This window comes from Vicugna pacos, unplaced genomic scaffold, assembly GCF_048564905.1.
Source record: "Vicugna pacos unplaced genomic scaffold, VicPac4 scaffold_19, whole genome shotgun sequence".
In the NCBI taxonomy this organism is placed as follows: Eukaryota; Metazoa; Chordata; class Mammalia; order Artiodactyla; family Camelidae; genus Vicugna; species Vicugna pacos.
In genome coordinates this window covers 11,268,081-11,410,161 of record NW_027328740.1, presented here as the reverse complement: position 1 = coordinate 11,410,161, position 142,081 = coordinate 11,268,081, and the positions used below count along the sequence as shown (strand labels likewise).

Sequence of the window (142,081 nt, the reverse complement as noted above, 5' to 3'; positions counted from 1 at the left end):
ATTGATTGATTTGTATATGTTAAACCATCCTTGTTTTCCTGGGGTGAACGTAACTTGACCATGGTGAGTGATCTTTTTTTACATGCTGTTGGATTCTGTTTGTTAATAGTTTCTTAAGGACATTTACATCTAGGTTTATCAATGATATTGGCCTAAAATTTTCTCTTGGGGAAGTGTCTTTGTCTGGTTTTGATACCATGTTGATGGCCTTATGGTGTGAGTTTGGGAGTACTCTCTACATATCAATCTTTTGGAAGAGATTGAGGAAGACTGGTATGGATTTTTCTTTGTATGTTTGGTCAAATTCCAAAGTGAAGTTATTTGGGTCTGAATTTTGTTTTCAGAGATTTTTTTTTATTTATAATGCCATTCCATTTCTGGTGATCTGTCTGTTCAAATGGTCAATTTCTTCTCGATGCAATAATGGTTGGCTAATGATCCCAGAAACTTCTCCATGTCTTCTTGGTTATTCAGTTTGTTTCCATGCAGTTTTTCATGGTATTCCCTTATGATATTATGCAAATTTATTGTACTCTTTGTAGTTTCTCCATTTTCATTTCTTATGTTATTTGTGTTCTTTGTCTTTTCTTGTTGGTGAGCCTGTCCAGAGTTTTGTCAATGTTGTTTACTATTTCAAAAAAGAGTTTGAATGATTTTTTTCTGTTTTTTAATTTGTATTTCAATTCTTTCTTCCTTGATCTTTCTTATTTCCCTCTTTCTGCTGACTTTTGGTTTTGTTTACTCTTCTTTTCATGATTAGTTTACATAGAACTTTAGATTATTTATTTGAAATTGCTCTTCTACTTTGAGGAGGGATTTGTCACTCTGAACTTCCCTCTTAAGCCTGCTTTAACTGTATTCCATAGACTTTGAGTAGTGTTTTGTCATATTTCTCAAGATTATTTTAATTTCTTCTTTTACTTCTTCACCTCCCCCCCTTATTTTAATACCATGTTGTTTAATCTACACACTGTCATTTTTTCTCCCTGTTTTTCTGTGATTGATTACTAGTTTCATGGTATTATACTCAGAAAAGATGCTTGAAATTATTTTATCTTCTTAAAATTGTTGAGGCTTCTTCTGTGACTGAGTACATAATCTTTCCTAGAAAACGTTAAATGTGCACTGGAAAAGAATTTATATTCTGTTTTGGGGAGAAGTACTGTTTTGAAAATATCAACCAACATCAATTATTTTTTCGTAACATTTAGTATCTTTGTTCCCTTGTTAACTTTCTTTATGAAAGCCCAGTCTAATAATGGTAATGGGGAGTCATATTCTACTTCTGTGTTTGTGTTCCCATCGATTTCTCCATTTTTATCTATTAGTATTTGCTTTATGTATTAAGGTGCTCCTATATTGAGTGCATATATCTTAATGAGTGTAAAACCTTCATTTTGTATTCCTTCTTTAATCATTATATCATGTCCCTGTTTATCTTTCTCTATGGCCTTTGGTGTAAAGTCTATTTTGTGTGAAGTCAGTACAGCTAGTCCTGCTTTCTTGTCATGTCCATTTGCATGGAATATATTTTTCCATCTTCTGAATTTCAATTGATATGTGTTCCTCTTTCTAAAGTGGGTCTCTTGTATGCTTCATAATGTAGGGTCTTGTTATATTATCCCACCTTACAATATATATCTTTTGATTGAACCACTTAGTGTATTAACATTTGTAACAATTATTCGGAGACTGGTGTTTATTTCCATTTTGAAGTTCATTTTCCAGTTGATTTGGTATTTCCTTTTTGTTCATTTCTTTTTCTTTTTGTGGCTTGATAAGTTTTCTTTTATTATCTTGGTTTCTTTTTGGCTTTGTGACTTCATTGTAAGCTGTTGATTTATGGTTACCATGTTTTGCATGTATATTGACCTGTTACTATATATTTGTTTATTTTAACTGATAGGAATACAAACTCTATCCCATTCTACAGAGAACAGAAACAAGAAGAAAATACTCTGTATTGTCCTGTTTCACTTTCTGACCCTTAAAAATTTTCATGTCCTGTTTTACAACATCATGTTTAATCTGTTGTAAGTCATTGCAGGTATTGCCTTTCTAATTATGCCTTTCTCCCTTCTGTAGTATCCTGCTTCTTTTTTTTTTTTAGGGTAAACCTTTCATTATTTCTTTTTCTGTTGCAAAATTCTTTAAGTATTTGATTTTGTGGAAGTTATTTATCTCTACTTCTATTCTAAAGGATAGCCTTGCTTGATAAATTGTCTTAGATTACAGCTTTCTTTCATTCAGGAATTTCAATATATCTTGTCACTGCCTTCTGTCACTTGTATTTGCGTAGGAAACGTGTTTACAAATAAATATATATAATTATATATATATATATGTAAAGAATACCTAGAAATGAAGTTAACAAATAAGGAGAAAACTTTTACTTTAAAAAAATAGAAAACATTGATGAAGGAAATTAAAACTGATCCAAAGAAATGAAAAGATCTCTTATGTTAATGATGTGAAACAATGTGGTTGAAACAACCATACTACACAAAGCAATCTACATTTCGTGTGATTCATGTCAAAACACCCATGAGATTTTCCATTTAATAGAACAGATAATTTCAAAATTTGTATGTATTCACAAAGAACATGAGTTGCAAAAATAATCTTGAAAAAAGTGTATTAAATCTAATGGTGAAAATTTCTATGATGTCAAACAGCCCTACAAACTTTAGTAATTTAAACAACATGATACTGGCTCAAAAACAGACGCCAATCAATAGAAGAGAGTAGAGCAACCAGATATAATCCCTCACACGTCTGATCAATTAACCCATGAAAAACGAAGCAAGTGTATAAAGAAAGTGTATAAAAGAAAAGACATTCTCCTCAATAAGTAGTGCTGGGGTGATTGAACATGTAAAAGATAGATTAGAATAGCTCCTCACATTTTATACAATCCATAAGCACAGAATATCTTTCTAATTATTTTGTTTACTTATATTTCTTGCCCCTGCAATTTATTGATCTATGTTTATTTCTTTTATTTCACTTATCAAATGTATTCCTATTTTATTCTTTTTTGTATAAATATATACACAATTGTTTTCCTAATTTCCCTTTCTGATAATGTGTTGTTACTATATAAAAATGCAACGGATATTTGTATATTGATTTTGTATTTTGCAAGTTTACTAAGTATGTTCATTATTTCTAACAGTCACTGGAGGAGTATATGGACTTTTCCATCAATGTATAATTATGTCAACTCTAAAAATTTTACTGCTTTTTTGTAAGTTGGATACCTTTTATATTTTGTATTGGCTGGTTGTTCTGGCTAGGACTTCTTGTAGTGTAATTTAGGACAAGTGAGAATGAGCTACTTTTTCTTATTACTGGACCAGAGGAAAACCTACCTGTACGTTTACATTGAACTTAAAGATAGTCATGGGTTTTTCATAAATGGCTTTTATTATGTTTAGTTACATTCTATCTAAAGTGAATTTGTTTAGAATATTTTTATAAAAAATTAAGATCAGATCTGTCAATAATTTTCCTACATAATTTGAGATTTTTATTTTTGAATTCTCTGTATTTTAAGGGATGGTATGACATATATTGATTTGCATACATTAAATAATATTGATGAATCAGGACTAAATGCAACTTAACTATAGTTTCTAATACTTATATTATGCATGATTTCATGTTGCTAATGTTGATTTAGAATGGAATATAAACATACTGAAGGAAAAATTTACATTGTGGCTTGAGTTTACATTTATTTATTTAAAATTTTATCTCTCATTTTGAATTTGGCTTATCCTTAATGGAATTTATTTCTAAATACAGAATATAACTTTTGGTAGAACTTGATTTACTACAGTTAACTGATACAAAATATAGCTATTGTTTACATTTAGTGAACCAATCACTTGCCTCAAAATGCTGTATTTTGATAACAATGCCAACTGTTTCAGGACTGAGAAACATAATGCTTCCTAGAATGCATAACGTGGTCTTTTTCACCCCAACCAACATATACTGTTATATCTTTGTTTTTTGATTGTTTGTTTGCCCCTTAATGGAGTCAATGCTTATAGAACCCAGGATCTTGTGCATAAGTGTATTTATCAACATCATTTTGGAACACATAACAGAAGCCACAAGAGTATTGATTATAAAGATGGCAAGAAAATTTATTTCTTCTAAGGACTGAAAAACCTCTGAGTCAAAGAATGTCAAAAATAAAAATTTTTAAATACACAATAAGATTGGCTCTTTTGTAATTTTAAAGTAGGATATTAAATTACAATTGTTTTAATTATAGCACTGAATTAGATTTTAAAACAAAAATTCCCCACTTTGGGATTTCTTAAATTTGATTGATTATATTAATCTAATTTTATTTCAGAAATAATTACTATTTATTTATAAACATAGCAGATAAACTGATATTTATTCTGCCCATGTTTTGAACATAGAGCTACTTATTGTAAAGTACACAGACAAATACCTACTTCCATTTCCAAATCAAATTATGTTTCACTTTAATTACAAATTATAATAAAATAGTTATACATTCTCTGAACAGGTTTTACACAAATTTCACTTTAAATTCCAAAACTTAAAATTTATTTTATATATTTTTGGCATTATTTATACTCTGTTCACAAATCAGGTATAAATTTCTGTATAACAGAATGGAGATTGGTTTTATTTCACAGACACCAAAATTAAATTATTTAAAAAGATTTTGTGGGGATAATATTTGCAGATAACACTATAAAAATAAGCATCCTATATATTTCAATTTAACTGGATGTATGAAAAGTAAACACTGGCTGAATGTTACACTTGAGTTTCTAGGAGACCAGTCATTTTGTGATGTCACAGCTTCTCAGGGTGAGAAACATTGTGACGGCCTAGCTGTTTATCTGTGCAGGCCTGCCAAAGCAGCATTTGAAGCTGCAGTGCTCAAAATTATGCAGATTAGAAAAGTGGCTGTAGAAAAAGTTATTTGAAATGGCACATATTTCTTCACAAATTCAAGATGTGTCTCGTAAAGATGGACCAACTGGTTCAGGAAACACTGGTAGATCTCTATTGTGTGATCAAACATTCTCTGGGGACTTGGACTTGAGGTCTATGATTGCAGAAATTGCTTTTCAGACTTTGTCTGAAGAATCCTTGATAAAAAGACCATGTTACACACTTTGTGTCTCTGAACCAGATGAAGATAATGATTTTTGCTCTCTGACATTTCTAATAAAACCCTCAAAAATGGCTGGGAGTGACCAATTTAAATCCATCTGGTGGGATGATAATGGAACTTCCATAGTGATTGACGAAGATGTCTTTAAGAAGGAAGTTTTGGAAAAAAATGCCTTTTTTATAATATTTGAAACTGGAAGTATGAAAAGTTTACTTAGACTGCTTAATCTTTATGGGTTTAGTAAAGTGCGGCAGAATTTTCAAAGATCTGCCTGTCTAGCTGACTTTCTGGCAAAAGAAAAGTAGTCTCTGTTTTAAGCAACATATTCAGTAATTTTAGTTACCACGTGTTAACTTATATATAGAAGTTTATTTTATATAACAATTTATGGTAATATAAATGTAAAGCTAGATTTTGATAATTGTATAAAACTCCAAATTTAAATCCTTTATTTTTTCTAAAAAAAGAGGACAGTGCCATAAGTATTCAAGATTATAAGAAACTTTGCTTGCAACTACGAATCTTACCAGAAATCTAAATAAATGTATTAAAGCTGCTTTTGAAAATTGGCATTCACAATTACTGCAAATGCTAACTTCTTAAATTTGATGTCTATACTTTTAAAATGTGAATTTCCTAATAAGGAATATCAAAATATCGTCAGCTGTGCATAGTAAACATGAAATCAGAGGTTTTATACATTACGCTTACTGTAGTCTTGTATTTTGGTTTAAAATATTACTAAAACCTTTCTCCTTTGGTTTTAGCTGCAGTTCTATCAAAATCCAAATTTTAAATGAGGCTTTCTCCCAATTTTTGTGAGAATAAAAAGAAGAGTTGCGATTACAAATGCCTCTCTGGTATCTTCATTGGTTGAAGATTTCAAAAAGAAGCAATTTAAAGGAGGGGGTAATGTGGATAATTATAATTCTGTTTTTGTGGCTGACACTAGTGGCGAAAGGGCATTTTTACATTCTGCAAATTTAAACATGCCTCTAATAAGAACGCCCTGAACTAGCCACATAATTGGTGATACCACTACCCTGATCAGAGATGATATTTCTCCTCCATCATCAATTTCATTTAGACCACCAGAACAAATTGCAGTGTATCAACGTGCTCTTTAAATTGGTTGACCACTGTCCACGGGCACTCTCAAAGCAGCTACACTGAAGCAAATGGTCTTGTTGTGAACATCATTACAACTACAACTTCTATTTCCAGGACAGCATATTGTCTCCCATACAGAGCAATTATTTTGGATTGATGGTGGAACCTTCTAATTTTCCAAATAGATATCACAACATATCTGCCAATGAAGGTCGTTTTTCAAAACTTCAACTAGGGAGCAACGCACGGTTTCCCATGCCAGTGAGAGCTGATACATCAGCCACCTCTATTTCAAGGCCAACTCATCAGCCATCTTCAGTTTATAAACGTCATCCTAATTACAACTTATCTGCCAGAGGACTACCATATTATGTAGAATAAAAAAGATTAAAATTGATGTTGGCAAATGTCGACAAATATCTGCAATTTTCTTATTTGAAAAATTAACATAGTTGTGTACCTTTATTTTATTTATTTTCTTTTTAAATAGAGTTAAGAGTTAAACGGGAGACAAAGATACCACTTAAAAAAAGATATTTGATTGATATGATCATTTGATGGAAAATAATGGGAGTAAATTTTAGTGCTTTCTTGTAAGAAAGAAGAGAAAATGGAAGAATTTGGAAAAACACAAAAACATGGAGAGAGGGAAAAGTACTAAATTGTGTCTGGTTCATCGTGGAAAGTATTAAAAGTGTTAAGTTAGGATAGGTTGCAACAGGAGATAAATGCAGGAACCGGCCCAGGGATCATTGTCTTTATTATGTCATCCCTGGAGTCATAAAGGTCACATGATGTAGTCTCAGATGGCACATTCAGCATGTGGTAGAATTTAAGAATAATTTTATCTATGGTCTTCTTTGTGCTGTTATCAAAGCATTTTAATTGGTGCTTTCATTTCCTGCCCTCAAGAGTCTACACTATATTTTCTAGTCAATAATTTATGTTGCATTTATCTTCCAGCGAAAGACAAGCTTACGTCCTCAAGGTGGCATTTAATATCTTTCTAAATCTAAGCACACAAGCTCAACTTAGTTTAGTCATTTCTTTATAAATCTGGCATCTGATTACCTTGGCATATCTTTAAGTTTCACTGTATCTGGAGATATATCCAGGCAAATGATTGTCAACTATATTAGCTGCAAACTCACCACTTTTGCTCCAGCTCATCCTTGGATTTTGGGTGTCCTCGTATTACCTACTTAGACTTTCCGAGTCTCAGCACAGAAACCACCTCTTCCAGATGTTTCCTGTCTATCCCCCTTTCCTTGTCTAACTTGGATACCAGCACAGTAAGCACAGCACATGCCACAGGATGCATTTTAATATTTAGTCAATGAGAAATACATGTTGACTTTAAGCAAAATCTACTTTCCTGAAACAACAAAACTTTCATGGTTTTCAAACTATTTCATTACGGTCTTTACTCTTCACCACAAACTAGCTCTTTTCATAGACTAAGGACTAGTCACTCAAGACAGTAAGTGGAGGTAGGTACAAGATACAGGTATTATTTTCTTCTTAATTCATGCCTCCAGAGGCCTAAAGCATTCCATTCTCATTTGCTGGATTTTTTCCTGTCTCTTCATCACCCACCCACCCCAAAATAGCTGATTCTCTTCCCCATACCAATAACTATACTGCCTTTAATTTACTTCTTAGAATTAGAGCTTTTTCCAGAAGAGAAAGTGTCATTGCTAACATTTAATATATGTTTATACACACCACATAATTTGTGCCCCTTCTAACCTTCACAATGGAAGTATCTAAGAGGTACTAGCCCCTTGGTTATGGTGGTGGTATTCAGTAACCAAATTGCAATCTATAATGTGTGGACTAGAAGGAGGTGTGGGTGGTAGAATAAAAAATGTGTCCGAATGCAAGAACACCAAATTTCTGCAGATATTATGAAATATAAAATATTCATGGAAGGCTTTGACAATTTCCCATTAATCTAAAATAATAGGTAAAGCATTTTCAGAGTGTGAAATGCCCTGAAATGCTGGAAAATTTGTGGGCAACATCAGGGAACCTAAGACTTCTGCTCACAATCATGCAGCCAGTGTCAGCTGATAAGACTGGAATGGCAAATTTGAGTCCTTAATATGTGTCACCAATTGTGAAGAAAGCCTTTTGTAATCTGGAGAATAGGCAAATTGGCCAGGGTAAATTCTAGCAACATCCCACCAATATGACCTTTACCAAGAGAAGAAAGGAGCCCACTTGCAGCAGGAGAACTCTGTCTGGAGAGCAGTGGTTGTTCCTACAACAGAAACATCAAGATTTTAAGTTTGTCAGCTCATCTCTGATGGTGGCTATGTTGTTGCTTACATTAGCAGTCTCGGGTTCAGATGGGCTGGTTCAGCAGCTAGTTTCCATCTCTCATATCAGAGAATGGGTCTTACCGTGAACATCTTAACAAGGTTCTATACTGATAAGTCACAAGCTACAGTTTACTTTCAAAATTAAAAATCCTAAAGAAGAATATTGTTTGTTTGTCCATCTGTAGTTTTCTAACTGGGAGAAGCTAGACTATTGACTAAAGTACAAAAGTTGGCTGTTGCATAGAAAACTATTCTCTGAGCTCTGCCCACTGAATTCCTCCGATTAAATACTACAAATCTGTCTACCACTGTGTGTTTGTGTGAAGATGGATTGTTAGGCAGTAACTAAGTTTTTCTTATTTGAGTCATCAGTGAATTATTCCCCTGCATCTGGCAGATTCTCTGTGAATTAAGAGATTTATTGAGCCACCAGATTTTCTTCAGATCAGGGAGAGGTAGATTATATTTCTCCCACAATACTAATTGTTACCTGTTCATTGAATCCCGAGCTGATGCTAGGGACAAGCCACTGAACCCTGGAATTGGACTGAGGCATATACATTCCCCATTCCCCATTCCCCAGACCCCAGTGCAGGACTGTCACCTTTTTAGTTTAAGCTTATGTCTAAGTATTTTTGCTTTTAATTCTCATTGTTGACACACTTATTTTGGCTTTGAACACCCGTTGACTAATTTATAGAGACTGAACCACTGACTTATTCCCGTTCATCTAGAAATTGCAATAACCTTCCTTTCCTTGGACTACCTGTAATAGAGTGAGCATAGTCATCATTTTGAAAGCAGTCCTTAGTCCTAATAATGCAGAACCTTTACACTTCTTTGCCCAGGACTTGAGCAAGAATGTTTGTTTTGGATCTCAGGGATTATCCTCACATCCCCTAATGCAACATGAGAAAACACCACATCTTTATCCAAAATCAAGCTTTTGTCAGTTTTGCATTCCCATTGCAAAACAGTTAACAATTGTAGGAGTTCTGAGATTTTACCATGCTGAGATTTTTAGCAACCTAGCATGTTCATTTCCTACAGATGCTGTCGGGGAGATGAGACCACCGTTCAGAGACAGTGAACTTTATCACTCACAGCAAGAGCAGACAGTTTTAAATTTGTATCCATTCCCTAATCTCAGATGAATACACACAGTGAAATTTTGATGCCTACAGAAGCAGTGGGCTGTTTACATGAAGAAAGTTTAACACATGGTAAAACACTAATTTTATTTTTATCTTTATATATAATTTATTAGAATCACTTATTTATTTGTATCTTTACCTAGGATAAGTATACCAGGACTCAAGTTTACTTGCTGCAAAAACAATCATGAGAAATGACATGGGAAAAAATGACCATTGAATTTCCATTTTTCCTTTTGCTTTTATTGAGGTTTAATTGGCATAAAACATTGTGTAAATTTTGGTGCACAGGATAGTGATTTGATTTACACGTATCATGAATAACTATCTTGGCAACTTTAGGGAGAATTCATTATCTCTTTTAGATACAATTTTAAAGAAATACAATTTGTCTTTTTGTTGTGATGTGAAAACTTATGGTCTACTCTCTTATCAACATTCATATAGAACATAAAGCAGTATTAATTATAATTTTCATGTTACTATGGGGCATCCCTAAAACACGTTTATTTTACAGCTGGAGATTTGTAGCTTTCGAGTGTATTAATCAAATTCTCACTTACCAACCCCTGCCTCTGTTAACGTCAAATCTATTTTTTCTATAAGTATGTTTCTTTGTTTTTGAAGTGTACTTTAATCTATAACACTGTCTTAGTTTCTCTTACACAATATACTGTTTGCTATTTTTAATACATTTCCAACTGATCACCAGAATATATCTAGTTAGTATATGTTGCTATTTAAACATATTACATTCTTATTGACTACTCCCCATACAGTAAATTTCTTGTCCCTGACACATTTTATTTGCAACTGGAAAATTTTCTCTCTTCATTATCCTCAACTTTTTCTTTTCCTCACCCCATTTCCCTCTTTCTTGTGAAAAACCTGTTTCTTTCTATATCTATATTTGTTTTTCAGTGTTGTTATGTTCATTTGTTTTAAATTCTAATTATAAGTAAAATCATTCAAGAATTGTCATTCAATTTCTGAGATATTTCACTTAGCCTATTACCTTCTTGGTCTACCCATTTGCTGCAAATGACAAGAAATTATTCTTTTTAGAGCTGAGTAATAACCCATTGTATTTTTATGTGGGTGTGTGCATATATATATATATATATATATATATATATATATATATATAATGCCTATATATAGTGTGTGTATATATATATACATAAATATAGATAAATCTGTAGTTAAGCTGTGTAGATATATATAGTATAAACACACATCTTCTTTATTCATCATCTATTGATGTGCAATTAATTTGCTTCTATATCCTGTCTATTGTGAATAATGCTGCAATGAATATATGGTTGAATATATCTTTTCTAATTAGTGCTTTTATTTTCTTGAAATATGTATCCAGTTATGGAAATGTTGGATAATATTTCATTTTTAATTTTTAGATAAAGCTCCATGTTGTCTTCCACAGTGGCAGCACATATTTACATTCACTCCAGCAGTGCATCAGGATCGTTTTTCTTACATCCTCACCAATAGTTAAGTTTGTTATCTTTTTGATAATAGTCGTTCTGACAGGAGTGACATAAAATCTCACTGTGTTTTGGACTTGCATTTTTCTGATGTTTAGTGATGTTGATGGTGTTCATATGCTTGTTGGTTACATTTACCCCACTGTAAATTCATGTTTTGTAATGGGCTAAATGACCATAACAGTCTGATTTCATTTTCATGCATTCTTTGTTTTCCATTATTCTGTTTGTTCTGTGCACTACCATATTCTTTTCATTACTGTTTCTTGTATTATAGTTTAAAATCAGGGACAGTGATACATCCTCTTTTTTCTTTGTCAAAGTTGTTAGTGTTTTTAGTTTGTTTTCCTTTCTTTCTTTTTTTTTTTAGTGATTTCAACTATTTTGTGTTTATATGTAAATCTTAGAATTATTTTTTGTAAGTGTCTGAAAATGCCCTTGCTGGTTTGATAGGCACTGAGTTTAATTGATGTATTTTCTTGGCTTGTTCTGTCATTTAAACAATATTTTTTCCTAATCTATGAACACAGTATATCCTTTCATGTGTTTGCATTATCTTCAATTTCTTTTATAAATATATTATAGTTTTCTGAGTACAGGTATTTTACCTCCTTGGTTGTATACATTTCTCAATTTTTTTTGTAATGCAACTTTTAATGAGACAGTTCCCCCAATTTCTCTATCTGTTAGCTTCTTGTTAGTGTGTAGAAATGCAAGATTTCTGTATGTTAATTTTACATTCTGAAATTTTACCAAATGCATTGATAAACCCCAGTAGTTTTGTGGTGTCTCCTTTAGGATTTCTGTTTAAAGTATTTCATCTACAAACAGATTCTTTTACTCCTTTTATGAAATAGCTATATTGTATTTACTTTTATTTTGTAGAGCTTTGGGTAGAATTTCCAATACTATACTGAATAACAGTGGTAAGAGTGAGCATTCTTGTCTTCTTCCTGCTCTTACAGGAGATGCTTTCAGTTTTTAATCAGTGAGTGTCATATTAACTGAGTTCTTGTCATATATGACCTTAACTGTGTTGAGGTATGTTTCCTCATGCCCACTTTGAGGAGAAATATAAGCATAAATAGATGCTGAATTTATCAATACATTTTATGACTCTTTTGAGGTGACCATATAATATTTATTTTTCAATTTGTTAGTTGGGTGTATCATATTGATTAATTTGTGGGTTATGTGTCACTTTTGCATCCCTGGAATAAAAGAGACTTAAACATACTGTATAATCCTCTTAATGTATTGTTTGCTTTGCTAAAATTTTAGTGATGATTTTTGCATCTATGCTTATCAGTAGTATTTAACCTGTAATTTTATGAGGTATTTGTTCCAGTTTTAGTAGTAGTGTGATACAGAAATTTGGGGTAAGAAGCCTTCCTTCCTCTGCAAATTTTTGGAATTCTCTGAGAAGTATAGGTGATAGCTCTTCTCTAAATGTTTGGCAGAAGCTGTCTAGTCTTGGAATTTTGTTTTTTAGGAGATTTTGTATAATTACCTATTCAATTTCATTAGTGAGAATCTGTTAATATTTCTATTTCTCATTCCATCCTGGAATTTTGGTCTTTCTAAGAAATTGTCAATTTCTTCAAGGGATTGCATTTTTATGTCATATAATTTGTTGTATCATCTTATGATGCTTTGTGTTACTTTGATATAAGCTGTAACTTCTCATTTATTTTGGAGCTTTTTAATCTGTACTCTCTTTTTTGCTCATGAGTCTCATTAAATTTTATCAGTTATATTTATCTTTCAAAAGCCATTATGTAGTTTGTTTAGATGTTTCTATTTTTAATCTTTATTTTATTTATTTATGTTCCTACCTTTCTGCTGTCTTTTCTTCTACTAACAAGTTCATTTAATATTTTGCTACATCATTGTTTGTAAGATTATATTATAAGAGAGAGATGTTTCTTATTTGCATAAGTGGGATTATTTTGTTATAAGCATCCCTATTAATACTGCTTTTGCTATATCACATGGACTTTGTTTTTGTTGTCATATTTCTTTATGTATTTTATCTTTGATTTATGCAGCAATCCATTTGTTGTTTAATATTGTATGATTTATCCTCCACATTTTACAATTTTTCTCAGGTTTTTCCTTTTAGTAAACTTCAGTTTTCATAGAAGCTGTATGTTTCTTCACAAAGCAAGGAGAAAAATAATAAAATTTATACAAAATTCTGAATGACCCAAATTTTCTAAAGTTATCTTTGAAAAATGAACAAAGCTGTGTGTATTATCCTCCCTGGCTTTAGAACATACTACAAAGCTACAGTAATCAAAACATCAAAATATATCACTAAAAGAGTCACATAGATCAATGGAACAAAATAAATAGTCCTAAAATAAACCTACACACATATGGTCAATTAGTCTACAATGAAGGATGCAAGAGTATACAATGGAAAAAGGCAGTCTCTTCAACAATTAGTTGTGGGAAAAACGGACAGTACATGTAAAATGAAGATGTAAGAACACCTCCTTCCATAGTATACAAAATAAGATAGATATTGATTAATTTCCTAAAGGTAAAACCTGAAACTGTAAAATTTCTGACCAAGAACAGGAGCAGAACTGCCTTTGAGAGAAATCATAGCAATATTTATTTTTGATCTATTTCCTAAGTAAAAAAAAAAAAAAGGAAAACTAACCATAACAGTTTTAAATTTTACTGAGGAAAAATTAGGTGTATTGTGTGATACTGGGATTCCACTTCTTGTATAAATGTGAAGTACAAAACCTTTTGCAGAGCAAAGGAAACCTTCAGGAAGACTTATGACAAAACACAGAATTGAAGGAAGAGTTTCAGACAATGAAACCAACAAGGTGTTAATATCCATCTTATATATATAGCATATTAGAGTAAATATTTAAAAACAAAGACCCCCACTTAAAAACAGTTGAAGGATCTTCATGGAAACTTTTCAAAAACAGACATGTGTATGATTTTCATGCACATAAAAAGAAACATAACGTTGCTATTCATTAGGAAAACATAAATAAAAACCAGAATGAAATTTAATCTCACAGCAACCAAAATTGCTATTAAAAAAAGTCTTCAAATGACAAACATTAATAAGAATGTTGATAAAAGGGAACCCAGGTACACTATTGGTGGAAATATAAATTGATGCATCCACTATTATAAAAGAGTGGACAGTGTGAAGAAAACTAGAAATAGAAACATTATATTTTGCAGCAATTCCATTTTTTGATATAAATCTGAAAAAAATGAAAACATAAACTTTAAAGGATATATTACCCCGAATGTTCTTAACATCATCATTTATAATAGCCAAGGAGAGAAGCACAATTCAACTGCCCATCAACAGATGATTGTCTGAAGTAGATGTGAGATATAGGTAACATAATAAATACTTAGTAATTGTCATATCAAAAAATAAAATTCTGCTATTTGGAACAATGTGACTGGACCCAGAATGTGTTGCACATAGGAAAATAAGTCATACAGAGAAAAACTCTCTACATTACCACTTACATGAGGAAACTAAAGATACAAGAGAAATAATCTTAAAAAAACAGAAACAGAATCACATATATATGTGTAGTGTACCAAGCAGTGGTTTCCATTGGGGACAAGGAAGAAGGATGAGGAAGACAGAAATATGCAAGCTACTAGTTATATATTAGTGAAGCAACAGGGCTATATTTACCACACAGAGAAATATTTTAATAATTTAAATGATCTTAAGAGACTATAGGCATATATTATACTAAAATGTGCATGCATGTGGGAAAAACATTGAAGTAAAGAACCCAGGATAAACAAAATATTTTGTAGTACTCTGATAAAAAGGGAAGTGATTTATTCACTTTCTTTACTGTTTTATAATGTCCTTATTAGAATTTAAGCTTTTAAATGAAAAATTATAGACTTTGAATAAAGTGACATAAGTTTAAACTATTTCTGTCTCTCCCCTTAAATCTACAGTCAGTGAAATGATCACATCTCAACAAAAATTACTACAACACAAAACAATACTCCAGAACATATGTGTCCATCTGAAGTTTGGTGGGCTAAAACACAAAAATTCGGCTGAAATGAGGGAAGAGCAGAGTTGGTGCCTGCCACCAAGGTCCACTTACTAGGGTATCTGAGCCCACAGTTTCAGTGTAACATGTAGAAACAGGGTCTCAGTGGTTCACACAGCTTCAGCCTCCAACTGTATCAGTATTCATGGTCACAGTTAACTTGGAGGGAGCCGAAATGCAGACAGAATTTCCATCCTTTAGACACTCAGAGATTCATGACACTCTCCTTACTCCCCATTCACAGTGGTAGAGACAATGTACCTTGCAACATTGGACATGGCAAAGGCAATTGCCTGATTCCAACTACCCACCTGTTTTACACCATTCCTCAATGTGTGCACTGATTCTTAAGGGATATAAGATAAAAGGAAGGGTTCACAGGCCCAGTGACAACAGTGGCATTAACTAACAGAGTTGTCTTAGAAGTGACAATGTAAGCAATCTTTTATCCAGACAATTGCGACTTGAATGTGCCATTTTGAAATATTATCAGAGGTAGCTCAGGTAAGTAAAACCAAAAATTGTGTAATATTACAAACTACCAAAAACAAAAGCAAGGACTCCAAATTCCAATCTGATTTTGCTGTCAGCAGAGCAATAATTCACCAGGATCATGACCAATCACAGTAACATTAAAGGGCATGCACACACACAGATACAAACACACAGACACCGACAAAGACACAGACACAGACACACTCGCAGAGGCACATGCACACACACACGCTCACGCACACACCGAATGTCAACCCTGCAGGAAACAAACTTAAAGTCATAGAATATTGCCATATAACTAATACAGAATCCAAAGAGCTGTCATAAAGAAACTCAATACAAAAAACAAAACTCAGAAAGCAGTTTAGTGAGCTCAGGAATAAAATAAATCTTGATAAGGTTTACATTACCTAAAAGTCTGAATCTATAAAACAAATAAACATTATTGGAAGACCAGATGAACTTAATAAATGAGATGAACAATGCAAGAGAAAGCACTGTAAGAAGACTGTCTTTGTGGAAGAGAGATTAGCAAACTCACCAATACAATACTAGGAATGATAGGAGAGGGCAAAGATACAAGATAGTAAAAAGTGAGGAAATTCAACAATAGCCATCAGACTTCTTCAGGAAGTGCACATTAGAGTGAAATTCTGGAGGGAGAAGAAAGTTAGACAGCGACTGATGGTTTATTTAAAGAAGTAATAGTTGATTACTTCCCGAACCTGGGTAAGAAACTGATATACAAGTCCGTGAGCCAACAAAACACCAATAACTTTAAGACAAAGACACCTCCTTCAAGATACGTCATATGACAATTGGCAAGTCAACGACAGAGTAAAATTTTAAAGGCAGCCAAAGAAAGTTATGATAATCTACAAAGAAACCCCCATTAGGCTATCAGCATATTGCTGAGAAGAAAACAGATGCCAAGGGTAATTAAAATGACATTTTCAAACTACTGAAATAAGAAATCTCTCACCCAAGAATACTCTACATTGCACAGTTATCACTTAGATATAAAGTGAAAATAAAGACTTTACCAGAAAAACTAACCTGAGTGAGATGTAAAAAACAAAACCGAGGCAACTTAAAAGAGGTGCAGAAAAGAGGTATTCTATGAAAAATAAAACGGCAAATATACGCAAAACATTGAGCAAAATACTAAGCAGAGACAAAGAGGAATTTGAAACTGTTTATTTGGGTATGTTTTTAAATGCTATTATTCTATATGAATTAAAGAGAGAAATATAGGAAATCAGTTGCAATAAATATACATACATCTATCTGGTAACATGTTCACAAAAGAAATAGAAATAATTTGAGGCAGTAATAATAAAAGGAAAAGAGTAAAAAAACAATATTAAAGGAAGATGCTATCAGCAGAAAATGGTCTAAATTATACATGCGATGTTTTATTTTTAATTAAAGTAGATTTGATGAACTATAATATGTTGATTCAGATGTACAACATAGTGATTCCAACCCCTTTGTTGATTATATTTCATTATAATTTATTACAATAATTGTAACATACAATGATTATAAGTTATTGTGTGTAATTCCCTGATCTATACAGATCATCTTTGTTGCTTATCTCTTTCATGTATACTAATTTTTGTCTGTCAGTGTCCTACCATTTAATTGTCTATCCCTTCCACTTTGGTAAACACAAATTTTTTCCCGTATTTTTCAGTCTGCTTCAGTCTTGCCTATCTAAACTCTATATCTCTCTACCATGTCTCTATCAATCAATCTATCTATCTATCTATCTATCTATCTACCTATCTATCTTCTATCTATGTATCTATCTATCTATCTACCTATATATCTGTCTGTCTGTCTGTCTACCTATCCATCTATCTATTTATCTATCTATCATGTATCTATGTATCTATCCTTCTATGTATCTATTTATCACTCATCTATCAATAGATAGCTATAGATAGATGTACACAGATATATGTTATTCTTTAGATTCCACTTATAGATTATATTATATTCTTTTGTCTTTGTCTAAGTTACTTCACTAAAAACAATATTTACTAGGTCCATTCATGATGCTGAAATAGCAATGTGTTATACTTTTTCATGGCTGAGAAATATTCCATTGCATATTTATAGAAACATCATATCTTCGTAAGTCCATAGTCTACTATGGACTCTTGGAATGCTTCCCTGTCTTGCATATTATAAACAGTGCTGTTGTGAACATTGGTTCTTCTCAATTTAGGGTTTTTTCCCCAGATTTTTCATAGGAGAGTTATTACTGCTTCATTTGGTAATTCTGTTTTAGGATTTAAACAAATCTGAATACTCTTTTCCATAGAAGTTGTACCAATTTACATTCCTACCAAGAGTATACAAGAGATTTGTTTCCTCAACATCATCTCCAACACTTTCTATTTGTAGAACTTTTGATAATAGCCATGTGGCCAGTGTGAAGTGATACCTCATTGTGGTTTTGAACTGAAATTAACTAAAAATTAGTAATGAGCATTTTTATCACTTGTATGTTACTCATCTGCAAGTTTCCATTGGAAAAATATTAACTCAGGTACTCTGCTCATTTTTTTATTGGGTTTTTGTTTTTCACGTTGAGTTGTGTAACCTAAATCCATGTTACATGTATTAACCTACATCTATTAACCCCTGGTCACTTGCATTGTTTGCAAATATGTTCTCCAATTGCACAGGCAGTGTTTTCATTTCATTCAAAGTGTCGTTAGCTGTGCAGAAGTTTTCAAGTTTATTTAGGTCCCACTTGATTATTTTTGCTTTTATTTCTTTTGCCTCAGGAGACTGATATAATAAAATATTCCTATGATATATATCCAATAGGGTATCACCTATATCCCCTTCTAGCAGTGTTATAGTATCAGGTCTTACATTTAGGTCCTTAATACACTTGGATTTTATTTTTGTATATGAGGTCAGGGAATGCTCTCATTTCACTGTTTTACATGTAGATATCCAGCTTTCCCAACACCATCCATTGAAGAGACTGTCTTTTCTCCATTGTGTACTCTTGCCTCTTTTATCATTGATTCATTGCTCATAGGTGTGTGGAATTATTTCTAGGCTGCCTATCTGATTTTATTGATTATATCTCTGTGCAAATGCCATGCTGTATTTATCACTGTAGCTTTGTTGTATAGTAAGGAATCTGAGAGGGTTATACCTCCAGATTTGTTGTTTTCTCTCACGATCATTTGGGCAATTTTTAATGGTTTCATGTAAAACTTAGAGTTATTTATTTTCTGGTTCTATGGGAAATACTACATCTTCGTAGCAGGAATTTCACTCAATATGTAGTTTTCAATGTGTAGTACGGCAATGTTAACAATGTTAACTCCTTCAATCCAAGAGCACAAGACATTTTTCCAATTTTTTGAATCATTTTTAATTTCTTTGTCAATTTTTTTTAATTTTCAGTGTGTAGATCTTTCATATATATGGTTACATTTATTCCAAGGTATTTAGGGGGAAGGGATTTTAAATAATATTGTTTTCAACGTCCATTTTAGGGTATCTCATGATTAATGTGTAGAAATGCAAGAGACTACTTTACATTAATCTTGCACCCTGCTCCCTTGTTGAAATTATTTATTGTTCATATTAATCTGTGTGGAGCCCTTAGGACTCTATGTAGATTGTTATGTCATCAGTACTGGTGACAATTTTGCCTCTTTCTCTCCATTTTGCATTTCTTTTACTTCTTTTTCTTTCCTTTTCCTTTCTTCTTTTACTATGGAACAGAAGTTCTGAGAGTAGGAATCCTTGTCATGTTCCCGAATTTACCCAGAAGTCTTTCTGCTTTCCCCCAAAGTATTATGAATTTTTATAAATGGCCTTTAGTATGTTGAGAGATGTTCCCATTGTATTCTCTTTCATGAGAGTTCTGATCATTAATGTATGTTGAATTTTGTGTAATTCTTGTTCTGTGTGTATTGACATGGTCCTGTTAATTTAGTCCTTCCATTATTAAAAATGTGTCTTGCTGATTGACTTGTGTATGTTGAGCCATCCCTGTGACTCTGGAAGGAATCAAATTGATCATCGTGTATAATCCTTTCTATGAATTTCTGGATTAATTTGTTGATTTTTTTGAGGATTTTTAATGTATATTCATCAAGGATATTGGCTTTACATTTTCTTTTTTTATTTGTTAGTGTCTTTGACAGGTTATGTTATCATGGTATTGGTGGCCTCATAGAATAACTTTGGGAATGTTCCTTCTTCCTACATTTTTTGAAATAGATGAGAGGAAAGAGTTTTTAGTGAAGGCTTCCAGGCATTTTGTTCAAGTGGTGTTTTTAACATTATAGATTATATTTAACTTATACCAATTGCTCTTTTCAAGTTTTCAGTTTGCTCTTTATTCAGTGTTGACAGGCTGTACATTTCAAGAAATTTCTCCATTTATTTAAGGTCGTCCAGTTTTTGTCACGTAACTGCTCAGAGTTCTTTCAAAATCTTTGTTTGCATTTCTGTGCTATCAGATATTATTTCTTCTGCTTCATTTCTTATTTTGAGTGGTTCCACTCTGTATTTCTTGATAAGCCTGGCTAAATGATTATCAATTTGTTAATATTTTTAAGAAAAAAAGCTGTTGATTTTATGAATATTAATTTATATGTTAATTTTTATTTTATTTATTTTCAACCTAATCATTAAAGATTTCTCATTCTACTCACTTTGGGTTTTGTATGTCCATATGTCTAGTTATTTTCAGTGGCATGTTTGTCCTTTGTGTGAGGGTTTCCTTTTTCCTTGTAGAAGGCCACAATTGTTCTAAACTTCCCTCTTATATTTGCATTTGCTGCATCCCATACATTTTATGAAGCTGTGTTTTCATTGTAATTTGTCTCCAAGTATGATTTTATTACTTCTTTGATTTAATCATTGTCCTTATTTTATGTTATATTTTAAAGGATGTGGTTTAATCTCATGTTTGTGCTTTTCCTGTTCTTCTTTCTACAGTTGATGCATAGTTTCATAATATTGTGTATGGAAAAATACATGCTGTTATATATATTTGCTTAAAATTCCTGAGGCTCATTTCATGACATAATATGTGGTTAATTCCTAAGATAACATCCTGTGCACATTTGAGAAATTTATGTGTTCCCCTTTTCTGATGCAGTGTACAATATCTCAGGGTCAAATGTTATAATTTGCCATTAAGACCTCTGTTTCCTTACAGATATTATTCTCTGGATGATATGGCCATCAGAATAGTGAGGTGTTAAACTCATCTACTATTATCATTTTATAATGAATTAATTCCTTCATGTCTACTAATATTTCTTTTTATACTTACGATCTACATTGTTGGGTCCATATATAATTCAATGAGTGTAAAGCTCTATTTTTATATTGATCTCTTCTTCTTTATATAATCTCATATTTATCTTTCATTGTGGCCCTTATTATAAAACATATTTTGTATGAGTTGAGCATTGCAATCTGCACTTTCTTGTCATTTCCATGGAATATCTTTTCCATCTTTTTACTGGTTGTTTTTATCTTCCACCATAAAGTGAGACTTTTTGTGGGGGAATGCAAGATGGTGGAGCCAAAGGATCCTCGTAGCTCACCCTTTCCCACAAATGCACCAAGACTCATATCCAGAGACCCACTCAGCTAACCAGAGAACCTGCAAGACTCTGATACAACATTGTCCTCTTCAAAACATAAAGATGCAAAAAATCTGGTAGGAGAAAATGAAGAAAGAAAGAAGAAAAGGCAAAACAGATTGGGACAAGTCCCACAGTGAGGGAGCAGCAAAGGTCTGGCGCTCATTCACTGGGTCTCCCCTCTCCAACTGATAGGTCGGCAGGATGGATGGGAAGCCTCAATGGATTAGACTTCTACAGACTATAAGTTGACTGACAGTACTAAGTTAAACAGGCACAGAGAATTCTTGTGACACCCACCCCAATATGAATCCAGGAAGCTGGTGGCAGGGCCATGCTGCCCGAGCTGGGTTGAAAATGGGGATAGCTGTTCTGGGGCACCCTGGGGGAATGGATGGGACTGTGTGCCATTCCTGTGGGTGCACAGGGCAGAACATCTTGGGCCCTCCATTTAGCAACAGGGCAGAAGTGCCCTGGGAGGGGAAAGGTGCATTCCCCATCTCTGAAAATCCACAAAAGTTTCTAGGACAAGAGAGCTTGGGCTCAGACACAGCCACCATGCCCTCTGGTGTTTTGTACCCAGGCAGCAGCGAGAGCAAAACCTGCATTCACTCCTAAGGACTTAGACTCAAGTGCCAGATGGGGACTTGTATGCAGCCTGAGGCAGATAAGATCATTCCGTCCTATTCCCTCAGAGAACTTGCTCCACCAAAACAAACAAGGAGATGGGTTTTGGCCCAGACCAGTGACAGGGCACAGTGCAGTAGAGAGACCGGCACCCTCAGGGGGCTGGTGGCCCCCCACCTTTTGGGATGGAACACAGCCCCTTACCATGTGGCTGGGAGATGGTGTGATGCCCAATCCTGCCTTGTCATTCTGAAACATCTGACTGAGGCATTAATCAGGTCAGTGACAAGCCAGTACTTAGTAAAGAGAGCTTCACTGGAAAAAGTGTTGGGAGAAGGAGTGATCTGCTTGCCGACAGGCCCTGGGAGCAGCACAGATAAGGGCTCCAATGGAGAGCCTCTGGAAAAAGCAAGCTGAGCTTCCAAAACAGGATGAATACAGAAAGACTTCACTTTAAAGTTACACAGTCTCCAGGAGGACACTGACCACCTCCTAGTTTAATCTGATTTTACCTTTTCCATTTTCTATTACTCTCTTAATTTTTACTTCTTAGGCAATTATTTATACCCCCATTTAAATCCCATTTAAATTTTTAAAAATGTTTTTATTATTATTATTTTTCTAAACTCTGCTTCAACTTGCTCTACTATTATGCATTATATAATGTCTTCAAACATTTATTTCCCCTTCTTTAAAATTCTTTGTCTCCCTCACTCTTTTTTCTCTTTTTTAGTTGTATTAATAATTAGGCATTAAGTAGATAAACTCATTTAGTACCAGAGTAGGTAACTGATACTCCATAAATCACAGTCCCAGAGAGGTAGGAACAAGATGAAGAAGCAGAGAAACCATTCCCAATAAAAAGAACAGGAGAAATCCCCTGAAAGAACGATCAGAGAAATAGATATTGATAGCCTACTAGATCAAGATTTCAAAAGAGGATTGATCAAATTACTGAAGGAAATAAAAGATAGTGTTTAGAGATATAAAATATGATAAAAATGAAATGGAAGCTATAAAGAAGATCCGAGTAGAATAGGTAAAACAGTTGACTGAGATGAGAAATGATCTAAAGGTGTCACAAAGCTGGCTACATAACGCAGATGAACGAATTAGTGACCTAGAAGACAGGACAATAGAAAGCACCCAATCAGAAGAGTTACAAGAGAAACAACGAGAGACAAAAGAAAAAAGCATAAGAGACATATGAGATAACAGAAAGCATGCCAAACTTTGCAGGATAGAATTCCCAGAAGGGGAGGAATGATCAAAGGCGATTGTAAAGGTTTTTGTAGAAATCATGACTGAGAACTTCCCAAACTTAAAGAAAGAATTAGATATCCAAGTACAGGAAGCTGAGAGTGTCCCAAACAGGAAGAACTCAAATAAACCCACACCTAGACATATAATTAAGACGGCCAGAGTCAAGGATAAAGAAATGATCCTAAAGGCAGCAAGAGATTAGCAAAGAGTGAGTTACAAGGGAATTACAATAAGGCTCACAGCTGATTTCACAACACAAATACTAAAGGCCAGAAGGGAGTGGAAAGATATATTCAAAGTCCTGAATGAAAAAATGATATAAACTAGGATACTTTAACCAGCTAGGCTATCCTTTATGGTAGAAGGAGACATAAAGAATTTCACAGACAAAAAAATCTACAAGAGTCTAGCAACACTAGACCCATGATAAAAGGAATATTGAAAGATCTACTCTAAAAAGAAAAGCAGCAGGATGCTACAAATATGTGAAACTCATAGCTGGAAAGGTGATAACTCATGAACTACATGTAAAATAAACACAAAATTTTAAACAACACATACAAATCATTGAGAGTGAGAAAGGGAGGCAGGAAAATAGAGAAAAAATGTTTTTGGTATTTCCTTTTAAAATATTTTGTTCTCAGTAGGATGGTTTTGAGATCATATTATCATCAGTTTAATAAAATCAGTTATAGTAATGGTCTAATAGACTTATATAAAAGGGTAAAAACAAGGCAAAAATTTATTCCTGGAGTCACTAAAACTAAATAAATTTCATGATAATACAAAGGAAAATGACCAAACCAAAATAGGAAGATGAAGTGAACAAAGCGGAAATACAAAATCAGCAGCAAAGATAAGGTCAAAATGGCAATAAACACAAACATATCATCGATTATTTTAAATGTTAATGGACTAAATGCTCCTGTCAAAGTCATTGAGTGATAGGCTGGATAATAATACAAGAATCTTCAATATGCTTAATACAAGAGACCCACTTCAGGGAGAAGGAAACATATAGACTGAGATTGACAGGATGGAAATGGGTATTCCATACAAATGGAAAAGCCAAAAAAGCAGGTGTTGCAGTACTGACTTCAGAGAAAACAGTCTTTAAAGCAAAGGCCATAAAGAATGATAAAGAAGGACATTTTATAATGATTGAAGGAGTGATACAAGATGAGGATAGCACACTCATTAATACATATGCACCAAATAGAGGACTACCAAAGTACATAAAATAATTACTAACAGATATAAAGGGGGATAGTGATGGGGAACTAATAATTGTTGGAGATTTCAACACTGCATTTACATCACTGGACTTATCATTGATACAGAAAATAAATTAGGCAATAGAGAATTTAAATAATACAATAGAAATATTACACTTGGTGGATATATTCACAGCATTGCACCCCCCACAAAAAAGTATATACATTCCTTTCAAGTGCACATGGGACATTTTCCAGGATTCATGATATACTTGGGCACAAAAGAAACCTCAGCAATTTTAAGAAGACAGAAATTACCTCAAGCATATTTACTGACCACAATGCCATGAAACTAGAAATCAACAACAGAGAAACAAAGGAGAACAAAATGAGAACATGGGGATTAAACAAAATGTTATAAAAAAACAAATGGGTCAAAGAAGAAATCAAAGCTGAAATGAAAAAGTACTTTGAGACAAAAGAATATTAAAGGAAAACCACACTAAACTTATGGGACACAGCAAAAACAGTATTGAGAGGGGAGTTTATAGTGATACAGGCCTTCCTCAAATAAGAAGAAAAATCACAAATAAACAATTTAACCCATCAGGAGAATGAACTAGAAAAAGAAGAACAAAAAACCCCAAAAGGCGTCAGAAGGAAGGAAATCATAAATATTGGGGAGGAAATGGATAAAATAGAGTTTAAAAAGACCATAGGAAAAATTCAACCAAACCAAAGGCTGGTTTTTCAAAAAAGTATGTAAAATCGACAAACCTCTGGCCAAACTCAAAAAGAAGAATATAGAGACAGCACAAATTAGTAAAATAACATAGGAGAATTGAGAAATTACAACTAATAAAATAGAAATACAGAATATCATACGAGAATATTATGAAATGTATGTGGAAACAAACTGGATAACCGAGAGTAGATGGACAAGTTTCTGGAAACATACTGTCCACACCAAGACTGAATTAAGAAGAAACTGACCCCTTGAACAAACAGAGCATGAGAAATGAAATCAAAACAGCAATATAAAACCTCCCTACAAATAACAGTCTAGGACCGGACGGCTTCACTGTGGATTTCTACCAAACATGCAGAGAAGAACTCATACCAGTCCTTCTCAAACTCTTCCAAAAGATTGAAAAGGGAGGAATACTCCCAAAGTCATTCTATGGATCCACAATCACCCTGATACCACAACCAGGAAAAGACACTACCAAACAAGAGAATTATAAGCCAATATCACTGATGAACACAGATGCCAAAATTCTCACCTAAATATTAGCAAATAGAATCCAACAACACAGAAAAAAGATTATACATCATGACCAAGTGGGGATCATTCCAGGGACAAAGGGGTAGTTCAACATATGCAAATCAATCAATGTAATACAGCACGTCAACAAGAGAAAGGACCAAAACCGCATGATCATCTCAATAGATGCAGGAAAAGCATTTGATAAAATTCCACACACACTCACAATAAATAGTCTCACCAAAGTGGGAATAGAGGCAACATATCTCAGCATCATGAATGCTATAGATTACAAACCTACAGCCATCATAGTACTCAATGGTGAGAAAGTTAAAATCTTCCCACTAAAATCTGGGACAAGGCAAGGATGCACACTATCACCACTCCTACTCAACATAGACTTGGAAGTCCTAGCCACAGCAATCAAACAAGAGAAAGAAGTAAAAGGAATGCAAATTGGAAAGGAAGAGGTTAAAGTATCACAATATGCAGATAATGTTACTATATATAGAAAACCCTACAAGATCCAGACAAACACACCCACAGCTGATCAAACAATTCAGCAATGCACCATGTTACAAGATTAAGTTTCAAAAATCAGTGGCATTTTTTACACTAAAGATTCAGATAATACTATAGAGCTAAAGTCAACATGACAGCACTGTATTGGTAGGTAAAGATACATATATTCCAATGGAACAGAATAGAGAGCCCAGAAATGAACCCACAAACTTTTGGTCAATAAATCTTCAACAAAGGAGGCAAGGAAATACAATGGAATAGAGACAGGCCCTTCAGGAACTGGTGTTGGGAAAACTGGACAGCAGCATGTAAATCAAAGAAGCTAGAACACTCCCAATGAAGCTAGAACACCATACACAAAAATAAGCTCAGAATGGATCAAAGACTTATACATAAGAGAAGATACAATAAACCTCCTAGAGGAAAACATAGGCAAAACAGCATCTGACATATGTCTCGTAAATTTTCTTGTAGAAAAAATAAAAGCAAGAATAAACAAATGAGTCCTAATGAAACTTACAGCTTCTGCACATTAAAGAAACCAGAAGTAAAACAAAAAGACAACCTACAGAATGGGAAAAAATTTGAATATGAAACCGATGAAGGCTTGATCTCCAGAGTATATAAGCAGCTCATCTAACTGAATAAGAAAAAATAAGCTACACAATGCAAAAATGGGCCGAAGACCTAAACAAGCAATTCTCCAAGGAAGACATACAAATGATCAAAAGGCACATCAGAAAGTGCTCAATATCACTGATTATCAGAGAAATGCAAATGAAAACTGCAATGAGGTATCAACTCACACCAGACAGTAAGGCCATCATTCAAAAATCCACAAATGACAAATGCTGGAGAGGCTGTGGAGAAAAGGTAACCGTCCTTCACTGCTGGGGGCAATGCAGTTTGGTGCAGCCACTGTGGAAAACAGGATGGAGATTCCTCAAAAGCCTTGGAATAGACTTACCATATGACCGAGGAATCCCACTCCTGGCCATAAATCATGAAGGAACCCTACTTTAGGATGACACCTGCACCCCAATATTCATAGCCAGCACTATTTACAATAGCCAAGACATGGAAACAGCCTAAATGGCCATCGAAAGTTAACTGGATAAAGAAGAGGTCATATATTTATACAATGGAGTACTGGTCAGCCATATAAACCAACAACATAATGGCATTTTCAGCATCATGGATGCTCCTGGAGAAAATCAGTCTTAGTGAAGTAAGCCAGAAAGAGAAAGAAAAATGCCATATGAGATTGCTCATACATTGTATCCAAAACAAAACAAAACAAAACAAGAAAACTCAAATACAAAACAGAAATAGACTCACAGATATAGAATACAAAGTTTTGGTGGCCAAGGTGGCGGGGGTTGGGAATAGATAGACTGGGAGTTCTATGTTGTAGAATAGATAAACAGGATTGAATTATATAGCACAGGGAAATATATAAAAGATCTTACGGCCGCCCACAGAGGAAAAAAATGGGACAACAAATGTATATATGTTCATTGCAACTGCAAAATTGTGCTGTACACTGGAATTGGAGACAACTTTGTAAAATGACTGTAAATCAATAAAAAAACTTAAAAACAGAAAAAAACATGATCTTAAATATTACAGGTGTAAATATAAAATAGAGAGAAAAATAAAACTATGCAAACGAGCAGTAAAATCAAAGATTTTTTATTTTTTTTTTTTAGATAAGCAAAATCAAAAAACCTCTAGCCAGGTGCATCATGAAGAAAAGAGAGATGCTCCAAAGAAATAAAGGAAGAAATAAAAGAAAAGAAATAACAACTATTCCCACAGATCTACAAAAAAGGGATCATTTGTCAACACTTACATGCCAATAAACTGGACAACTTAGAAGAAATAGACAAGTGTCTAGAAAGAGACAGAGATAAGGAGAAACAAGTAATTTGAACAAACTGTTTACTAGAAGAAAGATAGAATCTGCATTTTAAAAAATCATTAAATAGAAGTGCAGATTTAAACAACTCCCATGGAGAACTGTACAAAAATACAAAGCAGAACTTATACTCTTCAAACTATTCAAAATTATTGAAGATGTGGGAAACTACAAAATTCTATTAAACTTTCATCACCCTGATAGCAAAGTCAGCAAACAAAGTAGAGGCAAAGAGAACTTCAAGCCAGTAAATTTGATAGATTTAGAAGCAAAAATTCTACAAAATATTATTAGCAAACTATATTCAGCAATACCTAAAATGAATCATACACCATGGTCAACTTGGATTCATTGCAGGGTCACAAGAGATTTTCAACATACACAAGTCAATCTGTTTGATACAGCACATTAACAAAAGGAAAAGAGAAAATGACGTGGTCATCCCAATAAATCCATAGAAAGTATTTCACAAAATTCAACATTTGTTCATTAAAACAGTAACAACAGCTGCAACAACAAAAACAGCAACAACAGAAATAACAACAGAAACCTCTTACATGAGTAGGATTCAGGAAATATATCTCAACATAATTAAAGTCTTTAATTACAATCCCACAGACAACATAATATGCCAGAATGAAAAACTGAAAGCCAAATTGAGGAATAAGACAAGGATGCCCAATCTCACCAATTCTATTAAACACAGTATGGGAAGTCCTAGCAACAGCAGTCATACAAGAAAAAAATTTATTCAAGTTGGAATGAATGAAGTAAAACTGTTATTATTTTAGATGACATGATAATATATATACAGATCCCTAAAGATTCTCCAAACCAAAACAACTAAATCTAATAAAGAGATTTAGCAAAGTAGCATGATTCATGATTAATATACAAAAACTGTCACATTTTTTACACTAACAATGAAATATTCCAATTTTAAAAAATCCATATGAAATCAGATCATAAAATGTAAACTCTATGGAAAATCCAAGATAATAAAATCTATAGGGCTCTGATAAAAAATTTGAAGATGATGCAAAGAAATGGAAAGAAATCTCAAAGTCTTAGATTAGAGGAATTAATAATGTTAATATATACACACTACAATATGTCTACAGATATAATGTGATTCAGATCGAACTTCATGATATTTTCCACAGAAGTTAAAACAGTCCTATGATTTGTATGGAACTGCAAAAAAAAAAGAATGAGGAAAAAGAACAAATTTGGAGGCATAACCCATAAACCTCCCAGATCTCAGACTATATTACAAAAATACAGTAATCAAAACAGCACAATACTGGATAACAAACAAACATCTATATCAATGGAACAGAACACAGAGGCAGAAATATAACATCACACCTATGGTCAACTAAACTATGACAAAGGAAACAAAAATAAACAATGCCTTAAAGACAGTCTTCAGCAAGTGATGTTGAGAAAGCTAGACAGCTACATGTAAATCAATGAAATTAGAACACTCCCTCACACTGTATAAAGATAAATTCAAAATGTTTTAAATATCTGAATCTAATACATGACAGAATAAAACTCCTGGAAACTAACATAGGAAAACAAGACAAAAATTGTAGCAAAATTTTCTCATGTCACAACCCCAAGCTGAAAACAATAAAGGCAAACTAAACAAATAGGTCCTAATTAAACTTAAAAGCTTCTACACAGCAAAATAAATAGAATGAAAGTTGAAGTTCCAAATGGGAGAAAACATTAGGAAACAATGCAATCAAATATTGGCTAATTTCTAAAATACTCAAATCGTTCATTCAACTCCATTTCAAAAATCTACAAACATCTCAGCCAGAAAATGAGCAGAAGACAATTCTCTAAAAAAGACACACAGATGACAAACAGGAACATAAAAATGTGCACACATTGCTAATCATTATACAAAGGCAAGACAAAAATAAAATAATGTTATACCTCACTGTAGTGAGAAGGGCTGTCATTCAAATATCTACAAATAATAAAGACTGGGGAGGTTGTGGAGAAAAAGGTACTCTCCAACGCTGCTGGTGGGAATGAAAATTTGTGCAACCACTTTGGAAACTGTATGGAAGTTCCTTTAAATAATAAAAATAGACCTATATTATAACCCAGCAATCCCACTCCTGGACATATAAAATATAAACCTGAAAACAAAGAATCCTAGGGTAAAACGTTAGAAGTACACTCTGACATTGGACTTCATTTGATTCTACATATGTCTCCTCTGGCATGGGAAGTAGAAGCAAAACTAACAAAATATGATTGTATCACTCTTAACAGATTTACACTGCAGAAGAAATGATCAATGAAATGAAAAGTCAACCAACACAACGGGAGTATGTATTTTCAAGTGATATTTTCCAATCAAGTGTTAATATCCAAAATATATGGCAAACTCTTACCCCAAACAAAAACAAACAGACCAAAGAATCCATATAAAAAAAAGTCCATAAGGAACTGAATAGATAGATCTGAATCAATTATCTGTAGAAAACATACAGTTGGCTAAATGACACATGAAAATATGTTCAGAGTTATAAATTATTAGTAAAGTCATAAACCAAAAATGAGACAAGACCTCACAATTTTCAGAAAGCTCTCAACAAAAAGAAAATATATATATGTCAGTGAGATTGTGGAGAAAAAGGAACACTGTGCACACTGTTGATAGGAATGCAAAATATTGATTCCATTGCATATATACTTCAAATTTTCATCATCCATTTTTCTGTCAAGGGATGTCGAGTTTGTAGGCCCCTGTCTGAAGACTCTAGAGAATAAGCCCATGGGCTGAACTGATAAACAAGCTGTGAGGAATTCACATATCCAGGCTGGATAAGAAATGGCCTACTCAATGTATTCAGTATGGATGACTGGATAGCCAATGCTGGGTAAGATCCTCAGAGGAGGACAACCTAAGACAGGCAAAGCCGGCTGGATAAGAGGTGGCCTACTTAATGAAGTTCCATGATCAACTTTAAAACAATCCTTGATCATTTACCATCCCGCGCTTACTGCAGGAGCATGGGGACATAAATAGCTTAAGATTATTATCATTGTTATAACTTAGATGATATGTGAGTCATTGTGCAAGCCCTATATAAACCCTTCTTCTAAGAATCAATAAACAGAGAACTGCTTCGCTTCTCTCCACACAGTGTTTGTGTGTAAATGATATCGTGCCAGTGACAGGGTTAATTTAATTTGTTGGGAGTATCATAAAAGGATGTTGCATTGTATACAATACTCTTTCTGCATCTTTTGAGACGATTGTGAGTTTTATTTCTCATTCTATTAGTGTGGCATGTAACCTTTATTGATTTGAATATTTTGAAGTATTGTTAAACCAAGGGATAAATCCCTTTACTTATGTATGTGTATGATACATTAAATGTGTTGTTGAATTCATTTTGCTTGTTTTTTGTTGAGAATTTTGGCACATATGTTCATCAGGGATAATATTGTATATATTACATCTAATGTCCTATGTAGCATTTTAGTGCAAATAAAGCTCGCATCATAAAACATATTTGGAATCTTTCACACCCTTCAAATTCTGGGATGATTTGGGGATGAATTGGTGAAAATTTGATTTCAAATATATGACAGAATTCACCAGTAAATTAGTCTTGTAAATTTTTTCTGTTTTGGGAAGTTTGGATTATTGATTTACTCAAACACACTTTTGCTCTATTTTACTTTCTAATTTCTTCTTGATTTAGGATTGGAAGACATATGTTTCTGGGAATTTGTCTTTTGCTCTGTCATTCAAATCGTTGACTAGTGGTAATTTCTTATGATGCTTTGCATCTCTGCAACATCAGTGGTAATATCTTCTCTTTAATTTCTAATTTTATTTGAGTCTTTATTTTCTTAGCCAACCTAAAATTTGTCCAGTTTATGTTAAAAAGAAACAGACTTAGGTATTTTCTTTTTTATCTTTTCAATTGTTTCTGTTGTTATTTGCCTTACTCCCATTCATTCAATTTTCTTCTTTATTCTTTCTGTTTTTCCTAGATTCTTGAGTTGTAAAGTTAAGTATTATGTATCTTTGTATTTCATTTATTATTATATATTTTTTATTTAGTTATTATTTATTTATTTATTTATTTACATATTTTTTCATTTATTTATCATTGAATTACTGCCATTTACAATGTGTCAATCTGTGGTGTATAACACAGTGTCCCGTACACGCATTTAATTGAGTGCCTATTAAACATTACCTCACGATATTTAACTTATTGCTCTGTGTCTTACAAGAGAAATTTTGAAAAAATCTATTTTTATATATAGTGGATAACATTTTTAAATCTACTGCTCCCAAATATATCCTCTCAGAGCCCCTTCCCACAGTAATCATAAATTTGTTTAGTTGATCTGCGAGTGTCTTTCAGTTTTGTAGATGAAATCATAGTGTTCTCATCCAAATATTTTCTAAGGTTCCACATATGTCATGTCTTGTATTATTTTTCTTTCTCTTTCTGTCTAACTTCAATTAGAATGACACTTTTTGGGAACATCCATTTTGCTGGAAATGTCATTGTTTTGTCATTTTTCATTGCAGAATATTATTCCATTGTATAAATATGACATAATTTCTGAATACTGTCATCTGTTTTTGGGAATTATGTTGCTTCCATGTCGTGGCTATTGTTTATAGCACTGCGAAGAACATTGCGGTGCAGGTATCTTTTTGAATTTGGGTTCCCTTTGATATATACCCAGAAGTGGAATTGCTGGATCGTATATTAAGTCTATTTTCATTCTTTGGAGGAATCCCCATCCTGGTTTCCACAATGACTGCACCAAACTGCATTCCTTCCAAAAGTGTAGGAGGGTTCACTTTCTCCACAGCTACCCCAGCATTTAATGTTTGTGGACTTTTGAATGATGGCCATTGTGACTAATGTGAGGTGATACTTCATTATAGTTTTGAATAACACTTCTTTGATAATGATAGTGAGCAATTTTCTTTTTCATATTTGTATGTGGCATTTGTGTGTCTCTATTGGAGAATGGCTTGTTTAGGGCTTCTGCCCATTTTCAGATTGGGTTTCTTGTTTTTTTTTTTTATTAATATCAGGATGTATGAAGTCTTTATATTTTAGAAATTAAGACTTTGTCAGTTTCATCATTTCTAAATATTTTCTTTAATCCTATTGTTTGTCATGTTGCATTTTTTATGGTTCCCTTTGCTGTGCAAAAGCTTATAAGTTTAATTAGGTCTCATTTATTAATTTTGCTCTTACATCAATTACATAGGTAGGTTCTTCTAGGAGATCATTGCTGAGATTTATTTCAGAGTGTTTTGCTTATGTTTTCTTCTAGGAGATTAACTGTGTCTTGCCTTTCATTTAAGTCTTCAAGCCATTTTGAGTTTATTCTTGTGTATGGAGTGGTGGAGTGTTCTAACTCCATTGCTCAGCATGCTGATATCCAGTTTTCCCAAAGCCAGTTGGTGAAGGTATCATCATTCTTTGTCATTTTCCTTTCTACTCTGTCAAAGATTAATTGAACATAGGTCTGTAGATTTATTCCTAGGCCCTCTATTCTGTTCCATTGGTCCATATGCCTATTTCTGTACCAATGTCATGTCATTTTGATTATTGTAACTCTGCAATACTATATGGAGACCTGGTGGTTAATTCTTCCAGCCTCTTTCTTTTTCTTTAATATTGTTTTGGAAATTATGGATCTTTTATGACTCTATGTAAATCTTAGCATCATTTATTTCAGTTCTTAAAAGAAATGTTTTGCATAATTTGATAGGAAATCACATTAAGTCTGTGGATTGCCTTGGGTATTGTGACCACTTTAACCATAATGTTTATTCCATTACAAGACCATTGGGTATCTTTTCAATACTTCAAATGTTTTTTGATTTCCTCAATCAATCTTTTCTAGTTCTCCATGTATAATTCATTCACCTCTCTGGTCATATTTATTCTTAAGTATTTTATTAATTTCAGTGCAGTTATTAAAGTGGTTGTTTCTACAGTTTGTTTTCCTGTTGATTCAATGGTAGTGTAAAGAAATGCAATTGGTATTTGTAGCTTACTCTGGGTACATTGCCCAGTTCCTTTTTTAGCCTAAGTAATTTTTTGTGAAGCTTTTATATTTTTCTATATATAGTGTCATGTGTACATATTGTGAAAATTTGCCTCTTCTTTTCCAGTCTGAACATTTAATTTCTTTTTCTTGCCTGATCATTGTGGCTAGGAAATCCAAACTATATTGAATTGAAATTGTGAGAATGGGCAACCTTGTCTTGTCTCAGGATTTTGTTGGAAGGTTTCAGTTTTTCAAAATTGAGTATTTTGCTGGCTATATATTTGTCATAATTAGCTTTTATTACGTTGAGATATGGTCCCTCTATTCCCATTGTGATAAGAACTTTTATTGCAAATAGGTGTTAAATTTTATCAAATGATTTCTCTGCATCTACTGAGATGATCATGTGGTTTTTTGTCCTCTCTGTTGTTGATATGGTTTATCACAATTGATTGATTGATTTACGTATGATAAACCATTCTTTTGTTCCTGGGATGAACCAAACTTGACTATGGTGCATGATCTTTTTTCAAATGCTGTTGGATTCTGTATGTAATAATTTCTTAAGGACAGTTACATTTATGTTTATCAATGATAATTGCCTATAGATTTCTCTTGGGGCAGTGTCTTTGTTTCGTTTTGGTATCAGATTGAAGTTTGATTTACAGTGTGAGTTTGGGAATACTCTCTCTATATCAATCTTTTGGAAGAGTTTGAGGAGCACTGATATGTATTATTCTTTGTATGTTTGGTCAAATTCCGAAGTGAAGCTATTTGGGTCTGAATTTGTTTGCAGAGATTTTTTATTTTATTGATAATTCTATTCGATTTCTGGAGATCAGACTGTTCTAATGGTTAATTTCTTCTTGATGAAATATAGGTGGGCTGAATATTTCCAAAAATTTCTCCAATATTTCCTGGTTATCCAGTTATTTTCTTACATTTGCTCATGGTATTCACTTATGATATTATGCAAATTTGTTGTACACATTTCAGTTTCTCCATTTTCATTTCTTATGTTAATTGTGTTCTCTCTCTTTTCTTGTTGGTGAGTCTGTCCAGAGCTTTCTCAATTTTGTTTGCTATTTCAAAAAAGAGTTTGATTAATTTTTTCTATTTTTAAATTTGTATTTCAATTATTTCTTCGTTGATCTTTCTTATTTCCCACTTTGTGCTGAGCTTTGGTTTTGTTTACTCTTCTTTTCAGGATTAGTTTACATAGAACGTAAGATTATATATTTGTAATTGCTGTTCTACACAGAAGGGGGCCGTGTCATTTTGAACTTCCGTCCCAAGTCAGCTTTAACTGTATTCCATAGACTTTGTGTAGTGTTTTGCCATATTAGTCAAGATATATTGTAATTTATTCTTTTATTTCATCACCTCCCCCACTTGGTATAGAATCACATTTTTTAATGTATATGTTTTCATATTTCCTCACTACTTTTCGGTGATTGAATTCAAGTTTCATGGTATTATACTCAGAAAATTTACGTGAAATAATTTTTAACATCTTAAATTTGTTGAGGCTTCTTCTTTGCCTGAGTTAATCCTAGAAAATTTTCCATGGGCACTGGAAAAGAATCTATATTCTGTTTTGGGAAGAAGAACTGCTACATTAATAACCAGGCTGGGATTATGGTTTGGTTTGAGGCAGAGGATGCGCAACACCACTGTGGTTCCCTTCATGCACCCGTGCAACAAGGATGAGAGGACAAGGAAGAGTGGTCAAAGTCCACAGCGTGAGAAGATGAAGCATTTCCTTCAGCATTATCTCCTAAAAGCAGATGCTACATTTTGGATGACACTAACACGGTACGGCACCAAGGAAACCAAGGTAAGTCTGCGAGATCATTCCAGCAGGCCCTGATGTATGACACCCATAGATATGTTTCCACCGGTGTTTCTGCAGACAGAGAAGTTCTGGGAAGACTTGGTTTCATTGGGACATACCCATGGCACTAGAAAGCACAAGCGCACTCTCAGTTTGCTGTTTTGGAAACACTCCAAAATGACATAGATCAGAATGCAGAGCTGAGAACCTTTAGAAGCTTCATTTCCACAAGAGGAAGTGTCCTGTGCACTTTCACAATTGCGAGATAACCATAATGAAAGTGAGGTTATGCTAATCGAAATAGTATGGGGTTTTCATCACAAACAAAGGCATCACCAGCAACTGGAGGTTTGCCAGACAACACACACAGGAAAACGATATGGCATCCATGTGTAGGAGAAATTGTCCTCACAAAAATCCAATGGAATTGCGTAGAGACAAGAGTCTAAAAATTTCACTTAACAAAGCTCTAAAAGTCTGCATTACATACCTGACATTAACTTAACAGAAGAGATGAAGAAGTACAGTAAAAAAACAAGAGGTACCATTTTCAGTTCCAAAGAGATTGAAGGCCCAAAAGATAAGCTTTCAAACAACTAGACTGCAAAACGCTATCCAGATCAAGTATTGAAAATGGAGGTGAGGGAAACACTGAAGAATAACAGTGTCTCAGAATCACAAAAGGCAGAATACAAGAAAAGGGGAAGAGAAAGTATCAAGACGAGCCAAACAATATCAGAAAACTCAAAGAATGAGATAATATCAGGGCTAAAATTCAGTCCTAAGCAGAAAAGTTAATGTAGAGGGACGCGTGAATGTCTGTGAAGACAGGGGAACAGAAATCCCTCGATCAGAAGCAGACATAGGAAGGCAAGTGCAAACTAATGAAAAAAATGCTTTGGAATCCTGGGTTAAGACAAGACATGAAAGACTAGGATTCATAAGAGTCCCAGACGGAAAAGAAAGAGATAAAGAATCAAAAAATGTCTGAAAATATATCTATAGAAAAATCAGACTGAAACATGCTGAAAGCCAAGAAAGAATCATCTATATGAATTCAGGAAGTACACAGCGTCCATAGATGGTGGAATACCAATACACCTACAAGCAGCTGTATGATTCAAATCAACAAAGTTCACGAGCATCTCAGTGATTTAAAATGCACCTGGAGGAAAGCAACATAGTCAACAGAGTACCTCCAAAGCGGTTTCAGCTGATATCTAGGCAGCAATATTGCAGGACAGGGAGGAGTGCCAGGACATAGACCATATCCTTAATGGGAAAATGATGCCATCTAGGTTAGCCTATGCCACATGACCGCCATTTCTAATAACGGCAGAGCTAGAGAATTCCACAGACCGGCAAATCTTAAAAGAATTCAGCAGTTCGAAAATTATCCTATAAGAAAGGTTGAGAATTCTACCCTGAATACAAAAGCAGCAAGGTGAAATGGAAAGAAGAAAACCATTACTGGAAATGCAAGAAGAGCATGAGTGGCAAAGAAGAAACAAGAAGAAGGCAAGGAGGACATGAAAACCCAAAAGATGGGAGAGATAAGCAGGAATATCATAGGTGAATGGAAACACTATCTTAAGTGAATCAGCTTATATGACTCTCTGTTTGAAGCGAACGGAGAGATGCATGGCCTGATGTGTTTGCTGAACAAACGAGAAGCAGACAAACAAAGAATCAAACAAACAGACAAGCACGAAAAGGGTACGGTTGGCTGACATATACCAAGGGAACCATGATTATTCCAAAGAAAATACTCAAGGTGATGTCAAGGAACATTCAGCACCCATTGACCCAGTAATGCGGCTTCTATGTACTCAAAACACTTGTATTCGGAAATCAGAGCCATGCATATATATTAGTAAATATTGATTCGTAAGAGCATATCATGACCTACACCAAATGTCGATTTGGAATAAAATGGATACCTAGTCCGTGATGTCGACTTGCAAATCTTCCGACAGGATGAATGAATGCCATATACTTAACTATGTAGAGAAGAAATGGCATAAGCCAATAACAAAGAAAAGTATGTCTGCAGAATTGTACTAAGAGCCAAAGAGACAGACAATGAAGTGCACACTGGGATTGGTTTAATTTATAGGAATTTCAGCCCTCATGAAAACAATGGATCCATGTCCTTAGAGTGCGGGTGTTTCAGCAGAAATCAACCGACGGATATGGATTCTGAGTATACGGATATTACAGGAACATAAGTTTCCTTTAGTGGGTCTCTGGGTACACTGAAATGTTAGAAAGTTTAAAGACGTGTGAAACCATCCACTAAACATGGACACACTTCCCTCCGTTTGTACTGTGCATTCAGACCTGAACAAAAGGAAACAGAGAAGCCCATAGGAATCTAGTGGGTAAAATCATATTAACCTTAGTAACCTCTTGTCCGATACAGCCCCTCCCTCAACACAGACATGATGCAGCCACCATTGTGGATGGCAGTTACCGGTTGGATCCCTGGTGGAATGTTGGATTGTAACGCGAGGCTTGTTGTGGCTGGTGGATCCTAGGTAACCGGGCAGAGTTCTGTGGGTGGATCAATATGATGGGGAGGGCTGCCGCCCTCTGTGGAGCTTGGCTTAGGTCTTTGGTTCGGGAAGCTGTGTAATTTCGAGATACTGCTACTGCCCAAAGACCTGAGTTCACGGGTCAGTTTCCAGAACCTGAGAGGGCAGACAGTGGAAGATCTGCCTGTCATCAGCTTACTGGTGAGGCTCCGAGGTACTCTCAGACTTGCCCAGTCCTGTTGAAGTCGACGTTATGGGAGACACGAAGAGAAGCTGGCCGAAAAGCTGGCTGCACGGATTGAGGAGAGATGCGAACACATTGATGAGGGTTGTTCTGCTGCAATGGAGAATACTGGCATGGAGACAGCTGTACCGGATACCAGGCTCGAAAGTCATTCATGAGACATAGTGAACCTCGCGGATACTGGCAGAAACATACGGAGTGCCAACGTGGACTTGGGGAAGTTACTCAATTCTCTGTTCCGAGAACGGGTCCAAGATCCCTGACGTCTAAAAGAGAAGAGATGGCAGAGATGATAATAACGCTCATGTTCTTGCAAGAGGTCGTGAGAATCCACACGTCCCAAGGGGCATTTCCAAGCCATTCCGACCAAAATGCACCAAGCCCAGGTAAGCTTTTTCCCCAGGTTTGGGCCTAGCTATCAAGCACTTGCTCTTCCCTCCCCTGCACTCAAGCATCCATTTGGAAGGATCAGTACCTGAGCTGCAATGAAGCCAGTACGAGAAGAGCAAGCCCCTCCTAGAATCAGAGTTCCTCCAGCTTCACACTCTGGGAACAACAGTGAACTCCTTAAAGGTCAAAGAGTCTCGACCAAAATAGATAGGAATTGAATACATAGCTCACACAAAGAAACGATGACCTTCCGCTAGATTCAGCCAATGCTGGGTTTATGTCTTCTCTGGGGTGAAGGGAGTGTGGCAAGTGAGGGGAATCTTTGACTGAACTTGAATATGCCTTGGGCCTCAGTTCTTCAAGACAGTATAGGTAAATATTATAAGTCAGATAGTGAACTGAACTGTAAAAGTCGCCAATGACATTAAAGACACAGAATATGTGGACAGTCTTTCGCTTGAATCAAGCCCCGGGGGCACTATATCATGGGGGTGCAGACTTGGTCGCGTTAAATTGCTTTACCCAACATGATCGGATGACTAAGTGTTCCCATCACTGATAGAAGAACACCTGGTTCTCAATAGACTACCATAGCTGAGGCAGGGTTCTCATAGCTCTAATGCCTCAAGGTGCTTTTGGATTCAAACCTAAATGTATATATTTGGTTTGTTTTCTCTTGTAATTCCCTAGAGGGGGATGTTACCCCTTGAAATGCCAACATTGGCCAGTAGGTGTCATTGGGTGTAAGGGGCACGAAATGCACAAGTGAATCCAAGGTTGGGGGTTATTTCATGTTTCCAATAGGTATTTCATGGTTCCTGTTGGTTTCGGAGGCTTCAACAGTAAAGAGTTGACATGACCCCTTTAACAGTTTGGACTGCTATTTTACATTCTATCTGACAATGTTTTCCTCAGAGCTGACCAAACGTTACCAAAATTGACAAGTCTGGCTTCTAGGTCGATTTAGTATGTTTCAAAAACTAACTTCATTTTCGTATAACTCCCAAAACATGTAAATCAATTCTATTAAACGTTTTAAAGCCTGCAAATGAGATATCAAAACAATGTCAAAACTGGAGTCTTCGGATAATCCCTCCCACCACGGCTGTATAGAAAAAAGAGCTAAACAAATATCACATTTCTGTGAAATATATCTGGAAAGTGTTGATTAGTCGATGCCCAGTTGGCAGAGGAGCAGTGCAACCTGCGCTCACTCGCTCCCATGTACACAGCAATGGAAACATCCACTCACCCAGCCCTTGGCACAGGACACTTGCCGAAGAGAGGTCTGTTACTTCCAAAGACAGGATGAGGCCTCAGAACACCTGGAAGCAGGAGAAGGCAAAGCAGGGAATGGAAACCAGTGCAGGGTCTGACCCCTGGTGATGGAGCAGCAAAGGTGAAACTCTGTTTTACTTGGACGCACACTCTCAACCGGACAGGAGACTTGGGATTGAAGGTGATGCACTGAGTGTTACAAGAGTGCACAGCAGAGCTTGACTGACAGAACTCCAAGAAACCAGCACAAAATGTCCCCACAATGGATTTTGACACCAAGATCCGAGCTGCCAAATTTGAGGTAGCAGAGGCAGCGGTCAATGAGGGATAGGGCTACTTCTGCTGGCACACGCTGATTCTCAGGCATCTGGAGTGCGTTGTGGGATGTGGTGGGTCCTATCAAGAGAGCAAACCGAACTGTGACCACAATGAGAAAGCAACCACACTGGCGCGCGCGGTTGAGAATATCGATATGTCCCATGGCCACACCCAGTGCATCTGCAGGACCAGGGACCAATTTGGCATTTTGACAATAGAGCACGTGTGGGGCTGAATCAGAGGAATCGTGCATGTGGTCTGAGGGATCCAGGGGGCCTTGGGTTTGAAATCAGAATGAAAACTTTTAGGATTTGCTACATTCATAACCTGGGCTGGGATTATGGTTTGGTTTGAGGCAGAGGATGTGCAAAAGCTCTGTGATTGCCTTCGTGCACCCGTGCTACTAGGATGAGAGGACAAGGAAAAGTGGTCAAAGTCCACGGTGTGAGAAGATGAAGCATTTCCTTCAGCATTATCTCCCAAAAGCAGATGCAGCATTCTGGGTGGCACTAACACGGTACGGCACCGAGGACACCAAGGTAGGTCTGCGGGATCATTCCAACAGGCCCTGATGTATGACAACCATAGATATGTTTCCACTGGTGTTTCTGTAGACAGAGAAGCTCTGGGAAGAACTGGTTTCATTGGGACATCCCCATGGCACTAGAAAGCACAAGCGTACTCTGAGTTTGCTGATTTGGAAACACTCCAAAGTGACATAGATCAGAATGCAGAGCTGAGAACCTTTAGAAGCTTCATTTCCACTAAAGGAAGTGTCCTGTGCACTTTCAGATTTGCGAGATCAGCGTAATAAAAGTGAGTTTATGCTAATCGAAATACTATGGGATGGTTTATCACAACCAAAGGCAACCCCTGAAGTTGGAGATATGCCAGATAACACACACAGGAGCAGGACAAGGCATCAATGTCTAGGAGAAATTGTCCTCAGAGAAATCCCATGGAAATGCGTAGAGAAAAGAGACTAAAATTTTCACTTAACAAAGCCCTAGAAGTCTGCATTAGATACCTGATATTACCTGACCAGTAGAGATGAAGAAGTACAGTAAAAGAAACAGGAAGTACCATTTTCAGTTTGAAAGAGACTGGAGGCCCAAAAGATATGCTTTCCCACAACTAGACTGCAAAACGCAACCAGAGCAAGTTTTGAAAACGGATGTGAGGGAAACACTGAAGAACAACAGTGTCTCAGAATCACAAAAGGCAGAATACCAGAAAAGGGGAAGAGAAAGTCCCAAGACAGGCCAAATAATATCAGAAAACTCAATGGATGTGATAATATCAGGGCTAAAATTCAGTCCAAAGCAGACTAGATAATGCAGAGGGACGCGTGAATGACTGTGAATACAGGGTAACAGAAATCCCTCGGTCAGAAGCAGACGTAGGCAAGCAAGGGCAAACCAATGAAAACAATGGTTTTGAATCCTGGGGTAAGACAAGGCATGAAAGATTAGGATTCATAAGAGTCCCAGATCGAAAAGCAAGAGATAAAGGGGCAAAAAATTGTCTGAAAAGTTATCTGTAGAGAAATCAGACTGAAACTTGCTGAAAGCCAAGAAAGAATCATCTATACGAATTCAGGAAGTACACAGCGTCCAAAAGAGGTGGAATCCCTCTAGACCTACCAGCAGCTGTATGATTCAAATCAACAAAGTTCACGAGAATCCCAGTGATGTAAAATGCACCTGGAGGAATCAACATAGTCACCAGAGTACCTCCAGAGGGGTTTCACCTGATATCTCGGCAGCAATATTGCAGGACAGGGATGAGTGCCAGGACGTAGACCATATCCTGAATGGGAAAATACTGCCATCTACGGTAGCCTATGCCACATGACCGCCATTTCTAATAAAGGCAGAGCTAGAGAATTCCACAGACCGGCAAATCTTAAAAGAATTCAGCAGTTCGAAACGTATCCTATAAGAAAGGTTGAGAATTCTACCCTGAATACAAAAGCAGCAAGGTGAAATGGAAAGAAGAAAACCATTACTGGAAATGCAAGAAGAGCATGAGTGGCAAAGAAGAAACAAGAAGAAGGCAAGGAGGACATCAAAACCCTTAAGATGGGAGAGGGAAGCAGGAAATCATAGGTGATTGGAAGCACTATCTAAAATGAATCATCTAATATGACTCTCTGTTTGAAGCGAACGGAGAGATGCATGGCCTGATGTGTTTGCTGAACAAACGAGAAGCAGACAAACAAAGAATCAAACAAACAGACAAGCACGAAAAGGGTACGGTTGGCTGACATATACCAAGGGAACCATGATTATTCCAAAGAAAATACTCAAGGTGATGTCAAGGATCATTCAGCACGCATCGACCCAGTATCGCGGCTTGCATGTACTCAGCACACTTGTATTCGGAAATCAGAGGCGTGCATTTATATTCTTAAATATAGATCCATAAGAGCAAATCGTGGCCTAACCAAAATGCCGATTTGCAATCAAATGGATTCCAGTCCGTGATAAAGACTTGCAAGTCTTCCAAGGGGATGAATGAATGCCATATCCTACCATACGTAGAGAAGAAATTACATAAGCCTATAACAAAGACAAGTAGCTCTGCATAAGTGTACAAAGAGCCAAAGAGACAGACAGTGAAGTGCACATTGGGGTTGGTTTCATTTCTAGGAATTTCAGCCCCCATGAATCCAATGGATCCATGTCCCGAGAGTGCGGGTGTTTCAGCAGAAATCTACCGACGGATATGGATTCTGGGTGTACGGATATTACAGGAACATAAGTCTCCTTTAGTGGGTCTCTGTGTACTGTGAACTGTTAGAAAGTTTAAAGACGTGTGAAACCATCCACTAAACATGGACACACTTCCCTCCGTTTGTACTGTGCATTCAGACCTGAACAAAAGGATAGAGGGAAGAAAAAGGCCCATTGGACGCTAGTGGATAGAATCACATTTTCTTTAGGAACCTCTTGTAGGATGCAGGCCCTCCCCCAACACTGACAAGATGCAGCCACCATTGGGGATGGCAGTTACCGCTTGCATTCCAGGTGGAATGTTGGTGTGTACCGCGAGGCTTGTTGTGGCTGGTGGATCCTAGGTAACCGGGCAGAGTTCTGTGGGTGGATCAGTGTGATGGAGGGGCTGCCGCCCTCTGTGGAGCTTGGCTTAGGTCTTTGGTTCGGGAAGCTGTGTAAGTTCGAGATACTGCTGCTGCCCAAAGACCTGAGTTCACGGGTCAGTTTCCAGAACCTGAGAGGGCAGACAGTGGAAGATCTGCCTGTCATCAGCTTACTGGTGAGGCTCCGAGGTACTCTCAGACTTGCCCAGTCCTGTTGAAGTCGACGTTATGGGAGACACGAAGAGAAGCTGGCCGAAAAGCTGGCTGCACGGATTGAGGAGAGATGCGAACACATTGATGAGGGTTGTTCTGCTGCAATGGAGAATACTGGCATGGAGACAGCTGTACCGGATACCAGGCTCGAAAGTCATTCATGAGACATAGTGAGCCTCGCGGATACTGGCAGAAACATACGGAGTGCCAACGTGGACTTGGGGAAGTTACTCAATTCTCTGTTCCGAGAACGGGTCCAAGATCCCTGACGTCTAAAAGAGAAGAGATGGCAGAGATGATAATAACGCTCATGTTCTTGCAAGAGGTCGTGAGAATCCACACGTCCCAAGGGGCATTTCCAAGCCATTCCGACCAAAATGCACCAAGCCCAGGTAAGCTTTTTCCCCAGGTTTGGGCCTAGCTATCAAGCACTTGCTCTTCCCTCCCCTGCACTCAAGCATCCATTTGGAAGGATCAGTACCTGAGCTGCAATGAAGCCAGTACGAGAAGAGCAAGCCCCTCCTAGAATCAGAGTTCCTCCAGCTTCACACTCTGGGAACAACAGTGAACTCCTTAAAGGTCAAAGAGTCTCGACCAAAATAGATAGGAATTGAATACATAGCTCACACAAAGAAACGATGACCTTCCGCTAGATTCAGCCAATGCTGGGTTTATGTCTTCTCTGGGGTGAAGGGAGTGTGGCAAGTGAGGGGAATCTTTGACTGAACTTGAATATGCCTTGGGCCTCAGTTCTTCAAGACAGTATAGGTAAATATTATAAGTCAGATAGTGAACTGAACTGTAAAAGTCGCCAATGACATTAAAGACACAGAATATGTGGACAGTCTTTCGCTTGAATCAAGCCCCGGGGGCACTATATCATGGGGGTGCAGACTTGGTCGCGTTAAATTGCTTTACCCAACATGATCGGATGACTAAGTGTTCCCATCACTGATAGAAGAACACCTGGTTCTCAATAGACTACCATAGCTGAGGCAGGGTTCTCATAGCTCTAATGCCTCAAGGTGCTTTTGGATTCAAACCTAAATGTATATATTTGGTTTGTTTTCTCTTGTAATTCCCTAGAGGGGGATGTTACCCCTTGAAATGCCAACATTGGCCAGTAGGTGTCATTGGGTGTAAGGGGCACGAAATGCACAAGTGAATCCAAGGTTGGGGGTTATTTCATGTTTCCAATAGGTATTTCATGGTTCCTGTTGGTTTTGGAGGCTTCAACAGTAAAGAGTTGACATGACCCCTTTAACAGTTTGGACTGCTATTTTACATTCTATCTGACAATGTTTTCCTCAGAGCTGACCAAACGTTACCAAAATTGACAAGTCTGGCTTCTAGGTCGATTTAGTATGTTTCAAAAACTAACTTCATTTTCGTATAACTCCCAAAACATGTAAATCAATTCTATTAAACGTTTTAAAGCCTGCAAATGAGATATCAAAACAATGTCAAAACTGGAGTCTTCGGATAATCCCTCCCACCACGGCTGTATAGAAAAAAGAGCTAAACAAATATCACATTTCTGTGAAATATATCTGGAAAGTGTTGATTAGTCGATGCCCAGTTGGCAGAGGAGCAGTGCAACCTGCGCTCACTCGCTCCCATGTACACAGCAATGGAAACATCCACTCACCCAGCCCTTGGCACAGGACACTTGCCGAAGAGAGGTCTGTTACTTCCAAAGACAGGATGAGGCCTCAGAACACCTGGAAGCAGGAGAAGGCAAAGCAGGGAATGGAAACCAGTGCAGGGTCTGACCCCTGGTGATGGAGCAGCAAAGGTGAAACTCTGTTTTACTTGGACGCACACTCTCAACCGGACAGGAGACTTGGGATTGAAGGTGATGCACTGAGTGTTACAAGAGTGCACAGCAGAGCTTGACTGACAGAACTCCAAGAAACCAGCACAAAATGTCCCCACAATGGATTTTGACACCAAGATCCGAGCTGCCAAATTTGAGGTAGCAGAGGCAGCGGTCAATGAGGGATAGGGCTACTTCTGCTGGCACACGCTGATTCTCAGGCATCTGGAGTGCGTTGTGGGATGTGGTGGGTCCTATCAAGAGAGCAAACCGAACTGTGACCACAATGAGAAAGCAACCACACTGGCGCGCGCGGTTGAGAATATCGATATGTCCCATGGCCACACCCAGTGCATCTGCAGGACCAGGGACCAATTTGGCATTTTGACAATAGAGCACGTGTGGGGCTGAATCAGAGGAATCGTGCATGTGGTCTGAGGGATCCAGGGGGCCTTGGGTTTGAAATCAGAATGAAAACTTTTAGGATTTGCTACATTCATAACCTGGGCTGGGATTATGGTTTGGTTTGAGGCAGAGGATGTGCAAAAGCTCTGTGATTGCCTTCGTGCACCCGTGCTACTAGGATGAGAGGACAAGGAAAAGTGGTCAAAGTCCACGGTGTGAGAAGATGAAGCATTTCCTTCAGCATTATCTCCCAAAAGCAGATGCAGCATTCTGGGTGGCACTAACACGGTACAGCACCGAGGACACCAAGGTAGGTCTGCGGGATCATTCCAACAGGCCCTGATGTATGACAACCATAGATATGTTTCCACTGGTGTTTCTGTAGACAGAGAAGCTCTGGGAAGAACTGGTTTCATTGGGACATCCCCATGGCACTAGAAAGCACAAGCGTACTCTGAGTTTGCTGATTTGGAAACACTCCAAAGTGACATAGATCAGAATGCAGAGCTGAGAACCTTTAGAAGCTTCATTTCCACTAAAGGAAGTGTCCTGTGCACTTTCAGATTTGCGAGATCAGCGTAATAAAAGTGAGTTTATGCTAATCGAAATACTATGGGATGGTTTATCACAACCAAAGGCAACCCCTGAAGTTGGAGATATGCCAGACAACACACACAGGAGCAGGACAAGGCATCAATGTCTAGGGGAAATTGTCCTCAGAGAAATCCCATGGAAATGCGTAGAGAAAAGAGACTAAAATTTTCACTTAACAAAGCCCTAGAAGTCTGCATTAGATACCTGATATTACCTGACCTGTAGAGATGAAGAAGAACAGTAAAAGAAACAGGAAGTACCATTTTCAGTTTGAAAGAGACTGGAGGCCCAAAAGATATGCTTTCCCACAACTAGACTGCAAAACGCAACCAGAGCAAGTTTTGAAAACGGATGTGAGGGAAACACTGAAGAACAACAGTGTCTCAGAATCACAAAAGGCAGAATACCAGAAAAGGGGAAGAGAAAGTCCCAAGACAGGCCAAATAATATCAGAAAACTCAATGGATGTGATAATATCAGGGCTAAAATTCAGTCCAAAGCAGACTAGATAATGCAGAGGGACGCGTGAATGACTGTGAATACAGGGTAACAGAAATCCCTCGGTCAGAAGCAGACGTAGGCAAGCAAGGGCAAACCAATGAAAACAATGGTTTTGAATCCTGGGGTAAGACAAGGCATGAAAGATTAGGATTCATAAGAGTCCCAGATCGAAAAGCAAGAGATAAAGGGGCAAAAAATTGTCTGAAAAGTTATCTGTAGAGAAATCAGACTGAAACTTGCTGAAAGCCAAGAAAGAATCATCTATACGAATTCAGGAAGTACACAGCGTCCAAAAGAGGTGGAATCCCTCTAGACCTACCAGCAGCTGTATGATTCAAATCAACAAAGTTCACGAGAATCCCAGTGATGTAAAATGCACCTGGAGGAATCAACATAGTCACCAGAGTACCTCCAGAGGGGTTTCACCTGATATCTCGGCAGCAATATTGCAGGACAGGGATGAGTGCCAGGACGTAGACCATATCCTGAATGGGAAAATACTGCCATCTACGGTAGCCTATGCCACATGACCGCCATTTCTAATAAAGGCAGAGCTAGAGAATTCCACAGACCGGCAAATCTTAAAAGAATTCAGCAGTTCGAAACGTATCCTATAAGAAAGGTTGAGAATTCTACCCTGAATACAAAAGCAGCAAGGTGAAATGGAAAGAAGAAAACCATTACTGGAAATGCAAGAAGAGCATGAGTGGCAAAGAAGAAACAAGAAGAAGGCAAGGAGGACATCAAAACCCTTAAGATGGGAGAGGGAAGCAGGAAATCATAGGTGATTGGAAGCACTATCTAAAATGAATCATCTAATATGACTCTCTGTTTGAAGCGAACGGAGAGATGCATGGCCTGATGTGTTTGCTGAACAAACGAGAAGCAGACAAACAAAGAATCAAACAAACAGACAAGCACGAAAAGGGTACGGTTGGCTGACATATACCAAGGGAACCATGATTATTCCAAAGAAAATACTCAAGGTGATGTCAAGGATCATTCAGCACGCATCGACCCAGTATCGCGGCTTGCATGTACTCAGCACACTTGTATTCGGAAATCAGAGGCGTGCATTTATATTCTTAAATATAGATCCATAAGAGCAAATCGTGGCCTAACCAAAATGCCGATTTGCAATCAAATGGATTCCAGTCCGTGATAAAGACTTGCAAGTCTTCCAAGGGGATGAATGAATGCCATATCCTACCATACGTAGAGAAGAAATTACATAAGCCTATAACAAAGACAAGTAGCTCTGCATAAGTGTACAAAGAGCCAAAGAGACAGACAGTGAAGTGCACATTGGGGTTGGTTTCATTTCTAGGAATTTCAGCCCCCATGAATCCAATGGATCCATGTCCCGAGAGTGCGGGTGTTTCAGCAGAAATCTACCGACGGATATGGATTCTGGGTGTACGGATATTACAGGAACATAAGTCTCCTTTAGTGGGTCTCTGTGTACTGTGAACTGTTAGAAAGTTTAAAGACGTGTGAAACCATCCACTAAACATGGACACACTTCCCTCCGTTTGTACTGTGCATTCAGACCTGAACAAAAGGATAGAGGGAAGAAAAAGGCCCATTGGACGCTAGTGGATAGAATCACATTTTCTTTAGGAACCTCTTGTAGGATGCAGGCCCTCCCCCAACACTGACAAGATGCAGCCACCATTGGGGATGGCAGTTACCGCTTGCATTCCAGGTGGAATGTTGGTGTGTACCGCGAGGCTTGTTGTGGCTGGTGGATCCTAGGTAACCGGGCAGAGTTCTGTGGGTGGATCAGTGTGATGGAGGGGCTGCCGCCCTCTGTGGAGCTTGGCTTAGGTCTTTGGTTCGGGAAGCTGTGTAAGTTCGAGATACTGCTGCTGCCCAAAGACCTGAGTTCACGGGTCAGTTTCCAGAACCTGAGAGGGCAGACAGTGGAAGATCTGCCTGTCATCAGCTTACTGGTGAGGCTCCGAGGTACTCTCAGACTTGCCCAGTCCTGTTGAAGTCGACGTTATGGGAGACACGAAGAGAAGCTGGCCGAAAAGCTGGCTGCACGGATTGAGGAGAGATGCGAACACATTGATGAGGGTTGTTCTGCTGCAATGGAGAATACTGGCATGGAGACAGCTGTAGCGGATACCAGGCTCGAAAGTCATTCATGAGACATAGTGAACCTCGCGGATACTGGCAGAAACATACGGAGTGCCAACGTGGACTTGGGGAAGTTACTCAATTCTCTGTTCCGAGAACGGGTCCAAGATCCCTGACGTCTAAAAGAGAAGAGATGGCAGAGATGATAATAACGCTCATGTTCTTGCAAGAGGTCGTGAGAATCCACACGTCCCAAGGGGCATTTCCAAGCCATTCCGACCAAAATGCACCAAGCCCAGGTAAGCTTTTTCCCCAGGTTTGGGCCTAGCTATCAAGCACTTGCTCTTCCCTCCCCTGCACTCAAGCATCCATTTGGAAGGATCAGTACCTGAGCTGCAATGAAGCCAGTACGAGAAGAGCAAGCCCCTCCTAGAATCAGAGTTCCTCCAGCTTCACACTCTGGGAACAACAGTGAACTCCTTAAAGGTCAAAGAGTCTCGACCAAAATAGATAGGAATTGAATACATAGCTCACACAAAGAAACGATGACCTTCCGCTAGATTCAGCCAATGCTGGGTTTATGTCTTCTCTGGGGTGAAGGGAGTGTGGCAAGTGAGGGGAATCTTTGACTGAACTTGAATATGCCTTGGGCCTCAGTTCTTCAAGACAGTATAGGTAAATATTATAAGTCAGATAGTGAACTGAACTGTAAAAGTCGCCAATGACATTAAAGACACAGAATATGTGGACAGTCTTTCGCTTGAATCAAGCCCCGGGGGCACTATATCATGGGGGTGCAGACTTGGTCGCGTTAAATTGCTTTACCCAACATGATCGGATGACTAAGTGTTCCCATCACTGATAGAAGAACACCTGGTTCTCAATAGACTACCATAGCTGAGGCAGGGTTCTCATAGCTCTAATGCCTCAAGGTGCTTTTGGATTCAAACCTAAATGTATATATTTGGTTTGTTTTCTCTTGTACTTCCCTAGAGGGGGATGTTACCCCTTGAAATGCCAACATTGGCCAGTAGGTGTCATTGGGTGTAAGGGGCACGAAATGCACAAGTGAATCCAAGGTTGGGGGTTATTTCATGTTTCCAATAGGTATTTCATGGTTCCTGTTGGTTTTGGAGGCTTCAACAGTAAAGAGTTGACATGACCCCTTTAACAGTTTGGACTGCTATTTTACATTCTATCTGACAATGTTTTCCTCAGAGCTGACCAAACGTTACCAAAATTGACAAGTCTGGCTTCTAGGTCGATTTAGTATGTTTCAAAAACTAACTTCATTTTCGTATAACTCCCAAAACATGTAAATCAATTCTATTAAACGTTTTAAAGCCTGCAAATGAGATATCAAAACAATGTCAAAACTGGAGTCTTCGGATAATCCCTCCCACCACGGCTGTATAGAAAAAAGAGCTAAACAAATATCACATTTCTGTGAAATATATCTGGAAAGTGTTGATTAGTCGATGCCCAGTTGGCAGAGGAGCAGTGCAACCTGCGCTCACTCGCTCCCATGTACACAGCAATGGAAACATCCACTCACCCAGCCCTTGGCACAGGACACTTGCCGAAGAGAGGTCTGTTACTTCCAAAGACAGGATGAGGCCTCAGAACACCTGGAAGCAGGAGAAGGCAAAGCAGGGAATGGAAACCAGTGCAGGGTCTGACCCCTGGTGATGGAGCAGCAAAGGTGAAACTCTGTTTTACTTGGACGCACACTCTCAACCGGACAGGAGACTTGGGATTGAAGGTGATGCACTGAGTGTTACAAGAGTGCACAGCAGAGCTTGACTGACAGAACTCCAAGAAACCAGCACAAAATGTCCCCACAATGGATTTTGACACCAAGATCCGAGCTGCCAAATTTGAGGTAGCAGAGGCAGCGGTCAATGAGGGATAGGGCTACTTCTGCTGGCACACGCTGATTCTCAGGCATCTGGAGTGCGTTGTGGGATGTGGTGGGTCCTATCAAGAGAGCAAACCGAACTGTGACCACAATGAGAAAGCAACCACACTGGCGCGCGCGGTTGAGAATATCGATATGTCCCATGGCCACACCCAGTGCATCTGCAGGACCAGGGACCAATTTGGCATTTTGACAATAGAGCACGTGTGGGGCTGAATCAGAGGAATCGTGCATGTGGTCTGAGGGATCCAGGGGGCCTTGGGTTTGAAATCAGAATGAAAACTTTTAGGATTTGCTACATTCATAACCTGGGCTGGGATTATGGTTTGGTTTGAGGCACAGGATGTGCAAAAGCTCTGTGATTGCCTTCGTGCACCCGTGCTACTAGGATGAGAGGACAAGGAAAAGTGGTCAAAGTCCACGGTGTGAGAAGATGAAGCATTTCCTTCAGCATTATCTCCCAAAAGCAGATGCAGCATTCTGGGTGGCACTAACACGGTACGGCACCGAGGACACCAAGGTAGGTCTGCGGGATCATTCCAACAGGCCCTGATGTATGACAACCATAGATATGTTTCCACTGGTGTTTCTGTAGACAGAGAAGCTCTGGGAAGAACTGGTTTCATTGGGACATCCCCATGGCACTAGAAAGCACAAGCGTACTCTGAGTTTGCTGATTTGGAAACACTCCAAAGTGACATAGATCAGAATGCAGAGCTGAGAACCTTTAGAAGCTTCATTTCCACTAAAGGAAGTGTCCTGTGCACTTTCAGATTTGCGAGATCAGCGTAATAAAAGTGAGTTTATGCTAATCGAAATACTATGGGATGGTTTATCACAACCAAAGGCAACCCCTGAAGTTGGAGATATGCCAGACAACACACACAGGAGCAGGACAAGGCATCAATGTCTAGGGGAATTTGTCCTCAGAGAAATCCCATGGAAATGCGTAGAGAAAAGAGACTAAAATTTTCACTTAACAAAGCCCTAGAAGTCTGCATTAGATACCTGATATTACCTGACCAGTAGAGATGAAGAAGTACAGTAAAAGAAACAGGAAGTACCATTTTCAGTTTGAAAGAGACTGGAGGCCCAAAAGATATGCTTTCCCACAACTAGACTGCAAAACGCAACCAGAGCAAGTTTTGAAAACGGATGTGAGGGAAACACTGAAGAACAACAGTGTCTCAGAATCACAAAAGGCAGAATACCAGAAAAGGGGAAGAGAAAGTCCAAAGACAGGCCAAATAATATCAGAAAACTCAATGGATGTGATAATATCAGGGCTAAAATTCAGTCCAAAGCAGACTAGATAATGCAGAGGGACGCGTGAATGACTGTGAATACAGGGTAACAGAAATCCCTCGGTCAGAAGCAGACGTAGGCAAGCAAGGGCAAACCAATGAAAACAATGGTTTTGAATCCTGGGGTAAGACAAGGCATGAAAGATTAGGATTCATAAGAGTCCCAGATCGAAAAGCAAGAGATAAAGGGGCAAAAAATTGTCTGAAAAGTTATCTGTAGAGAAATCAGACTGAAACTTGCTGAAAGCCAAGAAAGAATCATCTATACGAATTCAGGAAGTACACAGCGTCCAAAAGAGGTGGAATCCCTCTAGACCTACCAGCAGCTGTATGATTCAAATCAACAAAGTTCACGAGAATCCCAGTGATGTAAAATGCACCTGGAGGAATCAACATAGTCACCAGAGTACCTCCAGAGGGGTTTCACCTGATATCTCGGCAGCAATATTGCAGGACAGGGATGAGTGCCAGGACGTAGACCATATCCTGAATGGGAAAATACTGCCATCTACGGTAGCCTATGCCACATGACCGCCATTTCTAATAAAGGCAGAGCTAGAGAATTCCACAGACCGGCAAATCTTAAAAGAATTCAGCAGTTCGAAACGTATCCTATAAGAAAGGTTGAGAATTCTACCCTGAATACAAAAGCAGCAAGGTGAAATGGAAAGAAGAAAACCATTACTGGAAATGCAAGAAGAGCATGAGTGGCAAAGAAGAAACAAGAAGAAGGCAAGGAGGACATCAAAACCCTTAAGATGGGAGAGGGAAGCAGGAAATCATAGGTGATTGGAAGCACTATCTAAAATGAATCATCTAATATGACTCTCTGTTTGAAGCGAACGGAGAGATGCATGGCCTGATGGGTTTGCTGAACAAACGAGAAGCAGACAAACAAAGAATCAAACAAACAGACAAGCACGAAAAGGGTACGGTTGGCTGACATATACCAAGGGAACCATGATTATTCCAAAGAAAATACTCAAGGTGATGTCAAGGATCATTCAGCACGCATCGACCCAGTATCGCGGCTTGCATGTACTCAGCACACTTGTATTCGGAAATCAGAGGCGTGCATTTATATTCTTAAATATAGATCCATAAGAGCAAATCGTGGCCTAACCAAAATGCCGATTTGCAATCAAATGGATTCCAGTCCGTGATAAAGACTTGCAAGTCTTCCAAGGGGATGAATGAATGCCATATCCTACCATATGTAGAGAAGAAATTACATAAGCCTATAACAAAGACAAGTAGCTCTGCATAAGTGTACAAAGAGCCAAAGAGACAGACAGTGAAGTGCACATTGGGGTTGGTTTCATTTCTAGGAATTTCAGCCCCCATGAATCCAATGGATCCATGTCCCGAGAGTGCGGGTGTTTCAGCAGAAATCTACCGACGGATATGGATTCTGGGTGTACGGATATTACAGGAACATAAGTCTCCTTTAGTGGGTCTCTGTGTACTGTGAACTGTTAGAAAGTTTAAAGACGTGTGAAACCATCCACTAAACATGGACACACTTCCCTCCGTTTGTACTGTGCATTCAGACCTGAACAAAAGGATAGAGGGAAGAAAAAGGCCCATTGGACGCTAGTGGATAGAATCACATTTTCTTTAGGAACCTCTTGTAGGATGCAGGCCCTCCCCCAACACTGACAAGATGCAGCCACCATTGGGGATGGCAGTTACCGCTTGCATTCCAGGTGGAATGTTGGTGTGTACCGCGAGGCTTGTTGTGGCTGGTGGATCCTAGGTAACCGGGCAGAGTTCTGTGGGTGGATCAGTGTGATGGAGGGGCTGCCGCCCTCTGTGGAGCTTGGCTTAGGTCTTTGGTTCGGGAAGCTGTGTAAGTTCGAGATACTGCTGCTGCCCAAAGACCTGAGTTCACGGGTCAGTTTCCAGAACCTGAGAGGGCAGACAGTGGAAGATCTGCCTGTCATCAGCTTACTGGTGAGGCTCCGAGGTACTCTCAGACTTGCCCAGTCCTGTTGAAGTCGACGTTATGGGAGACACGAAGAGAAGCTGGCCGAAAAGCTGGCTGCACGGATTGAGGAGAGATGCGAACACATTGATGAGGGTTGTTCTGCTGCAATGGAGAATACTGGCATGGAGACAGCTGTACCGGATACCAGGCTCGAAAGTCATTCATGAGACATAGTGAACCTCGCGGATACTGGCAGAAACATACGGAGTGCCAACGTGGACTTGGGGAAGTTACTCAATTCTCTGTTCCGAGAACGGGTCCAAGATCCCTGACGTCTAAAAGAGAAGAGATGGCAGAGATGATAATAACGCTCATGTTCTTGCAAGAGGTCGTGAGAATCCACACGTCCCAAGGGGCATTTCCAAGCCATTCCGACCAAAATGCACCAAGCCCAGGTAAGCTTTTTCCCCAGGTTTGGGCCTAGCTATCAAGCACTTGCTCTTCCCTCCCCTGCACTCAAGCATCCATTTGGAAGGATCAGTACCTGAGCTGCAATGAAGCCAGTACGAGAAGAGCAAGCCCCTCCTAGAATCAGAGTTCCTCCAGCTTCACACTCTGGGAACAACAGTGAACTCCTTAAAGGTCAAAGAGTCTCGACCAAAATAGATAGGAATTGAATACATAGCTCACACAAAGAAACGATGACCTTCCGCTAGATTCAGCCAATGCTGGGTTTATGTCTTCTCTGGGGTGAAGGGAGTGTGGCAAGTGAGGGGAATCTTTGACTGAACTTGAATATGCCTTGGGCCTCAGTTCTTCAAGACAGTATAGGTAAATATTATAAGTCAGATAGTGAACTGAACTGTAAAAGTCGCCAATGACATTAAAGACACAGAATATGTGGACAGTCTTTCGCTTGAATCAAGCCCCGGGGGCACTATATCATGGGGGTGCAGACTTGGTCGCGTTAAATTGCTTTACCCAACATGATCGGATGATTAAGTGTTCCCATCACTGATAGAAGAACACCTGGTTCTCAATAGACTACCATAGCTGAGGCAGGGTTCTCATAGCTCTAATGCCTCAAGGTGCTTTTGGATTCAAACCTAAATGTATATATTTGGTTTGTTTTCTCTTGTAATTCCCTAGAGGGGGATGTTACCCCTTGAAATGCCAACATTGGCCAGTAGGTGTCATTGGGTGTAAGGGGCACGAAATGCACAAGTGAATCCAAGGTTGGGGGTTATTTCATGTTTCCAATAGGTATTTCATGGTTCCTGTTGGTTTTGGAGGCTTCAACAGTAAAGAGTTGACATGACCCCTTTAACAGTTTGGACTGCTATTTTACATTCTATCTGACAATGTTTTCCTCAGAGCTGACCAAACGTTACCAAAATTGACAAGTCTGGCTTCTAGGTCGATTTAGTATGTTTCAAAAACTAACTTCATTTTCGTATAACTCCCAAAACATGTAAATCAATTCTATTAAACTTTTTAAAGCCTGCAAATGAGATATCAAAACAATGTCAAAACTGGAGTCTTCGGATAATCCCTCCCACCACGGCTGTATAGAAAAAAGAGCTAAACAAATATCACATTTCTGTGAAATATATCTGGAAAGTGTTGATTAGTCGATGCCCAGTTGGCAGAGGAGCAGTGCAACCTGCGCTCACTCGCTCCCATGTACACAGCAATGGAAACATCCACTCACCCAGCCCTTGGCACAGGACACTTGCCGAAGAGAGGTCTGTTACTTCCAAAGACAGGATGAGGCCTCAGAACACCTGGAAGCAGGAGAAGGCAAAGCAGGGAATGGAAACCAGTGCAGGGTCTGACCCCTGGTGATGGAGCAGCAAAGGTGAAACTCTGTTTTACTTGGACGCACACTCTCAACCGGACAGGAGACTTGGGATTGAAGGTGATGCGCTGAGTGTTACAAGAGTGCACAGCAGAGCTTGACTGACAGAACTCCAAGAAACCAGCACAAAATGTCCCCACAATGGATTTTGACACCAAGATCCGAGCTGCCAAATTTGAGGTAGCAGAGGCAGCGGTCAATGTGGGATAGGGCTACTTCTGCTGGCACACACTGATTCTCAGGCATCTGGAGTGCGTTGTGGGATGTGGTGGGTCCTATCAAGAGAGCAAACCGAACTGTGACCACAATGAGAAAGCAACCACACTGGCGCGCGCGGTTGAGAATATCGATATGTCCCATGGCCACACCCAGTGCATCTGCAGGACCAGGGACCAATTTGGCATTTTGACAATAGAGCACGTGTGGGGCTGAATCAGAGGAATCGTGCATGTGGTCTGAGGGATCCAGGGGGCCTTGGGTTTGAAATCAGAATGAAAACATTTAGGATCTGCTACATTCATAACCTGGGCTGAGATTATGGTTTGGTTTGAGGCAGAGGATGTGCAAAAGCTCTGTGATTGCCTTCGTGCACCCGTGCTACTAGGATGAGAGGACAAGGAAAAGTGGTCAAAGTCCACGGTGTGAGAAGATGAAGCATATCGTTCAGCATTATCTCCCAAAAGCAGATGCAGCATTCTGGGTGGCACTAACACGGTACGGCACCGAGGACACCAAGGTAGGTCTGCGGGATCATTCCAACAGGCCCTGATATATGACAACCATAGATATGTTTCCACTGGTGTTTCTGTAGACAGAGAAGCTCTGGGAAGAACTGGTTTCATTGGGACATCCCCATGGCACTAGAAAGCACAAGCGTACTCTGAGTTTGCTGATTTGGAAACACTCCAAAGTGACATAGATCAGAATGCAGAGCTGAGAACCTTTAGAAGCTTCATTTCCACTAAAGGAAGTGTCCTGTGCACTTTCAGATTTGCGAGATCAGCGTAATAAAAGTGAGTTTATGCTAATCGAAATACTATGGGATGGTTTATCACAACCAAAGGCAACCCCTGAAGTTGGAGATATGCCAGACAACACACACAGGAGCAGGACAAGGCATCAATGTCTAGGAGAAATTGTCCTCAGAGAAATCCCATGGAAATGCGTAGAGAAAAGAGACTAAAATTTTCACTTAACAAAGCCCTAGAAGTCTGCATTAGATACCTGATATTACCTGACCAGTAGAGATGAAGAAGTACAGTAAAAGAAACAGGAAGTACCATTTTCAGTTTGAAAGAGACTGGAGGCCCAAAAGATATGCTTTCCCACAACTAGACTGCAAAACGCAACCAGAGCAAGTTTTGAAAACGGATGTGAGGGAAACACTGAAGAACAACAGTGTCTCAGAATCACAAAAGGCAGAATACCAGAAAAGGGGAAGAGAAAGTCCCAAGACAGGCCAAATAATATCAGAAAACTCAATGGATGTGATAATATCAGGGCTAAAATTCAGTCCAAAGCAGACTAGATAATGCAGAGGGACGCGTGAATGACTGTGAATACAGGGTAACAGAAATCCCTCGGTCAGAAGCAGACGTAGGCAAGCAAGGGCAAACCAATGAAAACAATGGTTTTGAATCCTGGGGTAAGACAAGGCATGAAAGATTAGGATTCATAAGAGTCCCAGATCGAAAAGCAAGAGATAAAGGGGCAAAAAATTGTCTGAAAAGTTATCTGTAGAGAAATCAGACTGAAACTTGCTGAAAGCCAAGAAAGAATCATCTATACGAATTCAGGAAGTACACAGCGTCCAAAAGAGGTGGAATCCCTCTAGACCTACCAGCAGCTGTATGATTCAAATCAACAAAGTTCACGAGAATCCCAGTGATGTAAAATGCACCTGGAGGAATCAACATAGTCACCAGAGTACCTCCAGAGGGGTTTCACCTGATATCTCGGCAGCAATATTGCAGGACAGGGATGAGTGCCAGGACGTAGACCATATCCTGAATGGGAAAATACTGCCATCTACGGTAGCCTATGCCACATGACCGCCATTTCTAATAAAGGCAGAGCTAGAGAATTCCACAGACCGGCAAATCTTAAAAGAATTCAGCAGTTCGAAACGTATCCTATAAGAAAGGTTGAGAATTCTACCCTGAATACAAAAGCAGCAAGGTGAAATGGAAAGAAGAAAACCATTACTGGAAATGCAAGAAGAGCATGAGTGGCAAAGAAGAAACAAGAAGAAGGCAAGGAGGACATCAAAACCCTTAAGATGGGAGAGGGAAGCAGGAAATCATAGGTGATTGGAAGCACTATCTAAAATGAATCATCTAATATGACTCTCTGTTTGAAGCGAACGGAGAGATGCATGGCCTGATGTGTTTGCTGAACAAACGAGAAGCAGACAAACAAAGAATCAAACAAACAGACAAGCACGAAAAGGGTACGGTTGGCTGACATATACCAAGGGAACCATGATTATTCCAAAGAAAATACTCAAGGTGATGTCAAGGATCATTCAGCACGCATCGACCCAGTATCGCGGCTTGCATGTACTCAGCACACTTGTATTCGGAAATCAGAGGCGTGCATTTATATTCTTAAATATAGATCCATAAGAGCAAATCGTGGCCTAACCAAAATGCCGATTTGCAATCAAATGGATTCCAGTCCGTGATAAAGACTTGCAAGTCTTCCAAGGGGATGAATGAATGCCATATCCTACCATACGTAGAGAAGAAATTACATAAGCCTATAACAAAGACAAGTAGCTCTGCATAAGTGTACAAAGAGCCAAAGAGACAGACAGTGAAGTGCACATTGGGGTTGGTTTCATTTCTAGGAATTTCAGCCCCCATGAATCCAATGGATCCATGTCCCGAGAGTGCGGGTGTTTCAGCAGAAATCTACCGACGGATATGGATTCTGGGTGTACGGATATTACAGGAACATAAGTCTCCTTTAGTGGGTCTCTGTGTACTGTGAACTGTTAGAAAGTTTAAAGACGTGTGAAACCATCCACTAAACATGGACACACTTCCCTCCGTTTGTACTGTGCATTCAGACCTGAACAAAAGGATAGAGGGAAGAAAAAGGCCCATTGGACGCTAGTGGATAGAATCACATTTTCTTTAGGAACCTCTTGTAGGATGCAGGCCCTCCCCCAACACTGACAAGATGCAGCCACCATTGGGGATGGCAGTTACCGCTTGCATTCCAGGTGGAATGTTGGTGTGTACCGCGAGGCTTGTTGTGGCTGGTGGATCCTAGGTAACCGGGCAGAGTTCTGTGGGTGGATCAGTGTGATGGAGGGGCTGCCGCCCTCTGTGGAGCTTGGCTTAGGTCTTTGGTTCGGGAAGCTGTGTAAGTTCGAGATACTGCTGCTGCCCAAAGACCTGAGTTCACGGGTCAGTTTCCAGAACCTGAGAGGGCAGACAGTGGAAGATCTGCCTGTCATCAGCTTACTGGTGAGGCTCCGAGGTACTCTCAGACTTGCCCAGTCCTGTTGAAGTCGACGTTATGGGAGACACGAAGAGAAGCTGGCCGAAAAGCTGGCTGCACGGATTGAGGAGAGATGCGAACACATTGATGAGGGTTGTTCTGCTGCAATGGAGAATACTGGCATGGAGACAGCTGTAGCGGATACCAGGCTCGAAAGTCATTCATGAGACATAGTGAACCTCGCGGATACTGGCAGAAACATACGGAGTGCCAACGTGGACTTGGGGAAGTTACTCAATTCTCTGTTCCGAGAACGGGTCCAAGATCCCTGACGTCTAAAAGAGAAGAGATGGCAGAGATGATAATAACGCTCATGTTCTTGCAAGAGGTCGTGAGAATCCACACGTCCCAAGGGGCATTTCCAAGCCATTCCGACCAAAATGCACCAAGCCCAGGTAAGCTTTTTCCCCAGGTTTGGGCCTAGCTATCAAGCACTTGCTCTTCCCTCCCCTGCACTCAAGCATCCATTTGGAAGGATCAGTACCTGAGCTGCAATGAAGCCAGTACGAGAAGAGCAAGCCCCTCCTAGAATCAGAGTTCCTCCAGCTTCACACTCTGGGAACAACAGTGAACTCCTTAAAGGTCAAAGAGTCTCGACCAAAATAGATAGGAATTGAATACATAGCTCACACAAAGAAACGATGACCTTCCGCTAGATTCAGCCAATGCTGGGTTTATGTCTTCTCTGGGGTGAAGGGAGTGTGGCAAGTGAGGGGAATCTTTGACTGAACTTGAATATGCCTTGGGCCTCAGTTCTTCAAGACAGTATAGGTAAATATTATAAGTCAGATAGTGAACTGAACTGTAAAAGTCGCCAATGACATTAAAGACACAGAATATGTGGACAGTCTTTCGCTTGAATCAAGCCCCGGGGGCACTATATCATGGGGGTGCAGACTTGGTCGCGTTAAATTGCTTTACCCAACATGATCGGATGACTAAGTGTTCCCATCACTGATAGAAGAACACCTGGTTCTCAATAGACTACCATAGCTGAGGCAGGGTTCTCATAGCTCTAATGCCTCAAGGTGCTTTTGGATTCAAACCTAAATGTATATATTTGGTTTGTTTTCTCTTGTAATTCCCTAGAGGGGGATGTTACCCCTTGAAATGCCAACATTGGCCAGTAGGTGTCATTGGGTGTAAGGGGCACGAAATGCACAAGTGAATCCAAGGTTGGGGGTTATTTCATGTTTCCAATAGGTATTTCATGGTTCCTGTTGGTTTTGGAGGCTTCAACAGTAAAGAGTTGACATGACCCCTTTAACAGTTTGGACTGCTATTTTACATTCTATCTGACAATGTTTTCCTCAGAGCTGACCAAACGTTACCAAAATTGACAAGTCTGGCTTCTAGGTCGATTTAGTATGTTTCAAAAACTAACTTCATTTTCGTATAACTCCCAAAACATGTAAATCAATTCTATTAAACGTTTTAAAGCCTGCAAATGAGATATCAAAACAATGTCAAAACTGGAGTCTTCGGATAATCCCTCCCACCACGGCTGTATAGAAAAAAGAGCTAAACAAATATCACATTTCTGTGAAATATATCTGGAAAGTGTTGATTAGTCGATGCCCAGTTGGCAGAGGAGCAGTGCAACCTGCGCTCACTCGCTCCCATGTACACAGCAATGGAAACATCCACTCACCCAGCCCTTGGCACAGGACACTTGCCGAAGAGAGGTCTGTTATTTCCAAAGACAGGATGAGGCCTCAGAACACCTGGAAGCAGGAGAAGGCAAAGCAGGGAATGGAAACCAGTGCAGGGTCTGACCCCTGGTGATGGAGCAGCAAAGGTGAAACTCTGTTTTACGTGGAGGCACACTCTAAACCGGACAGGAGACTTGGGATTGAAGGTGATGCACTGAGTGTTACAAGAGTGCACAGCAGAGCTTGACTGACAGAACTCCAAGAAACCAGCACAAAATGTCCCCACAATGGATTTTGACACCAAGATCCGAGCTGCCAAATTTGAGGTAGCAGAGGCAGCGGTCAATGAGGGATAGGGCTACTTCTGCTGGCACACGCTGATTCTCAGGCATCTGGAGTGCGTTGTGGGATGTGGTGGGTCCTATCAAGAGAGCAAACCGAACTGTGACCACAATGAGAAAGCAACCACACTGGCGCGTGCGGTTGAGAATATCGATATGTCCCATGGCCACACCCAATGCATCTGCAGGACCAGGGACCAATTTGGCATTTTGACAATAGAGCACGTGTGGGGCTGAATCAGAGGAATCGTGCATGTGGTCTGAGGGATCCAGGGGGCCTTGGGTTTGAAATCAGAATGAAAAGTTTTAGGATCTGCTACATTCATAACCTGGGCTTTGATTACGGTTTGGTTTGAGGCACAGGATGTGCAAAAGCTCTGTGATTGCCTTCGTGTACCCGTGCTACTAGGATGAGAGGACAAGGAAAAGTGGTCAAAGTCCACGGTGTGAGAAGATGAAGCATTTCCTTCAGCATTATCTCCCAAAAGCAGATGCAGCATTTTGGGTGGCACTAACACGGTACGGCATCGAGGACACCAAGGTAGGTCTGCGGGATCATTCCAACAGGCCCTGATGTATGACAACCATAGATATGTTTCCACTGGTGTTTCTGTAGACAGAGAAGCTCTGGGAAGAACTGGTTTCATTGGGACATCCCCATGGCACTAGAAAGCACAAGCGTACTCTGAGTTTGCTGATTTGGAAACACTCCAAAGTGACATAGATCAGAATGCAGAGCTGAGAACCTTTAGAAGCTTCATTTCCACTAAAGGAAGTGTCCTGTGCACTTTCAGATTTGCGAGATCAGCGTAATAAAAGTGAGTTTATGCTAATCGAAATACTATGGGATGGTTTATCACAACCAAAGGCAACCCCTGAAGTTGGAGATATGCCAGACAACACACACAGGAGCAGGACAAGGCATCAATGTCTAGGGGAATTTGTCCTCAGAGAAATCCCATGGAAATGCGTAGAGAAAAGAGACTAAAATTTTCACTTAACAAAGCCCTAGAAGTCTGCATTAGATACCTGATATTACCTGACCAGTAGAGATGAAGAAGTACAGTAAAAGAAACAGGAAGTACCATTTTCAGTTTGAAAGAGACTGGAGGCCCAAAAGATATGCTTTCCCACAACTAGACTGCAAAACGCAACCAGAGCAAGTTTTGAAAACGGATGTGAGGGAAACACTGAAGAACAACAGTGTCTCAGAATCACAAAAGGCAGAATACCAGAAAAGGGGAAGAGAAAGTCCCAAGACAGGCCAAATAATATCAGAAAACTCAATGTATGTGATAATATCAGGGCTAAAATTCAGTCCAAAGCAGACTAGATAATGCAGAGGGATGCGTGAATGACTGTGAATACAGGGTAACAGAAATCCCTCGGTCAGAAGCAGACGTAGGCAAGCAAGGGCAAACCAATGAAAACAATGGTTTTGAATCCTGGGGTAAGACAAGGCATGAAAGATTAGGATTCATAAGAGTCCCAGATCGAAAAGCAAGAGATAAAGGGGCAAAAAATTGTCTGAAAAGTTATCTGTAGAGAAATCAGACTGAAACTTGCTGAAAGCCAAGAAAGAATCATCTATACGAATTCAGGAAGTACACAGCGTCCAAAAGAGGTGGAATCCCTCTAGACCTACCAGCAGCTGTATGATTCAAATCAACAAAGTTCACGAGAATCCCAGTGATGTAAAATGCACCTGGAGGAATCAACATAGTCACCAGAGTACCTCCAGAGGGGTTTCACCTGATATCTCGGCAGCAATATTGCAGGACAGGGATGAGTGCCAGGACGTAGACCATATCCTGAATGGGAAAATACTGCCATCTACGGTAGCCTATGCCACATGACCGCCATTTCTAATAAAGGCAGAGCTAGAGAATTCCACAGACCGGCAAATCTTAAAAGAATTCAGCAGTTCGAAACGTATCCTATAAGAAAGGTTGAGAATTCTACCCTGAATACAAAAGCAGCAAGGTGAAATGGAAAGAAGAAAACCATTACTGGAAATGCAAGAAGAGCATGAGTGGCAAAGAAGAAACAAGAAGAAGGCAAGGAGGACATCAAAACCCTTAAGATGGGAGAGGGAAGCAGGAAATCATAGGTGATTGGAAGCACTATCTAAAATGAATCATCTAATATGACTCTATGTTTGAAGCGAACGGAGAGATGCATGGCCTGATGTGTTTGCTGAACAAACGAGAAGCAGACAAACAAAGAATCAAACAAACAGACAAGCACGAAAAGGGTACGGTTGGCTGACATATACCAAGGGAACCATGATTATTCCAAAGAAAATACTCAAGGTGATGTCAAGGATCATTCAGCACGCATCGACCCAGTATCGCGGCTTGCATGTACTCAGCACACTTGTATTCGGAAATCAGAGGCGTGCATTTATATTCTTAAATATAGATCCATAAGAGCAAATCGTGGCCTAACCAAAATGCCGATTTGCCATCAAATGGATTCCAGTCCGTGATAAAGACTTGCAAGTCTTCCAACAGGATGAATGAATGCCATATCCTACCATACGTAGAGAAGAAATTACATAAGCCTATAACAAAGACAAGTAGCTCTGCATAAGTGTACAAAGAGCCAAAGAGACAGACAGTGAAGTGCACATTGGGGTTGGTTTCATTTCTAGGAATTTCAGCCCCCATGAATCCAATGGATCCATGTCCCGAGAGTGCGGGTGTTTCAGCAGAAATCTACCGACGGATATGGATTCTGGGTGTACGGATATTACAGGAACATAAGTCTCCTTTAGTGGGTCTCTGTGTACTGTGAACTGTTAGAAAGTTTAAAGACGTGTGAAACCATCCACTAAACATGGACACACTTCCCTCCGTTTGTACTGTGCATTCAGACCTGAACAAAAGGATAGAGGGAAGAAAAAGGCCCATTGGACGCTAGTGGATAGAATCACATTTTCTTTAGGAACCTCTTGTAGGATGCAGGCCCTCCCCCAACACTGACAAGATGCAGCCACCATTGGGGATGGCAGTTACCGCTTGCATTCCAGGTGGAATGTTGGTGTGTACCGCGAGGCTTGTTGTGGCTGGTGGATCCTAGGTAACCGGGCAGAGTTCTGTGGGTGGATCAGTGTGATGGAGGGGCTGCCGCCCTCTGTGGAGCTTGGCTTAGGTCTTTGGTTCGGGAAGCTGTGTAAGTTCGAGATACTGCTGCTGCCCAAAGACCTGAGTTCATGGGTCAGTTTCCAGAACCTGAGAGGGCAGACAGTGGAAGATCTGCCTGTCATCAGCTTACTGGTGAGGCTCCGAGGTACTCTCAGACTTGCCCAGTCCTGTTGAAGTCGACGTTATGGGAGACACGAAGAGAAGCTGGCCGAAAAGCTGGCTGCACGGATTGAGGAGAGATGCGAACACATTGATGAGGGTTGTTCTGCTGCAATGGAGAATACTGGCATGGAGACAGCTGTACCGGATACCAGGCTCGAAAGTCATTCATGAGACATAGTGAACCTCGCGGATACTGGCAGAAACATACGGAGTGCCAACGTGGACTTGGGGAAGTTACTCAATTCTCTGTTCCGAGAACGGGTCCAAGATCCCTGACGTCTAAAAGAGAAGAGATGGCAGAGATGATAATAACGCTCATGTTCTTGCAAGAGGTCGTGAGAATCCACACGTCCCAAGGGGCATTTCCAAGCCATTCCGACCAAAATGCACCAAGCCCAGGTAAGCTTTTTCCCCAGGTTTGGGCCTAGCTATCAAGCACTTGCTCTTCCCTCCCCTGCACTCAAGCATCCATTTGGAAGGATCAGTACCTGAGCTGCAATGAAGCCAGTACGAGAAGAGCAAGCCCCTCCTAGAATCAGAGTTCCTCCAGCTTCACACTCTGGGAACAACAGTGAACTCCTTAAAGGTCAAAGAGTCTCGACCAAAATAGATAGGAATTGAATACATAGCTCACACAAAGAAACGATGACCTTCCGCTAGATTCAGCCAATGCTGGGTTTATGTCTTCTCTGGGGTGAAGGGAGTGTGGCAAGTGAGGGGAATCTTTGACTGAACTTGAATATGCCTTGGGCCTCAGTTCTTCAAGACAGTATAGGTAAATATTATAAGTCAGATAGTGAACTGAACTGTAAAAGTCGCCAATGACATTAAAGACACAGAATATGTGGACAGTCTTTCGCTTGAATCAAGCCCCGGGGGCACTATATCATGGGGGTGCAGACTTGGTCGCGTTAAATTGCTTTACCCAACATGATCGGATGATTAAGTGTTCCCATCACTGATAGAAGAACACCTGGTTCTCAATAGACTACCATAGCTGAGGCAGGGTTCTCATAGCTCTAATGCCTCAAGGTGCTTTTGGATTCAAACCTAAATGTATATATTTGGTTTGTTTTCTCTTGTACTTCCCTAGAGGGGGATGTTACCCCTTGAAATGCCAACATTGGCCAGTAGGTGTCATTGGGTGTAAGGGGCACGAAATGCACAAGTGAATCCAAGGTTGGGGGTTATTTCATGTTTCCAATAGGTATTTCATGGTTCCTGTTGGTTTTGGAGGCTTCAACAGTAAAGAGTTGACATGACCCCTTTAACAGTTTGGACTGCTATTTTACATTCTATCTGACAATGTTTTCCTCAGAGCTGACCAAACGTTACCAAAATTGACAAGTCTGGCTTCTAGGTCGATTTAGTATGTTTCAAAAACTAACTTCATTTTCGTATAACTCCCAAAACATGTAAATCAATTCTATTAAACGTTTTAAAGCCTGCAAATGAGATATCAAAACAATGTCAAAACTGGAGTCTTCGGATAATCCCTCCCACCACGGCTGTATAGAAAAAAGAGCTAAACAAATATCACATTTCTGTGAAATATATCTGGAAAGTGTTGATTAGTCGATGCCCAGTTGGCAGAGGAGCAGTGCAACCTGCGCTCACTCGCTCCCATGTACACAGCAATGGAAACATCCACTCACCCAGCCCTTGGCACAGGACACTTGCCGAAGAGAGGTCTGTTACTTCCAAAGACAGGATGAGGCCTCAGAACACCTGGAAGCAGGAGAAGGCAAAGCAGGGAATGGAAACCAGTGCAGGGTCTGACCCCTGGTGATGGAGCAGCAAAGGTGAAACTCTGTTTTACTTGGACGCACACTCTCAACCGGACAGGAGACTTGGGATTGAAGGTGATGCACTGAGTGTTACAAGAGTGCACAGCAGAGCTTGACTGACAGAACTCCAAGAAACCAGCACAAAATGTCCCCACAATGGATTTTGACACCAAGATCCGAGCTGCCAAATTTGAGGTAGCAGAGGCAGCGGTCAATGAGGGATAGGGCTACTTCTGCTGGCACACGCTGATTCTCAGGCATCTGGAGTGCGTTGTGGGATGTGGTGGGTCCTATCAAGAGAGCAAACCGAACTGTGACCACAATGAGAAAGCAACCACACTGGCGCGCGCGGTTGAGAATATCGATATGTCCCATGGCCACACCCAGTGCATCTGCAGGACCAGGGACCAATTTGGCATTTTGACAATAGAGCACGTGTGGGGCTGAATCAGAGGAATCGTGCATGTGGTCTGAGGGATCCAGGGGGCCTTGGGTTTGAAATCAGAATGAAAACATTTAGGATCTGCTACATTCATAATCTGGGCTGAGATTATGGTTTGGTTTGAGGCAGAGGATGTGCAAAAGCTCTGTGATTGCCTTCGTGCACCCGTGCTACTAGGATGAGAGGACAAGGAAAAGTGGTCAAAGTCCACGGTGTGAGAAGATGAAGCATATCGTTCAGCATTATCTCCCAAAAGCAGATGCAGCATTCTGGGTGGCACTAACACGGTACGGCACCGAGGACACCAAGGTAGGTCTGCGGGATCATTCCAACAGGCCCTGATGTATGACAACCATAGATATGTTTCCACTGGTGTTTCTGTAGACAGAGAAGCTCTGGGAAGAACTGGTTTCATTGGGACATCCCCATGGCACTAGAAAGCACAAGCGTACTCTGAGTTTGCTGATTTGGAAACACTCCAAAGTGACATAGATCAGAATGCAGAGCTGAGAACCTTTAGAAGCTTCATTTCCACTAAAGGAAGTGTCCTGTGCACTTTCAGATTTGCGAGATCAGCGTAATAAAAGTGAGTTTATGCTAATCGAAATACTATGGGATGGTTTATCACAACCAAAGGCAACCCCTGAAGTTGGAGATATGCCAGACAACACACACAGGAGCAGGACAAGGCATCAATGTCTAGGAGAAATTGTCCTCAGAGAAATCCCATGGAAATGCGTAGAGAAAAGAGACTAAAATTTTCACTTAACAAAGCCCTAGAAGTCTGCATTAGATACCTGATATTACCTGACCAGTAGAGATGAAGAAGTACAGTAAAAGAAACAGGAAGTACCATTTTCAGTTTGAAAGAGACTGGAGGCCCAAATGATTTGCTTTCCCACAACTAGACTGCAAAACGCAACCAGAGCAAGTTTTGAAAACGGATGTGAGGGAAACACTGAAGAACAACAGTGTCTCAGAATCACAAAAGGCAGAATACCAGAAAAGGGGAAGAGAAAGTCCCAAGACAGGCCAAATAATATCAGAAAACTCAATGTATGTGATAATATCAGGGCTAAAATTCAGTCCAAAGCAGACTAGATAATGCAGAGGGATGCGTGAATGACTGTGAATACAGGGTAACAGAAATCCCTCGGTCAGAAGCAGACGTAGGCAAGCAAGGGCAAACCAATGAAAACAATGGTTTTGAATCCTGGGGTAAGACAAGGCATGAAAGATTAGGATTCATAAGAGTCCCAGATCGAAAAGCAAGAGATAAAGGGGCAAAAAATTGTCTGAAAAGTTATCTGTAGAGAAATCAGACTGAAACTTGCTGAAAGCCAAGAAAGAATCATCTATACGAATTCAGGAAGTACACAGCGTCCAAAAGAGGTGGAATCCCTCTAGACCTACCAGCAGCTGTATGATTCAAATCAACAAAGTTCACGAGAATCCCAGTGATGTAAAATGCACCTGGAGGAATCAACATAGTCACCAGAGTACCTCCAGAAGGGTTTCACCTGATATCTCGGCAGCAATATTGCAGGACAGGGATGAGTGCCAGGACGTAGACCATATCCTGAATGGGAAAATACTGCCATCTACGGTAGCCTATGCCACATGACCGCCATTTCTAATAAAGGCAGAGCTAGAGAATTCCACAGACCGGCAAATCTTAAAAGAATTCAGCAGTTCGAAACGTATCCTATAAGAAAGGTTGAGAATTCTACCCTGAATACAAAAGCAGCAAGGTGAAATGGAAAGAAGAAAACCATTACTGGAAATGCAAGAAGAGCATGAGTGGCAAAGAAGAAACAAGAAGAAGGCAAGGAGGACATCAAAACCCTTAAGATGGGAGAGGGAAGCAGGAAATCATAGGTGATTGGAAGCACTATCTAAAATGAATCATCTAATATGACTCTATGTTTGAAGCGAACGGAGAGATGCATGGCCTGATGTGTTTGCTGAACAAACGAGAAGCAGACAAACAAAGAATCAAACAAACAGACAAGCACGAAAAGGGTACGGTTGGCTGACATATACCAAGGGAACCATGATTATTCCAAAGAAAATACTCAAGGTGATGTCAAGGATCATTCAGCACGCATCGACCCAGTATCGCGGCTTGCATGTACTCAGCACACTTGTATTCGGAAATCAGAGGCGTGCATTTATATTCTTAAATATAGATCCATAAGAGCAAATCGTGGCCTAACCAAAATGCCAATTTGCAATCAAATGGATTCCAGTCCGTGATAAAGACTTGCAAGTCTTCCAAGGGGATGAATGAATGCCATATCCTACCATACGTAGAGAAGAAATTACATAAGCCTATAACAAAGACAAGTAGCTCTGCATAAGTGTACAAAGAGCCAAAGAGACAGACAGTGAAGTGCACATTGGGGTTGGTTTCATTTCTAGGAATTTCAGCCCCCATGAATCCAATGGATCCATGTCCCGAGAGTGCGGGTGTTTCAGCAGAAATCTACCGACGGATATGGATTCTGGGTGTACGGATATTACAGGAACATAAGTCTCCTTTAGTGGGTCTCTGTGTACTGTGAACTGTTAGAAAGTTTAAAGACGTGTGAAACCATCCACTAAACATGGACACACTTCCCTCCGTTTGTACTGTGCATTCAGACCTGAACAAAAGGATAGAGGGAAGAAAAAGGCCCATTGGACGCTAGTGGATAGAATCACATTTTCTTTAGGAACCTCTTGTAGGATGCAGGCCCTCCCCCAACACTGACAAGATGCAGCCACCATTGGGGATGGCAGTTACCGCTTGCATTCCAGGTGGAATGTTGGTGTGTACCGCGAGGCTTGTTGTGGCTGGTGGATCCTAGGTAACCGGGCAGAGTTCTGTGGGTGGATCAGTGTGATGGAGGGGCTGCCGCCCTCTGTGGAGCTTGGCTTAGGTCTTTGGTTCGGGAAGCTGTGTAAGTTCGAGATACTGCTGCTGCCCAAAGACCTGAGTTCACGGGTCAGTTTCCAGAACCTGAGAGGGCAGACAGTGGAAGATCTGCCTGTCATCAGCTTGCTGGTGAGGCTCCGAGGTACTCTCAGACTTGCCCAGTCCTGTTGAAGTCGACGTTATGGGAGACACGAAGAGAAGCTGGCCGAAAAGCTGGCTGCACGGATTGAGGAGAGATGCGAACACATTGATGAGGGTTGTTCTGCTGCAATGGAGAATACTGGCATGGAGACAGCTGTACCGGATACCAGGCTCGAAAGTCATTCATGAGACATAGTGAACCTCGCGGATACTGGCAGAAACATACGGAGTGCCAACGTGGACTTGGGGAAGTTACTCAATTCTCTGTTCCGAGAACGGGTCCAAGATCCCTGACGTCTAAAAGAGAAGAGATGGCAGAGATGATAATAACGCTCATGTTCTTGCAAGAGGTCGTGAGAATCCACACGTCCCAAGGGGCATTTCCAAGCCATTCCGACCAAAATGCACCAAGCCCAGGTAAGCTTTTTCCCCAGGTTTGGGCCTAGCTATCAAGCACTTGCTCTTCCCTCCCCTGCACTCAAGCATCCATTTGGAAGGATCAGTACCTGAGCTGCAATGAAGCCAGTACGAGAAGAGCAAGCCCCTCCTAGAATCAGAGTTCCTCCAGCTTCACACTCTGGGAACAACAGTGAACTCCTTAAAGGTCAAAGAGTCTCGACCAAAATAGATAGGAATTGAATACATAGCTCACACAAAGAAACGATGACCTTCCGCTAGATTCAGCCAATGCTGGGTTTATGTCTTCTCTGGGGTGAAGGGAGTGTGGCAAGTGAGGGGAATCTTTGACTGAACTTGAATATGCCTTGGGCCTCAGTTCTTCAAGACAGTATAGGTAAATATTATAAGTCAGATAGTGAACTGAACTGTAAAAGTCGCCAATGACATTAAAGACACAGAATATGTGGACAGTCTTTCGCTTGAATCAAGCCCCGGGGGCACTATATCATGGGGGTGCAGACTTGGTCGCGTTAAATTGCTTTACCCAACATGATCGGATGATTAAGTGTTCCCATCACTGATAGAAGAACACCTGGTTCTCAATAGACTACCATAGCTGAGGCAGGGTTCTCATAGCTCTAATGCCTCAAGGTGCTTTTGGATTCAAACCTAAATGTATATATTTGGTTTGTTTTCTCTTGTACTTCCCTAGAGGGGGATGTTACCCCTTGAAATGCCAACATTGGCCAGTAGGTGTCATTGGGTGTAAGGGGCACGAAATGCACAAGTGAATCCAAGGTTGGGGGTTATTTCATGTTTCCAATAGGTATTTCATGGTTCCTGTTGGTTTTGGAGGCTTCAACAGTAAAGAGTTGACATGACCCCTTTAACAGTTTGGACTGCTATTTTACATTCTATCTGACAATGTTTTCCTCAGAGCTGACCAAACGTTACCAAAATTGACAAGTCTGGCTTCTAGGTCGATTTAGTATGTTTCAAAAACTAACTTCATTTTCGTATAACTCCCAAAACATGTAAATCAATTCTATTAAACGTTTTAAAGCCTGCAAATGAGATATCAAAACAATGTCAAAACTGGAGTCTTCGGATAATCCCTCCCACCACGGCTGTATAGAAAAAAGAGCTAAACAAATATCACATTTCTGTGAAATATATCTGGAAAGTGTTGATTAGTCGATGCCCAGTTGGCAGAGGAGCAGTGCAACCTGCGCTCACTCGCTCCCATGTACACAGCAATGGAAACATCCACTCACCCAGCCCTTGGCACAGGACACTTGCCGAAGAGAGGTCTGTTACTTCCAAAGACAGGATGAGGCCTCAGAACACCTGGAAGCAGGAGAAGGCAAAGCAGGGAATGGAAACCAGTGCAGGGTCTGACCCCTGGTGATGGAGCAGCAAAGGTGAAACTCTGTTTTACTTGGACGCACACTCTCAACCGGACAGGAGACTTGGGATTGAAGGTGATGCACTGAGTGTTACAAGAGTGCACAGCAGAGCTTGACTGACAGAACTCCAAGAAACCAGCACAAAATGTCCCCACAATGGATTTTGACACCAAGATCCGAGCTGCCAAATTTGAGGTAGCAGAGGCAGCGGTCAATGAGGGATAGGGCTACTTCTGCTGGCACACGCTGATTCTCAGGCATCTGGAGTGCGTTGTGGGATGTGGTGGGTCCTATCAAGAGAGCAAACCGAACTGTGACCACAATGAGAAAGCAACCACACTGGCGCGCGCGGTTGAGAATATCGATATGTCCCATGGCCACACCCAGTGCATCTGCAGGACCAGGGACCAATTTGGCATTTTGACAATAGAGCACGTGTGGGGCTGAATCAGAGGAATCGTGCATGTGGTCTGAGGGATCCAGGGGGCCTTGGGTTTGAAATCAGAATGAAAACATTTAGGATCTGCTACATTCATAATCTGGGCTGAGATTATGGTTTGGTTTGAGGCAGAGGATGTGCAAAAGCTCTGTGATTGCCTTCGTGCACCCGTGCTACTAGGATGAGAGGACAAGGAAAAGTGGTCAAAGTCCACGGTGTGAGAAGATGAAGCATATCGTTCAGCATTATCTCCCAAAAGCAGATGCAGCATTCTGGGTGGCACTAACACGGTACGGCACCGAGGACACCAAGGTAGGTCTGCGGGATCATTCCAACAGGCCCTGATGTATGACAACCATAGATATGTTTCCACTGGTGTTTCTGTAGACAGAGAAGCTCTGGGAAGAACTGGTTTCATTGGGACATCCCCATGGCACTAGAAAGCACAAGCGTACTCTGAGTTTGCTGATTTGGAAACACTCCAAAGTGACATAGATCAGAATGCAGAGCTGAGAACCTTTAGAAGCTTCATTTCCACTAAAGGAAGTGTCCTGTGCACTTTCAGATTTGCGAGATCAGCGTAATAAAAGTGAGTTTATGCTAATCGAAATACTATGGGATGGTTTATCACAACCAAAGGCAACCCCTGAAGTTGGAGATATGCCAGACAACACACACAGGAGCAGGACAAGGCATCAATGTCTAGGAGAAATTGTCCTCAGAGAAATCCCATGGAAATGCGTAGAGAAAAGAGACTAAAATTTTCACTTAACAAAGCCCTAGAAGTCTGCATTAGATACCTGATATTACCTGACCAGTAGAGATGAAGAAGTACAGTAAAAGAAACAGGAAGTACCATTTTCAGTTTGAAAGAGACTGGAGGCCCAAATGATTTGCTTTCCCACAACTAGACTGCAAAACGCAACCAGAGCAAGTTTTGAAAACGGATGTGAGGGAAACACTGAAGAACAACAGTGTCTCAGAATCACAAAAGGCAGAATACCAGAAAAGGGGAAGAGAAAGTCCCAAGACAGGCCAAATAATATCAGAAAACTCAATGTATGTGATAATATCAGGGCTAAAATTCAGTCCAAAGCAGACTAGATAATGCAGAGGGATGCGTGAATGACTGTGAATACAGGGTAACAGAAATCCCTCGGTCAGAAGCAGACGTAGGCAAGCAAGGGCAAACCAATGAAAACAATGGTTTTGAATCCTGGGGTAAGACAAGGCATGAAAGATTAGGATTCATAAGAGTCCCAGATCGAAAAGCAAGAGATAAAGGGGCAAAAAATTGTCTGAAAAGTTATCTGTAGAGAAATCAGACTGAAACTTGCTGAAAGCCAAGAAAGAATCATCTATACGAATTCAGGAAGTACACAGCGTCCAAAAGAGGTGGAATCCCTCTAGACCTACCAGCAGCTGTATGATTCAAATCAACAAAGTTCACGAGAATCCCAGTGATGTAAAATGCACCTGGAGGAATCAACATAGTCACCAGAGTACCTCCAGAGGGGTTTCACCTGATATCTCGGCAGCAATATTGCAGGACAGGGATGAGTGCCAGGACGTAGACCATATCCTGAATGGGAAAATACTGCCATCTACGGTAGCCTATGCCACATGACCGCCATTTCTAATAAAGGCAGAGCTAGAGAATTCCACAGACCGGCAAATCTTAAAAGAATTCAGCAGTTCGAAACGTATCCTATAAGAAAGGTTGAGAATTCTACCCTGAATACAAAAGCAGCAAGGTGAAATGGAAAGAAGAAAACCATTACTGGAAATGCAAGAAGAGCATGAGTGGCAAAGAAGAAACAAGAAGAAGGCAAGGAGGACATCAAAACCCTTAAGATGGGAGAGGGAAGCAGGAAATCATAGGTGATTGGAAGCACTATCTAAAATGAATCATCTAATATGACTCTCTGTTTGAAGCGAACGGAGAGATGCATGGCCTGATGTGTTTGCTGAACAAACGAGAAGCAGACAAACAAAGAATCAAACAAACAGACAAGCACGAAAAGGGTACGGTTGGCTGACATATACCAAGGGAACCATGATTATTCCAAAGAAAATACTCAAGGTGATGTCAAGGATCATTCAGCACGCATCGACCCAGTATCGCGGCTTGCATGTACTCAGCACACTTGTATTCGGAAATCAGAGGCGTGCATTTATATTCTTAAATATAGATCCATAAGAGCAAATCGTGGCCTAACCAAAATGCCGATTTGCAATCAAATGGATTCCAGTCCGTGATAAAGACTTGCAAGTCTTCCAAGGGGATGAATGAATGCCATATCCTACCATACGTAGAGAAGAAATTACATAAGCCTATAACAAAGACAAGTAGCTCTGCATAAGTGTACAAAGAGCCAAAGAGACAGACAGTGAAGTGCACATTGGGGTTGGTTTCATTTCTAGGAATTTCAGCCCCCATGAATCCAATGGATCCATGTCCCGAGAGTGCGGGTGTTTCAGCAGAAATCTACCGACGGATATGGATTCTGGGTGTACGGATATTACAGGAACATAAGTCTCCTTTAGTGGGTCTCTGTGTACTGTGAACTGTTAGAAAGTTTAAAGACGTGTGAAACCATCCACTAAACATGGACACACTTCCCTCCGTTTGTACTGTGCATTCAGACCTGAACAAAAGGATAGAGGGAAGAAAAAGGCCCATTGGACGCTAGTGGATAGAATCACATTTTCTTTAGGAACCTCTTGTAGGATGCAGGCCCTCCCCCAACACTGACAAGATGCAGCCACCATTGGGGATGGCAGTTACCGCTTGCATTCCAGGTGGAATGTTGGTGTGTACCGCGAGGCTTGTTGTGGCTGGTGGATCCTAGGTAACCGGGCAGAGTTCTGTGGGTGGATCAGTGTGATGGAGGGGCTGCCGCCCTCTGTGGAGCTTGGCTTAGGTCTTTGGTTCGGGAAGCTGTGTAAGTTCGAGATACTGCTGCTGCCCAAAGACCTGAGTTCACGGGTCAGTTTCCAGAACCTGAGAGGGCAGACAGTGGAAGATCTGCCTGTCATCAGCTTGCTGGTGAGGCTCCGAGGTACTCTCAGACTTGCCCAGTCCTGTTGAAGTCGACGTTATGGGAGACACGAAGAGAAGCTGGCCGAAAAGCTGGCTGCACGGATTGAGGAGAGATGCGAACACATTGATGAGGGTTGTTCTGCTGCAATGGAGAATACTGGCATGGAGACAGCTGTACCGGATACCAGGCTCGAAAGTCATTCATGAGACATAGTGAACCTCGCGGATACTGGCAGAAACATACGGAGTGCCAACGTGGACTTGGGGAAGTTACTCAATTCTCTGTTCCGAGAACGGGTCCAAGATCCCTGACGTCTAAAAGAGAAGAGATGGCAGAGATGATAATAACGCTCATGTTCTTGCAAGAGGTCGTGAGAATCCACACGTCCCAAGGGGCATTTCCAAGCCATTCCGACCAAAATGCACCAAGCCCAGGTAAGCTTTTTCCCCAGGTTTGGGCCTAGCTATCAAGCACTTGCTCTTCCCTCCCCTGCACTCAAGCATCCATTTGGAAGGATCAGTACCTGAGCTGCAATGAAGCCAGTACGAGAAGAGCAAGCCCCTCCTAGAATCAGAGTTCCTCCAGCTTCACACTCTGGGAACAACAGTGAACTCCTTAAAGGTCAAAGAGTCTCGACCAAAATAGATAGGAATTGAATACATAGCTCACACAAAGAAACGATGACCTTCCGCTAGATTCAGCCAATGCTGGGTTTATGTCTTCTCTGGGGTGAAGGGAGTGTGGCAAGTGAGGGGAATCTTTGACTGAACTTGAATATGCCTTGGGCCTCAGTTCTTCAAGACAGTATAGGTAAATATTATAAGTCAGATAGTGAACTGAACTGTAAAAGTCGCCAATGACATTAAAGACACAGAATATGTGGACAGTCTTTCGCTTGAATCAAGCCCCGGGGGCACTATATCATGGGGGTGCAGACTTGGTCGCGTTAAATTGCTTTACCCAACATGATCGGATGATTAAGTGTTCCCATCACTGATAGAAGAACACCTGGTTCTCAATAGACTACCATAGCTGAGGCAGGGTTCTCATAGCTCTAATGCCTCAAGGTGCTTTTGGATTCAAACCTAAATGTATATATTTGGTTTGTTTTCTCTTGTACTTCCCTAGAGGGGGATGTTACCCCTTGAAATGCCAACATTGGCCAGTAGGTGTCATTGGGTGTAAGGGGCACGAAATGCACAAGTGAATCCAAGGTTGGGGGTTATTTCATGTTTCCAATAGGTATTTCATGGTTCCTGTTGGTTTCGGAGGCTTCAACAGTAAAGAGTTGACATGACCCCTTTAACAGTTTGGACTGCTATTTTACATTCTATCTGACAATGTTTTCCTCAGAGCTGACCAAACGTTACCAAAATTGACAAGTCTGGCTTCTAGGTCGATTTAGTATGTTTCAAAAACTAACTTCATTTTCGTATAACTCCCAAAACATGTAAATCAATTCTATTAAACGTTTTAAAGCCTGCAAATGAGATATCAAAACAATGTCAAAACTGGAGTCTTCGGATAATCCCTCCCACCACGGCTGTATAGAAAAAAGAGCTAAACAAATATCACATTTCTGTGAAATATATCTGGAAAGTGTTGATTAGTCGATGCCCAGTTGGCAGAGGAGCAGTGCAACCTGCGCTCACTCGCTCCCATGTACACAGCAATGGAAACATCCACTCACCCAGCCCTTGGCACAGGACACTTGCCGAAGAGAGGTCTGTTACTTCCAAAGACAGGATGAGGCCTCAGAACACCTGGAAGCAGGAGAAGGCAAAGCAGGGAATGGAAACCAGTGCAGGGTCTGACCCCTGGTGATGGAGCAGCAAAGGTGAAACTCTGTTTTACGTGGACGCACACTCTCAACCGGACAGGAGACTTGGGATTGAAGGTGATGCACTGAGTGTTACAAGAGTGCACAGCAGAGCTTGACTGACAGAACTCCAAGAAACCAGCACAAAATGTCCCCACAATGGATTTTGACACCAAGATCCGAGCTGCCAAATTTGAGGTAGCAGAGGCAGCGGTCAATGAGGGATAGGGCTACTTCTGCTGGCACACGCTGATTCTCAGGCATCTGGAGTGCGTTGTGGGATGTGGTGGGTCCTATCAAGAGAGCAAACCGAACTGTGACCACAATGAGAAAGCAACCACACTGGCGCGTGCGGTTGAGAATATCGATATGTCCCATGGCCACACCCAGTGCATCTGCAGGACCAGGGACCAATTTGGCATTTTGACAATAGAGCACGTGTGGGGCTGAATCAGAGGAATCGTGCATGTGGTCTGAGGGATCCAGGGGGCCTTGGGTTTGAAATCAGAATGAAAAGTTTTAGGATCTGCTACATTCATAACCTGGGCTTTGATTACGGTTTGGTTTGAGGCACAGGATGTGCAAAAGCTCTGTGATTGCCTTCGTGTACCCGTGCTACTAGGATGAGAGGACAAGGAAAAGTGGTCAAAGTCCACGGTGTGAGAAGATGAAGCATTTCCTTCAGCATTATCTCCCAAAAGCAGATGCAGCATTTTGGGTGGCACTAACACGGTACGGCATCGAGGACACCAAGGTAGGTCTGCGGGATCATTCCAACAGGCCCTGATGTATGACAACCATAGATATGTTTCCACTGGTGTTTCTGTAGACAGAGAAGCTCTGGGAAGAACTGGTTTCATTGGGACATCCCCATGGCACTAGAAAGCACAAGCGTACTCTGAGTTTGCTGATTTGGAAACACTCCAAAGTGACATAGATCAGAATGCAGAGCTGAGAACCTTTAGAAGCTTCATTTCCACTAAAGGAAGTGTCCTGTGCACTTTCAGATTTGCGAGATCAGCGTAATAAAAGTGAGTTTATGCTAATCGAAATACTATGGGATGGTTTATCACAACCAAAGGCAACCCCTGAAGTTGGAGATATGCCAGACAACACACACAGGAGCAGGACAAGGCATCAATGTCTAGGGGAATTTGTCCTCAGAGAAATCCCATGGAAATGCGTAGAGAAAAGAGACTAAAATTTTCACTTAACAAAGCCCTAGAAGTCTGCATTAGATACCTGATATTACCTGACCAGTAGAGATGAAGAAGTACAGTAAAAGAAACAGGAAGTACCATTTTCAGTTTGAAAGAGACTGGAGGCCCAAAAGATATGCTTTCCCACAACTAGACTGCAAAACGCAACCAGAGCAAGTTTTGAAAACGGATGTGAGGGAAACACTGAAGAACAACAGTGTCTCAGAATCACAAAAGGCAGAATACCAGAAAAGGGGAAGAGAAAGTCCCAAGACAGGCCAAATAATATCAGAAAACTCAATGGATGTGATAATATCAGGGCTAAAATTCAGTCCAAAGCAGACTAGATAATGCAGAGGGACGCGTGAATAACTGTGAATACAGGGTAACAGAAATCCCTCGGTCAGAAGCAGACGTAGGCAAGCAAGGGCAAACCAATGAAAACAATGGTTTTGAATCCTGGGGTAAGACAAGGCATGAAAGATTAGGATTCATAAGAGTCCCAGATCGAAAAGCAAGAGATAAAGGGGCAAAAAATTGTCTGAAAAGTTATCTGTAGAGAAATCAGACTGAAACTTGCTGAAAGCCAAGAAAGAATCATCTATACGAATTCAGGAAGTACACAGCGTCCAAAAGAGGAGGAATCCCTCTAGACCTACCAGCAGCTGTATGATTCAAATCAACAAAGTTCACGAGAATCCCAGTGATGTAAAATGCACCTGGAGGAATCAACATAGTCACCAGAGTACCTCCAGAGGGGTTTCACCTGATATCTCGGCAGCAATATTGCAGGACAGGGATGAGTGCCAGGACGTAGACCATATCCTGAATGGGAAAATACTGCCATCTACGGTAGCCTATGCCACATGACCGCCATTTCTAATAAAGGCAGAGCTAGAGAATTCCACAGACCGGCAAATCTTAAAAGAATTCAGCAGTTCGAAACGTATCCTATAAGAAAGGTTGAGAATTCTACCCTGAATACAAAAGCAGCAAGGTGAAATGGAAAGAAGAAAACCATTACTGGAAATGCAAGAAGAGCATGAGTGGCAAAGAAGAAACAAGAAGAAGGCAAGGAGGACATCAAAACCCTTAAGATGGGAGAGGGAAGCAGGAAATCATAGGTGATTGGAAGCACTATCTAAAATGAATCATCTAATATGACTCTCTGTTTGAAGCGAACGGAGAGATGCATGGCCTGATGTGTTTGCTGAACAAACGAGAAGCAGACAAACAAAGAATCAAACAAACAGACAAGCACGAAAAGGGTACGGTTGGCTGACATATACCAAGGGAACCATGATTATTCCAAAGAAAATACTCAAGGTGATGTCAAGGATCATTCAGCACGCATCGACCCAGTATCGCGGCTTGCATGTACTCAGCACACTTGTATTCGGAAATCAGAGGCGTGCATTTATATTCTCAAATATAGATCCATAAGAGCAAATCGTGGCCTAACCAAAATGCCGATTTGCAATCAAATGGATTCCAGTCCGTGATAAAGACTTGCAAGTCTTCCAAGGGGATGAATGAATGCCATATCCTACCATACGTAGAGAAGAAATTACATAAGCCTATAACAAAGACAAGTAGCTCTGCATAAGTGTACAAAGAGCCAAAGAGACAGACAGTGAAGTGCACATTGGGGTTGGTTTCATTTCTAGGAATTTCAGCCCCCATGAATCCAATGGATCCATGTCCCGAGAGTGCGGGTGTTTCAGCAGAAATCTACCGACGGATATGGATTCTGGGTGTACGGATATTACAGGAACATAAGTCTCCTTTAGTGGGTCTCTGTGTACTGTGAACTGTTAGAAAGTTTAAAGACGTGTGAAACCATCCACTAAACATGGACACACTTCCCTCCGTTTGTACTGTGCATTCAGACCTGAACAAAAGGATAGAGGGAAGAAAAAGGCCCATTGGACGCTAGTGGATAGAATCACATTTTCTTTAGGAACCTCTTGTAGGATGCAGGCCCTCCCCCAACACTGACAAGATGCAGCCACCATTGGGGATGGCAGTTACCGCTTGCATTCCAGGTGGAATGTTGGTGTGTACCGCGAGGCTTGTTGTGGCTGGTGGATCCTAGGTAACCGGGCAGAGTTCTGTGGGTGGATCAGTGTGATGGAGGGGCTGCCGCCCTCTGTGGAGCTTGGCTTAGGTCTTTGGTTCGGGAAGCTGTGTAAGTTCGAGATACTGCTGCTGCCCAAAGACCTGAGTTCACGGGTAAGTTTCCAGAACCTGAGAGGGCAGACAGTGGAAGATCTGCCTGTCATCAGCTTACTGGTGAGGCTCCGAGGTACTCTCAGACTTGCCCAGTCCTGTTGAAGTCGACGTTATGGGAGACACGAAGAGAAGCTGGCCGAAAAGCTGGCTGCACGGATTGAGGAGAGATGCGAACACATTGATGAGGGTTGTTCTGCTGCAATGGAGAATACTGGCATGGAGACAGCTGTACCGGATACCAGGCTCGAAAGTCATTCATGAGACATAGTGAACCTCGCGGATACTGGCAGAAACATACGGAGTGCCAACGTGGACTTGGGGAAGTTACTCAATTCTCTGTTCCGAGAACGGGTCCAAGATCCCTGACGTCTAAAAGAGAAGAGATGGCAGAGATGATAATAACGCTCATGTTCTTGCAAGAGGTCGTGAGAATCCACACGTCCCAAGGGGCATTTCCAAGCCATTCCGACCAAAATGCACCAAGCCCAGGTAAGCTTTTTCCCCAGGTTTGGGCCTAGCTATCAAGCACTTGCTCTTCCCTCCCCTGCACTCAAGCATCCATTTGGAAGGATCAGTACCTGAGCTGCAATGAAGCCAGTACGAGAAGAGCAAGCCCCTCCTAGAATCAGAGTTCCTCCAGCTTCACACTCTGGGAACAACAGTGAACTCCTTAAAGGTCAAAGAGTCTCGACCAAAATAGATAGGAATTGAATACATAGCTCACACAAAGAAACGATGACCTTCCGCTAGATTCAGCCAATGCTGGGTTTATGTCTTCTCTGGGGTGAAGGGAGTGTGGCAAGTGAGGGGAATCTTTGACTGAACTTGAATATGCCTTGGGCCTCAGTTCTTCAAGACAGTATAGGTAAATATTATAAGTCAGATAGTGAACTGAACTGTAAAAGTCGCCAATGACATTAAAGACACAGAATATGTGGACAGTCTTTCGCTTGAATCAAGCCCCGGGGGCACTATATCATGGGGGTGCAGACTTGGTCGCGTTAAATTGCTTTACCCAACATGATCGGATGACTAAGTGTTCCCATCACTGATAGAAGAACACCTGGTTCTCAATAGACTACCATAGCTGAGGCAGGGTTCTCATAGCTCTAATGCCTCAAGGTGCTTTTGGATTCAAACCTAAATGTATATATTTGGTTTGTTTTCTCTTGTAATTCCCTAGAGGGGGATGTTACCCCTTGAAATGCCAACATTGGCCAGTAGGTGTCATTGGGTGTAAGGGGCACGAAATGCACAAGTGAATCCAAGGTTGGGGGTTATTTCATGTTTCCAATAGGTATTTCATGGTTCCTGTTGGTTTCGGAGGCTTCAACAGTAAAGAGTTGACATGACCCCTTTAACAGTTTGGACTGCTATTTTACATTCTATCTGACAATGTTTTCCTCAGAGCTGACCAAACGTTACCAAAATTGACAAGTCTGGCTTCTAGGTCGATTTAGTATGTTTCAAAAACTAACTTCATTTTCGTATAACTCCCAAAACATGTAAATCAATTCTATTAAACGTTTTAAAGCCTGCAAATGAGATATCAAAACAATGTCAAAACTGGAGTCTTCGGATAATCCCTCCCACCACGGCTGTATAGAAAAAAGAGCTAAACAAATATCACATTTCTGTGAAATATATCTGGAAAGTGTTGATTAGTCGATGCCCAGTTGGCAGAGGAGCAGTGCAACCTGCGCTCACTCGCTCCCATGTACACAGCAATGGAAACATCCACTCACCCAGCCCTTGGCACAGGACACTTGCCGAAGAGAGGTCTGTTACTTCCAAAGACAGGATGAGGCCTCAGAACACCTGGAAGCAGGAGAAGGCAAAGCAGGGAATGGAAACCAGTGCAGGGTCTGACCCCTGGTGATGGAGCAGCAAAGGTGAAACTCTGTTTTACGTGGACGCACACTCTAAGCTGGACAGGAGACTTGGGATTGAAGGTGATGCACTGAGTGTTACAAGAGTGCACAGCAGAGCTTGACTGACAGAACTCCAAGAAACCAGCACAAAATGTCCCCACAATGGATTTTGACACCAAGATCCGAGCTGCCAAATTTGAGGTAGCAGAGGCAGCGGTCAATGAGGGATAGGGCTACTTCTGCTGGCACACGCTGATTCTCAGGCATCTGGAGTGCGTTGTGGGATGTGGTGGGTCCTATCAAGAGAGCAAACCGAACTGTGACCACAATGAGAAAGCAACCACACTGGCGCGTGCGGTTGAGAATATCGATATGTCCCATGGCCACACCCAGTGCATCTGCAGGACCAGGGACCAATTTGGCATTTTGACAATAGAGCACGTGTGGGGCTGAATCAGAGGAATCGTGCATGTGGTCTGAGGGATCCAGGGGGCCTTGGGTTTGAAATCAGAATGAAAAGTTTTAGGATCTGCTACATTCATAACCCGGGCTTTGATTACGGTTTGGTTTGAGGCACAGGATGTGCAAAAGCTCTGTGATTGCCTTCGTGTACCCGTGCTACTAGGATGAGAGGACAAGGAAAAGTGGTCAAAGTCCACGGTGTGAGAAGATGAAGCATTTCCTTCAGCATTATCTCCCAAAAGCAGATGCAGCATTTTGGGTGGCACTAACACGGTACGGCATCGAGGACACCAAGGTAGGTCTGCGGGATCATTCCAACAGGCCCTGATGTATGACAACCATAGATATGTTTCCACTGGTGTTTCTGTAGACAGAGAAGCTCTGGGAAGAACTGGTTTCATTGGGACATCCCCATGGCACTAGAAAGCACAAGCGTACTCTGAGTTTGCTGATTTGGAAACACTCCAAAGTGACATAGATCAGAATGCAGAGCTGAGAACCTTTAGAAGCTTCATTTCCACTAAAGGAAGTGTCCTGTGCACTTTCAGATTTGCGAGATCAGCGTAATAAAAGTGAGTTTATGCTAATCGAAATACTATGGGATGGTTTATCACAACCAAAGGCAACCCCTGAAGTTGGAGATATGCCAGACAACACACACAGGAGCAGGACAAGGCATCAATGTCTAGGGGAATTTGTCCTCAGAGAAATCCCATGGAAATGCGTAGAGAAAAGAGACTAAAATTTTCACTTAACAAAGCCCTAGAAGTCTGCATTAGATACCTGATATTACCTGACCAGTAGAGATGAAGAAGTACAGTAAAAGAAACAGGAAGTACCATTTTCAGTTTGAAAGAGACTGGAGGCCCAAAAGATATGCTTTCCCACAACTAGACTGCAAAACGCAACCAGAGCAAGTTTTGAAAACGGATGTGAGGGAAACACTGAAGAACAACAGTGTCTCAGAATCACAAAAGGCAGAATACCAGAAAAGGGGAAGAGAAAGTCCCAAGACAGGCCAAATAATATCAGAAAACTCAATGGATGTGATAATATCAGGGCTAAAATTCAGTCCAAAGCAGACTAGATAATGCAGAGGGACGCGTGAATAACTGTGAATACAGGGTAACAGAAATCCCTCGGTCAGAAGCAGACGTAGGCAAGCAAGGGCAAACCAATGAAAACAATGGTTTTGAATCCTGGGGTAAGACAAGGCATGAAAGATTAGGATTCATAAGAGTCCCAGATCGAAAAGCAAGAGATAAAGGGGCAAAAAATTGTCTGAAAAGTTATCTGTAGAGAAATCAGACTGAAACTTGCTGAAAGCCAAGAAAGAATCATCTATACGAATTCAGGAAGTACACAGCGTCCAAAAGAGGAGGAATCCCTCTAGACCTACCAGCAGCTGTATGATTCAAATCAACAAAGTTCACGAGAATCCCAGTGATGTAAAATGCACCTGGAGGAATCAACATAGTCACCAGAGTACCTCCAGAGGGGTTTCACCTGATATCTCGGCAGCAATATTGCAGGACAGGGATGAGTGCCAGGACGTAGACCATATCCTGAATGGGAAAATACTGCCATCTACAGTAGCCTATGCCACATGACCGCCATTTCTAATAAAGGCAGAGCTAGAGAATTCCACAGACCGGCAAATCTTAAAAGAATTCAGCAGTTCGAAACGTATCCTATAAGAAAGGTTGAGAATTCTACCCTGAATACAAAAGCAGCAAGGTGAAATGGAAAGAAGAAAACCATTACTGGAAATGCAAGAAGAGCATGAGTGGCAAAGAAGAAACAAGAAGAAGGCAAGGAGGACATCAAAACCCTTAAGATGGGAGAGGGAAGCAGGAAATCATAGGTGATTGGAAGCACTATCTAAAATGAATCATCTAATATGACTCTCTGTTTGAAGCGAACGGAGAGATGCATGGCCTGATGTGTTTGCTGAACAAACGAGAAGCAGACAAACAAAGAATCAAACAAACAGACAAGCACGAAAAGGGTACGGTTGGCTGACATATACCAAGGGAACCATGATTATTCCAAAGAAAATACTCAAGGTGATGTCAAGGATCATTCAGCACGCATCGACCCAGTATCGCGGCTTGCATGTACTCAGCACACTTGTATTCGGAAATCAGAGGCGTGCATTTATATTCTTAAATATAGATCCATAAGAGCAAATCGTGGCCTAACCAAAATGCCGATTTGCAATCAAATGGATTCCAGTCCGTGATAAAGACTTGCAAGTCTTCCAACAGGATGAATGAATGCCATATCCTACCATACGTAGAGAAGAAATTACATAAGCCTATAACAAAGACAAGTAGCTCTGCATAAGTGTACAAAGAGCCAAAGAGACAGACAGTGAAGTGCACATTGGGGTTGGTTTCATTTCTAGGAATTTCAGCCCCCATGAATCCAATGGATCCATGTCCCGAGAGTGCGGGTGTTTCAGCAGAAATCTACCGACGGATATGGATTCTGGGTGTACGGATATTACAGGAACATAAGTCTCCTTTAGTGGGTCTCTGTGTACTGTGAACTGTTAGAAAGTTTAAAGACGTGTGAAACCATCCACTAAACATGGACACACTTCCCTCCGTTTGTACTGTGCATTCAGACCTGAACAAAAGGATAGAGGGAAGAAAAAGGCCCATTGGACGCTAGTGGATAGAATCACATTTTCTTTAGGAACCTCTTGTAGGATGCAGGCCCTCCCCCAACACTGACAAGATGCAGCCACCATTGGGGATGGCAGTTACCGCTTGCATTCCAGGTGGAATGTTGGTGTGTACCGCGAGGCTTGTTGTGGCTGGTGGATCCTAGGTAACCGGGCAGAGTTCTGTGGGTGGATCAGTGTGATGGAGGGGCTGCCGCCCTCTGTGGAGCTTGGCTTAGGTCTTTGGTTCGGGAAGCTGTGTAAGTTCGAGATACTGCTGCTGCCCAAAGACCTGAGTTCACGGGTCAGTTTCCAGAACCTGAGAGGGCAGACAGTGGAAGATCTGCCTGTCATCAGCTTACTGGTGAGGCTCCGAGGTACTCTCAGACTTGCCCAGTCCTGTTGAAGTCGACGTTATGGGAGACACGAAGAGAAGCTGGCCGAAAAGCTGGCTGCACGGATTGAGGAGAGATGCGAACACATTGATGAGGGTTGTTCTGCTGCAATGGAGAATACTGGCATGGAGACAGCTGTACCGGATACCAGGCTCGAAAGTCATTCATGAGACATAGTGAACCTCGCGGATACTGGCAGAAACATACGGAGTGCCAACGTGGACTTGGGGAAGTTACTCAATTCTCTGTTCCGAGAACGGGTCCAAGATCCCTGACGTCTAAAAGAGAAGAGATGGCAGAGATGATAATAACGCTCATGTTCTTGCAAGAGGTCGTGAGAATCCACACGTCCCAAGGGGCATTTCCAAGCCATTCCGACCAAAATGCACCAAGCCCAGGTAAGCTTTTTCCCCAGGTTTGGGCCTAGCTATCAAGCACTTGCTCTTCCCTCCCCTGCACTCAAGCATCCATTTGGAAGGATCAGTACCTGAGCTGCAATGAAGCCAGTACGAGAAGAGCAAGCCCCTCCTAGAATCAGAGTTCCTCCAGCTTCACACTCTGGGAACAACAGTGAACTCCTTAAAGGTCAAAGAGTCTCGACCAAAATAGATAGGAATTGAATACATAGCTCACACAAAGAAACGATGACCTTCCGCTAGATTCAGCCAATGCTGGGTTTATGTCTTCTCTGGGGTGAAGGGAGTGTGGCAAGTGAGGGGAATCTTTGACTGAACTTGAATATGCCTTGGGCCTCAGTTCTTCAAGACAGTATAGGTAAATATTATAAGTCAGATAGTGAACTGAACTGTAAAAGTCGCCAATGACATTAAAGACACAGAATATGTGGACAGTCTTTCGCTTGAATCAAGCCCCGGGGGCACTATATCATGGGGGTGCAGACTTGGTCGCGTTAAATTGCTTTACCCAACATGATCGGATGATTAAGTGTTCCCATCACTGATAGAAGAACACCTGGTTCTCAATAGACTACCATAGCTGAGGCAGGGTTCTCATAGCTCTAATGCCTCAAGGTGCTTTTGGATTCAAACCTAAATGTATATATTTGGTTTGTTTTCTCTTGTAATTCCCTAGAGGGGGATGTTACCCCTTGAAATGCCAACATTGGCCAGTAGGTGTCATTGGGTGTAAGGGGCACGAAATGCACAAGTGAATCCAAGGTTGGGGGTTATTTCATGTTTCCAATAGGTATTTCATGGTTCCTGTTGGTTTCGGAGGCTTCAACAGTAAAGAGTTGACATGACCCCTTTAACAGTTTGGACTGCTATTTTACATTCTATCTGACAATGTTTTCCTCAGAGCTGACCAAACGTTACCAAAATTGACAAGTCTGGCTTCTAGGTCGATTTAGTATGTTTCAAAAACTAACTTCATTTTCGTATAACTCCCAAAACATGTAAATCAATTCTATTAAACTTTTTAAAGCCTGCAAATGAGATATCAAAACAATGTCAAAACTGGAGTCTTCGGATAATCCCTCCCACCACAGCTGTATAGAAAAAAGAGCTAAACAAATATCACATTTCTGTGAAATATATCTGGAAAGTGTTGATTAGTCGATGCCCAGTTGGCAGAGGAGCAGTGCAACCTGCGCTCACTCGCTCCCATGTACACAGCAATGGAAACATCCACTCACCCAGCCCTTGGCACAGGACACTTGCCGAAGAGAGGTCTGTTACTTCCAAAGACAGGATGAGGCCTCAGAACACCTGGAAGCAGGAGAAGGCAAAGCAGGGAATGGAAACCAGTGCAGGGTCTGACCCCTGGTGATGGAGCAGCAAAGGTGAAACTCTGTTTTACTTGGACGCACACTCTCAACCGGACAGGAGACTTGGGATTGAAGGTGATGCGCTGAGTGTTACAAGAGTGCACAGCAGAGCTTGACTGACAGAACTCCAAGAAACCAGCACAAAATGTCCCCACAATGGATTTTGACACCAAGATCCGAGCTGCCAAATTTGAGGTAGCAGAGGCAGCGGTCAATGAGGGATAGGGCTACTTCTGCTGGCACACGCTGATTCTCAGGCATCTGGAGTGCGTTGTGGGATGTGGTGGGTCCTATCAAGAGAGCAAACCGAACTGTGACCACAATGAGAAAGCAACCACACAGGCGCGCGCGGTTGAGAATATCGATATGTCCCATGGCCACACCCAGTGCATCTGCAGGACCAGGGACCAATTTGGCATTTTGACAATAGAGCACGTGTGGAGCTGAATCAGAGGAATCGTGCATGTGGTCTGAGGGATCCAGGGGGCCTTGGGTTTGAAATCAGAATGAAAAGTTTTAGGATCTGCTACATTCATAACCTGGGCTGGGATTACGGTTTGGTTTGATGCGCAGGATGTGCAACAGCTCTGTGATTGCCTTCGTGCACCCGTGCTACTAGGATGAGAGGACAAGGAAAAGTGGTCAAAGTCCACGGTGTGAGAAGATGAAGCATTTCCTTCAGCATTATCTCCCAAAAGCAGATGCAGCATTTTGGGTGGCACTAACACGGTACGGCATCGAGGACACCAAGGTAGGTCTGCGGGATCATTCCAACAGGCCCTGATGTATGACAACCATAGATATGTTTCCACTGGTGTTTCTGTAGACAGAGAAGCTCTGGGAAGAACTGGTTTCATTGGGACATCCCCATGGCACTAGAAAGCACAAGCGTACTCTGAGTTTGCTGATTTGGAAACACTCCAAAGTGACATAGATCAGAATGCAGAGCTGAGAACCTTTAGAAGCTTCATTTCCACTAAAGGAAGTGTCCTGTGCACTTTCAGATTTGCGAGATCAGCGTAATAAAAGTGAGTTTATGCTAATCGAAATAGTATGGGATGGTTTATCACAACCAAAGGCAACCCCTGAAGTTGGAGATATGCCAGACAACACACACAGGAGCAGGACAAGGCATCAATGTCTAGGGGAATTTGTCCTCAGAGAAATCCCATGGAAATGCGTAGAGAAAAGAGACTAAAATTTTCACTTAACAAAGCCCTAGAAGTCTGCATTAGATACCTGATATTACCTGACCAGTAGAGATGAAGAATTACAGTAAAAGAAACAGGAAGTACCATTTTCAGTTTGAAAGAGACTGGAGGCCAAAAAGATATGCTTTCCCACAACTAGACTGCAAAACGCAACCAGAGCAAGTTTTGAAAACGGATGTGAGGGAAACACTGAAGAACAACAGTGTCTCAGAATCACAAAAGGCAGAATACCAGAAAAGGGGAAGAGAAAGTCCCAAGACAGGCCAAATAATGTCAGAAAACTCAATGGATGTGATAACATCAGGGCTAAAATTCAGTCCAAAGCAGACTAGATAATGCAGAGGGACGCGTGAATGACTGTGAATACAGGGTAACAGAAATCCCTCGGTCAGAAGCAGACGTAGGCAAGCAAGGGCAAACCAATGAAAACAATGGTTTTGAATCCTGGGGTAAGACAAGGCATGAAAGATTAGGATTCATAAGAGTCCCAGATCGAAAAGCAAGAGATAAAGGGGCAAAAAATTGTCTGAAAAGTTATCTGTAGAGAAATCAGACTGAAACTTGCTGAAAGCCAAGAAAGAATCATCTATACGAATTCAGGAAGTACACAGCGTCCAAAAGAGGTGGAATCCCTCTAGACCTACCAGCAGCTGTATGATTCAAATCAACAAAGTTCACGAGAATCCCAGTGATGTAAAATGCACCTGGAGGAATCAACATAGTCACCAGAGTACCTCCAGAGGGGTTTCACCTGATATCTCGGCAGCAATATTGCAGGACAGGGATGAGTGCCAGGACGTAGACCATATCCTGAATGGGAAAATACTGCCATCTACAGTAGCCTATGCCACATGACCGCCATTTCTAATAAAGGCAGAGCTAGAGAATTCCACAGACCGGCAAATCTTAAAAGAATTCAGCAGTTCGAAACGTATCCTATAAGAAAGGTTGAGAATTCTACCCTGAATACAAAAGCAGCAAGGTGAAATGGAAAGAAGAAAACCATTACTGGAAATGCAAGAAGAGCATGAGTGGCAAAGAAGAAACAAGAAGAAGGCAAGGAGGACATCAAAACCCTTAAGATGGGAGAGGGAAGCAGGAAATCATAGGTGATTGGAAGCACTATCTAAAATGAATCATCTAATATGACTCTCTGTTTGAAGCGAACGGAGAGATGCATGGCCTGATGTGTTTGCTGAACAAACGAGAAGCAGACAAACAAAGAATCAAACAAACAGACAAGCACGAAAAGGGTACAGTTGGCTGACATATACCAAGGGAACCATGATTATTCCAAAGAAAATACTCAAGGTGATGTCAAGGATCATTCAGCACGCATCGACCCAGTATCGCGGCTTGCATGTACTCAGCACACTTGTATTCGGAAATCAGAGGCGTGCATTTATATTCTTAAATATAGATCCATAAGAGCAAATCGTGGCCTAACCAAAATGCCGATTTGCAATCAAATGGATTCCAGTCCGTGATAAAGACTTGCAAGTCTTCCAACAGGATGAATGAATGCCATATCCTACCATACGTAGAGAAGAAATTACATAAGCCTATAACAAAGACAAGTAGCTCTGCATAAGTGTACAAAGAGCCAAAGAGACAGACAGTGAAGTGCACATTGGGGTTGGTTTCATTTCTAGGAATTTCAGCCCCCATGAAACCAATGGATCCATGTCCCGAGAGTGCGGGTGTTTCAGCAGAAATCTACCGACGGATATGGATTCTGGGTGTACGGATATTACAGGAACATAAGTCTCCTTTAGTGGGTCTCTGTGTACTGTGAACTGTTAGAAAGTTTAAAGACGTGTGAAACCATCCACTAAACATGGACACACTTCCCTCCGTTTGTACCGTGCATTCAGACCTGAACAAAAGGATAGAGGGAAGAAAAAGGCCCATTGGACGCTAGTGGATAGAATCACATTTTCTTTAGGAACCTCTTGTAGAATGCAGGCCCTCCCCCAACACTGACAAGATGCAGCCACCATTGGGGATGGCAGTTACCGCTTGCATTCCAGGTGGAATGTTGGTGTGTACCGCGAGGCTTGTTGTGGCTGGTGGATCCTAGGTAACCGGGCAGAGTTCTGTGGGTGGATCAGTGTGATGGAGGGGCTGCCGCCCTCTGTGGAGCTTGGCTTAGGTCTTTGGTTCGGGAAGCTGTGTAAGTTCGAGATACTGCTGCTGCCCAAAGACCTGAGTTCACGGGTCAGTTTCCAGAACCTGAGAGGGCAGACAGTGGAAGATCTGCCTGTCATCAGCTTGCTGGTGAGGCTCCGAGGTACTCTCAGACTTGCCCAGTCCTGTTGAAGTCGACGTTATGGGAGACACGAAGAGAAGCTGGCCGAAAAGCTGGCTGCACGGATTGAGGAGAGATGCGAACACATTGATGAGGGTTGTTCTGCTGCAATGGAGAATACTGGCATGGAGACAGCTGTACCGGATACCAGGCTCGAAAGTCATTCATGAGACATAGTGAACCTCGCGGATACTGGCAGAAACATACGGAGTGCCAACGTGGACTTGGGGAAGTTACTCAATTCTCTGTTCCGAGAACGGGTCCAAGATCCCTGACGTCTAAAAGAGAAGAGATGGCAGAGATGATAATAACGCTCATGTTCTTGCAAGAGGTCGTGAGAATCCACACGTCCCAAGGGGCGTTTCCAAGCCATTCCGACCAAAATGCACCAAGCCCAGGTAAGCTTTTTCCCCAGGATTGGGCCTAGCTATCAAGCACTTGCTCTTCCCTCCCCTGCACTCAAGCATCCATTTGGAAGGATCAGTACCTGAGCTGCAATGAAGCCAGTACGAGAAGAGCAAGCCCCTCCTAGAATCAGAGTTCCTCCAGCTTCACACTCTGGGAACAACAGTGAACTCCTTAAAGGTCAAAGAGTCTCGACCAAAATAGATAGGAATTGAATACATAGCTCACACAAAGGAACGATGAGCTTCCGCTAGATTCAGCCAATTCTGGGTTTATGTCTTCTCTGGGGTGAAGGGAGTGTGGCAAGTGAGGGGAATCTTTGACTGAACTTGAATATGCCTTGGGCCTCAGTTCTTCAAGACAGTATAGGTAAATATTATAAGTCAGATAGTGAACTGAACTGTAAAAGTCGCCAATGACATTAAAGACACAGAATATGTGGACAGTCTTTCGCTTGAATCAAGCCCCGGGGGCACTATATCATGGGGGTGCAGACTTGGTCGCGTTAAATTGCTTTACCCAACATGATCGGATGATTAAGTGTTCCCATCACTGATAGAAGAACACCTGGTTCTCAATAGACTACCATAGCTGAGGCAGGGTTCTCATAGCTCTAATGCCTCAAGGTGCTTTTGGATTCAAACCTAAATGTATATATTTGGTTTGTTTTCTCTTGTAATTCCCTAGAGGGGGATGTTACCCCTTGAAATGCCAACATTGGCCAGTAGGTGTCATTGGGTGTAAGGGGCACGAAATGCACAAGTGAATCCAAGGTTGGGGGTTATTTCATGTTTCCAATAGGTATTTCATGGTTCCTGTTGGTTTTGGAGGCTTCAACAGTAAAGAGTTGACATGACCCCTTTAACAGTTTGGACTGCTATTTTACATTCTATCTGACAATGTTTTCCTCAGAGCTGACCAAACGTTACCAAAATTGACAAGTCTGGCTTCTAGGTCGATTTAGTATGTTTCAAAAACTAACTTCATTTTCGTATAACTCCCAAAACATGTAAATCAATTCTATTAAACGTTTTAAAGCCTGCAAATGAGATATCAAAACAATGTCAAAACTGGAGTCTTCGGATAATCCCTCCCACCACGGCTGTATAGAAAAAAGAGCTAAACAAATATCACATTTCTGTGAAATATATCTGGAAAGTGTTGATTAGTCGATGCCCAGTTGGCAGAGGAGCAGTGCAACCTGCGCTCACTCGCTCCCATGTACACAGCAATGGAAACATCCACTCACCCAGCCCTTGGCACAGGACACTTGCCGAAGAGAGGTCTGTTACTTCCAAAGACAGGATGAGGCCTCAGAACACCTGGAAGCAGGAGAAGGCAAAGCAGGGAATGGAAACCAGTGCAGGGTCTGACCCCTGGTGATGGAGCAGCAAAGGTGAAACTCTGTTTTACTTGGACGCACACTCTCAACTGGACAGGAGACTTGGGATTGAAGGTGATGCGCTGAGTGTTACAAGAGTGCACAGCAGAGCTTGACTGACAGAACTCCAAGAAACCAGCACAAAATGTCCCCACAATGGATTTTGACACCAAGATCCGAGCTGCCAAATTTGAGGTAGCAGAGGCAGCGGTCAATGAGGGATAGGGCTACTTCTGCTGGCACACGCTGATTCTCAGGCATCTGGAGTGCGTTGTGGGATGTGGTGGGTCCTATCAAGAGAGCAAACCGAACTGTGACCACAATGAGAAAGCAACCACACTGGCGCGCGCGGTTGAGAATATCGATATGTCCCATGGCCACACCCAGTGCATCTGCAGGACCAGGGACCAATTTGGCATTTTGACAATAGAGCACGTGTGGGGCTGAATCAGAGGAATCGTGCATGTGGTCTGAGGGATCCAGGGGGCCTTGGGTTTGAAATCAGAATGAAAAGTTTTAGGATCTGCTACATTCATAACCTGGGCTGGGATTACGGTTTGGTTTGAGGCACAGGATGTGCAACAGCTCTGTGATTGCCTTCGTGCACCCGTGCTACTAGGATGAGAGGACAAGGAAAAGTGGTCAAAGTCCACGGTGTGAGAAGATGAAGCATTTCCTTCAGCATTATCTCCCAAAAGCAGATGCAGCATTTTGGGTGGCACTAACACGGTACGGCATCGAGGACACCAAGGTAGGTCTGCGGGATCATTCCAACAGGCCCTGATGTATGACAACCATAGATATGTTTCCACTGGTGTTTCTGTAGACAGAGAAGCTCTGGGAAGAACTGGTTTCATTGGGACATCCCCATGGCACTAGAAAGCACAAGCGTACTCTGAGTTTGCTGATTTGGAAACACTCCAAAGTGACATAGATCAGAATGCAGAGCTGAGAACCTTTAGAAGCTTCATTTCCACTAAAGGAAGTGTCCTGTGCACTTTCAGATTTGCGAGATCAGCGTAATAAAAGTGAGTTTATGCTAATCGAAATAGTATGGGATGGTTTATCACAACCAAAGGCAACCCCTGAAGTTGGAGATATGCCAGACAACACACACAGGAGCAGGACAAGGCATCAATGTCTAGGGGAAATTGTCCTCAGAGAAATCCCATGGAAATGCGTAGAGAAAAGAGACTAAAATTTTCACTTAACAAAGCCCTAGAAGTCTGCATTAGATACCTGATATTACCTGACCAGTAGAGATGAAGAAGTACAGTAAAAGAAACAGGAAGTACCATTTTCAGTTTGAAAGAGACTGGAGGCCAAAAAGATATGCTTTCCCACAACTAGACTGCAAAACGCAACCAGAGCAAGTTTTGAAAACGGATGTGAGGGAAACACTGAAGAACAACAGTGTCTCAGAATCACAAAAGGCAGAATACCAGAAAAGGGGAAGAGAAAGTCCCAAGACAGGCCAAATAATGTCAGAAAACTCAATGGATGTGATAACATCAGGGCTAAAATTCAGTCCAAAGCAGACTAGATAATGCAGAGGGACGCGTGAATGACTGTGAATACAGGGTAACAGAAATCCCTCGGTCAGAAGCAGACGTAGGCAAGCAAGGGCAAACCAATGAAAACAATGGTTTTGAATCCTGGGGTAAGACAAGGCATGAAAGATTAGGATTCATAAGAGTCCCAGATCGAAAAGCAAGAGATAAAGGGGCAAAAAATTGTCTGAAAAGTTATCTGTAGAGAAATCAGACTGAAACTTGCTGAAAGCCAAGAAAGAATCATCTATACGAATTCAGGAAGTACACAGCGTCCAAAAGAGGTGGAATCCCTCTAGACCTACCAGCAGCTGTATGATTCAAATCAACAAAGTTCACGAGAATCCCAGTGATGTAAAATGCACCTGGAGGAATCAACATAGTCCCCAGAGTACCTCCAGAGGGGTTTCACCTGATATCTCGGCAGCAATATTGCAGGACAGGGATGAGTGCCAGGACGTAGACCATATCCTGAATGGGAAAATACTGCCATCTACGGTAGCCTATGCCACATGACCGCCATTTCTAATAAAGGCAGAGCTAGAGAATTCCACAGACCGGCAAATCTTAAAAGAATTCAGCAGTTCGAACCGTATCCTATAAGAAAGGTTGAGAATTCTACCCTGAATACAAAAGCAGCAAGGTGAAATGGAAAGAAGAAAACCATTACTGGAAATGCAAGAAGAGCATGAGTGGCAAAGAAGAAACAAGAAGAAGGCAAGGAGGACATCAAAACCCTTAAGATGGGAGAGGGAAGCAGGAAATCATAGGTGATTGGAAGCACTATCTAAAATGAATCATCTAATATGACTCTCTGTTTGAAGCGAATGGAGAGATGCATGGCCTGATGTGTTTGCTGAACAAACGAGAAGCAGACAAACAAAGAATCAAACAAACAGACAAGCGCGAAAAGGGTACAGTTGGCTGACATATACCAAGGGAACCATGATTATTCCAAAGAAAATACTCAAGGTGATGTCAAGGATCATTCAGCACGCATCGACCCAGTATCGCGGCTTGCATGTACTCAGCACACTTGTATTCGGAAATCAGAGGCGTGCATTTATATTCTTAAATATAGATCCATAAGAGCAAATCGTGGCCTAACCAAAATGCCGATTTGCAATCAAATGGATTCCAGTCCGTGATAAAGACTTGCAAGTCTTCCAAGGGGATGAATGAATGCCATATCCTACCATACGTAGAGAAGAAATTACATAAGCCTATAACAAAGACAAGTAGCTCTGCATAAGTGTACAAAGAGCCAAAGAGACAGACAGTGAAGTGCACATTGGGGTTGGTTTCATTTCTAGGAATTTCAGCCCCCATGAAACCAATGGATCCATGTCCCGAGAGTGCGGGTGTTTCAGCAGAAATCTACCGACGGATATGGATTCTGGGTGTACGGATATTACAGGAACATAAGTCTCCTTTAGTGGGTCTCTGTGTACTGTGAACTGTTAGAAAGTTTAAAGACGTGTGAAACCATCCACTAAACATGGACACACTTCCCTCCGTTTGTACTGTGCATTCAGACCTGAACAAAAGGATAGAGGGAAGAAAAAGGCCCATTGGACGCTAGTGGATAGAATCACATTTTCTTTAGGAACCTCTTGTAGGATGCAGGCCCTCCCCCAACACTGACAAGATGCAGCCACCATTGGGGATGGCAGTTACCGCTTGCATTCCAGGTGGAATGTTGGTGTGTACCGCGAGGCTTGTTGTGGCTGGTGGATCCTAGGTAACCGGGCAGAGTTCTGTGGGTGGATCAGTGTGATGGAGGGGCTGCCGCCCTCTGTGGAGCTTGGCTTAGGTCTTTGGTTCGGGAAGCTGTGTAAGTTCGAGATACTGCTGCTGCCCAAAGACCTGAGTTCACGGGTCAGTTTCCAGAACCTGAGAGGGCAGACAGTGGAAGATCTGCCTGTCATCAGCTTACTGGTGAGGCTCCGAGGTACTCTCAGACTTGCCCAGTCCTGTTGAAGTCGACGTTATGGGAGACACGAAGAGAAGCTGGCCGAAAAGCTGGCTGCACGGATTGAGGAGAGATGCGAACACATTGATGAGGGTTGTTCTGCTGCAATGGAGAATACTGGCATGGAGACAGCTGTAGCGGATACCAGGCTCGAAAGTCATTCATGAGACATAGTGAACCTCGCGGATACTGGCAGAAACATACGGAGTGCCAACGTGGACTTGGGGAAGTTACTCAATTCTCTGTTCCGAGAACGGGTCCAAGATCCCTGACGTCTAAAAGAGAAGAGATGGCAGAGATGATAATAACGCTCATGTTCTTGCAAGAGGTCGTGAGAATCCACACGTCCCAAGGGGCGTTTCCAAGCCATTCCGACCAAAATGCACCAAGCCCAGGTAAGCTTTTTCCCCAGGTTTGGGCCTAGCTATCAAGCACTTGCTCTTCCCTCCCCAGCACTCAAGCATCCATTTGGAAGGATCAGTACCTGAGCTGCAATGAAGCCAGTACGAGAAGAGCAAGCCCCTCCTAGAATCAGAGTTCCTCCAGCTTCACACTCTGGGAACAACAGTGAACTCCTTAAAGGTCAAAGAGTCTCGACCAAAATAGATAGGAATTGAATACATAGCTCACACAAAGGAACGATGAGCTTCCGCTAGATTCAGCCAATTCTGGGTTTATGTCTTCTCTGGGGTGAAGGGAGTGTGGCAAGTGAGGGGAATCTTTGACTGAACTTGAATATGCCTTGGGCCTCAGTTCTTCAAGACAGTATAGGTAAATATTATAAGTCAGATAGTGAACTGAACTGTAAAAGTCGCCAATGACATTAAAGACACAGAATATGTGGACAGTCTTTCGCTTAAATCAAGCCCCGGGGGCACTATATCATGGGGGTGCAGACTTGGTCGCGTTAAATTGCTTTACCCAACATGATCGGATGATTAAGTGTTCCCATCACTGATAGAAGAACACCTGGTTCTCAATAGACTACCATAGCTGAGGCAGGGTTCTCATAGCTCTAATGCCTCAAGGTGCTTTTGGATTCAAACCTAAATGTATATATTTGGTTTGTTTTCTCTTGTACTTCCCTAGAGGGGGATGTTACCCCTTGAAATGCCAACATTGGCCAGTAGGTGTCATTGGGTGTAAGGGGCACGAAATGCACAAGTGAATCCAAGGTTGGGGGTTATTTCATGTTTCCAATAGGTATTTCATGGTTCCTGTTGGTTTTGGAGGCTTCAACAGTAAAGAGTTGACATGACCCCTTTAACAGTTTGGACTGCTATTTTACATTCTATCTGACAATGTTTTCCTCAGAGCTGACCAAACGTTACCAAAATTGACAAGTCTGGCTTCTAGGTCGATTTAGTATGTTTCAAAAACTAACTTCATTTTCGTATAACTCCCAAAACATGTAAATCAATTCTATTAAACGTTTTAAAGCCTGCAAATGAGATATCAAAACAATGTCAAAACTGGAGTCTTCGGATAATCCCTCCCACCACGGCTGTATAGAAAAAAGAGCTAAACAAATATCACATTTCTGTGAAATATATCTGGAAAGTGTTGATTAGTCGATGCCCAGTTGGCAGAGGAGCAGTGCAACCTGCGCTCACTCGCTCCCATGTACACAGCAATGGAAACATCCACTCACCCAGCCCTTGGCACAGGACACTTGCCGAAGAGAGGTCTGTTACTTCCAAAGACAGGATGAGGCCTCAGAACACCTGGAAGCAGGAGAAGGCAAAGCAGGGAATGGAAACCAGTGCAGGGTCTGACCCCTGGTGATGGAGCAGCAAAGGTGAAACTCTGTTTTATTTGGACGCACACTCTCAACTGGACAGGAGACTTGGGATTGAAGGTGATGCGCTGAGTGTTACAAGAGTGCACAGCAGAGCTTGACTGACAGAACTCCAAGAAACCAGCACAAAATGTCCCCACAATGGATTTTGACACCAAGATCCGAGCTGCCAAATTTGAGGTAGCAGAGGCAGCGGTCAATGAGGGATAGGGCTACTTCTGCTGGCACACGCTGATTCTCAGGCATCTGGAGTGCGTTGTGGGATGTGGTGGGTCCTATCAAGAGAGCAAACCGAACTGTGACCACAATGAGAAAGCAACCACACTGGCGCGCGCGGTTGAGAATATCGATATGTCCCATGGCCACACCCAGTGCATCTGCAGGACCAGGGACCAATTTGGCATTTTGACAATAGAGCACGTGTGGGGCTGAATCAGAGGAATCGTGCATGTGGTCTGAGGGATCCAGGGGGCCTTGGGTTTGAAATCAGAATGAAAAGTTTTAGGATCTGCTACATTCATAACCTGGGCTGGGATTACGGTTTGGTTTGAGGCACAGGATGTGCAACAGCTCTGTGATTGCCTTCGTGCACCCGTGCTACTAGGATGAGAGGACAAGGAAAAGTGGTCAAAGTCCACGGTGTGAGAAGATGAAGCATTTCCTTCAGCATTATCTCCCAAAAGCAGATGCAGCATTTTGGGTGGCACTAACACGGTACGGCATCGAGGACACCAAGGTAGGTCTGCGGGATCATTCCAACAGGCCCTGATGTATGACAACCATAGATATGTTTCCACTGGTGTTTCTGTAGACAGAGAAGCTCTGGGAAGAACTGGTTTCATTGGGACATCCCCATGGCACTAGAAAGCACAAGCGTACTCTGAGTTTGCTGATTTGGAAACACTCCAAAGTGACATAGATCAGAATGCAGAGCTGAGAACCTTTAGAAGCTTCATTTCCACTAAAGGAAGTGTCCTGTGCACTTTCAGATTTGCGAGATCAGCGTAATAAAAGTGAGTTTATGCTAATCGAAATACTATGGGATGGTTTATCACAACCAAAGGCAACCCCTGAAGTTGGAGATATGCCAGACAACACACACAGGAGCAGGACAAGGCATCAATGTCTAGGAGAAATTGTCCTCAGAGAAATCCCATGGAAATGCGTAGAGAAAAGAGACTAAAATTTTCACTTAACAAAGCCCTAGAAGTCTGCATTAGATACCTGATATTACCTGACCAGTAGAGATGAAGAAGTACAGTAAAAGAAACAGGAAGTACCATTTTCAGTTTGAAAGAGACTGGAGGCCCAAAAGATATGCTTTCCCACAACTAGACTGCAAAACGCAACCAGAGCAAGTTTTGAAAACGGATGTGAGGGAAACACTGAAGAACAACAGTGTCTCAGAATCACAAAAGGCAGAATACCAGAAAAGGGGAAGAGAAAGTCCCAAGACAGGCCAAATAATATCAGAAAACTCAATGGATGTGATAATATCAGGGCTAAAATTCAGTCCAAAGCAGACTAGATAATGCAGAGGGACGCGTGAATGACTGTGAATACAGGGTAACAGAAATCCCTCGGTCAGAAGCAGACGTAGGCAAGCAAGGGCAAACCAATGAAAACAATGGTTTTGAATCCTGGGGTAAGACAAGGCATGAAAGATTAGGATTCATAAGAGTCCCAGATCGAAAAGCAAGAGATAAAGGGGCAAAAAATTGTCTGAAAAGTTATCTGTAGAGAAATCAGACTGAAACTTGCTGAAAGCCAAGAAAGAATCATCTATACGAATTCAGGAAGTACACAGCGTCCAAAAGAGGTGGAATCCCTCTAGACCTACAAGCAGCTGTATGATTCAAATCAACAAAGTTCACGAGAATCCCAGTGATGTAAAATGCACCTGGAGGAATCAACATAGTCACCAGAGTACCTCCAGAAGGGTTTCACCTGATATCTCGGCAGCAATATTGCAGGACAGGGATGAGTGCCAGGACGTAGACCATATCCTGAATGGGAAAATACTGCCATCTACGGTAGCCTATGCCACATGACCGCCATTTCTAATAAAGGCAGAGCTAGAGATTTCCACAGACCGGCAAATCTTAAAAGAATTCAGCAGTTCGAAACGTTTCCTATAAGAAAGGTTGAGAATTCTACCCTGAATACAAAAGCAGCAAGGTGAAATGGAAAGAAGAAAACCATTACTGGAAATGCAAGAAGAGCATGAGTGGCAAAGAAGAAACAAGAAGAAGGCAAGGAGGACATCAAAACCCTTAAGATGGGAGAGGGAAGCAGGAAATCATAGGTGATTGGAAGCACTATCTAAAATGAATCATCTAATATGACTCTCTGTTTGAAGCGAACGGAGAGATGCATGGCCTGATGTGTTTGCTGAACAAACGAGAAGCAGACAAACAAAGAATCAAACAAACAGACAAGCACGAAAAGGGTACGGTTGGCTGACATATACCAAGGGAACCATGATTATTCCAAAGAAAATACTCAAGGTGATGTCAAGGATCATTCAGCACGCATCGACCCAGTATCGCGGCTTGCATGTACTCAGCACACTTGTATTCGGAAATCAGAGGCGTGCATTTATATTCTTAAATATAGATCCATAAGAGCAAATCTTGGCCTAACCAAAATGCCGATTTGCAATCAAATGGATTCCAGTCCGTGATAAAGACTTGCAAGTCTTCCAACAGGATGAATGAATGCCATATCCTACCATACGTAGAGAAGAAATTACATAAGCCTATAACAAAGACAAGTAGCTCTGCATAAGTGTACAGAGAGCCAAAGAGACAGACAGTGAAGTGCACATTGGGGTTGGTTTCATTTCTAGGAATTTCAGCCCCCATGAAACCAATGGATCCATGTCCCGAGAGTGCGGGTGTTTCAGCAGAAATCTACCGACGGATATGGATTCTGGGTGTACGGATATTACAGGAACATAAGTCTCCTTTAGTGGGTCTCTGTGTACTGTGAACTGTTAGAAAGTTTAAAGACGTGTGAAACCATCCACTAAACATGGACACACTTCCCTCCGTTTGTACTGTGCATTCAGACCTGAACAAAAGGATAGAGGGAAGAAAAAGGCCCATTGGACGCTAGTGGATAGAATCACATTTTCTTTAGGAACCTCTTGTAGGATGCAGGCCCTCCCCCAACACTGACAAGATGCAGCCACCATTGGGGATGGCAGTTACCGCTTGCATTCCAGGTGGAATGTTGGTGTGTACCGCGAGGCTTGTTGTGGCTGGTGGATCCTAGGTAACCGGGCAGAGTTCTGTGGGTGGATCAGTGTGATGGAGGGGCTGCCGCCCTCTGTGGAGCTTAGCTTAGGTCTTTGGTTCGGGAAGCTGTGTAAGTTCGAGATACTGCTGCTGCCCAAAGACCTGAGTTCACGGGTCAGTTTCCAGAACCTGAGAGGGCAGACAGTGGAAGATCTGCCTGTCATCAGCTTGCTGGTGAGGCTCCGAGGTACTCTCAGACTTGCCCAGTCCTGTTGAAGTCGACGTTATGGGAGACACGAAGAGAAGCTGGCCGAAAAGCTGGCTGCACGGATTGAGGAGAGATGCGAACACATTGATGAGGGTTGTTCTGCTGCAATGGAGAATACTGGCATGGAGACAGCTGTACCGGATACCAGGCTCGAAAGTCATTCATGAGACATAGTGAACCTCGCGGATACTGGCAGAAACATACGGAGTGCCAACGTGGACTTGGGGAAGTTACTCAATTCTCTGTTCCGAGAACGGGTCCAAGATCCCTGACGTCTAAAAGAGAAGAGATGGCAGAGATGATAATAACGCTCATGTTCTTGCAAGAGGTCGTGAGAATCCACACGTCCCAAGGGGCATTTCCAAGCCATTCCGACCAAAATGCACCAAGCCCAGGTAAGCTTTTTCCCCAGGTTTGGGCCTAGCTATCAAGCACTTGCTCTTCCCTCCCCTGCACTCAAGCATCCATTTGGAAGGATCAGTACCTGAGCTGCAATGAAGCCAGTACGAGAAGAGCAAGCCCCTCCTAGAATCAGAGTTCCTCCAGCTTCACACTCTGGGAACAACAGTGAACTCCTTAAAGGTCAAAGAGTCTCGACCAAAATAGATAGGAATTGAATACATAGCTCACACAAAGAAACGATGACCTTCCGCTAGATTCAGCCAATGCTGGGTTTATGTCTTCTCTGGGGTGAAGGGAGTGTGGCAAGTGAGGGGAATCTTTGACTGAACTTGAATATGCCTTGGGCCTCAGTTCTTCAAGACAGTATAGGTAAATATTATAAGTCAGATAGTGAACTGAACTGTAAAAGTCGCCAATGACATTAAAGACACAGAATATGTGGACAGTCTTTCGCTTGAATCAAGCCCCGGGGGCACTATATCATGGGGGTGCAGACTTGGTCGCGTTAAATTGCTTTACCCAACATGATCGGATGATTAAGTGTTCCCATCACTGATAGAAGAACACCTGGTTCTCAATAGACTACCATAGCTGAGGCAGGGTTCTCATAGCTCTAATGCCTCAAGGTGCTTTTGGATTCAAACCTAAATGTATATATTTGGTTTGTTTTCTCTTGTAATTCCCTAGAGGGGGATGTTACCCCTTGAAATGCCAACATTGGCCAGTAGGTGTCATTGGGTGTAAGGGGCACGAAATGCACAAGTGAATCCAAGGTTGGGGGTTATTTCATGTTTCCAATAGGTATTTCATGGTTCCTGTTGGTTTCGGAGGCTTCAACAGTAAAGAGTTGACATGACCCCTTTAACAGTTTGGACTGCTATTTTACATTCTATCTGACAATGTTTTCCTCAGAGCTGACCAAACGTTACCAAAATTGACAAGTCTGGCTTCTAGGTCGATTTAGTATGTTTCAAAAACTAACTTCATTTTCGTATAACTCCCAAAACATGTAAATCAATTCTATTAAACTTTTTAAAGCCTGCAAATGAGATATCAAAACAATGTCAAAACTGGAGTCTTCGGATAATCCCTCCCACCACGGCTGTATAGAAAAAAGAGCTAAACAAATATCACATTTCTGTGAAATATATCTGGAAAGTGTTGGTTAGTCGATGCCCAGTTGGCAGAGGAGCAGTGCAACCTGCGTGCACTCGCTCCCATGTACACAGCAATGGAAACATCCACTCACCCAGCCCTTGGCACAGGACACTTGCCGAAGAGAGGTCTGTTACTTCCAAAGACAGGATGAGGCCTCAGAACACCTGGAAGCAGGAGAAGGCAAAGCAGGGAATGGAAACCAGTGCAGGGTCTGACCCCTGGTGATGGAGCAGCAAAGGTGAAACTCTGTTTTACTTGGACGCACACTCTCAACCGGACAGGAGACTTGGGATTGAAGGTGATGCGCTGAGTGTTACAAGAGTGCACAGCAGAGCTTGACTGACAGAACTCCAAGAAACCAGCACAAAATGTCCCCACAATGGATTTTGACACCAAGGTCCGAGCTGCCAAATTTGAGGTAGCAGAGGCAGCGGTCAATGAGGGATAGGGCTACTTCTGCTGGCACACGCTGATTCTCAGGCATCTGGAGTGCGTTGTGGGATGTGGTGGGTCCTATCAAGAGAGCAAACCGAACTGTGACCACAATGAGAAAGCAACCACACTGGCGCGCGCGGTTGAGAATATCGATATGTCCCATGGCCACACCCAGTGCATCTGCAGGACCAGGGACCAATTTGGCATTTTGACAATAGAGCACGTGTGGGGCTGAATCAGAGGAATCGTGCATGTGGTCTGAGGGATCCAGGGGGCCTTGGGTTTGAAATCAGAATGAAAAGTTTTAGGATCTGCTACATTCATAACCTGGGCTGGGATTACGGTTTGGTTTGAGGCACAGGATGTGCAACAGCTCTGTGATTGCCTTCGTGCACCCGTGCTACTAGGATGAGAGGACAAGGAAAAGTGGTCAAAGTCCACGGTGTGAGAAGATGAAGCATTTCCTTCAGCATTATCTCCCAAAAGCAGATGCAGCATTTTGGGTGGCACTAACACGGTACGGCATCGAGGACACCAAGGTAGGTCTGCGGGATCATTCCAACAGGCCCTGATGTATGACAACCATAGATATGTTTCCACTGGTGTTTCTGTAGACAGAGAAGCTCTGGGAAGAACTGGTTTCATTGGGACATCCCCATGGCACTAGAAAGCACAAGCGTACTCTGAGTTTGCTGATTTGGAAACACTCCAAAGTGACATAGATCAGAATGCAGAGCTGAGAACCTTTAGAAGCTTCATTTCCACTAAAGGAAGTGTCCTGTGCACTTTCAGATTTGCGAGATCAGCGTAATAAAAGTGAGTTTATGCTAATCGAAATACTATGGGATGGTTTATCACAACCAAAGGCAACCCCTGAAGTTGGAGATATGCCAGACAACACACACAGGAGCAGGACAAGGCATCAATGTCTAGGAGAAATTGTCCTCAGAGAAATCCCATGGAAATGCGTAGAGAAAAGAGACTAAAATTTTCACTTAACAAAGCCCTAGAAGTCTGCATTAGATACCTGATATTACCTGACCAGTAGAGATGAAGAAGTACAGTAAAAGAAACAGGAAGTACCATTTTCAGTTTGAAAGAGACTGGAGGCCCAAAAGATATGCTTTCCCACAACTAGACTGCAAAACGCAACCAGAGCAAGTTTTGAAAACGGATGTGAGGGAAACACTGAAGAACAACAGTGTCTCAGAATCACAAAAGGCAGAATACCAGAAAAGGGGAAGAGAAAGTCCCAAGACAGGCCAAATAATATCAGAAAACTCAATGGATGTGATAATATCAGGGCTAAAATTCAGTCCAAAGCAGACTAGATAATGCAGAGGGACGCGTGAATGACTGTGAATACAGGGTAACAGAAATCCCTCGGTCAGAAGCAGACGTAGGCAAGCAAGGGCAAACCAATGAAAACAATGGTTTTGAATCCTGGGGTAAGACAAGGCATGAAAGATTAGGATTCATAAGAGTCCCAGATCGAAAAGCAAGAGATAAAGGGGCAAAAAATTGTCTGAAAAGTTATCTGTAGAGAAATCAGACTGAAACTTGCTGAAAGCCAAGAAAGAATCATCTATACGAATTCAGGAAGTACACAGCGTCCAAAAGAGGTGGAATCCCTCTAGACCTACCAGCAGCTGTATGATTCAAATCAACAAAGTTCACGAGAATCCCAGTGATGTAAAATGCACCTGGAGGAATCAACATAGTCACCAGAGTACCTCCAGAGGGGTTTCACCTGATATCTCGGCAGCAATATTGCAGGACAGGGATGAGTGCCAGGACGTAGACCATATCCTGAATGGGAAAATACTGCCATCTACGGTAGCCTATGCCACATGACCGCCATTTCTAATAAAGGCAGAGCTAGAGAATTCCACAGACCGGCAAATCTTAAAAGAATTCAGCAGTTCGAAACGTTTCCTATAAGAAAGGTTGAGAATTCTACCCTGAATACAAAAGCAGCAAGGTGAAATGGAAAGAAGAAAACCATTACTGGAAATGCAAGAAGAGCATGAGTGGCAAAGAAGAAACAAGAAGAAGGCAAGGAGGACATCAAAACCCTTAAGATGGGAGAGGGAAGCAGGAAATCATAGGTGATTGGAAGCACTATCTAAAATGAATCATCTAATATGACTCTCTGTTTGAAGCGAACGGAGAGATGCATGGCCTGATGTGTTTGCTGAACAAACGAGAAGCAGACAAACAAAGAATCAAACAAACAGACAAGCACGAAAAGGGTACGGTTGGCTGACATATACCAAGGGAACCATGATTATTCCAAAGAAAATACTCAAGGTGATGTCAAGGATCATTCAGCACGCATCGACCCAGTATCGCGGCTTGCATGTACTCAGCACACTTGTATTCGGAAATCAGAGGCGTGCATTTATATTCTTAAATATAGATCCATAAGAGCAAATCTTGGCCTAACCAAAATGCCGATTTGCCATCAAATGGATTCCAGTCCGTGATAAAGACTTGCAAGTCTTCCAACAGGATGAATGAATGCCATATCCTACCATACGTAGAGAAGAAATTACATAAGCCTATAACAAAGACAAGTAGCTCTGCATAAGTGTACAAAGAGCCAAAGAGACAGACAGTGAAGTGCACATTGGGGTTGGTTTCATTTCTAGGAATTTCAGCCCCCATGAAACCAATGGATCCATGTCCCGAGAGTGCGGGTGTTTCAGCAGAAATCTACCGACGGATATGGATTCTGGGTGTACGGATATTACAGGAACATAAGTCTCCTTTAGTGGGTCTCTGTGTACTGTGAACTGTTAGAAAGTTTAAAGACGTGTGAAACCATCCACTAAACATGGACACACTTCCCTCCGTTTGTACTGTGCATTCAGACTTGAACAAAAGGATAGAGGGAAGAAAAAGGCCCATTGGACGCTAGTGGATAGAATCACATTTTCTTTAGGAACCTCTTGTAGGATGCAGGCCCTCCCCCAACACTGACAAGATGCAGCCACCATTGGGGATGGCAGTTACCGCTTGCATTCCAGGTGGAATGTTGGTGTGTACCGCGAGGCTTGTTGTGGCTGGTGGATCCTAGGTAACCGGGCAGAGTTCTGTGGGTGGATCAGTGTGATGGAGGGGCTGCCGCCCTCTGTGGAGCTTAGCTTAGGTCTTTGGTTCGGGAAGCTGTGTAAGTTCGAGATACTGCTGCTGCCCAAAGACCTGAGTTCACGGGTCAGTTTCCAGAACCTGAGAGGGCAGACAGTGGAAGATCTGCCTGTCATCAGCTTGCTGGTGAGGCTCCGAGGTACTCTCAGACTTGCCCAGTCCTGTTGAAGTCGACGTTATGGGAGACACGAAGAGAAGCTGGCCGAAAAGCTGGCTGCACGGATTGAGGAGAGATGCGAACACATTGATGAGGGTTGTTCTGCTGCAATGGAGAATACTGGCATGGAGACAGCTGTAGCGGATACCAGGCTCGAAAGTCATTCATGAGACATAGTGAACCTCGCGGATACTGGCAGAAACATACGGAGTGCCAACGTGGACTTGGGGAAGTTACTCAATTCTCTGTTCCGAGAACGGGTCCAAGATCCCTGACGTCTAAAAGAGAAGAGATGGCAGAGATGATAATAACGCTCATGTTCTTGCAAGAGGTCGTGAGAATCCACACGTCCCAAGGGGCATTTCCAAGCCATTCCGACCAAAATGCACCAAGCCCAGGTAAGCTTTTTCCCCAGGTTTGGGCCTAGCTATCAAGCACTTGCTCTTCCCTCCCCTGCACTCAAGCATCCATTTGGAAGGATCAGTACCTGAGCTGCAATGAAGCCAGTACGAGAAGAGCAAGCCCCTCCTAGAATCAGAGTTCCTCCAGCTTCACACTCTGGGAACAACAGTGAACTCCTTAAAGGTCAAAGAGTCTCGACCAAAATAGATAGGAATTGAATACATAGCTCACACAAAGAAATGATGACCTTCCGCTAGATTCAGCCAATGCTGGGTTTATGTCTTCTCTGGGGTGAAGGGAGTGTGGCAAGTGAGGGGAATCTTTGACTGAACTTGAATATGCCTTGGGCCTCAGTTCTTCAAGACAGTATAGGTAAATATTATAAGTCAGATAGTGAACTGAACTGTAAAAGTCGCCAATGACATTAAAGACACAGAATATGTGGACAGTCTTTCGCTTGAATCAAGCCCCGGGGGCACTATATCATGGGGGTGCAGACTTGGTCGCGTTAAATTGCTTTACCCAACATGATCGGATGATTAAGTGTTCCCATCACTGATAGAAGAACACCTGGTTCTCAATAGACTACCATAGCTGAGGCAGGGTTCTCATAGCTCTAATGCCTCAAGGTGCTTTTGGATTCAAACCTAAATGTATATATTTGGTTTGTTTTCTCTTGTAATTCCCTAGAGGGGGATGTTACCCCTTGAAATGCCAACATTGGCCAGTAGGTGTCATTGGGTGTAAGGGGCACGAAATGCACAAGTGAATCCAAGGTTGGGGGTTATTTCATGTTTCCAATAGGTATTTCATGGTTCCTGTTGGTTTCGGAGGCTTCAACAGTAAAGAGTTGACATGACCCCTTTAACAGTTTGGACTGCTATTTTACATTCTATCTGACAATGTTTTCCTCAGAGCTGACCAAACGTTACCAAAATTGACAAGTCTGGCTTCTAGGTCGATTTAGTATGTTTCAAAAACTAACTTCATTTTCGTATAACTCCCAAAACATGTAAATCAATTCTATTAAACGTTTTAAAGCCTGCAAATGAGATATCAAAACAATGTCAAAACTGGAGTCTTCGGATAATCCCTCCCACCACGGCTGTATAGAAAAAAGAGCTAAACAAATATCACATTTCTGTGAAATATATCTGGAAAGTGTTGGTTAGTCGATGCCCAGTTGGCAGAGGAGCAGTGCAACCTGCGCGCACTCGCTCCCATGTACACAGCAATGGAAACATCCACTCACCCAGCCCTTGGCACAGGACACTTGCCGAAGAGAGGTCTGTTACTTCCAAAGACAGGATGAGGCCTCAGAACACCTGGAAGCAGGAGAAGGCAAAGCAGGGAATGGAAACCAGTGCAGGGTCTGACCCCTGGTGATGGAGCAGCAAAGGTGAAACTCTGTTTTACTTGGACGCACACTCTCAACCGGACAGGAGACTTGGGATTGAAGGTGATGCGCTGAGTGTTACAAGAGTGCACAGCAGAGCTTGACTGACAGAACTCCAAGAAACCAGCACAAAATGTCCCCACAATGGATTTTGACACCAAGGTCCGAGCTGCCAAATTTGAGGTAGCAGAGGCAGCGGTCAATGTGGGATAGGGCTACTTCTGCTGGCACACGCTGATTCTCAGGCATCTGGAGTGCGTTGTGGGATGTGGTGGGTCCTATCAATAGAGCAAACCGAACTGTGACCACAATGAGAAAGCAACCACACTGGCGCGCGCGGTTGAGAATATCGATATGTCCCATGGCCACACCCAGTGCATCTGCAGGACCAGGGACCAATTTGGCATTTTGACAATAGAGCACGTGTGGGGCTGAATCAGAGGAATCGTGCATGTGGTCTGAGGGATCCAGGGGGCCTTGGGTTTGAAATCAGAATGAAAAGTTTTAGGATCTGCTACATTCATAACCTGGGCTGGGATTACGGTTTGGTTTGAGGCACAGGATGTGCAACAGCTCTGTGATTGCCTTCGTGCACCCGTGCTACTAGGATGAGAGGACAAGGAAAAGTGGTCAAAGTCCACGGTGTGAGAAGATGAAGCATTTCCTTCAGCATTATCTCCCAAAAGCAGATGCAGCATTTTGGGTGGCACTAACACGGTACGGCATCGAGGACACCAAGGTAGGTCTGCGGGATCATTCCAACAGGCCCTGATGTATGACAACCATAGATATGTTTCCACTGGTGTTTCTGTAGACAGAGAAGCTCTGGGAAGAACTGGTTTCATTGGGACATCCCCATGGCACTAGAAAGCACAAGCGTACTCTGAGTTTGCTGATTTGGAAACACTCCAAAGTGACATAGATCAGAATGCAGAGCTGAGAACCTTTAGAAGCTTCATTTCCACTAAAGGAAGTGTCCTGTGCACTTTCAGATTTGCGAGATCAGCGTAATAAAAGTGAGTTTATGCTAATCGAAATACTATGGGATGGTTTATCACAACCAAAGGCAACCCCTGAAGTTGGAGATATGCCAGACAACACACACAGGAGCAGGACAAGGCATCAATGTCTAGGAGAAATTGTCCTCAGAGAAATCCCATGGAAATGCGTAGAGAAAAGAGACTAAAATTTTCACTTAACAAAGCCCTAGAAGTCTGCATTAGATACCTGATATTACCTGACCAGTAGAGATGAAGAAGTACAGTAAAAGAAACAGGAAGTACCATTTTCAGTTTGAAAGAGACTGGAGGCCCAAAAGATATGCTTTCCCACAACTAGACTGCAAAACGCAACCAGAGCAAGTTTTGAAAACGGATGTGAGGGAAACACTGAAGAACAACAGTGTCTCAGAATCACAAAAGGCAGAATACCAGAAAAGGGGAAGAGAAAGTCCCAAGACAGGCCAAATAATATCAGAAAACTCAATGGATGTGATAATATCAGGGCTAAAATTCAGTCCAAAGCAGACTAGATAATGCAGAGGGACGCGTGAATGACTGTGAATACAGGGTAACAGAAATCCCTCGGTCAGAAGCAGACGTAGGCAAGCAAGGGCAAACCAATGAAAACAATGGTTTTGAATCCTGGGGTAAGACAAGGCATGAAAGATTAGGATTCATAAGAGTCCCAGATCGAAAAGCAAGAGATAAAGGGGCAAAAAATTGTCTGAAAAGTTATCTGTAGAGAAATCAGACTGAAACTTGCTGAAAGCCAAGAAAGAATCATCTATACGAATTCAGGAAGTACACAGCGTCCAAAAGAGGTGGAATCCCTCTAGACCTACCAGCAGCTGTATGATTCAAATCAACAAAGTTCACGAGAATCCCAGTGATGTAAAATGCACCTGGAGGAATCAACATAGTCACCAGAGTACCTCCAGAGGGGTTTCACCTGATATCTCGGCAGCAATATTGCAGGACAGGGATGAGTGCCAGGACGTAGACCATATCCTGAATGGGAAAATACTGCCATCTACGGTAGCCTATGCCACATGACCGCCATTTCTAATAAAGGCAGAGCTAGAGAATTCCACAGACCGGCAAATCTTAAAAGAATTCAGCAGTTCGAAACGTTTCCTATAAGAAAGGTTGAGAATTCTACCCTGAATACAAAAGCAGCAAGGTGAAATGGAAAGAAGAAAACCATTACTGGAAATGCAAGAAGAGCATGAGTGGCAAAGAAGAAACAAGAAGAAGGCAAGGAGGACATCAAAACCCTTAAGATGGGAGAGGGAAGCAGGAAATCATAGGTGATTGGAAGCACTATCTAAAATGAATCATCTAATATGACTCTCTGTTTGAAGCGAACGGAGAGATGCATGGCCTGATGTGTTTGCTGAACAAACGAGAAGCAGACAAACAAAGAATCAAACAAACAGACAAGCACGAAAAGGGTACGGTTGGCTGACATATACCAAGGGAACCATGATTATTCCAAAGAAAATACTCAAGGTGATGTCAAGGATCATTCAGCACGCATCGACCCAGTATCGCGGCTTGCATGTACTCAGCACACTTGTATTCGGAAATCAGAGGCGTGCATTTATATTCTTAAATATAGATCCATAAGAGCAAATCGTGGCCTAACCAAAATGCCGATTTGCAATCAAATGGATTCCAGTCCGTGATAAAGACTTGCAAGTCTTCCAAGGGGATGAATGAATGCCATATCCTACCATACGTAGAGAAGAAATTACATAAGCCTATAACAAAGACAAGTAGCTCTGCATAAGTGTACAAAGAGCCAAAGAGACAGACAGTGAAGTGCACATTGGGGTTGGTTTCATTTCTAGGAATTTCAGCCCCCATGAATCCAATGGATCCATGTCCCGAGAGTGCGGGTGTTTCAGCAGAAATCTACCGACGGATATGGATTCTGGGTGTACGGATATTACAGGAACATAAGTCTCCTTTAGTGGGTCTCTGTGTACTGTGAACTGTTAGAAAGTTTAAAGACGTGTGAAACCATCCACTAAACATGGACACACTTCCCTCCGTTTGTACTGTGCATTCAGACCTGAACAAAAGGATAGAGGGAAGAAAAAGGCCCATTGGACGCTAGTGGATAGAATCACATTTTCTTTAGGAACCTCTTGTAGGATGCAGGCCCTCCCCCAACACTGACAAGATGCAGCCACCATTGGGGATGGCAGTTACCGCTTGCATTCCAGGTGGAATGTTGGTGTGTACCGCGAGGCTTGTTGTGGCTGGTGGATCCTAGGTAACCGGGCAGAGTTCTGTGGGTGGATCAGTGTGATGGAGGGGCTGCCGCCCTCTGTGGAGCTTAGCTTAGGTCTTTGGTTCGGGAAGCTGTGTAAGTTCGAGATACTGCTGCTGCCCAAAGACCTGAGTTCACGGGTCAGTTTCCAGAACCTGAGAGGGCAGACAGTGGAAGATCTGCCTGTCATCAGCTTGCTGGTGAGGCTCCGAGGTACTCTCAGACTTGCCCAGTCCTGTTGAAGTCGACGTTATGGGAGACACGAAGAGAAGCTGGCCGAAAAGCTGGCTGCACGGATTGAGGAGAGATGCGAACACATTGATGAGGGTTGTTCTGCTGCAATGGAGAATACTGGCATGGAGACAGCTGTACCGGATACCAGGCTCGAAAGTCATTCATGAGACATAGTGAACCTCGCGGATACTGGCAGAAACATACGGAGTGCCAACGTGGACTTGGGGAAGTTACTCAATTCTCTGTTCCGAGAACGGGTCCAAGATCCCTGACGTCTAAAAGAGAAGAGATGGCAGAGATGATAATAACGCTCATGTTCTTGCAAGAGGTCGTGAGAATCCACACGTCCCAAGGGGCATTTCCAAGCCATTCCGACCAAAATGCACCAAGCCCAGGTAAGCTTTTTCCCCAGGTTTGGGCCTAGCTATCAAGCACTTGCTCTTCCCTCCCCTGCACTCAAGCATCCATTTGGAAGGATCAGTACCTGAGCTGCAATGAAGCCAGTACGAGAAGAGCAAGCCCCTCCTAGAATCAGAGTTCCTCCAGCTTCACACTCTGGGAACAACAGTGAACTCCTTAAAGGTCAAAGAGTCTCGACCAAAATAGATAGGAATTGAATACATAGCTCACACAAAGAAACGATGACCTTCCGCTAGATTCAGCCAATGCTGGGTTTATGTCTTCTCTGGGGTGAAGGGAGTGTGGCAAGTGAGGGGAATCTTTGACTGAACTTGAATATGCCTTGGGCCTCAGTTCTTCAAGACAGTATAGGTAAATATTATAAGTCAGATAGTGAACTGAACTGTAAAAGTCGCCAATGACATTAAAGACACAGAATATGTGGACAGTCTTTCGCTTGAATCAAGCCCCGGGGGCACTATATCATGGGGGTGCAGACTTGGTCGCGTTAAATTGCTTTACCCAACATGATCGGATGATTAAGTGTTCCCATCACTGATAGAAGAACACCTGGTTCTCAATAGACTACCATAGCTGAGGCAGGGTTCTCATAGCTCTAATGCCTCAAGGTGCTTTTGGATTCAAACCTAAATGTATATATTTGGTTTGTTTTCTCTTGTAATTCCCTAGAGGGGGATGTTACCCCTTGAAATGCCAACATTGGCCAGTAGGTGTCATTGGGTGTAAGGGGCACGAAATGCACAAGTGAATCCAAGGTTGGGGGTTATTTCATGTTTCCAATAGGTATTTCATGGTTCCTGTTGGTTTCGGAGGCTTCAACAGTAAAGAGTTGACATGACCCCTTTAACAGTTTGGACTGCTATTTTACATTCTATCTGACAATGTTTTCCTCAGAGCTGACCAAACGTTACCAAAATTGACAAGTCTGGCTTCTAGGTCGATTTAGTATGTTTCAAAAACTAACTTCATTTTCGTATAACTCCCAAAACATGTAAATCAATTCTATTAAACTTTTTAAAGCCTGCAAATGAGATATCAAAACAATGTCAAAACTGGAGTCTTCGGATAATCCCTCCCACCACGGCTGTATAGAAAAAAGAGCTAAACAAATATCACATTTCTGTGAAATATATCTGGAAAGTGTTGGTTAGTCGATGCCCAGTTGGCAGAGGAGCAGTGCAACCTGCGCGCACTCGCTCCCATGTACACAGCAATGGAAACATCCACTCACCCAGCCCTTGGCACAGGACACTTGCCGAAGAGAGGTCTGTTACTTCCAAAGACAGGATGAGGCCTCAGAACACCTGGAAGCAGGAGAAGGCAAAGCAGGGAATGGAAACCAGTGCAGGGTCTGACCCCTGGTGATGGAGCAGCAAAGGTGAAACTCTGTTTTACTTGGACGCACACTCTCAACCGGACAGGAGACTTGGGATTGAAGGTGATGCGCTGAGTGTTACAAGAGTGCACAGCAGAGCTTGACTGACAGAACTCCAAGAAACCAGCACAAAATGTCCCCACAATGGATTTTGACACCAAGGTCCGAGCTGCCAAATTTGAGGTAGCAGAGGCAGCGGTCAATGTGGGATAGGGCTACTTCTGCTGGCACACGCTGATTCTCAGGCATCTGGAGTGCGTTGTGGGATGTGGTGGGTCCTATCAAGAGAGCAAACCGAACTGTGACCACAATGAGAAAGCAACCACACTGGCGCGCGCGGTTGAGAATATCGATATGTCCCATGGCCACACCCAGTGCATCTGCAGGACCAGGGACCAATTTGGCATTTTGACAATAGAGCACGTGTGGGGCTGAATCAGAGGAATCGTGCATGTGGTCTGAGGGATCCAGGGGGCCTTGGGTTTGAAATCAGAATGAAAAGTTTTAGGATCTGCTACATTCATAACCTGGGCTGGGATTATGGTTTGGTTTGAGGCACAGGATGTGCAACAGCTCTGTGATTGCCTTCGTGCACCCGTGCTACTAGGATGAGAGGACAAGGAAAAGTGGTCAAAGTCCACGGTGTGAGAAGATGAAGCATTTCCTTCAGCATTATCTCCCAAAAGCAGATGCAGCATTTTGGGTGGCACTAACACGGTACGGCATCGAGGACACCAAGGTAGGTCTGCGGGATCATTCCAACAGGCCCTGATGTATGACAACCATAGATATGTTTCCACTGGTGTTTCTGTAGACAGAGAAGCTCTGGGAAGAACTGGTTTCATTGGGACATCCCCATGGCACTAGAAAGCACAAGCGTACTCTGAGTTTGCTGATTTGGAAACACTCCAAAGTGACATAGATCAGAATGCAGAGCTGAGAACCTTTAGAAGCTTCATTTCCACTAAAGGAAGTGTCCTGTGCACTTTCAGATTTGCGAGATCAGCGTAATAAAAGTGAGTTTATGCTAATCGAAATACTATGGGATGGTTTATCACAACCAAAGGCAACCCCTGAAGTTGGAGATATGCCAGACAACACACACAGGAGCAGGACAAGGCATCAATGTCTAGGAGAAATTGTCCTCAGAGAAATCCCATGGAAATGCGTAGAGAAAAGAGACTAAAATTTTCACTTAACAAAGCCCTAGAAGTCTGCATTAGATACCTGATATTACCTGACCAGTAGAGATGAAGAAGTACAGTAAAAGAAACAGGAAGTACCATTTTCAGTTTGAAAGAGACTGGAGGCCCAAAAGATATGCTTTCCCACAACTAGACTGCAAAACGCAACCAGAGCAAGTTTTGAAAACGGATGTGAGGGAAACACTGAAGAACAACAGTGTCTCAGAATCACAAAAGGCAGAATACCAGAAAAGGGGAAGAGAAAGTCCCAAGACAGGCCAAATAATATCAGAAAACTCAATGGATGTGATAATATCAGGGCTAAAATTCAGTCCAAAGCAGACTAGATAATGCAGAGGGACGCGTGAATGACTGTGAATACAGGGTAACAGAAATCCCTCGGTCAGAAGCAGACGTAGGCAAGCAAGGGCAAACCAATGAAAACAATGGTTTTGAATCCTGGGGTAAGACAAGGCATGAAAGATTAGGATTCATAAGAGTCCCAGATCGAAAAGCAAGAGATAAAGGGGCAAAAAATTGTCTGAAAAGTTATCTGTAGAGAAATCAGACTGAAACTTGCTGAAAGCCAAGAAAGAATCATCTATACGAATTCAGGAAGTACACAGCGTCCAAAAGAGGTGGAATCCCTCTAGACCTACCAGCAGCTGTATGATTCAAATCAACAAAGTTCACGAGAATCCCAGTGATGTAAAATGCACCTGGAGGAATCAACATAGTCACCAGAGTACCTCCAGAAGGGTTTCACCTGATATCTCGGCAGCAATATTGCAGGACAGGGATGAGTGCCAGGACGTAGACCATATCCTGAATGGGAAAATACTGCCATCTACGGTAGCCTATGCCACATGACCGCCATTTCTAATAAAGGCAGAGCTAGAGAATTCCACAGACCGGCAAATCTTAAAAGAATTCAGCAGTTCGAAACGTTTCCTATAAGAAAGGTTGAGAATTCTACCCTGAATACAAAAGCAGCAAGGTGAAATGGAAAGAAGAAAACCATTACTGGAAATGCAAGAAGAGCATGAGTGGCAAAGAAGAAACAAGAAGAAGGCAAGGAGGACATCAAAACCCTTAAGATGGGAGAGGGAAGCAGGAAATCATAGGTGATTGGAAGCACTATCTAAAATGAATCATCTAATATGACTCTCTGTTTGAAGCGAACGGAGAGATGCATGGCCTGATGTGTTTGCTGAACAAACGAGAAGCAGACAAACAAAGAATCAAACAAACAGACAAGCACGAAAAGGGTACGGTTGGCTGACATATACCAAGGGAACCATGATTATTCCAAAGAAAATACTCAAGGTGATGTCAAGGATCATTCAGCACGCATCGACCCAGTATCGCGGCTTGCATGTACTCAGCACACTTGTATTCGGAAATCAGAGGCGTGCATTTATATTCTTAAATATAGATCCATAAGAGCAAATCTTGGCCTAACCAAAATGCCGATTTGCCATCAAATGGATTCCAGTCCGTGATAAAGACTTGCAAGTCTTCCAACAGGATGAATGAATGCCATATCCTACCATACGTAGAGAAGAAATTACATAAGCCTATAACAAAGACAAGTAGCTCTGCATAAGTGTACAAAGAGCCAAAGAGACAGACAGTGAAGTGCACATTGGGGTTGGTTTCATTTCTAGGAATTTCAGCCCCCATGAAACCAATGGATCCATGTCCCGAGAGTGCGGGTGTTTCAGCAGAAATCTACCGACGGATATGGATTCTGGGTGTACGGATATTACAGGAACATAAGTCTCCTTTAGTGGGTCTCTGTGTACTGTGAACTGTTAGAAAGTTTAAAGACGTGTGAAACCATCCACTAAACATGGACACACTTCCCTCCGTTTGTACTGTGCATTCAGACCTGAACAAAAGGATAGAGGGAAGAAAAAGGCCCATTGGACGCTAGTGGATAGAATCACATTTTCTTTAGGAACCTCTTGTAGGATGCAGGCCCTCCCCCAACACTGACAAGATGCAGCCACCATTGGGGATGGCAGTTACCGCTTGCATTCCAGGTGGAATGTTGGTGTGTACCGCGAGGCTTGTTGTGGCTGGTGGATCCTAGGTAACCGGGCAGAGTTCTGTGGGTGGATCAGTGTGATGGAGGGGCTGCCGCCCTCTGTGGAGCTTAGCTTAGGTCTTTGGTTCGGGAAGCTGTGTAAGTTCGAGATACTGCTGCTGCCCAAAGACCTGAGTTCACGGGTCAGTTTCCAGAACCTGAGAGGGCAGACAGTGGAAGATCTGCCTGTCATCAGCTTGCTGGTGAGGCTCCGAGGTACTCTCAGACTTGCCCAGTCCTGTTGAAGTCGACGTTATGGGAGACACGAAGAGAAGCTGGCCGAAAAGCTGGCTGCACGGATTGAGGAGAGATGCGAACACATTGATGAGGGTTGTTCTGCTGCAATGGAGAATACTGGCATGGAGACAGCTGTACCGGATACCAGGCTCGAAAGTCATTCATGAGACATAGTGAACCTCGCGGATACTGGCAGAAACATACGGAGTGCCAACGTGGACTTGGGGAAGTTACTCAATTCTCTGTTCCGAGAACGGGTCCAAGATCCCTGACGTCTAAAAGAGAAGAGATGGCAGAGATGATAATAACGCTCATGTTCTTGCAAGAGGTCGTGAGAATCCACACGTCCCAAGGGGCATTTCCAAGCCATTCCGACCAAAATGCACCAAGCCCAGGTAAGCTTTTTCCCCAGGTTTGGGCCTAGCTATCAAGCACTTGCTCTTCCCTCCCCTGCACTCAAGCATCCATTTGGAAGGATCAGTACCTGAGCTGCAATGAAGCCAGTACGAGAAGAGCAAGCCCCTCCTAGAATCAGAGTTCCTCCAGCTTCACACTCTGGGAACAACAGTGAACTCCTTAAAGGTCAAAGAGTCTCGACCAAAATAGATAGGAATTGAATACATAGCTCACACAAAGAAACGATGACCTTCCGCTAGATTCAGCCAATGCTGGGTTTATGTCTTCTCTGGGGTGAAGGGAGTGTGGCAAGTGAGGGGAATCTTTGACTGAACTTGAATATGCCTTGGGCCTCAGTTCTTCAAGACAGTATAGGTAAATATTATAAGTCAGATAGTGAACTGAACTGTAAAAGTCGCCAATGACATTAAAGACACAGAATATGTGGACAGTCTTTCGCTTGAATCAAGCCCCGGGGGCACTATATCATGGGGGTGCAGACTTGGTCGCGTTAAATTGCTTTACCCAACATGATCGGATGATTAAGTGTTCCCATCACTGATAGAAGAACACCTGGTTCTCAATAGACTACCATAGCTGAGGCAGGGTTCTCATAGCTCTAATGCCTCAAGGTGCTTTTGGATTCAAACCTAAATGTATATATTTGGTTTGTTTTCTCTTGTAATTCCCTAGAGGGGGATGTTACCCCTTGAAATGCCAACATTGGCCAGTAGGTGTCATTGGGTGTAAGGGGCACGAAATGCACAAGTGAATCCAAGGTTGGGGGTTATTTCATGTTTCCAATAGGTATTTCATGGTTCCTGTTGGTTTCGGAGGCTTCAACAGTAAAGAGTTGACATGACCCCTTTAACAGTTTGGACTGCTATTTTACATTCTATCTGACAATGTTTTCCTCAGAGCTGACCAAACGTTACCAAAATTGACAAGTCTGGCTTCTAGGTCGATTTAGTATGTTTCAAAAACTAACTTCATTTTCGTATAACTCCCAAAACATGTAAATCAATTCTATTAAACTTTTTAAAGCCTGCAAATGAGATATCAAAACAATGTCAAAACTGGAGTCTTCGGATAATCCCTCCCACCACGGCTGTATAGAAAAAAGAGCTAAACAAATATCACATTTCTGTGAAATATATCTGGAAAGTGTTGGTTAGTCGATGCCCAGTTGGCAGAGGAGCAGTGCAACCTGCGCGCACTCGCTCCCATGTACACAGCAATGGAAACATCCACTCACCCAGCCCTTGGCACAGGACACTTGCCGAAGAGAGGTCTGTTACTTCCAAAGACAGGATGAGGCCTCAGAACACCTGGAAGCAGGAGAAGGCAAAGCAGGGAATGGAAACCAGTGCAGGGTCTGACCCCTGGTGATGGAGCAGCAAAGGTGAAACTCTGTTTTACTTGGACGCACACTCTCAACCGGACAGGAGACTTGGGATTGAAGGTGATGCGCTGAGTGTTACAAGAGTGCACAGCAGAGCTTGACTGACAGAACTCCAAGAAACCAGCACAAAATGTCCCCACAATGGATTTTGACACCAAGGTCCGAGCTGCCAAATTTGAGGTAGCAGAGGCAGCGGTCAATGTGGGATAGGGCTACTTCTGCTGGCACACGCTGATTCTCAGGCATCTGGAGTGCGTTGTGGGATGTGGTGGGTCCTATCAAGAGAGCAAACCGAACTGTGACCACAATGAGAAAGCAACCACACTGGCGCGCGCGGTTGAGAATATCGATATGTCCCATGGCCACACCCAGTGCATCTGCAGGACCAGGGACCAATTTGGCATTTTGACAATAGAGCACGTGTGGGGCTGAATCAGAGGAATCGTGCATGTGGTCTGAGGGATCCAGGGGGCCTTGGGTTTGAAATCAGAATGAAAAGTTTTAGGATCTGCTACATTCATAACCTGGGCTGGGATTACGGTTTGGTTTGAGGCACAGGATGTGCAACAGCTCTGTGATTGCCTTCGTGCACCCGTGCTACTAGGATGAGAGGACAAGGAAAAGTGGTCAAAGTCCACGGTGTGAGAAGATGAAGCATTTCCTTCAGCATTATCTCCCAAAAGCAGATGCAGCATTTTGGGTGGCACTAACACGGTACGGCATCGAGGACACCAAGGTAGGTCTGCGGGATCATTCCAACAGGCCCTGATGTATGACAACCATAGATATGTTTCCACTGGTGTTTCTGTAGACAGAGAAGCTCTGGGAAGAACTGGTTTCATTGGGACATCCCCATGGCACTAGAAAGCACAAGCGTACTCTGAGTTTGCTGATTTGGAAACACTCCAAAGTGACATAGATCAGAATGCAGAGCTGAGAACCTTTAGAAGCTTCATTTCCACTAAAGGAAGTGTCCTGTGCACTTTCAGATTTGCGAGATCAGCGTAATAAAAGTGAGTTTATGCTAATCGAAATACTATGGGATGGTTTATCACAACCAAAGGCAACCCCTGAAGTTGGAGATATGCCAGACAACACACACAGGAGCAGGACAAGGCATCAATGTCTAGGAGAAATTGTCCTCAGAGAAATCCCATGGAAATGCGTAGAGAAAAGAGACTAAAATTTTCACTTAACAAAGCCCTAGAAGTCTGCATTAGATACCTGATATTACCTGACCAGTAGAGATGAAGAAGTACAGTAAAAGAAACAGGAAGTACCATTTTCAGTTTGAAAGAGACTGGAGGCCCAAAAGATATGCTTTCCCACAACTAGACTGCAAAACGCAACCAGAGCAAGTTTTGAAAACGGATGTGAGGGAAACACTGAAGAACAACAGTGTCTCAGAATCACAAAAGGCAGAATACCAGAAAAGGGGAAGAGAAAGTCCCAAGACAGGCCAAATAATATCAGAAAACTCAATGGATGTGATAATATCAGGGCTAAAATTCAGTCCAAAGCAGACTAGATAATGCAGAGGGACGCGTGAATGACTGTGAATACAGGGTAACAGAAATCCCTCGGTCAGAAGCAGACGTAGGCAAGCAAGGGCAAACCAATGAAAACAATGGTTTTGAATCCTGGGGTAAGACAAGGCATGAAAGATTAGGATTCATAAGAGTCCCAGATCGAAAAGCAAGAGATAAAGGGGCAAAAAATTGTCTGAAAAGTTATCTGTAGAGAAATCAGACTGAAACTTGCTGAAAGCCAAGAAAGAATCATCTATACGAATTCAGGAAGTACACAGCGTCCAAAAGAGGTGGAATCCCTCTAGACCTACCAGCAGCTGTATGATTCAAATCAACAAAGTTCACGAGAATCCCAGTGATGTAAAATGCACCTGGAGGAATCAACATAGTCACCAGAGTACCTCCAGAGGGGTTTCACCTGATATCTCGGCAGCAATATTGCAGGACAGGGATGAGTGCCAGGACGTAGACCATATCCTGAATGGGAAAATACTGCCATCTACGGTAGCCTATGCCACATGACCGCCATTTCTAATAAAGGCAGAGCTAGAGAATTCCACAGACCGGCAAATCTTAAAAGAATTCAGCAGTTCGAAACGTTTCCTATAAGAAAGGTTGAGAATTCTACCCTGAATACAAAAGCAGCAAGGTGAAATGGAAAGAAGAAAACCATTACTGGAAATGCAAGAAGAGCATGAGTGGCAAAGAAGAAACAAGAAGAAGGCAAGGAGGACATCAAAACCCTTAAGATGGGAGAGGGAAGCAGGAAATCATAGGTGATTGGAAGCACTATCTAAAATGAATCATCTAATATGACTCTCTGTTTGAAGCGAACGGAGAGATGCATGGCCTGATGTGTTTGCTGAACAAACGAGAAGCAGACAAACAAAGAATCAAACAAACAGACAAGCACGAAAAGGGTACGGTTGGCTGACATATACCAAGGGAACCATGATTATTCCAAAGAAAATACTCAAGGTGATGTCAAGGATCATTCAGCACGCATCGACCCAGTATCGCGGCTTGCATGTACTCAGCACACTTGTATTCGGAAATCAGAGGCGTGCATTTATATTCTTAAATATAGATCCATAAGAGCAAATCTTGGCCTAACCAAAATGCCGATTTGCCATCAAATGGATTCCAGTCCGTGATAAAGACTTGCAAGTCTTCCAACAGGATGAATGAATGCCATATCCTACCATACGTAGAGAAGAAATTACATAAGCCTATAACAAAGACAAGTAGCTCTGCATAAGTGTACAAAGAGCCAAAGAGACAGACAGTGAAGTGCACATTGGGGTTGGTTTCATTTCTAGGAATTTCAGCCCCCATGAAACCAATGGATCCATGTCCCGAGAGTGCGGGTGTTTCAGCAGAAATCTACCGACGGATATGGATTCTGGGTGTACGGATATTACAGGAACATAAGTCTCCTTTAGTGGGTCTCTGTGTACTGTGAACTGTTAGAAAGTTTAAAGACGTGTGAAACCATCCACTAAACATGGACACACTTCCCTCCGTTTGTACTGTGCATTCAGACCTGAACAAAAGGATAGAGGGAAGAAAAAGGCCCATTGGACGCTAGTGGATAGAATCACATTTTCTTTAGGAACCTCTTGTAGGATGCAGGCCCTCCCCCAACACTGACAAGATGCAGCCACCATTGGGGATGGCAGTTACCGCTTGCATTCCAGGTGGAATGTTGGTGTGTACCGCGAGGCTTGTTGTGGCTGGTGGATCCTAGGTAACCGGGCAGAGTTCTGTGGGTGGATCAGTGTGATGGAGGGGCTGCCGCCCTCTGTGGAGCTTAGCTTAGGTCTTTGGTTCGGGAAGCTGTGTAAGTTCGAGATACTGCTGCTGCCCAAAGACCTGAGTTCACGGGTCAGTTTCCAGAACCTGAGAGGGCAGACAGTGGAAGATCTGCCTGTCATCAGCTTGCTGGTGAGGCTCCGAGGTACTCTCAGACTTGCCCAGTCCTGTTGAAGTCGACGTTATGGGAGACACGAAGAGAAGCTGGCCGAAAAGCTGGCTGCACGGATTGAGGAGAGATGCGAACACATTGATGAGGGTTGTTCTGCTGCAATGGAGAATACTGGCATGGAGACAGCTGTACCGGATACCAGGCTCGAAAGTCATTCATGAGACATAGTGAACCTCGCGGATACTGGCAGAAACATACGGAGTGCCAACGTGGACTTGGGGAAGTTACTCAATTCTCTGTTCCGAGAACGGGTCCAAGATCCCTGACGTCTAAAAGAGAAGAGATGGCAGAGATGATAATAACGCTCATGTTCTTGCAAGAGGTCGTGAGAATCCACACGTCCCAAGGGGCATTTCCAAGCCATTCCGACCAAAATGCACCAAGCCCAGGTAAGCTTTTTCCCCAGGTTTGGGCCTAGCTATCAAGCACTTGCTCTTCCCTCCCCTGCACTCAAGCATCCATTTGGAAGGATCAGTACCTGAGCTGCAATGAAGCCAGTACGAGAAGAGCAAGCCCCTCCTAGAATCAGAGTTCCTCCAGCTTCACACTCTGGGAACAACAGTGAACTCCTTAAAGGTCAAAGAGTCTCGACCAAAATAGATAGGAATTGAATACATAGCTCACACAAAGAAACGATGACCTTCCGCTAGATTCAGCCAATGCTGGGTTTATGTCTTCTCTGGGGTGAAGGGAGTGTGGCAAGTGAGGGGAATCTTTGACTGAACTTGAATATGCCTTGGGCCTCAGTTCTTCAAGACAGTATAGGTAAATATTATAAGTCAGATAGTGAACTGAACTGTAAAAGTCGCCAATGACATTAAAGACACAGAATATGTGGACAGTCTTTCGCTTGAATCAAGCCCCGGGGGCACTATATCATGGGGGTGCAGACTTGGTCGCGTTAAATTGCTTTACCCAACATGATCGGATGATTAAGTGTTCCCATCACTGATAGAAGAACACCTGGTTCTCAATAGACTACCATAGCTGAGGCAGGGTTCTCATAGCTCTAATGCCTCAAGGTGCTTTTGGATTCAAACCTAAATGTATATATTTGGTTTGTTTTCTCTTGTAATTCCCTAGAGGGGGATGTTACCCCTTGAAATGCCAACATTGGCCAGTAGGTGTCATTGGGTGTAAGGGGCACGAAATGCACAAGTGAATCCAAGGTTGGGGGTTATTTCATGTTTCCAATAGGTATTTCATGGTTCCTGTTGGTTTCGGAGGCTTCAACAGTAAAGAGTTGACATGACCCCTTTAACAGTTTGGACTGCTATTTTACATTCTATCTGACAATGTTTTCCTCAGAGCTGACCAAACGTTACCAAAATTGACAAGTCTGGCTTCTAGGTCGATTTAGTATGTTTCAAAAACTAACTTCATTTTCGTATAACTCCCAAAACATGTAAATCAATTCTATTAAACTTTTTAAAGCCTGCAAATGAGATATCAAAACAATGTCAAAACTGGAGTCTTCGGATAATCCCTCCCACCACGGCTGTATAGAAAAAAGAGCTAAACAAATATCACATTTCTGTGAAATATATCTGGAAAGTGTTGGTTAGTCGATGCCCAGTTGGCAGAGGAGCAGTGCAACCTGCGCGCACTCGCTCCCATGTACACAGCAATGGAAACATCCACTCACCCAGCCCTTGGCACAGGACACTTGCCGAAGAGAGGTCTGTTACTTCCAAAGACAGGATGAGGCCTCAGAACACCTGGAAGCAGGAGAAGGCAAAGCAGGGAATGGAAACCAGTGCAGGGTCTGACCCCTGGTGATGGAGCAGCAAAGGTGAAACTCTGTTTTACTTGGACGCACACTCTCAACCGGACAGGAGACTTGGGATTGAAGGTGATGCGCTGAGTGTTACAAGAGTGCACAGCAGAGCTTGACTGACAGAACTCCAAGAAACCAGCACAAAATGTCCCCACAATGGATTTTGACACCAAGGTCCGAGCTGCCAAATTTGAGGTAGCAGAGGCAGCGGTCAATGTGGGATAGGGCTACTTCTGCTGGCACACGCTGATTCTCAGGCATCTGGAGTGCGTTGTGGGATGTGGTGGGTCCTATCAAGAGAGCAAACCGAACTGTGACCACAATGAGAAAGCAACCACACTGGCGCGCGCGGTTGAGAATATCGATATGTCCCATGGCCACACCCAGTGCATCTGCAGGACCAGGGACCAATTTGGCATTTTGACAATAGAGCACGTGTGGGGCTGAATCAGAGGAATCGTGCATGTGGTCTGAGGGATCCAGGGGGCCTTGGGTTTGAAATCAGAATGAAAAGTTTTAGGATCTGCTACATTCATAACCTGGGCTGGGATTACGGTTTGGTTTGAGGCACAGGATGTGCAACAGCTCTGTGATTGCCTTCGTGCACCCGTGCTACTAGGATGAGAGGACAAGGAAAAGTGGTCAAAGTCCACGGTGTGAGAAGATGAAGCATTTCCTTCAGCATTATCTCCCAAAAGCAGATGCAGCATTTTGGGTGGCACTAACACGGTACGGCATCGAGGACACCAAGGTAGGTCTGCGGGATCATTCCAACAGGCCCTGATGTATGACAACCATAGATATGTTTCCACTGGTGTTTCTGTAGACAGAGAAGCTCTGGGAAGAACTGGTTTCATTGGGACATCCCCATGGCACTAGAAAGCACAAGCGTACTCTGAGTTTGCTGATTTGGAAACACTCCAAAGTGACATAGATCAGAATGCAGAGCTGAGAACCTTTAGAAGCTTCATTTCCACTAAAGGAAGTGTCCTGTGCACTTTCAGATTTGCGAGATCAGCGTAATAAAAGTGAGTTTATGCTAATCGAAATACTATGGGATGGTTTATCACAACCAAAGGCAACCCCTGAAGTTGGAGATATGCCAGACAACACACACAGGAGCAGGACAAGGCATCAATGTCTAGGAGAAATTGTCCTCAGAGAAATCCCATGGAAATGCGTAGAGAAAAGAGACTAAAATTTTCACTTAACAAAGCCCTAGAAGTCTGCATTAGATACCTGATATTACCTGACCAGTAGAGATGAAGAAGTACAGTAAAAGAAACAGGAAGTACCATTTTCAGTTTGAAAGAGACTGGAGGCCCAAAAGATATGCTTTCCCACAACTAGACTGCAAAACGCAACCAGAGCAAGTTTTGAAAACGGATGTGAGGGAAACACTGAAGAACAACAGTGTCTCAGAATCACAAAAGGCAGAATACCAGAAAAGGGGAAGAGAAAGTCCCAAGACAGGCCAAATAATATCAGAAAACTCAATGGATGTGATAATATCAGGGCTAAAATTCAGTCCAAAGCAGACTAGATAATGCAGAGGGACGCGTGAATGACTGTGAATACAGGGTAACAGAAATCCCTCGGTCAGAAGCAGACGTAGGCAAGCAAGGGCAAACCAATGAAAACAATGGTTTTGAATCCTGGGGTAAGACAAGGCATGAAAGATTAGGATTCATAAGAGTCCCAGATCGAAAAGCAAGAGATAAAGGGGCAAAAAATTGTCTGAAAAGTTATCTGTAGAGAAATCAGACTGAAACTTGCTGAAAGCCAAGAAAGAATCATCTATACGAATTCAGGAAGTACACAGCGTCCAAAAGAGGTGGAATCCCTCTTGACCTACCAGCAGCTGTATGATTCAAATCAACAAAGTTCACGAGAATCCCAGTGATGTAAAATGCACCTGGAGGAATCAACATAGTCACCAGAGTACCTCCAGAAGGGTTTCACCTGATATCTCGGCAGCAATATTGCAGGACAGGGATGAGTGCCAGGACGTAGACCATATCCTGAATGGGAAAATACTGCCATCTACGGTAGCCTATGCCACATGACCGCCATTTCTAATAAAGGCAGAGCTAGAGAATTCCACAGACCGGCAAATCTTAAAAGAATTCAGCAGTTCGAAACGTTTCCTATAAGAAAGGTTGAGAATTCTACCCTGAATACAAAAGCAGCAAGGTGAAATGGAAAGAAGAAAACCATTACTGGAAATGCAAGAAGAGCATGAGTGGCAAAGAAGAAACAAGAAGAAGGCAAGGAGGACATCAAAACCCTTAAGATGGGAGAGGGAAGCAGGAAATCATAGGTGATTGGAAGCACTATCTAAAATGAATCATCTAATATGACTCTCTGTTTGAAGCGAACGGAGAGATGCATGGCCTGATGTGTTTGCTGAACAAACGAGAAGCAGACAAACAAAGAATCAAACAAACAGACAAGCACGAAAAGGGTACGGTTGGCTGACATATACCAAGGGAACCATGATTATTCCAAAGAAAATACTCAAGGTGATGTCAAGGATCATTCAGCACGCATCGACCCAGTATCGCGGCTTGCATGTACTCAGCACACTTGTATTCGGAAATCAGAGGCGTGCATTTATATTCTTAAATATAGATCCATAAGAGCAAATCTTGGCCTAACCAAAATGCCGATTTGCCATCAAATGGATTCCAGTCCGTGATAAAGACTTGCAAGTCTTCCAACAGGATGAATGAATGCCATATCCTACCATACGTAGAGAAGAAATTACATAAGCCTATAACAAAGACAAGTAGCTCTGCATAAGTGTACAAAGAGCCAAAGAGACAGACAGTGAAGTGCACATTGGGGTTGGTTTCATTTCTAGGAATTTCAGCCCCCATGAAACCAATGGATCCATGTCCCGAGAGTGCGGGTGTTTCAGCAGAAATCTACCGACGGATATGGATTCTGGGTGTACGGATATTACAGGAACATAAGTCTCCTTTAGTGGGTCTCTGTGTACTGTGAACTGTTAGAAAGTTTAAAGACGTGTGAAACCATCCACTAAACATGGACACACTTCCCTCCGTTTGTACTGTGCATTCAGACCTGAACAAAAGGATAGAGGGAAGAAAAAGGCCCATTGGACGCTAGTGGATAGAATCACATTTTCTTTAGGAACCTCTTGTAGGATGCAGGCCCTCCCCCAACACTGACAAGATGCAGCCACCATTGGGGATGGCAGTTACCGCTTGCATTCCAGGTGGAATGTTGGTGTGTACCGCGAGGCTTGTTGTGGCTGGTGGATCCTAGGTAACCGGGCAGAGTTCTGTGGGTGGATCAGTGTGATGGAGGGGCTGCCGCCCTCTGTGGAGCTTAGCTTAGGTCTTTGGTTCGGGAAGCTGTGTAAGTTCGAGATACTGCTGCTGCCCAAAGACCTGAGTTCACGGGTCAGTTTCCAGAACCTGAGAGGGCAGACAGTGGAAGATCTGCCTGTCATCAGCTTGCTGGTGAGGCTCCGAGGTACTCTCAGACTTGCCCAGTCCTGTTGAAGTCGACGTTATGGGAGACACGAAGAGAAGCTGGCCGAAAAGCTGGCTGCACGGATTGAGGAGAGATGCGAACACATTGATGAGGGTTGTTCTGCTGCAATGGAGAATACTGGCATGGAGACAGCTGTACCGGATACCAGGCTCGAAAGTCATTCATGAGACATAGTGAACCTCGCGGATACTGGCAGAAACATACGGAGTGCCAACGTGGACTTGGGGAAGTTACTCAATTCTCTGTTCCGAGAACGGGTCCAAGATCCCTGACGTCTAAAAGAGAAGAGATGGCAGAGATGATAATAACGCTCATGTTCTTGCAAGAGGTCGTGAGAATCCACACGTCCCAAGGGGCATTTCCAAGCCATTCCGACCAAAATGCACCAAGCCCAGGTAAGCTTTTTCCCCAGGTTTGGGCCTAGCTATCAAGCACTTGCTCTTCCCTCCCCTGCACTCAAGCATCCATTTGGAAGGATCAGTACCTGAGCTGCAATGAAGCCAGTACGAGAAGAGCAAGCCCCTCCTAGAATCAGAGTTCCTCCAGCTTCACACTCTGGGAACAACAGTGAACTCCTTAAAGGTCAAAGAGTCTCGACCAAAATAGATAGGAATTGAATACATAGCTCACACAAAGAAACGATGACCTTCCGCTAGATTCAGCCAATGCTGGGTTTATGTCTTCTCTGGGGTGAAGGGAGTGTGGCAAGTGAGGGGAATCTTTGACTGAACTTGAATATGCCTTGGGCCTCAGTTCTTCAAGACAGTATAGGTAAATATTATAAGTCAGATAGTGAACTGAACTGTAAAAGTCGCCAATGACATTAAAGACACAGAATATGTGGACAGTCTTTCGCTTGAATCAAGCCCCGGGGGCACTATATCATGGGGGTGCAGACTTGGTCGCGTTAAATTGCTTTACCCAACATGATTGGATGATTAAGTGTTCCCATCACTGATAGAAGAACACCTGGTTCTCAATAGACTACCATAGCTGAGGCAGGGTTCTCATAGCTCTAATGCCTCAAGGTGCTTTTGGATTCAAACCTAAATGTATATATTTGGTTTGTTTTCTCTTGTAATTCCCTAGAGGGGGATGTTACCCCTTGAAATGCCAACATTGGCCAGTAGGTGTCATTGGGTGTAAGGGGCACGAAATGCACAAGTGAATCCAAGGTTGGGGGTTATTTCATGTTTCCAATAGGTATTTCATGGTTCCTGTTGGTTTCGGAGGCTTCAACAGTAAAGAGTTGACATGACCCCTTTAACAGTTTGGACTGCTATTTTACATTCTATCTGACAATGTTTTCCTCAGAGCTGACCAAACGTTACCAAAATTGACAAGTCTGGCTTCTAGGTCGATTTAGTATGTTTCAAAAACTAACTTCATTTTCGTATAACTCCCAAAACATGTAAATCAATTCTATTAAACTTTTTAAAGCCTGCAAATGAGATATCAAAACAATGTCAAAACTGGAGTCTTCGGATAATCCCTCCCACCACGGCTGTATAGAAAAAAGAGCTAAACAAATATCACATTTCTGTGAAATATATCTGGAAAGTGTTGGTTAGTCGATGCCCAGTTGGCAGAGGAGCAGTGCAACCTGCGCGCACTCGCTCCCATGTACACAGCAATGGAAACATCCACTCACCCAGCCCTTGGCACAGGACACTTGCCGAAGAGAGGTCTGTTACTTCCAAAGACAGGATGAGGCCTCAGAACACCTGGAAGCAGGAGAAGGCAAAGCAGGGAATGGAAACCAGTGCAGGGTCTGACCCCTGGTGATGGAGCAGCAAAGGTGAAACTCTGTTTTACTTGGACGCACACTCTCAACCGGACAGGAGACTTGGGATTGAAGGTGATGCGCTGAGTGTTACAAGAGTGCACAGCAGAGCTTGACTGACAGAACTCCAAGAAACCAGCACAAAATGTCCCCACAATGGATTTTGACACCAAGGTCCGAGCTGCCAAATTTGAGGTAGCAGAGGCAGCGGTCAATGTGGGATAGGGCTACTTCTGCTGGCACACGCTGATTCTCAGGCATCTGGAGTGCGTTGTGGGATGTGGTGGGTCCTATCAAGAGAGCAAACCGAACTGTGACCACAATGAGAAAGCAACCACACTGGCGCGCGCGGTTGAGAATATCGATATGTCCCATGGCCACACCCAGTGCATCTGCAGGACCAGGGACCAATTTGGCATTTTGACAATAGAGCACGTGTGGGGCTGAATCAGAGGAATCGTGCATGTGGTCTGAGGGATCCAGGGGGCCTTGGGTTTGAAATCAGAATGAAAAGTTTTAGGATCTGCTACATTCATAACCTGGGCTGGGATTACGGTTTGGTTTGAGGCACAGGATGTGCAACAGCTCTGTGATTGCCTTCGTGCACCCGTGCTACTAGGATGAGAGGACAAGGAAAAGTGGTCAAAGTCCACGGTGTGAGAAGATGAAGCATTTCCTTCAGCATTATCTCCCAAAAGCAGATGCAGCATTTTGGGTGGCACTAACACGGTACGGCATCGAGGACACCAAGGTAGGTCTGCGGGATCATTCCAACAGGCCCTGATGTATGACAACCATAGATATGTTTCCACTGGTGTTTCTGTAGACAGAGAAGCTCTGGGAAGAACTGGTTTCATTGGGACATCCCCATGGCACTAGAAAGCACAAGCGTACTCTGAGTTTGCTGATTTGGAAACACTCCAAAGTGACATAGATCAGAATGCAGAGCTGAGAACCTTTAGAAGCTTCATTTCCACTAAAGGAAGTGTCCTGTGCACTTTCAGATTTGCGAGATCAGCGTAATAAAAGTGAGTTTATGCTAATCGAAATACTATGGGATGGTTTATCACAACCAAAGGCAACCCCTGAAGTTGGAGATATGCCAGACAACACACACAGGAGCAGGACAAGGCATCAATGTCTAGGAGAAATTGTCCTCAGAGAAATCCCATGGAAATGCGTAGAGAAAAGAGACTAAAATTTTCACTTAACAAAGCCCTAGAAGTCTGCATTAGATACCTGATATTACCTGACCAGTAGAGATGAAGAAGTACAGTAAAAGAAACAGGAAGTACCATTTTCAGTTTGAAAGAGACTGGAGGCCCAAAAGATATGCTTTCCCACAACTAGACTGCAAAACGCAACCAGAGCAAGTTTTGAAAACGGATGTGAGGGAAACACTGAAGAACAACAGTGTCTCAGAATCACAAAAGGCAGAATACCAGAAAAGGGGAAGAGAAAGTCCCAAGACAGGCCAAATAATATCAGAAAACTCAATGGATGTGATAATATCAGGGCTAAAATTCAGTCCAAAGCAGACTAGATAATGCAGAGGGACGCGTGAATGACTGTGAATACAGGGTAACAGAAATCCCTCGGTCAGAAGCAGACGTAGGCAAGCAAGGGCAAACCAATGAAAACAATGGTTTTGAATCCTGGGGTAAGACAAGGCATGAAAGATTAGGATTCATAAGAGTCCCAGATCGAAAAGCAAGAGATAAAGGGGCAAAAAATTGTCTGAAAAGTTATCTGTAGAGAAATCAGACTGAAACTTGCTGAAAGCCAAGAAAGAATCATCTATACGAATTCAGGAAGTACACAGCGTCCAAAAGAGGTGGAATCCCTCTAGACCTACAAGCAGCTGTATGATTCAAATCAACAAAGTTCACGAGAATCCCAGTGATGTAAAATGCACCTGGAGGAATCAACATAGTCACCAGAGTACCTCCAGAAGGGTTTCACCTGATATCTCGGCAGCAATATTGCAGGACAGGGATGAGTGCCAGGACGTAGACCATATCCTGAATGGGAAAATACTGCCATCTACGGTAGCCTATGCCACATGACCGCCATTTCTAATAAAGGCAGAGCTAGAGATTTCCACAGACCGGCAAATCTTAAAAGAATTCAGCAGTTCGAAACGTTTCCTATAAGAAAGGTTGAGAATTCTACCCTGAATACAAAAGCAGCAAGGTGAAATGGAAAGAAGAAAACCATTACTGGAAATGCAAGAAGAGCATGAGTGGCAAAGAAGAAACAAGAAGAAGGCAAGGAGGACATCAAAACCCTTAAGATGGGAGAGGGAAGCAGGAAATCATAGGTGATTGGAAGCACTATCTAAAATGAATCATCTAATATGACTCTCTGTTTGAAGCGAACGGAGAGATGCATGGCCTGATGTGTTTGCTGAACAAACGAGAAGCAGACAAACAAAGAATCAAACAAACAGACAAGCAGGAAAAGGGTACGGTTGGCTGACATATACCAAGGGAACCATGATTATTCCAAAGAAAATACTCAAGGTGATGTCAAGGATCATTCAGCACGCATCGACCCAGTATCGCGGCTTGCATGTACTCAGCACACTTGTATTCGGAAATCAGAGGCGTGCATTTATATTCTTAAATATAGATCCATAAGAGCAAATCTTGGCCTAACCAAAATGCCGATTTGCAATCAAATGGATTCCAGTCCGTGATAAAGACTTGCAAGTCTTCCAACAGGATGAATGAATGCCATATCCTACCATACGTAGAGAAGAAATTACATAAGCCTATAACAAAGACAAGTAGCTCTGCATAAGTGTACAAAGAGCCAAAGAGACAGACAGTGAAGTGCACATTGGGGTTGGTTTCATTTCTAGGAATTTCAGCCCCCATGAAACCAATGGATCCATGTCCCGAGAGTGCGGGTGTTTCAGCAGAAATCTACCGACGGATATGGATTCTGGGTGTACGGATATTACAGGAACATAAGTCTCCTTTAGTGGGTCTCTGTGTACTGTGAACTGTTAGAAAGTTTAAAGACGTGTGAAACCATCCACTAAACATGGACACACTTCCCTCCGTTTGTACTGTGCATTCAGACCTGAACAAAAGGATAGAGGGAAGAAAAAGGCCCATTGGACGCTAGTGGATAGAATCACATTTTCTTTAGGAACCTCTTGTAGGATGCAGGCCCTCCCCCAACACTGACAAGATGCAGCCACCATTGGGGATGGCAGTTACCGCTTGCATTCCAGGTGGAATGTTGGTGTGTACCGCGAGGCTTGTTGTGGCTGGTGGATCCTAGGTAACCGGGCAGAGTTCTGTGGGTGGATCAGTGTGATGGAGGGGCTGCCGCCCTCTGTGGAGCTTGGCTTAGGTCTTTGGTTCGGGAAGCTGTGTAAGTTCAAGATACTGCTGCTGCCCAAAGACCTGAGTTCACGGGTCAGTTTCCAGAACCTGAGAGGGCAGACAGTGGAAGATCTGCCTGTCATCAGCTTGCTGGTGAGGCTCCGAGGTACTCTCAGACTTGCCCAGTCCTGTTGAAGTCGACGTTATGGGAGACACGAAGAGAAGCTGGCCGAAAAGCTGGCTGCACGGATTGAGGAGAGATGCGAACACATTGATGAGGGTTGTTCTGCTGCAATGGAGAATACTGGCATGGAGACAGCTGTACCGGATACCAGGCTCGAAAGTCATTCATGAGACATAGTGAACCTCGCGGATACTGGCAGAAACATACGGAGTGCCAACGTGGACTTGGGGAAGTTACTCAATTCTCTGTTCCGAGAACGGGTCCAAGATCCCTGACGTCTAAAAGAGAAGAGATGGCAGAGATGATAATAACGCTCATGTTCTTGCAAGAGGTCGTGAGAATCCACACGTCCCAAGGGGCATTTCCAAGCCATTCCGACCAAAATGCACCAAGCCCAGGTAAGCTTTTTCCCCAGGTTTGGGCCTAGCTATCAAGCACTTGCTCTTCCCTCCCCTGCACTCAAGCATCCATTTGGAAGGATCAGTACCTGAGCTGCAATGAAGCCAGTACGAGAAGAGCAAGCCCCTCCTAGAATCAGAGTTCCTCCAGCTTCACACTCTGGGAACAACAGTGAACTCCTTAAAGGTCAAAGAGTCTCGACCAAAATAGATAGGAATTGAATACATAGCTCACACAAAGAAACGATGACCTTCCGCTAGATTCAGCCAATGCTGGGTTTATGTCTTCTCTGGGGTGAAGGGAGTGTGGCAAGTGAGGGGAATCTTTGACTGAACTTGAATATGCCTTGGGCCTCAGTTCTTCAAGACAGTATAGGTAAATATTATAAGTCAGATAGTGAACTGAACTGTAAAAGTCGCCAATGACATTAAAGACACAGAATATGTGGACAGTCTTTCGCTTGAATCAAGCCCCGGGGGCACTATATCATGGGGGTGCAGACTTGGTCGCGTTAAATTGCTTTACCCAACATGATTGGATGATTAAGTGTTCCCATCACTGATAGAAGAACACCTGGTTCTCAATAGACTACCATAGCTGAGGCAGGGTTCTCATAGCTCTAATGCCTCAAGGTGCTTTTGGATTCAAACCTAAATGTATATATTTGGTTTGTTTTCTCTTGTAATTCCCTAGAGGGGGATGTTACCCCTTGAAATGCCAACATTGGCCAGTAGGTGTCATTGGGTGTAAGGGGCACGAAATGCACAAGTGAATCCAAGGTTGGGGGTTATTTCATGTTTCCAATAGGTATTTCATGGTTCCTGTTGGTTTCGGAGGCTTCAACAGTAAAGAGTTGACATGACCCCTTTAACAGTTTGGACTGCTATTTTACATTCTATCTGACAATGTTTTCCTCAGAGCTGACCAAACGTTACCAAAATTGACAAGTCTGGCTTCTAGGTCGATTTAGTATGTTTCAAAAACTAACTTCATTTTCGTATAACTCCCAAAACATGTAAATCAATTCTATTAAACTTTTTAAAGCCTGCAAATGAGATATCAAAACAATGTCAAAACTGGAGTCTTCGGATAATCCCTCCCACCACGGCTGTATAGAAAAAAGAGCTAAACAAATATCACATTTCTGTGAAATATATCTGGAAAGTGTTGGTTAGTCGATGCCCAGTTGGCAGAGGAGCAGTGCAACCTGCGCGCACTCGCTCCCATGTACACAGCAATGGAAACATCCACTCACCCAGCCCTTGGCACAGGACACTTGCCGAAGAGAGGTCTGTTACTTCCAAAGACAGGATGAGGCCTCAGAACACCTGGAAGCAGGAGAAGGCAAAGCAGGGAATGGAAACCAGTGCAGGGTCTGACCCCTGGTGATGGAGCAGCAAAGGTGAAACTCTGTTTTACTTGGACGCACACTCTCAACCGGACAGGAGACTTGGGATTGAAGGTGATGCGCTGAGTGTTACAAGAGTGCACAGCAGAGCTTGACTGACAGAACTCCAAGAAACCAGCACAAAATGTCCCCACAATGGATTTTGACACCAAGGTCCGAGCTGCCAAATTTGAGGTAGCAGAGGCAGCGGTCAATGTGGGATAGGGCTACTTCTGCTGGCACACGCTGATTCTCAGGCATCTGGAGTGCGTTGTGGGATGTGGTGGGTCCTATCAAGAGAGCAAACCGAACTGTGACCACAATGAGAAAGCAACCACACTGGCGCGCGCGGTTGAGAATATCGATATGTCCCATGGCCACACCCAGTGCATCTGCAGGACCAGGGACCAATTTGGCATTTTGACAATAGAGCACGTGTGGGGCTGAATCAGAGGAATCGTGCATGTGGTCTGAGGGATCCAGGGGGCCTTGGGTTTGAAATCAGAATGAAAACATTTAGGATCTGCTACATTCATAACCTGGGCTGGGATTACGGTTTGGTTTGAGGCACAGGATGTGCAACAGCTCTGTGATTGCCTTCGTGCACCCGTGCTACTAGGATGAGAGGACAAGGAAAAGTGGTCAAAGTCCACGGTGTGAGAAGATGAAGCATTTCCTTCAGCATTATCTCCCAAAAGCAGATGCAGCATTTTGGGTGGCACTAACACGGTACGGCATCGAGGACACCAAGGTAGGTCTGCGGGATCATTCCAACAGGCCCTGATGTATGACAACCATAGATATGTTTCCACTGGTGTTTCTGTAGACAGAGAAGCTCTGGGAAGAACTGGTTTCATTGGGACATCCCCATGGCACTAGAAAGCACAAGCGTACTCTGAGTTTGCTGATTTGGAAACACTCCAAAGTGACATAGATCAGAATGCAGAGCTGAGAACCTTTAGAAGCTTCATTTCCACTAAAGGAAGTGTCCTGTGCACTTTCAGATTTGCGAGATCAGCGTAATAAAAGTGAGTTTATGCTAATCGAAATACTATGGGATGGTTTATCACAACCAAAGGCAACCCCTGAAGTTGGAGATATGCCAGACAACACACACAGGAGCAGGACAAGGCATCAATGTCTAGGAGAAATTGTCCTCAGAGAAATCCCATGGAAATGCGTAGAGAAAAGAGACTAAAATTTTCACTTAACAAAGCCCTAGAAGTCTGCATTAGATACCTGATATTACCTGACCAGTAGAGATGAAGAAGTACAGTAAAAGAAACAGGAAGTACCATTTTCAGTTTGAAAGAGACTGGAGGCCCAAAAGATATGCTTTCCCACAACTAGACTGCAAAACGCAACCAGAGCAAGTTTTGAAAACGGATGTGAGGGAAACACTGAAGAACAACAGTGTCTCAGAATCACAAAAGGCAGAATACCAGAAAAGGGGAAGAGAAAGTCCCAAGACAGGCCAAATAATATCAGAAAACTCAATGGATGTGATAATATCAGGGCTAAAATTCAGTCCAAAGCAGACTAGATAATGCAGAGGGACGCGTGAATGACTGTGAATACAGGGTAACAGAAATCCCTCGGTCAGAAGCAGACGTAGGCAAGCAAGGGCAAACCAATGAAAACAATGGTTTTGAATCCTGGGGTAAGACAAGGCATGAAAGATTAGGATTCATAAGAGTCCCAGATCGAAAAGCAAGAGATAAAGGGGCAAAAAATTGTCTGAAAAGTTATCTGTAGAGAAATCAGACTGAAACTTGCTGAAAGCCAAGAAAGAATCATCTATACGAATTCAGGAAGTACACAGCGTCCAAAAGAGGTGGAATCCCTCTAGACCTACCAGCAGCTGTATGATTCAAATCAACAAAGTTCAAGAGAATCCCAGTGATGTAAAATGCACCTGGAGGAATCAACATAGTCACCAGAGTACCTCCAGAGGGGTTTCACCTGATATCTCGGCAGCAATATTGCAGGACAGGGATGAGTGCCAGGACGTAGACCATATCCTGAATGGGAAAATACTGCCATCTACGGTAGCCTATGCCACATGACCGCCATTTCTAATAAAGGCAGAGCTAGAGAATTCCACAGACCGGCAAATCTTAAAAGAATTCAGCAGTTCGAAACGTATCCTATAAGAAAGGTTGAGAATTCTACCCTGAATACAAAAGCAGCAAGGTGAAATGGAAAGAAGAAAACCATTACTGGAAATGCAAGAAGAGCATGAGTGGCAAAGAAGAAACAAGAAGAAGGCAAGGAGGACATCAAAACCCTTAAGATGGGAGAGGGAAGCAGGAAATCATAGGTGATTGGAAGCACTATCTAAAATGAATCATCTAATATGACTCTCTGTTTGAAGCGAACGGAGAGATGCATGGCCTGATGTGTTTGCTGAACAAACGAGAAGCAGACAAACAAAGAATCAAACAAACAGACAAGCAGGAAAAGGGTACGGTTGGCTGACATATACCAAGGGAACCATGATTATTCCAAAGAAAATACTCAAGGTGATGTCAAGGATCATTCAGCACGCATCGACCCAGTATCGCGGCTTGCATGTACTCAGCACACTTGTATTCGGAAATCAGAGGCGTGCATTTATATTCTTAAATATAGATCCATAAGAGCAAATCTTGGCCTAACCAAAATGCCGATTTGCAATCAAATGGATTCCAGTCCGTGATAAAGACTTGCAAGTCTTCCAACAGGATGAATGAATGCCATATCCTACCATACGTAGAGAAGAAATTACATAAGCCTATAACAAAGACAAGTAGCTCTGCATAAGTGTACAAAGAGCCAAAGAGACAGACAGTGAAGTGCACATTGGGGTTGGTTTCATTTCTAGGAATTTCAGCCCCCATGAAACCAATGGATCCATGTCCCGAGAGTGCGGGTGTTTCAGCAGAAATCTACCGACGGATATGGATTCTGGGTGTACGGATATTACAGGAACATAAGTCTCCTTTAGTGGGTCTCTGTGTACTGTGAACTGTTAGAAAGTTTAAAGACGTGTGAAACCATCCACTAAACATGGACACACTTCCCTCCGTTTGTACTGTGCATTCAGACCTGAACAAAAGGATAGAGGGAAGAAAAAGGCCCATTGGACGCTAGTGGATAGAATCACATTTTCTTTAGGAACCTCTTGTAGGATGCAGGCCCTCCCCCAACACTGACAAGATGCAGCCACCATTGGGGATGGCAGTTACCGCTTGCATTCCAGGTGGAATGTTGGTGTGTACCGCGAGGCTTGTTGTGGCTGGTGGATCCTAGGTAACCGGGCAGAGTTCTGTGGGTGGATCAGTGTGATGGAGGGGCTGCCGCCCTCTGTGGAGCTTAGCTTAGGTCTTTGGTTCGGGAAGCTGTGTAAGTTCGAGATACTGCTGCTGCCCAAAGACCTGAGTTCACGGGTCAGTTTCCAGAACCTGAGAGGGCAGACAGTGGAAGATCTGCCTGTCATCAGCTTACTGGTGAGGCTCCGAGGTACTCTCAGACTTGCCCAGTCCTGTTGAAGTCGACGTTATGGGAGACACGAAGAGAAGCTGGCCGAAAAGCTGGCTGCACGGATTGAGGAGAGATGCGAACACATTGATGAGGGTTGTTCTGCTGCAATGGAGAATACTGGCATGGAGACAGCTGTACCGGATACCAGGCTCGAAAGTCATTCATGAGACATAGTGAACCTCGCGGATACTGGCAGAAACATACGGAGTGCCAACGTGGACTTGGGGAAGTTACTCAATTCTCTGTTCCGAGAACGGGTCCAAGATCCCTGACGTCTAAAAGAGAAGAGATGGCAGAGATGATAATAACGCTCATGTTCTTGCAAGAGGTCGTGAGAATCCACACGTCCCAAGGGGCGTTTCCAAGCCATTCCGACCAAAATGCACCAAGCCCAGGTAAGCTTTTTCCCCAGGTTTGGGCCTAGCTATCAAGCACTTGCTCTTCCCTCCCCTGCACTCAAGCATCCATTTGGAAGGATCAGTACCTGAGCTGCAATGAAGCCAGTACGAGAAGAGCAAGCCCCTCCTAGAATCAGAGTTCCTCCAGCTTCACACTCTGGGAACAACAGTGAACTCCTTAAAGGTCAGAGTCTCGACCAAAATAGATAGGAATTGAATACATAGCTCACACAAAGAAACGATGACCTTCCGCTAGATTCAGCCAATGCTGGGTTTATGTCTTCTCTGGGGTGAAGGGAGTGTGGCAAGTGAGGGGAATCTTTGACTGAACTTGAATATGCCTTGGGCCTCAGTTCTTCAAGACAGTATAGGTAAATATTATAAGTCAGATAGTGAACTGAACTGTAAAAGTCGCCAATGACATTAAAGACACAGAATATGTGGACAGTCTTTCGCTTGAATCAAGCCCCGGGGGCACTATATCATGGGGGTGCAGACTTGGTCGCGTTAAATTGCTTTACCGAACATGATCGGATGATTAAGTGTTCCCATCACTGATAGAAGAACACCTGGTTCTCAATAGACTACCATAGCTGAGGCAGGGTTCTCATAGCTCTAATGCCTCAAGGTGCTTTTGGATTCAAACCTAAATGTATATATTTGGTTTGTTTTCTCTTGTAATTCCCTAGAGGGGGATGTTACCCCTTGAAATGCCAACATTGGCCAGTAGGTGTCATTGGGTGTAAGGGGCACGAAATGCACAAGTGAATCCAAGGTTGGGGGTTATTTCATGTTTCCAATAGGTATTTCATGGTTCCTGTTGGTTTCGGAGGCTTCAACAGTAAAGAGTTGACATGACCCCTTTAACAGTTTGGACTGCTATTTTACATTCTATCTGACAATGTTTTCCTCAGAGCTGACCAAACGTTACCAAAATTGACAAGTCTGGCTTCTAGGTCGATTTAGTATGTTTCAAAAACTAACTTCATTTTCGTATAACTCCCAAAACATGTAAATCAATTCTATTAAACGTTTTAAAGCCTGCAAATGAGATATCAAAACAATGTCAAAACTGGAGTCTTCGGATAATCCCTCCCACCACGGCTGTATAGAAAAAAGAGCTAAACAAATATCACATTTCTGTGAAATATATCTGGAAAGTGTTGATTAGTCGATGCCCAGTTGGCAGAGGAGCAGTGCAACCTGCGCTCACTCGCTCCCATGTACACAGCAATGGAAACATCCACTCACCCAGCCCTTGGCACAGGACACTTGCCGAAGAGAGGTCTGTTACTTCCAAAGACAGGATGAGGCCTCAGAACACCTGGAAGCAGGAGAAGGCAAAGCAGGGAATGGAAACCAGTGCAGGGTCTGACCCCTGGTGATGGAGCAGCAAAGGTGAAACTCTGTTTTACTTGGACGCACACTCTCAACCGGACAGGAGACTTGGGATTGAAGGTGATGCGCTGAGTGTTACAAGAGTGCACAGCAGAGCTTGACTGACAGAACTCCAAGAAACCAGCACAAAATGTCCCCACAATGGATTTTGACACCAAGGTCCGAGCTGCCAAATTTGAGGTAGCAGAGGCAGCGGTCAATGTGGGATAGGGCTACTTCTGCTGGCACACGCTGATTCTCAGGCATCTGGAGTGCGTTGTGGGATGTGGTGGGTCCTATCAAGAGAGCAAACCGAACTGTGACCACAATGAGAAAGCAACCACACTGGCGCGCGCGGTTGAGAATATCGATATGTCCCATGGCCACACCCAGTGCATCTGCAGGACCAGGGACCAATTTGGCATTTTGACAATAGAGCACGTGTGGGGCTGAATCAGAGGAATCGTGCATGTGGTCTGAGGGATCCAGGGGGCCTTGGGTTTGAAATCAGAATGAAAAGTTTTAGGATCTGCTACATTCATAACCTGGGCTGGGATTACGGTTTGGTTT

General features: G+C 42.4%; 29 long non-coding RNA genes across 32 annotated transcripts; all 29 read right to left on the bottom strand.

Annotated features, from left to right (window-relative positions):
• Positions 1 to 38,755: 38,755 nt before the first annotated feature.
• LOC140693493 (uncharacterized) lies at positions 38,756 to 39,689 on the bottom strand. The gene is made up of 3 exons (XR_012069247.1): positions 39,426 to 39,689; positions 39,146 to 39,216; positions 38,756 to 39,043 (listed from the first exon to the last, which is right to left on the bottom strand). It is a non-coding gene; the product is annotated as an uncharacterized lncRNA (long non-coding RNA).
• A 1,254-nt stretch (positions 39,690 to 40,943) lies between these two features.
• Positions 40,944 to 44,218, bottom strand: LOC140693496 (uncharacterized). Its single transcript, XR_012069250.1, has 2 exons — positions 43,952 to 44,218; positions 40,944 to 41,014 (listed from the first exon to the last, which is right to left on the bottom strand). It is a non-coding gene; the product is annotated as an uncharacterized lncRNA (long non-coding RNA).
• A 48-nt stretch (positions 44,219 to 44,266) lies between these two features.
• LOC140693492 (uncharacterized) lies at positions 44,267 to 44,994 on the bottom strand. Its single transcript, XR_012069246.1, has 3 exons — positions 44,731 to 44,994; positions 44,451 to 44,521; positions 44,267 to 44,348 (listed from the first exon to the last, which is right to left on the bottom strand). It is a non-coding gene; the product is annotated as an uncharacterized lncRNA (long non-coding RNA).
• A 4,387-nt stretch (positions 44,995 to 49,381) lies between these two features.
• On the bottom strand, positions 49,382 to 50,299 carry LOC140693494 (uncharacterized). Its single transcript, XR_012069248.1, has 3 exons — positions 50,036 to 50,299; positions 49,756 to 49,826; positions 49,382 to 49,653 (listed from the first exon to the last, which is right to left on the bottom strand). It is a non-coding gene; the product is annotated as an uncharacterized lncRNA (long non-coding RNA).
• Positions 50,300 to 51,553: 1,254 nt separating this feature from the next.
• Positions 51,554 to 54,828, bottom strand: LOC140693497 (uncharacterized). The gene is made up of 2 exons (XR_012069251.1): positions 54,562 to 54,828; positions 51,554 to 51,624 (listed from the first exon to the last, which is right to left on the bottom strand). It is a non-coding gene; the product is annotated as an uncharacterized lncRNA (long non-coding RNA).
• A 48-nt stretch (positions 54,829 to 54,876) lies between these two features.
• On the bottom strand, positions 54,877 to 55,604 carry LOC140693491 (uncharacterized). Its single transcript, XR_012069245.1, has 3 exons — positions 55,341 to 55,604; positions 55,061 to 55,131; positions 54,877 to 54,958 (listed from the first exon to the last, which is right to left on the bottom strand). It is a non-coding gene; the product is annotated as an uncharacterized lncRNA (long non-coding RNA).
• Positions 55,605 to 59,991: 4,387 nt separating this feature from the next.
• LOC140693495 (uncharacterized) lies at positions 59,992 to 60,909 on the bottom strand. Its single transcript, XR_012069249.1, has 3 exons — positions 60,646 to 60,909; positions 60,366 to 60,436; positions 59,992 to 60,263 (listed from the first exon to the last, which is right to left on the bottom strand). It is a non-coding gene; the product is annotated as an uncharacterized lncRNA (long non-coding RNA).
• Positions 60,910 to 62,163: 1,254 nt separating this feature from the next.
• LOC140693489 (uncharacterized) lies at positions 62,164 to 65,406 on the bottom strand. The gene is made up of 2 exons (XR_012069243.1): positions 65,172 to 65,406; positions 62,164 to 62,234 (listed from the first exon to the last, which is right to left on the bottom strand). It is a non-coding gene; the product is annotated as an uncharacterized lncRNA (long non-coding RNA).
• Positions 65,407 to 65,486: 80 nt separating this feature from the next.
• On the bottom strand, positions 65,487 to 66,214 carry LOC140693472 (uncharacterized). The gene is made up of 3 exons (XR_012069224.1): positions 65,951 to 66,214; positions 65,671 to 65,741; positions 65,487 to 65,568 (listed from the first exon to the last, which is right to left on the bottom strand). It is a non-coding gene; the product is annotated as an uncharacterized lncRNA (long non-coding RNA).
• A 1,254-nt stretch (positions 66,215 to 67,468) lies between these two features.
• LOC140693485 (uncharacterized) lies at positions 67,469 to 70,733 on the bottom strand. The gene is made up of 2 exons (XR_012069239.1): positions 70,477 to 70,733; positions 67,469 to 67,539 (listed from the first exon to the last, which is right to left on the bottom strand). It is a non-coding gene; the product is annotated as an uncharacterized lncRNA (long non-coding RNA).
• A 58-nt stretch (positions 70,734 to 70,791) lies between these two features.
• On the bottom strand, positions 70,792 to 71,519 carry LOC140693479 (uncharacterized). Its single transcript, XR_012069231.1, has 3 exons — positions 71,256 to 71,519; positions 70,976 to 71,046; positions 70,792 to 70,873 (listed from the first exon to the last, which is right to left on the bottom strand). It is a non-coding gene; the product is annotated as an uncharacterized lncRNA (long non-coding RNA).
• A 1,254-nt stretch (positions 71,520 to 72,773) lies between these two features.
• LOC140693486 (uncharacterized) lies at positions 72,774 to 76,038 on the bottom strand. Its single transcript, XR_012069240.1, has 2 exons — positions 75,782 to 76,038; positions 72,774 to 72,844 (listed from the first exon to the last, which is right to left on the bottom strand). It is a non-coding gene; the product is annotated as an uncharacterized lncRNA (long non-coding RNA).
• Positions 76,039 to 76,096: 58 nt separating this feature from the next.
• On the bottom strand, positions 76,097 to 76,824 carry LOC140693482 (uncharacterized). The gene is made up of 3 exons (XR_012069236.1): positions 76,561 to 76,824; positions 76,281 to 76,351; positions 76,097 to 76,178 (listed from the first exon to the last, which is right to left on the bottom strand). It is a non-coding gene; the product is annotated as an uncharacterized lncRNA (long non-coding RNA).
• Positions 76,825 to 78,078: 1,254 nt separating this feature from the next.
• Positions 78,079 to 81,331, bottom strand: LOC140693488 (uncharacterized). The gene is made up of 2 exons (XR_012069242.1): positions 81,087 to 81,331; positions 78,079 to 78,149 (listed from the first exon to the last, which is right to left on the bottom strand). It is a non-coding gene; the product is annotated as an uncharacterized lncRNA (long non-coding RNA).
• A 70-nt stretch (positions 81,332 to 81,401) lies between these two features.
• LOC140693480 (uncharacterized) lies at positions 81,402 to 82,129 on the bottom strand. The gene is made up of 3 exons (XR_012069232.1): positions 81,866 to 82,129; positions 81,586 to 81,656; positions 81,402 to 81,483 (listed from the first exon to the last, which is right to left on the bottom strand). It is a non-coding gene; the product is annotated as an uncharacterized lncRNA (long non-coding RNA).
• A 1,254-nt stretch (positions 82,130 to 83,383) lies between these two features.
• Positions 83,384 to 86,658, bottom strand: LOC140693487 (uncharacterized). The gene is made up of 2 exons (XR_012069241.1): positions 86,392 to 86,658; positions 83,384 to 83,454 (listed from the first exon to the last, which is right to left on the bottom strand). It is a non-coding gene; the product is annotated as an uncharacterized lncRNA (long non-coding RNA).
• A 48-nt stretch (positions 86,659 to 86,706) lies between these two features.
• On the bottom strand, positions 86,707 to 87,434 carry LOC140693469 (uncharacterized). The gene is made up of 3 exons (XR_012069220.1): positions 87,171 to 87,434; positions 86,891 to 86,961; positions 86,707 to 86,788 (listed from the first exon to the last, which is right to left on the bottom strand). It is a non-coding gene; the product is annotated as an uncharacterized lncRNA (long non-coding RNA).
• Positions 87,435 to 88,688: 1,254 nt separating this feature from the next.
• LOC140693484 (uncharacterized) lies at positions 88,689 to 91,953 on the bottom strand. Its single transcript, XR_012069238.1, has 2 exons — positions 91,697 to 91,953; positions 88,689 to 88,759 (listed from the first exon to the last, which is right to left on the bottom strand). It is a non-coding gene; the product is annotated as an uncharacterized lncRNA (long non-coding RNA).
• A 58-nt stretch (positions 91,954 to 92,011) lies between these two features.
• On the bottom strand, positions 92,012 to 94,062 carry LOC140693483 (uncharacterized). The gene is made up of 5 exons (XR_012069237.1): positions 93,817 to 94,062; positions 93,643 to 93,715; positions 92,476 to 92,546; positions 92,196 to 92,266; positions 92,012 to 92,093 (listed from the first exon to the last, which is right to left on the bottom strand). It is a non-coding gene; the product is annotated as an uncharacterized lncRNA (long non-coding RNA).
• Positions 94,063 to 97,126: 3,064 nt separating this feature from the next.
• On the bottom strand, positions 97,127 to 102,462 carry LOC140693471 (uncharacterized). Its single transcript, XR_012069223.1, has 5 exons — positions 102,307 to 102,462; positions 98,948 to 99,020; positions 97,781 to 97,851; positions 97,501 to 97,571; positions 97,127 to 97,398 (listed from the first exon to the last, which is right to left on the bottom strand). It is a non-coding gene; the product is annotated as an uncharacterized lncRNA (long non-coding RNA).
• Positions 102,463 to 102,621: 159 nt separating this feature from the next.
• Positions 102,622 to 103,349, bottom strand: LOC140693478 (uncharacterized). The gene is made up of 3 exons (XR_012069230.1): positions 103,086 to 103,349; positions 102,806 to 102,876; positions 102,622 to 102,703 (listed from the first exon to the last, which is right to left on the bottom strand). It is a non-coding gene; the product is annotated as an uncharacterized lncRNA (long non-coding RNA).
• Positions 103,350 to 107,926: 4,577 nt separating this feature from the next.
• On the bottom strand, positions 107,927 to 113,072 carry LOC140693481 (uncharacterized). Of its 3 annotated transcripts, none has more exons than XR_012069234.1 (5): positions 112,917 to 113,072; positions 109,558 to 109,630; positions 108,391 to 108,461; positions 108,111 to 108,181; positions 107,927 to 108,008 (listed from the first exon to the last, which is right to left on the bottom strand). It is a non-coding gene; the product is annotated as an uncharacterized lncRNA (long non-coding RNA). The 3 variants fall into 3 exon arrangements; XR_012069233.1 differs by lacking the exon at positions 112,917 to 113,072 and adding an exon at positions 109,732 to 109,879; XR_012069235.1 differs by lacking the exon at positions 112,917 to 113,072 and adding an exon at positions 109,722 to 109,861.
• A 159-nt stretch (positions 113,073 to 113,231) lies between these two features.
• LOC140693477 (uncharacterized) lies at positions 113,232 to 113,959 on the bottom strand. The gene is made up of 3 exons (XR_012069229.1): positions 113,696 to 113,959; positions 113,416 to 113,486; positions 113,232 to 113,313 (listed from the first exon to the last, which is right to left on the bottom strand). It is a non-coding gene; the product is annotated as an uncharacterized lncRNA (long non-coding RNA).
• Positions 113,960 to 118,536: 4,577 nt separating this feature from the next.
• Positions 118,537 to 119,264, bottom strand: LOC140693476 (uncharacterized). The gene is made up of 3 exons (XR_012069228.1): positions 119,001 to 119,264; positions 118,721 to 118,791; positions 118,537 to 118,618 (listed from the first exon to the last, which is right to left on the bottom strand). It is a non-coding gene; the product is annotated as an uncharacterized lncRNA (long non-coding RNA).
• A 4,577-nt stretch (positions 119,265 to 123,841) lies between these two features.
• On the bottom strand, positions 123,842 to 124,569 carry LOC140693475 (uncharacterized). The gene is made up of 3 exons (XR_012069227.1): positions 124,306 to 124,569; positions 124,026 to 124,096; positions 123,842 to 123,923 (listed from the first exon to the last, which is right to left on the bottom strand). It is a non-coding gene; the product is annotated as an uncharacterized lncRNA (long non-coding RNA).
• Positions 124,570 to 129,146: 4,577 nt separating this feature from the next.
• On the bottom strand, positions 129,147 to 129,874 carry LOC140693474 (uncharacterized). The gene is made up of 3 exons (XR_012069226.1): positions 129,611 to 129,874; positions 129,331 to 129,401; positions 129,147 to 129,228 (listed from the first exon to the last, which is right to left on the bottom strand). It is a non-coding gene; the product is annotated as an uncharacterized lncRNA (long non-coding RNA).
• A 1,254-nt stretch (positions 129,875 to 131,128) lies between these two features.
• LOC140693490 (uncharacterized) lies at positions 131,129 to 134,369 on the bottom strand. The gene is made up of 2 exons (XR_012069244.1): positions 134,137 to 134,369; positions 131,129 to 131,199 (listed from the first exon to the last, which is right to left on the bottom strand). It is a non-coding gene; the product is annotated as an uncharacterized lncRNA (long non-coding RNA).
• An 82-nt stretch (positions 134,370 to 134,451) lies between these two features.
• Positions 134,452 to 135,179, bottom strand: LOC140693473 (uncharacterized). The gene is made up of 3 exons (XR_012069225.1): positions 134,916 to 135,179; positions 134,636 to 134,706; positions 134,452 to 134,533 (listed from the first exon to the last, which is right to left on the bottom strand). It is a non-coding gene; the product is annotated as an uncharacterized lncRNA (long non-coding RNA).
• A 4,577-nt stretch (positions 135,180 to 139,756) lies between these two features.
• On the bottom strand, positions 139,757 to 141,707 carry LOC140693470 (uncharacterized). Of its 2 annotated transcripts, none has more exons than XR_012069221.1 (5): positions 141,560 to 141,707; positions 141,386 to 141,458; positions 140,221 to 140,291; positions 139,941 to 140,011; positions 139,757 to 139,838 (listed from the first exon to the last, which is right to left on the bottom strand). It is a non-coding gene; the product is annotated as an uncharacterized lncRNA (long non-coding RNA). The 2 variants fall into 2 exon arrangements; XR_012069222.1 differs by having other exon boundaries at positions 141,550 to 141,689.
• Between the last annotated feature and the right edge of the window lie 374 nt (positions 141,708 to 142,081).